Source organism: Callospermophilus lateralis, chromosome 3 (genome assembly GCF_048772815.1).
Source record: "Callospermophilus lateralis isolate mCalLat2 chromosome 3, mCalLat2.hap1, whole genome shotgun sequence".
Lineage (NCBI taxonomy): Eukaryota > Metazoa > Chordata > Mammalia > Rodentia > Sciuridae > Callospermophilus > Callospermophilus lateralis.
Genome location: NC_135307.1, coordinates 50005443 through 50140001, shown reverse-complemented (window position 1 = coordinate 50140001; position 134559 = coordinate 50005443). Strand labels below are relative to the sequence as shown.

Genomic DNA, 134559 nt, shown 5'->3' with positions numbered 1-134559 from the left:
ACCCAAATCTAAGAACTTCCAGCACCTCTACCAAAAGCAGCCTCTCCTTGCAACACACAAACACTGGAGACCACACACGATGCCAAGCACACACCTACATGCCTTTGCAAGGGATACCTCCTTAAGCAACCGTTTCTGACCTTCCCTGGTCCCTTCCTGAATTTTCACAGCACTTCATTTCTAACTGTCCCTCCATGGATAGAACTTTCAAATGACAAGTGGTTGGTACATTTCACTGTCAATATCTGATGTATAATGAAAGGGGAAAAAAGGAATTATCCTTAGACCTATCAAAGCTTTATTACTTAGACACACCCCTAATTTGAAATGTGCCCAAGATATTCATAAAAAGAAAGTCTTATTAATAATATGAATATCAATCAGTGAAAGTTGATGTGGTAAAGCTCTAATTGGAAGGCTCAGTACCTTTTTCTGATCCGAGCTCTGGCTCTAACGCTGCTTGATCCCAGACTCCTCTTTGAGCTTAAGTTTTCTCACCTTAGAAATAAAGATTGGACTTGATTATCTAAAACCAATTCTTGGGGGGCTGGGGATATAGCTCAATTGGTAGAGTGCTTGCCTCTCATGCACAAGGCCCTGGGTTTAACCCCAGCACCACACAAAAAATAAATAAATAAAACCAATTCTTCACTGAAATTCTCAACTCTTGTTAGTCTGATAGCTCACAGACATACTCACAAACGTACTGAAGAGTTTCAACATAGTTTACTAAACTATATGAAACACATGTATCTAAAATTACCGTCCTATTTTCCCACCCCACTGGGGATAAAGAAGATGGGATGAGACTTAGGTAGAACAGTGTGCTTTCAGTTGAACACAAGAATGCAGAAACTAGCCTCCTGGGGCTTATAACATGAATCCAAATGGATCTTTTTGAAGCCAATACCATAATGCAATGCTTGTAGAGTAACACAAGCTGGTGTGAATAATGCACAAGCACCACACCACATTGTCTAAATCAGTGCTTCCCAACCATTCCCATGTCCTGGCATAAGAGAATTTTCTATTGGTGCATTATCATTATACATAATAGTGAGATTCATCATGCCATATTTGTACATGCACATAACAGTTTGATCAATCTCATTCCCAGGTACCTTCCCTTTCCCTCGCCTCCTTCCTAATCCACTTGCTCTATCCTACTGATTCCCTTCTATCATTATTTTGATTAGTGCATTATAATTACGTGTATGTGTTCGTGATTGTGGAATATTGAAACATGGACACAGCATATTCCCCAGTACTGCCCCTTGCCCTCCCCTCTTCCCTCTCCATCTCCCTCCTTTACTCTATTTGTCTCCTTCTATATTCATGAGATTCCCATTCCAAAATGTGTAACAGCTGAATTTAAGACATTTTTATTGGTGCATTTTGATTACACATAATAGCAAGATTCATTATGCCACATGTGAATTTAAGAAATTTAGCAGTCATTCTTTCTTTGGTAGGATAACTTTCAGATTTCTTGCAAATTAGTTTCAAATTTAAGTGGATTTTTTCATTACATGTAGTTCAAAACAATAATGAAGCTGTAATTTGTGATTTCCAAACATAGCCCTACTATTACTAGAGACACCACTGAGAGCACACCTTAGTTATCATTACACAAGGATCTGATATGAACGTTGCTCAGCTCCCAACAAACCTACACCAGCTACACCTGGGGAATATTACATGCTTCCTGCATGACCTTTGGACACCTGATTCATATACTCCCAGCTTCCTAGACCCTTGTCCACAAAGCACAGTGCAACACTCTTATCTGGTTCAAGGAGACCTTTCCTCTTGATTCTCAACAGACTGAAAGTATCAGCAGGCTCTCAGCCACCCCAGGACTCATTAGGTAGCTGTGAGGACCATCACTTTGGTATTTGGTACAGTCTACTAATTAGGATTGTTGGCTGTGGGATGAAAATGGAAGATGTATCAAGAATAAGTTTTCAAGACAAAGTTAAATCATTCTTTGTGAAGGATTTTTTAAAACAGGGCAAGGACACCATGTATTGGCAAGGAAAAGGAAAACATTTGGAACTTGAATTGGAATACCCATCTATTAAAAAGCAATTAGCTCTTGATCACTTGGAAATTTTACATCATTCATTTTATTCCTTGACCTCATATAATGTCGGTTAACAGTTTATTGCCTTTTAGCCCTGAATGCATCCTTCAGTAAATGCTAGTATCAGAATTCTTTTTAGTGTTCTAAAGTGAGCACAAAGTTAATTTCTCAGTAAGGACACTCAGGGGACATAGCCAAAGGAAGAGGCTCTCTGTTGGCTCTAGAGCAGGTCAGGGTAGGTGTGGGCTTGAAGACATCTAGTGAGAAGTACCCCAAATAGGGTTCAGATGAAGTTCTTCTATGAAACTTGCAGCTTGACTTTCCTTCAGCCTTTCCACCCAGAAACAAGACACACTTCATGTGCCACAGTTTTAAAGGTGTCCCCCATCAGTCCCTGGTGCTCCCAGTGCAGGTCCCTACCACTTTTTGCTGTTAGTGCACTTCCCCATCTGCGCTCCGGACCTTGCCTGTTGCATACAAAGCAATTCCAGACCATCTCAGGCCTTGCAGAACTATCTATCCCTGGGCTTGAACCCTGGAGTTTGTCTTTCTTTGGGTACCCTTCCTCATCCCAAGGGTGTCAAATTAGTGACCTTATAATTTACAACATAGTTAAGAATTCTTTATATTAAATTTCCATTTAAAATGTGTGGTTTCTCATTCAAGCAGGACTGCTACATGTATCCTTTCCAACTATCCCACAGCATTTTATCCTACTGTTAGTTTTGGGCATGGTGGTACAACATCTGTAATCCCAGCTACTCTGGAGGATGAGGCAAGAGGGTCACAAATTCATGGCTAGCCTGGGCAACTCAGTAAGACCCATCTTAAAAAAAAAAAAAAAAAAAAAAAGTAATATACTTTTGTTAGAGAGTTTTTTCATTGATTATATGTTTTCTACAAATTTTGCATATAAATTGAATATATTTATGTCAGCTTTTCATCACTGTGACCCCAAAACTGACAAACAACCAACCAGAGAAAAAGTTTATATGGGACTCACAGTTTCAGAAGTTCAGTCCATGGTCCACTGACTCCATCACTCTGGCCTAGAGGTGAGGCAAAGCAACAGGGCGAAAGGGCTTGGTGGACGAAAGATGCTTCATTCATGGAGGCCGGGAAGCAGAGAGAAAGCAGGAGGAACCAGGGATAATAAATATAATCCCCAAGGTATGCCCCCCACAGTGACCCACTTTATCAAACCATTAATCCATCAAATGGGTTAATCCATTTGTTGGAGCTCAAAATGGCTTCCTTGCCAAGGCTTCCAACAGGCTATTTTACTTTATAACCAAGGCCATGAATCAGCTGTATGGACAGTGTGTTGTCAGGTCAGAAACACTTTGATTCAGCATATGTATTAAAGGTCATAAACACCTGCTTGTGAGCATATGCCCACTTATGTAACCTGTTGGCAGTGTGCCTTCTTTGGCCTGCATATAAAAAGGACCTATGAAAATGGCTCATGAGGGGGCGAGGGGGGGGTGGGGGGCGCAAAATGGAACTGGCTAGACGCTAAACCTGAAGCTGGAGGCTGTTGCCACCTTTGAATAAAGCATGTCTACTGTTCCTGTGTCCTGAATCTTCTACCTGCTGAGCTCCAACCTTGCTTTCTGGGTCTGAGCCCCAGCACCACACAACTGATTAGATCACGGCTTTCCTAATCTAATCATTTCACCTCCTACATTAACACAGGAGCTTGTGGGAGGACACCTCATATCCAAACTATAACAACGTGTAATTTTAAAATTTACATCCATAAAACTGTTCAATTTTGTCCTATAGTTTTTACATATATTAAACATAATTTATCAAAAATATAAATTTAGGTTGGCTATCAAATTGTTAGAACCAATTTTTTTTTTTCAGTACTGAGGATTGAACCCAGGGGTCCTTTGCCACTCTGCTACTCCCAGACCTTTTTATTTATTTACTCATTCATTCATTCATTCATTTATTGCAGATGGACACAATACCTTCACTTTATCTTTACAGGGGTGGTGCTGAGGATCAAACCCAGTGCCTTCCACATGCAAGGCAAGCACTCTACCACTGATCCACAACCCCAGCCCCCTTTTTATTTTTGAAATAAAATCTCATTAAGTTGCCCAGGCTGGCCTTGAACTTGTTATCCTTCTTCCTCACCTCCCAAGTAGCTGGGATTATAGGTGTTAGAACTAAATTTAAGTGTAATTTTTTTTTCACATAAACAAGTAAATTAAAAAAATATATTGTGATAGCAATGGCACTCCTTTGAACTTCTGACCATATGACAGGGGGAAAGGTAAAACTCATCTACCATTAAAATTATTTTAGACAGGCCAACTCTTAAAAAGAAATCAGATAATCAATTATTCACTTTTTGACCACTGACCCCAATAATTTTAAATTATCTCTTTGGGGCTCCAGAAATTTATACACCTTAGTATTATGCACTGCAGTTAATCTGGAACTGGGTGAGAGGTAGAGTTCCTTTTGAAATGTGGGGGTTGGGTGATTAGGAAAAGATACCTACACCTTCTTCAAAAATTTATTCCTATTCAGAACAACTATGGAAAGAATATGGGAGGTGAAATTAAAGTCTCTGCTCTGATGGAATACTCCCAAGTTTGAAAACTATAGCTCTACAGAACTATTGCCCATATGACAAAGAACTAGCATGTTTATTTCTGCATTGTTTGTAATGAAAAACCCACAGCAACCTCAGTGTCCATAAATAACAGCATATTAATATGTGAAATACTATGTAGTAGTCAAAATGAACTATTTACTAACATGAATGAAGCTCAAAGTGTTAAAAACCATCTTTTAAAAAGACCTATTCAATGATATTACTTATGCATATTTTTTAAAGGCAGGAACAATAAACATACAGATTGTATATGAACACATTTAACTGAAAAATAACAAATATTCACATCCTCTTCACAACAGTGCTCTCAACTATGGAACTTGAGGGCAAGGATTGGTATGAGAGTTTATTTAACTTTTTTATGAAATATGGCAAAATGTTAAATTTTGCTTTGAGTAAAGCTAAAAGGATACTCATTACATTATTTGTTCTTTTCTACATTTTTAAAATAATTTGTAATTTAAAATGCCAATACAATCCAAGTTATCAATAAATGCATGTTTGTGGATTGACTTGGTTCATAATCCTGGCTGAGTCTAAAGAGTGACTGTCTTAGTCCGTTTTGTGCTGCTATAATACAATACTTGAGACTGAGTAATTTATAAAGAACAGAAATTGATTCCTCAGTTAGTGCTGGTACATTTAGTGTCTAGTGAGAGCCCAGCCTTCAATTCCAGATGGCACCTTAAATGCTGCACCCTTCAGAGAGGAGCAACAGAAGAAACAGAAAAGTGAAAGAGTGAGCCCACTCCCATAAGGCCTTTTTAATTAATTTATTCTTTATTTTTGAGGAGCTGGGGATCAAACCCAGCGCCTCACACATGCTAGGCAAATACTCTGCCAGTACCCCCAGGGCATTCTTATAAGGCCATTAACTCCTTCCTGAAGACTGGGCCCCCAAGACCTAAACACTTACTTTTGAAGCCCCACCTACCAACACCATTGAATTAGAGTTTAAGTTTTTAACCTGTGAATTTTGGAGAAGACACAAACATTCAAACTATAAAAGTGACCAGAGAAAAAGGATAGAACACTGAATCCTGGCTGAATATAAATGTAACCAAGGCAAAGAACTATTGCCTCCAACCCACACATGGATGCGATTGTCACAGTAACCCAAGGTGCTTAAACACTACTCAGATTTTTTTAATGTCATTCTGATAATTAAAAAGTGAGAAACTGATCAAAGGTACAAACTTGCAGTTAAGTTCTGGGTTCTAATATACTGTATGGTGATTACAGTGATAATAATGTATAACTGAAATCTGATGAGGGTAGATTTCAAGTTCTCATCACAGACAAAATATGGTAACTATGGGTAGTGACATATATATCAATTTGATTACTGTATTCACTGTACAATGAATTCATGTATAAAAATATTTTGCACTTAAATATATACAATTTTTATCAATCACACCTCAATAAAGCTGAAAATGTCACTGACGTTGACTCCATCATATTTTAAAGCACTATTGTTGTTAGTCATATTTAATATAGACACTGTATAAAATGACCATAGCTATCTGAAATATAGCCAAGGATCCAGAAATAAATATAAGATTTATGAAACTGGATTAGTCCCTGCACTAATGCTTCAAGGTAATTCAGTCAGGAGAACCATTCCCACTTTCTTTTATATCACTTTGTCTTTTCAGCATAATTCTAACAAGCCTGTACATCTGGTTACTTGGTCTACAGTACATCAGAAGGGCAGAGAAGGGGTAACTGAAAGACACAGAAGCATACACAACTTAAAGGCAGAATATAACATCTTAGACCACTGCCAAAGAGCTTTAAAACAGACTTCAACACCCCTACACCAAGCTTGAAATACAAAACCTATCTTTGATGTGGTGTTTTGTTTTGCTTTTTGTTTTTGTGGTACTGAGGATTGAACCCAGGAGCACTCTACCTCTTGGCTACATCCCCAGCCCTTTTTCTTTTTTTTACTCTGAGACGGAATCTCACTAAGCTACTGAGCCTGGCCTGAAATTCGAGATCTTTCTGCCTCAGCCTCTCTCTCTAGTAGCTGCAATTTACAAGCATGTACCACCATGCCCAGCATGAAACACCCTGAAGCTATAATGGAAATATATTATGTACACAATATGTGTAACAAGATGGCATTTAACATATTTTAGAAAAACTTCTACCTAAATGGAAAATAAAAATTCATGTTTAAAAGAATAGGCTTTAGAGCTTACTCTTCTGTCTGTGGCCGCTGCCAAGAAAGCATCATTAAAGTCTCTCTTCCTGCTGCTTTCATGTCTAAACGAGGCCCCTAAAGAGCCCAAAGAGCTGCAGAAGCTATTCTTCGGAGGGCTGAGCTTTGAAATAACTGATGAGAGTCTATGAGAGGCATTTTGAGCAATGGGGAACACTCACGGACTGTGTGGTAATGAAAGACCCAAACGAAAAGCGCTCCAGGGGTTTTGGGTTTGTCACTTATGCCACTCTGGAAGAAGTAGATGCAGCCATGAATGTAAGACCATACAAGGTGGATGAAAGAGTTGTGGAACCAAAGAGAACTGTCTCAAGAGAAGATTCTCAAAGACCAAGGGCCCACTTAATTGTGAAAAAGATCTCTATTGATGGCATTAAAGAAGACCCTGAAGATTATTTTGGATTGTATGAGAAAATTGAAGTTTTTGAAATCAAGTCTGACCTAGGCAGTGAAAAGAAAAGGGGCTTTGCTCTTGATGACCATGACTCTGTAGATAAGATTGTCATCCAGAAACACCATACTGTAAATGGTCACAACTGTGAAGTGAGGAAAGTCTTGTAAAGCAAGAGATGGCTAGTGCTTCATCCAGCCAAAGAGGTCAAAGTAGTTCTGGAAACTTTGGAGGTAGTTGTGGAGGTGGTTTTGGTGAAAATGACAATTTTGGTCTTGGAGGGAACTTCAATGGTCATGGTGGCTTTAGTGACAGCTGTAGTAGTGATGGATATGGTGGCAGCTGGGATAGCTACAATGGATTTGGTAATGATGGAAGCAATTTTGGAAATGGGAAAAGCTATGGTGATTTTGGCAATTACAACAATCAGTCATCAAATTTTGGACCCATGAAGGGTGGAAACTTTGGAGGCAGAATCTTTGGACCTTAAAGTTGTAGACGCTAATACTTCACCAAACCACAAAACCAAGATGGCTATGGTGGTTCTAGCAGCAGCAGTGGCTATGGCAGTGGCAGAAGGTTCTAATACTGTCAGGAAACCAAGCTTAGCAGGAGAGGAGAGCCAGAGATATGACAGGGAAGCAACAGGTTACAACAGATTTGTGAACTCAGCCAAGCACAGTGGTGGCAGGGCCTAGCTGCCACAAAGAAGACATGGTTTAGAAAATACTCATGTATGGGCAAAAAAACCTGAGGACTGTGCCTGTGACTAATTGTATAACAGTTATTTTAGTTTCCATTTTTGTGGAAAAGGTAAAGCATTCCAACAAGGAGTTTTGATGCAGACTTTTTTTTTTTTTTTTTTTTTTTTTGCACCCATGCTGTTGGACTGCTAAATGTAATAGTCTGATCACAACACTAAATAAATGTGTCTTAAAAAAAACAAAACAAAACAGGCCTTAATCAAGAAATATTCACTTCAGTGAATTCTTTAAGAAAACATTGGAAAAATTAGTTAAGAAATAACATAACTGACATGTATTAAATATTTACTGTGTGTTAAACATGACTTTAAGCACTTCACAAGCATTTTCACATGTGATTCTCACAGCAATCCTAGAATAAATACCATCCTCATTTCATACATGAGGAAGCTGAGGCACAAGGAAGTTAAAAATCTTGTCTAATCATGAAGCTAGTAACTGAGCAGAATTTAAACCCAGAAGGCAACACTCCTACATAATACCATCTTTGTGCTGCTACTCTAACACTACAACTATACAGTGCTATTTGGCAGATAATAATGTTCTTCCACTTAGTTATAAATGCAGAGTATTAAAACTTTATCACATATACCAGGATTCTTGCTGTATTTCTTGAAGTGCATTAATTGCTCATGGTGTATTTGTGGTTGTATATCATTAATTCTATTGAATCCCAAAGCAACAGAATGATCATGTTGGTACATGAATTTATGTCTAAAACATACATAATATGTATATGTGAAAAAATGTTGGAAATAGAAACATATTACATCTAATTTTATTTTATCCTAGTTTTAATAAAAAAAACACATACTTGGTACGTGGCTAGCCTACCCACTGTTGGACAAGATAACTATAAAATTAGAGTATGTACTACCTTATAGTTGTATTATTACTAGAAACTAAGAACTCTACTTACCTGAGGTAATATATTGTTGGGAGATTTTTCAAGTGCTTAGGATATAAATAATTTTTGTCCTTTATAAATATTGTCTTAGCTATATCTGTGCATCCAACAAATGGAGGACATTTTTCAAAGGCTAGTTGATAAAAATCAGTTTTATAAAATAACACATTAGCTAACTGATTTCCTCTAAATTAATAAAATCAATAGACCATTTTGGCATCTCTTTTCCAAAACAAGGAAATTAAATTCTCTTTTTACATAGCAGATTCCTTGAAAATATACCAATAAATATATTATAATTTTATTGAAATACCAACTACGTGAGACCTTAAGATTTCTTTGCCCAGATTTAAGTACTAAATAAAACAAACACCCTAAGGACAAACTATTTCAAAATGCAAGGAAGTATAAATATTTAACAATTTGAAAAACAATGAAAAAAAAATGAACAAAAGTTTAATTCAACTGACTACTAATTTGCCCTTCTTAGAAACAAGGCTAAGCATGCTTAAGTTTTCCACAGGCCGAGCTATTAAGGAATTCAAAAGTGTTATTAAGATTCAAAAGGCACAATTAATCAGGTCCCAGAGAAAGCTTTCCTAAAATGAAATAATAAATAAAACTTTAGATTTAATAATCAAATGAAGATTTAAGCAAAATACAAAATAAGGTTTCTAGAGCTAATAACTAATTTACAACCAAACAAGGGCAGAGGAAATGTTAAATGATGCCATGAAGTTGTAGCCATAGAAGCACTGTGAGAAACCACAGTCCACATGACCTGGTGTCTTCATTAAGAAATGAAGAGAAGGCTGGGGCTGGAACCAAGTGACACAGCGCTTGCCTTGCACATCCCTGGGTTCGATCCTCAGCACCACATAAAAATAAATAAATAAAATAAAGGTATTATTGTATATATTGCAAAAAAAGAAGAAATGAAGGGGAAAACCTATACTATATATTATACTACACCATGCTGGCTGTCTTTCCTCTCCTCAAGGTGAAAGTTTACTCCTTTTCATTCAGAGCTGTACTTGCACTGGTTTCCTTTTTGTGAACAAAATACAACCTTTTTAGAACAATTGAGAAAATGTGAATGGATATTTATGATATTAAGCAACTGAATGTTACATAATATTTGACGATGGGATTTTAAAAGGTGAACACTGGTACTGTAATTATATTGGCAGCTTATTTAAGGGTATCTATCTTTTTGAAATGCAGATCAGGTTCCAACCCAGGCATATTACCAATTCTGCCTGTAGCAGAGAAATATTAATGGCTGTTCTACCTAATCACCAAGTTGTTTTGAAGACAATACATAGGTGTGAAAAGTTAATGCATAATGTATTGTACAAATTAAATGTGATTAAATACTATATTATCTATCAGAATACAGGATATTAAAAGTCAGAATTAAAAGGGTCTGTAAAAAAAAGAAAGTCAAAATTAACTTTAGGGGAAAAAAAATAGCTTTGAAAATATCTGTGGGAGTAGATGATGAAATTACCTAAGGAGTGAACACAGAGAAACTGTAAAAACTTCCCAGTAAGAGATCATCTTAATGTAATACTGCTAAGTTCTGCTGCACCTGAATATTTTCTAACATTTAAGTCACATTTAGCATTATAGGAGAAATATTAATAACATCATTATAAGTGTTCTGATTTATTGGAGCATTCCAGACAGAATTTTTAAATACTTAAAGGTTTATTTTATTTTCAAGTACTAAAATACTTTAAATCCTCTCAAATGCCATTTAAAATAGTTTGTGCTACTCAAAGTGATCTAGGAGTGATCTCCTAGCACAAGAAAAATCCCATTCCTGGTATATTATCACATTTGAGACAATAAATGCCATTCCATGTAAGGTTTCCTAAGTCACATTCTTTCAAGGGAACCAGAGAGAGGGTTTAACTTTGTATGTAGCCAAATTATGCTGCCTATTTGTAATATGTATCTACAGTACAACCTACTAAGAAACAGATGAATTCAAAGTTCTCCTAAAATTAGGTGGCAATACAACAGTCAATAAACAACCATGGTGGGCAACAGTGAGAGCAAAACATGGTCTGAGACAATATCATTCACTTTGATAAGATCTCTTATACTGGAATAATGGCAAAAGATTAATAAAATCTAAGCAGGAAAATTTTCACTCACTCTGAGCTTAATCTCCTTAATTAAAAGGGATTAAAATATAATGGTGTGACCCATAGAGGAGGAAACCATGCCAGAGGATATTCAGCTCAGAAAAGGCACTGTGAGGATCAACTTAGAAAGGGCATAGTTTTCAGTCATTTCATGAAGGCATTCTTTTTTTATTCCCTACATGTATCACAAAGTTTTCTAAATTAAAATTTTAAGTGATTTCTATATTTAGTTAATATAAGCTGTGCAAATTTTCAAAGCTTCTCTATGTTCACTCCTTAGGTAATTGCATCATCCACTCTCATAGATACCTTTATGCTGATGACCCAGATTTATTTCCCTAACCCTAATGTGCCCCCTCCAAAAGTTCCAGATGCAAACAAACTTTCTTGGCATCTCCACTTGGGTGACTAAATAGGCATATCCAACTCAACATGACAAACAGAATTCTTGATTTTCATTATCTGAAATGTATTAGTTTCTCTCATTTTCATAAATGGTATTATTCCCCCAAATGTTCAAATCAAAACTTGAATCATCCTTGATCCATGTTTCTCTCACCTTCTACATTCACTCCATCAGGAAGTCCAACAAATACATCCCATCCCAAAGCCACCCACTCTCTCTCTCTTTCCCATCTCTTCTGGCCACCATTATATGAGTTAAACTATGTCTTAGTCTCTCTCTCTCTCTCTCTCTTTTTTTTCTTTTTTTTGGCTTTCATTCTTTTCTCTCCCTTCAGTTCATTCTCCACAAACAAATAAAAGTGGTTTTCAGATTATATATCGTCAGGTCTTGTAAAAATTTTCCACTGGCTACCCGTTTACTTAGAATAAAATCCTGACTCTCTGACATGGCCCTTTCAAGGCTGGCCTGGGCTCACACATCTCTCTACCTAAAATAAATCTCTCTCTCTCTCTCTCTCTCTCTCTCTCTCTCTCTTTTCTCTCACACATATGCTCATTATACTACACCATGCTGTCTTTCTTCTCCTCAAGGTAAAAGTCTACTCCTTTTCATCCAGAGCTATACTTGCACCGGTCTCCTTTTTGTGAATGTTCTCTTCCATATTTATATTTTTTTTTCATTTTTAACAAATCAGTTCAAAATTCAACTTCTAAAAGTGGCTTTTCTTGACTACCCACTATTATTACCCGTTTAAATTTTCTTTTACATTTTCTTTGTTAAAGTCTGTTTGTCCACTATTAATGGAAGGTAAGCTCCCACGGGGCAAAACTTGTCTGTTTGGTTCACAATTATTGCCTGAACACTTAGAACAATACCTAACACACTACAGACTCTCAATATACATTTGTTGAATGAACAGCATATTTGGCTTAGCATTAATATTACTGCATGTAGAAAACATTACAAAGAGGGAAATCAGATGAGTATTTAACAGGATATGGAAAAGGATGAGAAAACAGACTGAAAGGCTTGAAATTCATGACAAAGCAACAAAATAAAACATAAATTGAACTCTTTGAGAAGTAGTACTGGATGAAGAAGGAAAAAAACATGAGACTGTTTGGATAGATGTCAATGAATACTGTAGATGGGCATGCCGTACCTTATCAAGAGTTTTATATATTGACCAAAGTTAAGTCCCACTGTCTTATGAAACAATTGTTTCTTAGTAAGGCAATAAATGATAAGCAGACAGGCTTGGTTCTACTCCATGACCCTTTTATTTTTAATTTGCACTATTTTTTTAAAATTAGTTGTTGATGGACCTTTATTTTATTTATTTGTATGTGGTGCTGAGAATCAAACCCAGTATCTTATGAATGCTAGGCAAACGTGCTACCACTGAGCCACAACCTTATAATTTGCACCATCTGTTGAAGAATTTTGCCAGGATTCATAAAAGAAATAAATAAAACAAAAGTTCAGTTCACCTTTATTTTAAAATGCTACATTCTTGTTATGTTCAGTGAAATAATTAAATCTAAAATTAGCCATTCTTCTGTTTTCATGAGTTACTTATTAGTTATTAAAGCTAATGATGAATTAATTTTTAAAATGATAGAGCTCTCCAATTTCTTCCCCCCGCCCCCATGGTGCTGAGTACTGAACTCTCAGCTTCACACATGCTAGACAGCACTCTAGCTAGACTCCAAGCTAGACCCCCCCAACCCTCTAATTCAACTTATATTTGAAATGTTTATTCATTCACACACACACACACAGCGTTAGGAATCAAGACTAGGGCCTCACTCATGCTAGTCAAGCACTCTACCCCTGAGCTACATCTTCACTCTGAAATATTTTTTTAAAACAGTCAACTCAAAGCAATCTATTATAATTTATCATATTAGACATTTAATTTCAATACTGAAAGTATTGAAATCAGCTTGTCTAATCCCTGGCTTTACAGATAAATTTAAATTCACTTAATTTTTACTATTCCTTCCCGTTTTTTGCTTTAAAAAAATCTATTTAATTAAAATAACAACATGCCACAAATTATTTAAAATGCCTACCAGTAACTATTAGCTTTTCTTCTAAGATTTATAATTTCATGATCTTGTGAAATTTAGTCATGTAATTTTTTTTCAGTGAAGCAATAACAAAATATTAATTGTTTAGGTTGCTTTTTTTTTTTGAACTTTTCAACTCTTAACTGTTCCACAATCTTAACAATGCTCTCCTTTTAGTTTCTTTAGAAACTAAAGATGTTAGCCTTACAATATCAGGCTGAACTTAACATGGCACGAACTCTATCCAAGGAATAAAATGAATAAAGTATGAACTAATGATGGCACCATTTTCAGTAATACCACACACTATATGTATGTGAAATGCCACTACAGACAACAAATGCAAAGTGTTAAGATTTAGCTAGTCAACTAATTAGAACCAAAATGTTAGTCTTCTTCCATAAACAAAAAGCAATTCAGAAAACAGAAGGCTCCTAAGTTTTAATTGAGAGAAATGTTTCTCCCCTATTAATGAACCCATGGCAAGAAAACATTTATTTCCTGATTATACATTTTCTTTACCTCATACCAAACCAAGTCTGTTCCTTAGTTCTCCAAAGTCTGACAGCCAGACACAGAAATGAAAAATGAAGTGAATTCAGTTCATACTGGAAGTTTTAAAGTACATTCTCTAAAACAATTTTGGTTTTAAAAATCAAATTAAAAATACCTGCTTCTGAGATAATTCTGAGATATAAATATATCAAAATAGATTCTACTGTCATATATAACTAAAATGAACAAACAGAAATTTTTTAAAAAAATAAGTCTGCTTCCTAAGGCTATATCTAAAAGGAGAATAAAAATACCTGACTTAACTTGTTCATAGAATTGTTTTTAAAAGTATAGAGTATTAGATGCAAAAACAACTTTCTCCTTCTAACATCCAAATAATTAGTTTGGTAATAATCGCAAAGGTCACTAGTCCATCCTCCCATACTCTCAGACTCTGTCAAACAGCTTCCCAGTTTTCCCATGTGAACACACCCAGCACTCACACCAAAACCATGTTCTTCGCAGGAGCTGCTCCAAGCCAAGGACAGAACACACCAGGGAAGCTAGAGAGAAACCATTCGTACTGTGAGGAACTGTGCTAACAGGCAATCTTTGCTTCACTATATTCTTGACACTGTTCCTATCCTACTTTCCTTCCTTCCCTCCCTCTTCCCATTCACAGATGTCACATCTGAATCACAGTCTTCTTTCCCCATAATTCTTTAAATTCTCCTGTTAATCTTTCATGGTGTTTCTTCCTCAGTCTCCATTCAATGTCCAATTCCATCTTGGAAGCTGCTTATCAGAGAACCTAAACTAACAAACTGAACAAAAAAGCCTCACATATAGATGCACCACACTGTGAATTTCAGAACATCTAAGATAAAGGAAAACAATCTTTTAAGTTTTTATATGGAAAAATATTGAGTTATCAACAAAAGAAAGAGGATAAAATTCTCATCAGACTTCTCATCAGCAACAATGGACACTAAAATTTAACATAATGGTATTAATTGACTGATATAAAAAATACAATATAAAAATGTCTGACCTAGAATTCTATATCCAAATAAACTAACACCAAAAATTTACAAATTTGATATTCCATATATCCTTTCTTAAAAAATTGACTTGATAGTGAATTTCAACAAAATAAGACACTCAAAAACAAACAAAAAATCCAATAGGACAGATGGTCTAGGATCCAGATGGAACAGGAGAGCAATCCCAAAAAATCTGTAAAAGAGCAGATTCTCTTCATGGGCCTAGAAAGAAAACAGTCTGTTTTGCAGCAGGAGGACAAAGGCTCTCTCCAGAACAAAAGTCCTTAAAAAAAATTACACACACACACACACAAGTTCAAAAGAAAAGATGTGAAAAGAAGTTTTTAAAACTTGGGATATGATGTCATATATAACTAAAAAGAACAAATAATTTTTAAAAATTGGGATATGATAAAGAAGTGAGTAGTGGCCCCAAGGCCAATTTGTCCAAGGATAAAGCAAATTAAAATTATCATTATTTTAGGCTATTATTGGTGAATGAGTGAAGAAAGAGAGAGTTAAGAAAAAATTACTGATTTGACCTTCAGGATCCAAAGCATTCTCTTCTGAGTAAACCAGAAATTATGTCACTGGAACTTATAAACAAAAGTTTGTACAAAAGTACAAACTTAATACATAACTTGGTATAATAGTGAATAATATTTAAATGATTATATCAACACAAGTGCTATTTAATGATTTCCAAATTTTAGATCAACTATGGAACAATTACAGAAGGGCTATACTTGCATGCATAATATAGTTCTTAGCAAACTTGAAAATATAAATGTATAACTAACAGAAAGTAGTACACTGGCCAGGGTAGAAGAAGGAGGAAAGTAGAACTAAGGTCAGGGATATTAACAGAGATTGTTACCAAAATCACAGTCTTCCATCTCAAGGAACCAAGCCACAAATTGATAAATTAAGTTAGTATAAGAGGAATTAGAGATATAAGCATATTTTCCAAAATTCTAGAACATCAGAATTAAGTATTGGGAAATTTTTACAATCTTAAATTGTTTAAAACCAAATAAACAAGAGAGACTATTTAGGACATAGAGCTGAGGATAAAAAGTAAATGGGGGAAACTTACTATCATAAGATACATTCTATTATTTGATTTGTTCCAAATTTTTATATTACTTTAATAAAAATATTTCAAAACTAAATGTTATTTATTGTATAAGTCCGAGTTACTCAGCCCACAGCAAGCCTTCCTGACTTCTACTACATTCTTATTCCATACTCTCCCTGCCTCCCCAATGATTTTGCTTCTTCAATTTGTTCCAATTCTCTATTGTTTGATTTGCCTCCTCCTCCATCCTTTCCTTTTACCTTAAGCCATGACAAGCCTCCCTATTCTAGCACAAACAAAAAATTCAATTGATTGGAATGTTCGAAATAATGTCTTTCCTATTTCTCTTTTACTTTTCATTCCATCTTTAAAAAACAGTCTATTTCCTCTGAAATCTGGCTTTTTTGTTATAGCAGACCACAGGTTGCTGTAACAAAATACTATGAACTGGGTAAACTTATGAACTGCAGAAATTTATTTCTTACAGTTCTGGAGGCTAATATGTCCAAGACGATAAACACGCTAATGAATTTGGTTTCCAGAGATGGTTAGCTTTCTAACTCACAAATAATGCCTTCTTGCCACATCTTTACGTGGTAGGAGGGGTTAAGCTCCCTGTGCTCATCAAAATACCTGACAAGAACAACTTAGAGAACAAGTTTATTTAGGGTTCATGATTTCCGGAGTTTGGTCCATGGTCAGCCAACTCCATTGCTCTGGGCCCAAGGTGAGGGAGAACATCATGATGGAGGAGGAAAGCTGCTCAGTTTATGGCAGCCAGGAAACAGAGAGAGGGAAAGAGAGACCGGGGTGGGGGGCACACATAAGAAATTACAGACAAAATATCCCAAAGTGTGCACCCCCAGTGATCTACTTCCTTCAGCCAGACCCCATCTGTCCACAGTTACTACCCAGCAATCCATTCGAATTATTACTTTGATCAGTTTATGGCTCTCATAATCTAAATATTCACCTCTGACCATTGCTGTATTGGATATCATGTTTCTAACACATAAGCTTTTTGGAGGATACTTCATATCCAATCTATAACACTCCCATGGGCCTTTTTAAATAAAGGCACAAATCCCATTTCTGAGGGTTCCACCCTAATGACTCAATTCTATTCCAAGAGCCCCTAACTCTTAATACTCAGACAGTTAGAGAGCACCATAACTCATGACTTGACAGACATTAAAAGACAATAAGTTTATTCCTATGTTCTCCTACCTTAATTCATAGATTGTTAGCTATTAAATGCTTTTACGTGCCTTGCCCACCTCCCTAAGAACAGCCTTATCAGCTTCAAAGACCTGGTGTATCTCTGGGCCAGGATGCTCTTGCCATGACTCTTCAAGGACAAACAACATAAAAGATAAAAATCGAGGAGCCATCAAAACAGGACATTCCTAGGGCCCTTGTTATTTGCCATGATTTATATTCTCTTCTATTTCCCACTTAGGTGTTCTCTTAACAGCTATAGCAATTCATCACAAGACAGAGATGTTTACACAGAATGTGGCACTGATATAAAAAACTTAGATCTGACTTCAGGACAACTAACTGACCATGCCTTCCTCAGAGTTACAGTACACTCATAGAAAAAGAAAAACACACCTGTGAAATGTATCTAAAACTAATTAATATTTCTAAACCTTAGCCTTAAGCAAACAGCCCTTTCACCAGAATAAAACTGGCTCTCTCCCTTTACTGGGGAAACCAGCCTGACACTCTCCAGTCAGTGCTGTATCTCCCTTCTCTTATGAGAAGGACTAATAAAAGCCTTTCCTGTCTGTTTTCTCACTTGACTTGTTTTACGTCACTGAGTCAGCATTCTGGTGTGTGGCACCTAATACCTTGGGAGTTAGAATTTCAACATGAATTTTGAAGGGACACATTTAGACCACAGCAAACAAACTTTAATGTAATCATGTTTCTACAGTTCCCATTTCACTTAATATTTTACCCAAAGCATTTATTTTACCCAATCTTTCTTTCTACCCTTTTTCTCTAAGGTGGGGATGGTAATGGAAGAAGAAAAGAAATACTTCACAAGACCAGGGTTCCAAATAACGTCTGGGAAATGCTAGCATGAAGTGTTCCAATTATAAATGCATCACTGCTGTGGTTCAAGAATATTTAATCTTCTGTCTTTTGCCACTGAAAAAAAAAAGTCAAGTAAATAACTAAAAACAACCAATTGCTTATAAGTGTTATGATACTTATTAGTTGGGCTTCATTATCTTTCCTTTCATAATCATTTGGTTGCACAAGACTAATAATAGGACACGAGCCTGAAACTCAAGATACTGAGTCCAAAGCTCAAAATGACACATTGCTTCAATATGTGTCAAATTATCCTGTATCAAATCTAACATTCCCCACAGAAAATAGTAAAGATCTTAAGAAATACAATGAATAGTAAAAAAAAACAATCCATAGATGAAAACCAGTGAATCAACTAAAATGATCAAAAGATCACCATTAGACAGTGTCCTGATTTTCTTTACACTAGAAACAATTTTGACTTTTTAAAATATATTTAAAGTATTAAAAGTATGCTATTGCTTTGGGTCATTTATGTCCGTTTGTAAGATAATCAAATCAGAAAGGCCCACATCATAGTTATTGGTACAAGGAAAAAAAAACTAATTTATGGAGCCATATTTATGGAAAAACTAGCTGATTTTTTATTATCATCAATGCCAAACAATACTTTAAATCAATTAAAATTATTTCATTAAGCATAAAGTTACTTTCATATTTGCTACAGTCATAGGAAATATATTTCTTGGCATAAAGAAATATATTTTTTGGGGGGGTTTAAAATATCCCAAGTGCAAGATTATGTATATAAAACTCCCATTATTGTTTATTTAATAGTAGATTAATCAAATTAAAATAGTTATACTATCTAGAATAAAATAAAATGGAAATAATTTACTCATAAGATTCATATTTAAATCATCTTTATTTACAAAATACTATCCTGAGAATTATAATTTCATTAAGCTTCAATTTGAGCAAAAGTATAATCACTTAAGTAACAGCAGTTACTTAAACTAAAAATAAGAGATAAGTCAAATTACTTTTGAAGAGAGATCAAAAATATTGTCAGGTTTCTTGTTGTGGTTCTGGATGTTCGGTAGCAGGCTCATTTGAAGGCGGAATCAACCCTGAAGGGAACTCACTTCTACTTTCAGAATGTGGGGGTGAGGGGAAAAATCCAGCTCTTGGGGGAAGATAATGAGGAAAACCCCTCGGTGAATAAGCATTTCTCACTGTTTAAAGAGATTGGTAAAAGACATGTTTAATTTAAACTGTAACTATAGCCCTATTAAATTTATAACTTCCAACACCTATTCTTATATTCAAACTGTGACAACAGAATAAGTATTTGATCTATTTTACATTGAGAAAAATACACTTTCTTCAATTATATATGATTAATGATAATATTATTAATTTTAGACACAATTTATCCTAACATTTTTTTTAAAAAGAGAAAAGAATTATTTCAAAATATGCAAAACTGACTTAAAAACATTAATAGTTTCCCAGACTTAATATTCAGATTAGTGATTCTGACTTGATACTATACTAAAACATTTCCAGTTAAACCAACAACTGCCTTAAAATTCCTCAAAATTTATTTTAATTCATCTTAACTAAAAATAGAGAATAGAAGAATGACTACATCAGAAAACTAATGTGCTTTTGTCTATTATTTGGTAATCATAACTTATTCTGCAGTAACCTATAGTTCTGAATGGTAAAGTATGACTATTAAAGCAAAGAATTCAGGCAGGGAGTTGTGGCTCAGCAGTAGAGCATTTGCCTAGCATGCGTGAGTTACTGGGTTCGATCCTCAGCACCACATAAAAATAAAATAAAAGTGTCCACCTATAACTAAAAAAAAAAAAAAAAAAAAATTAAAAAAGCAAAGAATTCTTTTTTTCATATATAAGACCATGAAGGGCTGGGGATGTGGCTCAAGCAGTAGTGCGCTTGCCTGGCATGCGTGCGGCCCGGGTTCGATCCTCAGCACCACATACAAACTAAGATGTTGTGTCCGCCCAGAACTAACTAACTAACTAAATAAATAAATAAATAAATAAAAATAAGACCATGAAAAAACTTCAATAAATCAACAAATAGGCCAAACATAATAAATGCATCTTAGGTGTTAAAGTAGGATCATATGAGACTACTACTTATGAAAAAAAAATTTTTAAATACTTTAGCCACTAATTTCAATTCTGAAATATAATTACTTTAACTGTTGAAATATTTTCTAACAAATAATATACAGATAACTTTAGTCTTAATATAAGACTTGCAAAAAGTCAATGACTTTGTGGACTACTCAAATTCAAAAATAATTCCACATCATTAAGACAAATCAAGCTTAATCACTTCAGTCACTTCAACCAGTAATTAATACCCTTGCCCTGTTAGTCATTTTTCAGCTATGCTTCAAAATATTTCAAGCCTAGATTAATCCAGATCTCTGGCTCTTATTTTGCCTATACCTGAAGCCTTATTATGGTCAACTGATGGCTGGCTGCCTTTTCATTTGGAAAAGCAATGGCACACTTCACTAAACATTAAAAAAAAAAAATTATTATTCCACTGTACTATTTACTACCAGAATAGAAAAATTACCATCTGATTTACTATGCAAAGCACATATTAAGTTTAAAAAAAAAACAAAAAAACAAAAACCTACTTGAGAATGGAGGGGGTGGTGGGCCAGGTAGAAAATAATCTCTAGATGCTCCATACATGTTTCCTGGAGGTGGAGGAGGTGGAGGAAAAGAAGGTCCTCTTCTCATGAAGTGACTCCTTGGGTCCACTGGAAACAATGGACCTCGGATTAGAGGAAGAGGTGAAAAACCAAAGCGAGAGCCAGTTGCTTGGTTTTCAGCAGGCAGAGATGAATCAGGCACATTTGAATTCTGAAACAAATTGACAAGTTACAGTCACTAAAAACAACAACAAAACTTGCAATAGCTTTCCTGAAAATCTTAGGCTTGGAAGAAAGCACATAGGCTCATGTACAGAAAGCATCTATGAGTCTTAGAAAGCTACAGAGAAAGATTCAGTTTTCCACTTAAACCAACAGCTAAATTTTAGCTACTATTTATTAACAGAAAACAACTTCAATCAACAAAGTATATTCTGGTTAAATATAAAACAGATGTAGTCCAAGAATACCAAAATTATAATCTTTTATCAAGCAGATATTAAAACACAAGAAAGAACAAGATGCATATATTTTCAAAGTATCCAAAACCAATATTGTAATTGTAGTAAACAAAAGTGAACTGTCATGGTTTAGATGTGGTATCCCGCAAAAGCTCACGTGTGAGACAATGCAAAAAGTTTCAGAGGAGAAATAATTGGGCCATTGCATTAACCTAATCAGCGAATTAATTCCTGATGGGATTAACTGGGTGGTGGCTGGAGGCAGGAAGGGTATGGCTGAAGGAAGTGGTTCATTAGGGGTGTGACTATGGGGTATATATTTTTGTATGTGGAGTGTCTCTCTCTCTCTCTCTCTCTCTCCTTTCTGATCATGATGCAAGCTGCTTCCCTCCACCACACTCTTCCCCACCATGATGTCCTGCCTCACCTTGAGCCCCAAAGAATGGAGCCAGCCTTCTGTGGGCTAAGACCTCTGAAACTGTGAGCCCTCATATAAACTTTTCCTGTTCTACAGTTGTTCTGGTCTGGTCTTTTAGTAAGAGCAGTGAAAAAGCTGACTAAAACATGTACTTTATGACACTCAGGTTAAAATCAAAGAGGGAAATCTAATCTTGTAGTCAACTAGTAAACTAACTCAAATCTCTGGCCTGCAAGTTGTACTTTATCTCCACAGGTTACAATTCAGAAAATAAGAAGCTTTAATGCTATATAGAAAGTTTATTTGTTAAAATAGAGAAGCAGCTTTATATTCTATTCTAGTAAGCAAAGAGATTAGAAGGCTATTGAAAACATGAATAAAATTCCAGTTTCAATACTTACATCAAGATCATCTTTGGTATCATTTGTACTGGATTCCACTTGTAAAGACACAGGCCCATCTAGAAATAAAAATTAAAACATGAAAAATACATGATTTATCACTACATACCTAGATTATTTCCAGATCACAAAGGACACTGACATTTTCTCATTACCCTTGTTGGCAAAGAAACCAGTTTGACACCAGCATTCTGTATTCAGGCACCAAGTACAGCCTGACAGCAATGAAAACTTTGGCAGAAAGAATTCTGCAACAGTCTATGGCAAGTGATTTCTCCAGCTGATTCCTAAGCAGCAGCATCATAAGGAGACATATGGGAAGTAGCACCCTTCTCTTCACTCCTTCCTCCCTTTTCTTCCTTCCTCAAGTGATATAGTTTAGCCATTTGAAGTTAGCCCCTGTTTTTAAATGAATGTTCCTGGACTTTATCATCAAAAGCAGTTCAGTCCCCAAGGAATAAACGCTAACTTCTCTCTGGCCACCTCTACCTATTTTCTCTAAGCTTTCTCATTTAGTCACTCTACATGGGTCCTTGGATGTCTCTAAGGCTTCCAGTCCTCTCATCTAGTCTTCTCTCTTCCCTTCTTTCCCTAATTGAGTAAACTTCAAAGTCAATCACTTCAGCCAGAAGCACAGTCATTTTTCAGCTATGCTTCAAAACATTTCAAGCTTAGATTAATCCAGATCTCTGTCTCTACTCCTATACTTTGCCTATACCTGAGACACCTAGTACTGCCAGGAGTGGGAAAAAAAAACAACAACGAGTTATGTGGTCTGGCACCACTCTATCATACTTCCAGCAGCATACTTCCATGTCTTCTAAGCCAGCTTTCTCCTTAGCAATTCAAATCTCCATTCTCTTCAAAATCGCATGGTATACTCCTTTAATGTTTGTGATAAACATAAACATGCTGCAGCTATATTTTTATGATCTTTCCTCCTACTATCATGGAAAAGGATCCTTCTAGACAATCTATGATCCAGAGTCCAAAATCCCTCTCCCTCCAGCTTCCTCAGGAATCTTCCCCTCTCTGTGGGCTCCTTCTGTCTTTCTGCTAGGTTCTAATCTCTTCTATTTAAGACTGAGAAAGAAAAAGAGAATCCTTTTGTAGCTCCCTCTCTTCTTCACAATCAAGAACTATTCTGAAAAAAAAAAAAAAAGAACTATTCTGTACATATTGTTCTAAATTTCTCCCCTTTTGCTCTCATTTTACTGCAATTCATTTGCAACAACTACTGATCCACTGAAATTATTTTCCCCAACATCTGAAAATCTATTTATGTACTAAATTAAAATAGACATGATTAGTCCTCATTAGTCCTCACTAGTTCCTCTCTTATCTAACATTTCACTTTCTGTGGTTAGTTATTCACTGTAAACTATGGTATAAAAATATTAAATGTAAAATTTCAGAAAAAAGCAATTCATTTTTAGATTATCTACCTTTGAGTACATGAATACCATGTACTCAAAAAGAAGTACCATTCCACTCTTCCTATCTAGGATATAAATCATTACTTTGTTCAGTGAATCCACTCTCTATATACTGCTGGTACACATGTATCAGCAGAGCTATGACTTGTGCTACCTTTTTCATTTTTTGCTCATGCTCAGTTTTTCAAGTTCCCTGAAAAGCAGCTTAAATGATACCCCCTTAATAGAGTTTTTCTGCTCTTTCAACTAGATGGGAGTTCTTTTCACTGAACAAAGCATACTCTCTACTGGGACTTACTATTCTGACATGTACTAATAAATAAACATATATATTTATTTTTCTCCCTACTGAATTATTAACATCTTATAGGCAAAGACTGTATCTTACTATATACTGCATTTTATGCAAGGTATCTCCTAAATAGTAGGCACTTAAAAATAATCTGGTAAGTTATTTATTGTTCAATTAGGGGAAAAATGAAAATAGTAAAAAATTTTAAACAGCATTAGCTAAGAAATGAATGTTAATCATGCATATACGTATTGAACATGAATTACTAGGGGAAAACAACCTCAAAAGCCAAACAGAAAAAATTATCTTAATTATAACCAATAACAAAAATATAGACTCTAGATTTGCTTCTTTGCTCACTATTCAAAAAAATACTAATTTTCTGAAACAAATACTTCAATGGATAATGTCCCCAAAAATATATACATATAATATATGCATATTATACATACATTGTGTGTGTGTGTGTGTCTGTGTGTGTGTGTCTGTGTGTATTAGAGGATATAATAGAGGTTCCTTTCGTTTGGTAATTTATTCTCTTATCAATAAATTAATTTTAATACTCCACTTCTTAAAAATTGTTTTGCTTTCCTAATGTTATACATTTTTTAAAATGCTTTTTTTTGGGGGGGGGGGTTGTAGATGGGTACAATACCTTTTATTTATTTATTTTTATGTGGTGCTGAGGATCAAACCCAGTGTGATCCAACCAAGTGTGATCAAACTCACACTTGCTAGGCAAGCGCTCTACCATTGAGTTACAACCCTAGACCCTATGTTACACTCTTGATTGCTACACTAGATGCATATACTTTCTAACTTCAGTGGATGGCTGTGAGGTAGTTTAAGTAAAAGGATACCTTATTAATAGTAGATTGCTCAGTAATTGTTAGTTAAATCTACTTATGAAATGTTGTAGCAAGGTAACTGATTAAATCATTAATAGAATATGTACCCAAATTGTTTTTCTGGTGGACTTTCTCATACACATTCACATTTGCCTAATTTCTCTACTTACTAAACAGGATATATGTAAGTGGACAGGAAAATTTAAAAAAAATTTTTTTTTTTTTTAGTCATAGCTGGACACAACATCTTTGTTTTATTTATTTACTTATTTATTTATTTATTTTTATGTGGTACTGGAAGATCAAACCCAGCACCTCGCACATGCTAGGCGAGCACTCTACTGTTGAGCCACTGGAAAATTTTTAAAATAGCCATGGAATAAAGTTTATCATCAGAGGTACATAGAAGAAACCCATTACCATAGTGCTCAAACCAATCGTCACAATATATTTAGATGCCATGTCTGTGTAGAATATAAAAAGAAACATAAAACCAGGAAGTTTCAGGAAAGAGATTTCAGTCTTAAGAGCTAACAGACATACATTTACATTATTCTTTCATTCAGCTTCCAGTTCTTTAGTGTGTCACTATTATTTAAACACACAAAGTATTTCTTACCCACTTTATCCAAAGAAGGAATATTAAAACTTCTGAGTTCTGCTGGTCCAGATAATCTACCAGAATTATAATATCTATCTTGCCTTTGTGGAGGAAGAGGTGGATCAGAATATGGTTGACCTACAAAACAGATTTTTAAAATATCTTCATTAATATAAACATAAAATCTAACTTACTTAATTTTAAAAAACTTAGAAATTTCTCCTGCTTCCAAAAATATCTGACCCATATTATTGATAGACAATATTAATCTTAGAAAAATTGCATACTATAAGCAATAACTTTGCTTTTATATTAAATACAAGTGTAATTTGCTACCTTGGATTTTGAAAGTTTCAATTATTATGTATAAAAACGTGAGTTAAATCTATTTGAGTATAAAATGAACAATTTATCTTGATAGAATGTATGAAAACAGAACTCAGTTAAAAATACATTTATACATAAATTCATTTAACTTCTATTATTACTATTATTATGGTAGATTAAGATGAATAAACAAACATATCAACAAAGACAGAAGATAGCTACTAGCATAGGGAGAAAAGAACAAGAAAATATAAGCATAGCAAGAAACTTGTTTTATAGTGAAACAAGTAACAATATGACACCACAACAGAAACAGCATCAGTCTGAAATCATCAGTAGTCAAATTTTTACTAAATTCAACATTGTAAAACTCAGCATCCAACTCAAACTAAAGGGAAAGATCTCTAACTCAATAGATGAACAGAGGTTCACACTGCTAAGATTAAAGACATCTGGATAGACTCAAATTTAGACCCAGACTTTACCTAGATTCATCTACAGCCACCATCCTTTGTTCCTGGGGGTCATTTATGATGACAAAATGGTAATTCCTGAGTCCTTATGGAACTCAACTTTCTTGAAAAAAATAGTCTATCTCATTCTTGAGAGGTGTTGGCAATCTTTGCCAGGTATGTATATATCCAAGTCCAAATAACATGGAAAAGGTCAAAGAGGGTGAATTGTGTGACTCTCTCTGATCCTATTAGAGATATGAACAAATATCCTCAAATTGCTTTCCACGATGGTTCCAGGCAGTGGTTCAGAATGTAAACTCCGTACAATCATTATTAGATAGGTCACTCCTTGTCTGACTCAGTCACATGGGACTTTACTGAAACATTCCCCCCACATAAAGCCAAGGAAACCACCTAGCATCAACCAGAGTCAATGGAGAGAATTGAATTTAATGAGCTCCCAAGGATTAGAGGATGTGATGGAAGACAGAAAGATCCAGATAGCCTTGAAGGCTCACTTACACTCCTTTTTAGAATCTTAGCAAAGAGCTATCTCAGTGGAGCACAATTAGCCCTGTGAAAGTAAAGGCCAGCACTAAATACAGATCTAAACTGAGTTTTCCCTTTCTACTTCAAATACAGGATTAATTAAATGTCGGATTTGTACAAAAGGATGAAATAGGGAAACCTAAAAATCTCTCAACTCTTTCTTAATCAGGTCTCAAGATAATGTATCAATATTTTGCTTCTAAAATGCATGTCAAAAAATGAGCAAACTCCAAAATTTTTGAAATTTTGTTACAAATTTACTATATTATAAATCATATACCCATGTTTCCCTCCACTGGCAAACATAATCTGTTCCTTAAATCTACCACAGCCTGTATGTGCTAGATACTAGCAATATAGTGTTGTCTCAATACAGTCTGTGCCCTTCTAATCTAATGATAGAAATTAGTAAATATAATGAGACTAATATCTTAAATAGGGGATACAAATTCATTCACACACACACACACACACACACACACACACACACACACACACTGGCCTAATGCTGATTAGAGAAATCAGAAATGGTGTTAAAGAAGGAATAAAACTTCCCTAAAAGGAAAGAATGAACAAGTAAACAAGGGTATACTGGTCAAACACACCCATTCACACACACACATAAGATAAAGCTAGGTGGAAGGCATACAATATAAATGAAAGACTGAAATGTAGAAAATAAGGATATGAATGGTTCATTCTTTTCATTTTGCTTTCATACCTTTGTTTTCTAAGACTTTATAAGAGAAAAGATGATTAAAGAACAGGAAAAGAAAAAGGATCAGAGAGAATAATGTATGAGGAGCAGGAATAAATATAGAGGCATGATGAAGCAATTTCTCAACCAAGAATTATACTGGAGAAACAACTATCTCATATACGTTATCCATAGCTACTCTTGACAAGTGGAGCCATCTACTAAAAATGAAAATATGAATATGCTTTACCAGCAATTCCATTTCCTGGATAAATGCACAGAACAAGTGTACAAAAAGTGCTAACTGCAGCATTGTTACCAACATTGAATCCCTGGAAACACTCTATAAGTACTCATCAACAAGGATTGGTTAACTATATTGTAGATAATTTATATATACTGTGCTGATACTAAATAATTGTACTGCTATTAAAATGAAAAATTGTACTGATATTAAAATATAAGCTTTATATTAACATGTACATAATTCAAGAACATAATGTTGATAAGGAAAGTTGACAAAATAATTTTTTTTATTATATATAGATTGAAAGTTTACACATGAGCAGTTGCCTTTAAAGGAAGGACAGTAATGTGCCCAGGAAAGAAAAAGGAATAGACTGCAACCCCCTTATTTATGTCTTACACATTTATACTTTTTATGATTTTTTTGTTTTACTTCCATATTTAAACACACACATACATATTTGAAGCAAATATTAATATGTAAATCCTGGGAAGTGATAAACAGGACTGTGCTACAATATCTCACTCTGAGAACTTTGTTAAATTACCTAATCTCTCTGAGCTTTTGTTTCTTCATCAGAGTTAGAATGATCAATAAAAAGCACTTAACATGGTATCTGGCACAAAATAAGCACCCAAAAGTAACTGTGATTATAAATTGAGCTCATTGTTATGAGTGATATACAAGAATATCCTGTAATCATAATACATATTTCACTGATGTTTGAGTTCCTCCACTTTCCCAAATGACTACCATATATCTTTTTCTCTCTCCAAATCACTGACAGTCCTTTCCTTTCCCATTCCCCTAATCTGATGATCTAGCCATGTCAAGAAAACTAAAGCAAGTGGACACCTCCACTTCCCCTCTACATTTGTTCTCATTTGCTTGGTCTTCCTTCCTTTCACAGTGGTTAAATGATCCACTTTCTATTTGTTTCTATAATTACCATCTGGATCCCATGCTTCTTGCTTACTACTCAAGGGTTTCACTTTTCCATCGATACCCTCTCCCATATAAACATCCATTTCCTCTATCCTGGAATATTCCTAGTAACAGATAAACATGTACTAATATTATCATCTTTAAAAAACAAAACACCTTTTGCTCCAGCTATCATCTCATCTCTCTCCTGCATTCGAAGTAAAATTTTTCAGAAAGTAGTCTACATTTGTCCCCACATCCTAATCTCTCATCAACCCACTCTTCAGGAACAATGACAAATGAATCACAGTTTAATGCTACACACACATATATCGATATATGTGTGTGTATATATATATATATACATATATCAATCTGTAACTTCTCAACAAAATATTAAGCATTAAAATCATAGAGGATCACTGTATAAGAAGATATGTGATTAAGAAACATAAACTCCCTAAAAAAAATAGTAGCCTCAAAATTTGTGAACAACTTTAAAATAAAAATCCTCTAAGAGAATAAAAGCATAGATTAAGCAAAAATTTTAGGACAGCTCATTAGGTTAATGAAGACTTCATAATCTCATCAAGGGGATGAGATTTAAGATAAAATTCAATTCCACCAAATGAATCCTATCTGAAAGAATGTTCACAATGCAGAACAATGATCTCTGCATAAAAGCCAATAAAGTAAAAATCTATGTTCCTACTTCCAGAGCTGTCCAAGGTACTCTGGTCTGCCTTTGTTTCTTAAAAGAATCCTCATCAATTAGGCTGTATATGTCTCTTTTTTTAATATTTATTTTTTAGTTTTAGGTGGACACAATATCTTTATTTTTTGATTTTTATGTGGTGCTGAGGATTGAACCTAGGCAAATGCTCCACTTGAGCCACAACCCCAGCCCCAGTACATGTCTCTTTGTTTACCTCTTCAAGACAAAAAAAAAAAAAAAAAAAAAAAAAAAAACACGTTTTTAAGCATGCTAGCAAGAAGACCAGACTTATGATTATATCACCAAAGTATAGTATACTCTTTTCTACCTCTTACATAAAATATATAACCTAAATCAGTAAACAAGAAGCACTGACAAAAGTAACAGAAACCACATACCCACTTCCTTCTTCTCAACAATTAAAACTAAGACTGTGAAAGTTCAAAAAAGTATAGAGTGGGAATGTGACATAATTCCCTTTAGTTAATGTCTCTACTTTAGGTAGCATAAGATTTGCAAAGGATTAAAATTCTTATTCTTCTCTATTACTACTCCCTCTTGGGAAGGGAAAAATCAGACCTGTTAGAAAACTATACGATGGAATCTAAAAAGTGTATTTTTAAACATAATTACATAGTAAGTGAAAATACATTGTAAGAGTATTATCCCTCTGGTACATTACATTCCTGAGCTCTATTCTTCATTTCTCCCTGCAGCCTTATTCTGAAGAGGGAGAATATATTTCCTGTCCATTTGATTCTAAATTGTGATATAACCTGCTTTGGTCAATAGAATGTTAGCTGGTATGGCTCAGAGAGATGCTTTTTTTTTAATTTAAGAAAATCATTTTTATAGTACATAGGCCTTTTGTTTTTGCTTTTTTGTTTTTGCTTTGTTTTGTTTTGTTTTACATTTATCATGCCATGAATTCAGAGGGAATAGGTCCCAACAGTTTAGGATCCTTTCCATTTTTTCTCATAAAATGTGCACCTCTGCATGGAACAAGCTGGTGCTTCAGATGAACCCAGGTATCTTTATTCTCGGCTTCCTTCTTTTTCTGATCATTCTTCTTCACATGTTCACACTTTGGGAAATTAATGAATGCAGCCCCTCCAGTAAAGGAAAATAACATAAGTATCCATCCATATACACATACATACATACTTATAATAAAATATTTAAAGATTTGGAAAGAAAAAATAAAACTATAATTACTCAAGACAATATCATTTTATATGTAGAAAAATCAAAAGTAGATTAAGTTACAAGATATAAGAATAATATATAAAATCAATTATTATTTTATGTACCAATTAAAAGAGAAAATAAAAATTTTAAAGATACAATTGTAATTACATAAAAAATATGAGATGACTAGAGATAAAGCTAACAAAATATGCATCAAATCTTCACATAGAAAATTACAAAGCACTAGGAGAAAATAAGGACCTAAATTGCTAACAGGTGATTAATTCTACATTCACCAGCTTCAATTCCAGTGAATTTTTAAGAAATAGGCCTGTAGATGCTAAAATTTTTAGGGAATTGAAACCTAAAAATAGTCAAAACAATCCTGAAGAAGAACATAAAGGTAAGACTCGTTTACCAATACCAACATTCATTCAAAGCTTTAGAAATTAAGCCCAGTGCCCTGTTGTCCAATAGCTGTAATCCCATGTATGAGGGAGACAGGAAGGAGGACAGGAAGCCCAACGCTAAAGTGAACAATTTATCTCAAGTTTGAGGCCACCCTGCCTCAAAATAAAAAAATAAACATAAAAAAAAGGGCTGGGAATGTAGCTCAAGGTGAAGCACTACTGGGTTCAATTGAAAGAAAGACAGAAAAAAAAAAAGAAGAAGAAGAAGGAAGAGAGAGAAGGAGGATGGAAGGAAATAAATTAAGATGTGTGTTACTGATAATACATAAAAGGCCAATAGAACTTAATAGAAAGCCAGAAACTCACTGACATATATACACTTAATTTCTGACAAAGATGACACTAAAGAACAGTGGAGAAAGGAGTGTTTTTTAATTAATGATGTTAATCAACTTGACATCATATGAAGCAAAATGAAGTTTGAACCAAAAATGGTGGCACACACCTATAATCTCAGCAACTCAGGAGGCTGAAGCAGGAGGATCACAAGTTCAAAGGCAGCTTCAGCAACTTAACAAGACCCTGTCTCAAAATTTAAAAAATTAAAAGGGCTGGGAATGTGGCTCAGTAGTTTAAGTGGTCCTGGGTTCAATCCCCAGTACAAAAAGAAAAAAAAATGAATTTTGATTCCTTTTAGATACTGTTCACACAAAATTTATTCCAGGTAGATTAGAGATCTTATAGTGATAGTACAAATATTTGGTATATACCACAGGAAATTATCTTCATAACCTGGAAAGTAAAGAAAGATTTCTTTCTTTTTTTTTTTCTTTTATGTTACTGGGAATTGAACCCAGAAGCACTTTACCACTGAGCTATACCCCAGCCCTTTTTATGTTGGAGTGAAACAGGATCTCACTAAATTGCCAAAGCTGCCTTCAAAACTGCAATTCTTCTGCCTCAGCCTCCCAAGTAGCTGAGATTATCAGAGATTACCACACCCATCAGGAAAAATTTCTTAAGGAAAGTAACCATATTGAGAAGTGATCAGTAAACTGAACCATATTAATACCAATATTCTATTCATCAAAAAATCAGTAAGAGGGGCTAGGGATGTGGCTCAAGCGGTAGCGCACTCGCTTGGCATGCGTGCGGCCCGGGTTTGATCCTCAGCACCACATACAGACAAAGATGTTGTGTCCGCCAAATACTAAAAAAAAAAAAAAAAATATTAAAATTCTCTATCCCTCTCTCTCCTCTCTCTCACTCTTTCTAAAAAAAAAAAAAAAAAAAAAAACCAGTAAGAAAGTAAAAAAGCAAACCAGGGTTGTCCAAGACATCTGTCATATATAAAAACTGGGAATGAAAAGAGTTCATTTCCAGAAAATAGAAAAACAGAAAAGTCAAATGTGCATGCAACTCAAAAAGGTACAAAACAGCAATGGATGTGTAATTTGTCATTAGAGCGCTTGCCTACCATGTATGAGGTCCTGGGTTCAATCTCCAGTACCTCAAAAAAAAAAAAAAAAAAAAGTACATAACAAAAAAGAAAAAACTCAATGTCCAATAAACTTATTAAAAAGGAATGCAATCTAATTGGGAAATGTAAATTTAAATCATAATACTATCACTACTCAAGAGAAGCTAAAATTCAAAAGTCACTGTTGGCAGGAATATAAACTGATGATACACCAGTCCTTAGGAATACTATCTTGTATAATGTCCTAAAGGTTAACCAATAAGCATTATCCTGTGATCCAGCAACTGCTATCCTAGATCTACACTGAAATAAATGCATGCACCAAAATACACACATGAGAATGTTTCATTCATAATAATCCTAAACTGGAAATAACCTAATTTTCCTTTTTTTTTTTGGTGCCAGGGATTGAACCCAAGGGTGCTTAATCTCTGAGCCACATCCCCAGTCCTTTATTTTTATTTAGAGACAGGGTCTCACTTAAGTTGCTTAAGGCTTCATCAAATTGATGAGGGTGGCTATGAACTTTCGATCCTCTGGCCTGAGTCTCCTGAGCTGCTGGGATTATAGGTGTGCTCCACCATGCCTGGAAAATGCCAATCAAATAATAAATAAATTGGTACATATTCACTTAGAAAATATTATACACCAAGGAAAATAAACAAATTAGAAGAATATGCAATAATATGAATGAGTCTCAAAAAGATAATCTCATATCAAAGAAGTTAGACAGAAAAAAAAATATACCATACGATTCCACTGATATGCTCAAAAAACAGATCCAAGCTAGTTACAGTGTTAGAAGTGAAAATAATGGTTACCTTTGGGCAGGGTAATATTTGGAAGGAAGTAGTTAATTGACAAAAGATGACTTCTACAGAACTCATAATGTATTGTTTTTCATTTTGGGTGCTGGTTACAAAAATATGTCCACTTTATAAATAATTTACTGACTTGTATTTTTACATTTCCTTATATGAATATTAAGTAATGTATTATTTTACTTTATGAATAAGATTGAAAAGAATCTCTAAATTAGTCATATTATACTATAAAACAAGATAATATGCAGCAAAGAATATCAAAATCTCCTCTTTAAAAGCATGCAAGGCACTGGGTTCAATCCTCAGCACCACATAAAATAAGTAAATAAATAAAGGTATCGTGTCCATCCACAACTAAAAAAAAATTTTTTTTTAAAAAGGTTCATTAACAAAAGTATTCATTTTAGAGCTGTGCTAGCCAATAAAGTAGCTACTAGTCATTTTACACATGCGATTTTTAAATTTTAATTTTCATTAATTAACATTAATTAGTGCAGGTTGCACTAGGAACATTTTAAGTGCTCACTAGCCACAAGCGTCTAGTGACTACTGTATTGGATGACACAGATTACCTTCCATCTGGCTGGAAATGTAGTTTAGTGGTAAAGCACTAGCCAAGCACGTACCAGTCCCTGGGTTCTCCGGCAACACACACACAAAATAAAACTTTCTATCACTGTCAAAAGTTCTAATAGACAGCTTTTATAGAAAAATAAGTATATTAATTATTACACTCATTTTATTGTACTAACTCATTATTCACTTACATAACCATACCTTATTTTTAAAAATATTTTTCTTTTACTCTCTAACCCAATATTTTGACATAAAAAGGTTCAGTGGGAATTCATATATTTATGTGTGTGTGTGTGTGTATATACACACACACACACACATATACATATATATATAAATTGTAATTGGACACAATACCTTCATTTTATTCATTTTTTACATGTCACTAAGAATTGAACCCAATGCCTCACACGTGCTAGGCGAGTGCTCTACCGCTGAGCCACAACCCCAGCTCCACTGGAAATTCTTATAAAAATAAAAGTATAACACATAGATCCTGACATTTTATTTAGGACTTAAAACACAGTTAATATTTAAATCCTTCCACATAATAACTCATTGTGTGCTATGTGTGTGTGTGTATGTTTTACTGGTGATCCAACCCAGGGTTTTTTGTATTCTAGTTAAACACTCTACCACTGAGCTATACTCCCAACTCTTTTTACTTTTTATTTTGTGACAGGTTTCACTAAGTTGCCAGAAATGGCCTTGAACTTATGATCCTCCTGACTTACCCTTCCAAGTAGCCAGGATTACAGGCATGTGCCACTATCCCAACCCCATTGTATCTTTCTATATAAAACTATAACAATAATTTTCAAACTAACTTCTAACAACCAGAGCTGTAGTTAGAAAATAGTCATTTGGAAGATAGTGACATTACCTACTTAATAAATGACAGTACCTCAATTTTATTTTAAAAATCAAAGACAAATAAGCCAACATATACAAATTGAAATTTTGGTGGTGGTGGTGGGGGCCGTTACCAGGAATTAAACGCAAGGGCACTCAACCACTGAGTCACAGCCCCAGTCCTCTTTTATTTGGATACAGGTCTCACAGAGTTGCTTAGTACCTTGCTGTTGCTAAGGCTGGCTTTAAACTCATGATCCTCCTGCCTCAGGCTCCCAAGCAGCTGAGAATACAAGCATGAACCACTGCACCCAGCCAAACTGAAAAATTTTATGAAAATCATTCTTTTGTTTGGTACCGGGGATTGAACCCAGGGGTGCTTGACCACTGAGCCACATTCCCAGCCCTTTTTAAATATTTTATTTAAAGACAGAGCCTTGCTAAGTTGCTGAGGCTGGCTTTCAACCTGCAATTCTCCTGCCTCAGCATCCTGAGCAGCTGGGATTACAGGATCCACCTGAAAATCATTCTTATGAAGTTAACCTTAGCAAAGAAAACATATAAACAATTTAAACTATTTTCTCACCAGTCCACTTTAATCTTATATAATACTCTCTCTAAATATGAAAATACATGTTTTTCTTATGGACTGAAGCACTGATCAAGTCACCCTAGTAAATTTTTATTCTAGTTTAGTATTTTTAATGGACTGGTTATTTCCAGTCATAAGTGTTAAAATTTTAATTGAGTACTAGATGTTATGTGAATAATACTGACTTATTCATATTATTTACTAAAAATATTTTTCTGCTAAAACTGTAAATAACATTTCAAATTAAATTCATTATACAAAAAATAAACTGAAAAGTGATGTGAGTACTAGTTAGTTACCTAGGCACTCCACTTATAAAAAGTAATCAAGTCATATGCCCAAGAATACTTGTGCTTTCCTATGGCATATTATATCCAAAAAGGTGGTTTTTTTTTTCTTTTTAACTTTAAAATACAGATTCAGAGAAAGCTGCAATAACATGTTCTGGATATCCTTTATCCAGTTTCTTCAATTTTTGTATCCTTCATAAATATAGGGCAATATAAGAGGAAACTAACCTTGGTACTATGCATGTATATATTTTATGCCATCAGTCACATGTAAATTTGTGAAATTACCATCACATTTGAGCTGCAGAACTATTTGTTTTCATGTATGTTTATGTCTATTCATATGTTTGTATATTTTCTACATGGTACTGACTGAAAACAGGCACTTACAAAATAAGGTGAATGGCATAACTGCACAGAAGTGACAGAAGAATTTGAATACCTATGTTTTTGAACATATTATATATTTTTTAAAATCTAAAAGATATATAACTAAATACTGAAAACATGATGAGATAAGGAGAATTTTTCACTTTTCTAATTATACATCTCTGCATTGTTTAGATTTTCTAAAATAATGCATTACTTTTTTTGGTATCAGGGGTGAAACCCAGGGGCACTTAACCACTAAGCCACATCCCTAGCCCCTTTGTAAATTTTGAAGTATCTCACTAAGTTGTTGAGGCTGGCCACAAACTTGCAATCCTCCCTCCTCAGCCTCTTGAGTTGCTAAGATTACAGGGATGTGTCACTATGTGTGGCTAGAATGTATTGCATTTTTATAAGCAACAAAAACAATAAAGACCTTCCATTTGGGGGGCAAAGCAGCTTTCTGTAACGTAAACAATAATCTCCTACTATTCTGTTTAGAAATTTGTTTTTTCCTAAAATATATCATGGTTTTTCCTAAAACAGAAAACACACAGTCCTCTCTTTATTCCTACTGGCTCCACCACATACTAGCTGCCTTTCAAACATAATAATAACCTTTGTTTTTACATACCTGGTGGAGGGATCATCATCCTACGATCCTGTTCCCATGGAGGTGACAAGGACCCAGTGTCAGAAGGTGCTCTATGAGGATCAGTTAACCTATCATAGCTTGATTCTCCCCTTTCATTGCTAATCTGATGGTCCAGAGGATTCTCTGGGCCTCTTGAGCCTAATTAAAGGAAAAAAGCATACAAATCTGTTTTATCTTAAAAATGGCATAAGACTTATCAACAAATAAAATTAAGATACTCTAAAAGGTGAATACAGATTCTAATTAAGTTTCGATAAGATACATTTATTCATTTATTTATTTAATATTTATTTTTTAGTTTTCGGTGGACACAATATCTTTGTTTTTTTGTATGTGGTGCTGAGGATCAAACCTGGGACGCACGCATGCCAGGCGAGCGCGCTACCACTTGAGCCACATCCCCAGCCCCAGGATACATTTAAACTATAATTCTATCCTATCCTCATTTCTAAGACAAGATAAAAATAAATCTTTGCCATATGGATAAACACATTTGCCTATAAAATTCATTTTTAATTGTTATCATCATCATTGTTTTATCCTTAACAATGAGTTTTTAAATCACAAATACTGAGTTTCAAATAAGGACATAGAAAATAAATTTCTATACTAGATGTAATAAGATGATTATAAATAAGAAATCTTAATAGTGAAAATGAGCAAGATTCTTTTCAGTCATCTTAGTGGCAATATACTTATTTCAATAATTTTGCCACTACTCAAAAGTATTTTTTGGAACAACTCGTTTGGAAATGTACAGTACTCAGATTAACTTAAGAGCCATGCAAAAAACGGAATCTCAATTTGTAGCAGCATGACTTTCTACTTTTGCCTAAAAACAATTTTAATGAGCCTGATTACAACCTTTACAACCACCAGATAAATACAGCCATAAATGGCTTTTAAGTAATTTCTAAATATCAAATTCCCAGTCACAAAAAAAGAGAACTCACAAACTCTGACGGAAATTCTAAAACAAATTACAGCATTTATGGAATAAATTCTTTAATAAACAAGATAATATTTACTTAGATAAGAAAATCCAGCACATTGATACTTTTATAAAGGGAGCAATAATTTTAGAGTTCCCCATTCCATGGTCACAGGAAGAACTGTACCTTAATTAAAATCCCACACTCAATTAAGAAGAAAAAGACATCCAATAAAAAAAAATTAATATCTTGTTTATCTGTCATTGAGGGAGCAAGTAGGTCTTCTCAAAATATATTTTCCAGAACATAAAAGCTTATTATGTTCAAGAAACAGCTTTTGAAAGTCTGTTTTAAATAGAAATCTAACTAAAATACTTCTCCCATTTCAGTGACTTCCTTGAGAGGTCAAAATTAATTTGACCTCTTCTTAGTAACTTGTAAAAGAAATCAGTAGAAAAATCATTTTTTAACAAATAATGATCTTTTTTAAAAAAAACCTTCCATCTATTCTCTTTTATAGGCTCAGATCAACAGACTTTGTCAGGAGCGCAAATATCATTTTTCTTATGGTTCTATAAAATTCCCCAAATCTGTCCTCCTATTTTGTTCATTCTTCTAATTAGTTCATTAGAAGTCTAGAAAAGCCGAAAATGTTTTCAAGAGTCAGATATCCTGAGTTCATCATCTAGATCAAAGCACAAAAATTTAAAAGAGATATTCAACAACAAATTCCATTATTATGTGTAATTACAATGCACTAATAAAGAATATTATGGGGAACTAAAAAGAAATTCAGACTTTCTCCTATTGCTTACTACCAGACCACAACTGATCACTAGGTAAAAATTACAAATCTGAAAATGTCAGAAGTTAAAAGTTTTTCTTTTATTATTAAAACCAAAAGCTATATACAATTTACTACAAAAAGAAATTATTTTCCTATATTCAATCTTATTTAAACATACATCTCATCCAAACTTTCAAATGTGAAAATATAATTAAAGGGAGGATGCTCTCTTTCCTTCCTTGGTGACTCACAGAAACTTTCAGTCCAAAACATTCTTTTAAGACCTGCTGGTAACTTACCAAGAACTTCTGTAGCTTTTTAAACAAAAAGTAATAAAACACCTTTGCAAACAATGTAAACACATTGTATCTTGAAAGCAATTAAATAGGAGAAGAAAGTAAAAACAGAAGAGGAAAAAAAATTAAAGGTAAATTTTATTCTCAGTTCATATATGAAACTGACTACAAGCAATCCTTGACTTATATAATTTCAACTTCCAGTAATTCACATTTTCAATTTAACCAATTATACCCTATTTCTAGGGTACTGTTTTTCAGACTTCTAGCTGCTACCCATTTGTGGTGTGTGAAGTTAATCAGCATTTTTTTTAATGAAATAGAATGAAACTGAATAGAAAATATTACAAATCATCAAAACTGTAATGGTAAGTATAATTTCATATAACTGGTTTCAATTATATTTATGTTTGTGTGTAGTATGACATGATAGAAAATGTATTTCTTAATATAAATTGTCAAATTTTTTAAAAAATGGGGTAAGGGAACACTGACTTAGGATAATAAGCCCCAAGCTTATAGCAGACCTATGAGTTTCAAAATTATATCCCTTCTTGGAGTGCTCAATGCAGAGCCCCCTGGGGTTCTTTGTATACTTCCTTTTCCCTAGGAATTTCCAGCTCAACACAAGCAAAGGCTCTTTCCAAGGTGAACCCAAACCGTGAACCCAATCTGCAAGGGTCTGGGAGGTAGAAAGGAGCAGCTCTAAGTGGAGCAAAGAGAAGATATAAGTACAAATGCCAAAGAGAGACTATCTCACAATCAAAAAGGAGAAAGTGATTTTCTTCATATTCTTTGAAAGCAATTCCTAAGAAAGAGTTCCAAAAATATTTAGAATAATGGCAGTTCAACAGGGAAGTATACAGAGTTCCTGAGACTATTTAGATGAGTAATATCAATTTAAATGTATGAACTTTGATACAGAGGATTTAGTCTGGTGTTTTTAAATGTAGTCTCATTATATCATGTTCCTACCTCAGATTCAGACTGTTAAAATCACTCAGAGAAAAGGTCAGAACATTTCACTAGTGAAAAATGCCATCAGCTCTCATAAAACAAAGATGTAGGACTAAACACCGAAGACTTCCAATTTTAAAATAAATAAGGCTCAATATTTTTGAAATTGGGCAAAAATCAGGGAAAAACCACTTGACAAAGTGGAGAAAGTATGGTGAGAGAGCAAAAAAGGATTCTCCAGGCATACAAGTTTTCAAAGGCAGTAGGGCCTTTGAAACACCAGGGTAACACTGATGATGTAAATGCAGGAATACCAATTGTTACACTTAGGCTTGAGGTAGCCACAGAAATTCTCAAGAACAAGTAAGGGGTGGGGGATGGGGGGCAACAAAGTAGACCACCTGGGTTGGTCTCAACAAATAATTTAGGTCTATATAAGGTTTCCTTCAAAACTCTGCCTAAAAGAGCACGACTGAATTCTTCACTTTGAGGGAAAAAAAAAAGGGTTCTTCCAATTCCTGGTTTTCTACAATAAAAAGATAATGGTAATAAAGTAAAAAAAAAAAAAAAAAAAAAAAAAAAAAAAAACTTAAATATCCTACATTCAATAATGTTTCACCAAAATATAATTTTATGCTAGGTTATTCTGTTATTACATTTTATGCATTCTTTAAAAAGTTTTATATTATGTAGTATAACATACAGTTAAAATATGATTGCAAAAATGTGTGCATCATGTCATTGATCAAAATGTAATCTCGTACAGGTTAAGTATCCTTTATTGAAAATAGTCAAGACCAAAATGTTTCTGGTTTTGAAGTTTTTTAAAATTTAGAGTAGCTCCAGGCATTTTATTGATTGCACACTTAAAAATCTAAAAGCAGAAATGCTCCAAAATCCAAGAATTTTTGAGCACCATGCCTAAAAAGTTCTGGATTTCAGAGCATTTTGGATTTTACAACCTCTGCAACCTTATTTCTAAAGAAAATATATTAAAAATTAGATGTTGTAGAGATCTTTCCCCCAAAAAAGCAACCCTCAGTAAGTGCAAGGAATGCTCGTATTTTTCAAATGTGTATTTCACAGATCATTTTAAAAGTAAGTTGAGATGAAAAAATAAAGGAAGGAAGAAATATAGAGTAATAAAAATGTTTAAACAAGATACCTCTTCCTCCTCCCCCTGGAAGCAAAGGTGAGAGTCTGAGTGGACCCTCCAACAAAGTTGGAGGAGAGAGAAAAGCTCTCGTTTCGGATGAAGGTCGACCCAATGGTGAGGCACCATATGGGGAATGCTCTGGAATAATTAAAACAACATATTTAAATTCATAGCTTCAGTTAGCTACACTATAAAGTTAGATTGCCATATCAACCATTACCATCAGGTTCTCTTATTGCCAACTTAAGTTTAATCCATTGCCTTTGGTTTTGCTAAAATTAAATATGAAGGACTGTTGGTTTTAGGACTGAATTAAATATGAAGTCTGTTGGTTTTATTTTCTTTTGTTTTCGCAGTGCTGGGATGAAACCCGGGGCCTTATGTGTGCTAAATAAAAGATCTACCACTAAGCTACATCCCCAGCCCTGAATTCTCATATTTTTACAGACATTTCAGTCAATAAAAATATCATCCTATAAGTGATTAATACACTTATATAATCATACAGTTTAAGCAAAGGATACTGGTGATATTTTGGAATTATAGGAGGATGTGGGAGACATTAAGTTTTTTGGTTTGGTTTAATTTTTCATTTAGCAATAATCTTGCTTGGATAAACCTCATTGGGTACAATACCAACACTGTGCAAAGCAGTTTTGTTTTGGTATTATTGCGATATGTTTCCAGATATTTCAGTTGCAGGTGAGGGTTACAACACGGTAGCATTCACTTTAAATTAGGGCCACATAGGCTATGGTGGGTCATAAAATGTTAAATAAAGCTCAGATTCTGAAATGTAGAAAACGTATAAAACACTCTGAAGCATCAAAAATTATTTCTGATTCTGACCAGTAAAAAATCAGGTTATGTATAGTATTCATCAAATAGGTCACTTTCTCTACAATCCATGTAACCAAGAGCACTAACATTTTATAAACAACCACTTTCAAGTAATGGTTATGCTTCCAGAAGTCAAAAATCAACATCAAAAAAGAAACAAATATCACCAAAATAACATTTTTTTTAAAAGCAGGGTAAATTCTATAAGGTGCAGCTATTATAATACTCAAACCAGTTACAACAACAACAACAAAGAAAAAAAAAGCATTATTTATCCTCCCTGAGACTTCTACACTGGATTTAGACAAAAATTCCTTCTATAAAGTTCCCCCACAACTGTTACTACTTTAAATTTGTAATAGTCTGATATTTTTAAAATGTAGAAATAGACTTTCACTTTAATTAAAGATGACTCTCAAAAGTGATTTTTTATAATTTCCCAAAGATTATTAAAATGAGATTCTATCTATAAAGATTGGTTTATTTTCACTGTAACAGGAGCTTAATTAAACTAAAATTATTTTGAAAAATTTAAACGATTTGAAATAGTTTGTTATCATTGAAGATGCTAATTCAATGATGAATGAATGGACAGAAATAGTAAATACATCTTACAAAGAATTGGGGATAATTAAATTAATCAAAACTAAGACTAAGTTTTCCCCACTTTTTAATACTTTTAAATAATTAAAAAACAAACATTTTTATTCTCATTTTTATAATTCAAGAAAATTTCTAAGTACAGTTAACATGTAAACAGTCACTATGTTATTCTACTGAAGTACTTCTAATTCATTCATTCGCCCAAAAAATAGTCAGTGAGTACCTTATTAATACCAAGCTCTTGGCTTTTCAAAGAATTCACAGTACTAAAAATATGTTATCTTACAAAATTCTACTAAGAAAGGGACATAGAAATAATTTTCATTACTACTAGCAAAACAAAACCCAGAAGTGTGAAGTTCATAAGAGAACATAGAATAGAATCTGGCTCCAAAATCTAAAATATCTATAAATAATAGTAGTAATTTATGCTATTACAAACTATATATGCAATATATATGTAATCTATATATATTATGTATTTTAAATGAGGGGTTAAAAAAAAGGACTACCTCTGCCAAATGCTGTATTTGGAACATCAAGTGCATAAGGATCTTTTTCTAAAAGTTCAAATTTAAACTCTGTTTCAGTTAATCTGTAAATAAAGAACAAACATCTCTAAGTTAAGATGGCCAAGAGAAGCACCCACATTTCAAAAAAATGCCACTAACAAATAAAGCTACTCTTACTATCTCCATATCTGTATAGAGGAATAAGTCCTCAAAAATTATTCTGACCAAAACACCTTTCTCTCTCTCTCAATACTTATTTTAAGGTAACCAGTTTCTTGTTGCCTAAGGATAGTGATGCTTTGTTAATGTTTGGAATTGTTCCATTTTTTCCTCAAAACTAAACTTCAATGAGTAGTGTATACAGAATCCAAATTTTTCAAATGGAAAACCCCCAAGATCACGAAGTTCATCATTTTAACTAATATAACTGAGGGTAGGAGTTTAAATGATTTGAGTTTAAATTAAGAAAATGCAGGATTAAAACCCAGCATTACTGGCTCTTCGTTATGTATGCTTTCCATGGTAATGTAACTCATGATTTCAATATAACATAAAACTAGAAATCCCATTAACCCTTCTAACTCTTTTATCCTTCAACTTTTTATCTTAAAAATCTAATATTTTAAAGAAATCTTACTTCTAGTTTTTAACCATCAGACCTGAAATAAAATATTTAATGCTTTGGCTGAGAGTTGAAAATACGAGTAAGAAGACTGAAACTAATATTCAACAGTGTCAATAGTATAGTCTGGCAAGAAATTAGAACACTCTGAGAAGACTGATATCAGCCTCAGAGAAAAGCATTTACTCTTCCCTCTGCTACATACTTTTATTCTCCCCTTCATTTTATTATTATACAACAATGTCACCTAATACAATGAAACCAGGAGAGGAGAGAGACAACAAACACTTATTCTCTCTACTTAACCATAAAGAAATGCTGATACTATCAACATTACAATGTCAGAGATTCACCTTTTTCTTTTCTTCCCTTTTTACCTCACTCCACATATTCTGGTTTACCAAAAAAAAAAAAATTTAAGTTACACTTAGAATCTATAAACAGTTTTCCCCAAGTGCTGCTTCAATGGCCTTACTAAAACAAGCATTTCAAACAATAACAAACAAACAAGCAAACAAAAACTAGTTACACCTAATAAAACTAATAGATATTCCATAACAGAATATGCTGAATCCATTGCAAGTTTTCTTCTTTCTCCTTTAAAAAGTATTAATTAATAAAATAACTAACAAAAAAGTAATAACTAATTTTAAGTTTTTAAACTATTCCCACCAAAATACTTACTTTTGTCTGTTGTGAGCATTTTCTTTCTTTAAGTCATTAAGGTTTCTTTCAGCTGTCCGAGCTGCCAACTTAAAGAAGTTAATACATATTAAAAATACATTAATACAAACTTCATGAAAGAATAGCATAAGTATCACAATAATGGCATAAAAATATCTCAATCTCTTAAACAAGTATCCATTTCAATAAACTCAAGGTAAAACATTTTAAATTTAGGGAATTATTTAAAAAGGGAATGTGTTTCATGTAAGCAGAAGACATGAGCCTAAGGCAGGAGTTTAATTGTATACTTGCTAATAAGTGTAACTACCTATATGTGAAATCATGGATTAGCATTATTTGGTGACGTAAATATCCAAATTACAGGGTAAGAATCATATAAAAACACAAAAGCTTAGGGCAAAGGCAACGGAGACACAGGGTTACTAGGCATGGCAGCATTCTCTATCAAATAAGACAAGCATCTCTGAGGAAAAAAAATTACTGTGATTCAGTGAACTACAAAGATCTAAAATAGTTTCACAGCATGACAGTTCAGGTCTTTTTTTTTTAAATGGCCAAATATAATCAATGCACATTGCACATCTGTTATGCATTGTACAGATGGCATTCTTCTAAGTCTTTTACATTTGTTTAATGGTTTTTAACTTACTAAGAGGTTAAAAACCAAATATATAAATAACAAAGTTTATGATAAATATCAAGAACATGCAATGTTCTCAAATAGATGTGGACAAAGGCTAAACATGTATAGTATACTGCATGTTTCCCCATCATTCTGTGGACTCTGAAAATTATTTTTTTATTTGTTTTAATTAGTTACACATGACAGTACAATGACCTTGGCATATCAATACATTTGAATCAGATGGGATATAATTTCTCATTTTTCTGAGTATACAGGTTGTAGAATCACATTCGTCATGCAATCACATATACACACACAGTAATAATAATAATATCTGTTTCATTCTACTACCCTTGCTATCTCCCCATCCCCTCCCCTCTCCTCCCCTCCCCTCCCATCACTTCTCTCTACACTTCTCTCTACCTAATCTAGGGTAACGCTATTTTTTTTCCTCACATCTTTTTTTTTAATTTTTTTTATTATTAGTTTTATTATTAGTTGTTCAAAACATTATAAAGCTCTTGACATATCATATTTCATACATTTGATTCAAGCGGATTATGAACTCTCATTTTTACTCCGTATACATATTGCAGATTCACATCAGTTACACATCCACTTTTTTACATATTGCCATACTAGTGTATGTTGTATTCTGCTGCCTTTCCTATCCTCTACTATCCCCCCTCCCCTCACCTCCCCTCCCCTCCCATCTTCTCTCTCTACCCCATCTAGCCAATCCCTAAAAAACAAATGCCAAATGTCATCTTTGATATAAGGAGAACAACTAAGAACAGAGCAGGGAGGAAGAGCATGAGAAGAAGATCACCATTAAACAGGGACCAGAGGGGGGAGGGAAAAGGAGAGAGAAGGGAAATTGCATGGTAAAGGAAGGAGACCCTCATTGTTATACAAAATTACATATAAGAGGAAGTGAGGGGAAAGGGGAAAAAAAAACAAGAGGACTCTGAAAATTAGATTAAACAATTTCGGAACACTGAACTGACGGTTGGACTGATCATACAAAGGTAGAGAAATTAACAGTCTATAACAATAATTATTTATAGGTAAAGGGAACAATGCTGTCAAATTTTCTTTCACTTAAAATTGTGAACTACACGTTAGAACTCACTTTAACTGGCCAAAGAATAAATTCTGTAAATTTTTTAAAAAGCATAGCCTAAATATATTTTATCACTATCAAAAAAGATTCCACATGTAATTTTTTCCAATTAAGTAATTATATAATCAAATTTGTACTAACAATATTACACCAATGGCAACTTTAGTAAAAGTATACCAATTAAGTTAACTATTAACAACGAAGAACCAAAATTACTTATAAATGTTTTTAAGACAATATGACATACCATTAAAAAAATATTTTTTTTTTTTGGCAATACTGGGAATTAAACCCAGAGGTACACTCTATCACTAAGCCACATCCTCAGCTTTATTTATTTATTTTAGAGACAGGGTCTTGCTAAATTACCCATTTTTCATAATATATCTTTATGTTGATAGCTTATTTCCTAAGAGTTTTTGTGTCTTCTACTTAATATAATATATTAAGAGCGGGGCATGGTGGCACATGCTTATAATCCAAATAACTTGGAGACTAAGGCAGAAGGATAGAAAGTTTGAGGTTGACCTGGGCAACTTAGTGAGACACTTTCTTAAAATAAAAAATAAAAATGGTTGAGAATGTAGAGCAATGGTAGAGTGCTCTTGGACTCAAACTCCAGTAGTGGAGATGGGATGGGGGTGGGGAGGAGATGGCAAATGATTACAGACTTTTGAAAAGCTTATAGCTTCAAAGATTAGGTAAAAGTGTTTCATGAATGATCAGACATTGATCTAAAACGCTATATTCAAATACTGAATACTTATAATATACAAAGCATTCTTTTAGGTACAGCTATCTTAGAAAAAGAAACAAACCCTGACTTATGGAGTTTAACTCTTATGGTATAAACAAATATAAATGACTACAGCAAATAATAACAAGATACCTGACACAGGACATACAAAAACAAAGAACTACCTGAGATCAAAGGAAAAACAGATTAAATCGAACAGGATGAAGCAAAGAAATGCTTAGTGAAGAAAGTAATATCTGAAATGATAATCATAAAAAGTAGAAAAAAACTAAAGGTTCATCAAATGAGAAAGGTTTTATAAATTATGAAATATTCATAAAAATATATCAATGACATTAAGAAAGCAATTTATAAATAGTAAGATATAATAGGGTTTCTTAATTTCTTCTTTCTTTTTTTAATTCATGCTTTTATGTTTAAATGCATTAAAAGAACAGATAAATGAAAGCAATATTAATTATTACTTCCTTGTACCTCTCCATATGGTTTGAACTTTTAACATAATTTTACAAATGGTAAAATTCATAGAAAATGATTTTTTTAAATACTATATTTTCACTTAATTTAAATGAGTAGTATATCATCTGAAAGGAATTTGACAAAAGAGCCTTAGGGAAATTTAAAACTTACCCAATTATCATGTGCTTTTTTCTCATGGGAAATAATCTGAAAAAGAAAGTCATTAAAATATTGACAACTTTTTTCTTAAATAAAAACCATTCAGATCTTCCACTATGATTTAGTGCGCAACTCAAAATACCTCAGCATCTCAGAAAAGTAAGCAAGCAACATTTTTAAAACAAATTTTTATGTAAACATGACCTAATCTAGCATACTTTTTAAAATTTATTTGTATTGGTGTATTATGGTTATACATAACAGTGGACTTCATTATGCCATATTTATACATGCACATAACATAATTTGCTCAATCTCCTTCCCCAGTACATTCCATTTTCCTCCCCTTCTCTCTCCCCCATCTAATTGTCCACTGATCTTTCTTCTATGGTTATCATTATTATTATTATTAATTAGTGCATTATCATTATATACATATATGATACATGTATAAACAGGATTCATTGTTGAATATTTGTACATGGACATAGCATAATTTTGTATAATCTATCATACTTTTAAAATGAAAACCAAATAGCTAATATCTCTTTATGTAATAATTAACTATAAGAGTTTCCAGTTAACAGACAACTAATCTGTCTGAATTTGAGAGCCCAAAGCTGATAGATGCTTATTTATGCAACATTCCAAAAGAAGCAGAAAACTTTAAATAAGATTTTTTATCTTAGAATCTTTAGCTGTGGAAATGTTTCACAGCTACACACAATACCTCAAGGGAGGTATGCAATTGGCCAAGTAATTATATTCCTGTATCAATTCAAACAAATCAGAATGATTTTAATTATATAAACACAAACACATGCACACATTATTACATACATATATACATACATACATACCTGCCCCTGATAAGAATGAATGGTTCTCTCCAATTCTTCCTCAAGATCTTTGGCTCTCTTTCTACAAGAAACAAATAATTATTTTACAACAGTATTAATATAGAAGAAATGAGAGCACAAACTCTCTACTAAAAAATATTAAAATACTCAGACTGCTCTATTTTGTGTAAAACACTTCCAGAACTCCACATTAAGAAATAATCACCTTTAAGAGATTCTAAAGTATATTTTTTCCTGATATAATTTTAACCTTAATTAAGCTTTAAGGGTACTACTCTTTGGGTTTATCCAACGCAAAAGTCATACAAAGATTTATACAGTTTATTGGTTGTTTTATTTTCAAGAACCATGATCCTGGGAGATTGATTCAGATGTCTGTAATCTTAATAGAACTCTAGGAAATTAACCACCTTTGCACAGTAGAATGCTACTTGTGTCTTTATAAGACTAATAAGGAAATTCCTTCTTTGGGTAAACCCAAGCCTACTCTTCTTAAGGGACAATGAAATATCACAACTATTTGGGATAGTTGATACCTTCCCTCTTTTTTCCTCTATGTTTTCTATTATTTCCTTGGATCAGTGAGGACTGAACCAAGTTAACAACTAGACGTTTAGCCTTACACACACTTATTCAATACACTAATTGTGTTTGTTTCTTTTTGAGCATGCTTGCTGAATTCATTAATATTGTATATATTGTTCCCCACTTGAACCAAAGAAGATCTTAAAACTAATGTCTATCCACAAATTTCTTCAAATAACAGAAAACAGGATTTGCCCATATTCAAATGTGAGATTTTAAAATCACACACCCTGAAAAGAAAACATTTTTCCTTCCTTTTACATTTTTTGTATAAATGAATAATAGCAATAAATCTGAATAAAAAGTAATAAAGTAAAATTTTATCATTTATTTTTGGTTGCTTTAGTATTTTTTTCTAATACTGAATTTTTAGATACCCTCCCCACCTCAAAGAGTATTTTAATACCTATAGGTCTCCAGTTCTTCAGCTGCATGGCTGATCTTTTCATCCACTTTGGAAAGCTTCTCCTCTTTCTCTAACCGGTAATTTTCCTCTACTGTTAATTTCCTTAAAACACAATGTTTTATTTCTTTTAATACATGTCATATAATAATCAATTACAATTACATATTTTTTATTATATCAAAACTAGTGTTTCCCATAAAGCAATTTCCATAATACCATTACAGTATAAATATTTCTTGGGTGAAATTAAATCATATAAACTGAAAACTGTATTGTGTCTTATACTGTAGTACTAACAATAGTCTCAGGAGTTTCTACATTAATTTATTATAAATGTAAATTACCCAAGATAAACATTAAAAACTTTTTTAACCATTGTGACTGTGTGTCAGTTATTCTGCCTTCATGAATAATATATACACATTTGTTAGATAAAGAGGCACCAACTAATAAACTGTGTTTTAGTAACTTCCTAATATGGTGGTTAAATTACATAGTAAGTTTCTAGACCAAGTTGATAATAGTAATGATAATAAATAATATTAGTAGTAATACTAGTTCTACTTAGTACTCTTAGTTCTTTAATACTGATATAATAAATAACTTATTAAGCCATTAGTATGAATTAGAAACTTCTTAGGCCTTTGTTAATTACTTCCCTTCAGCTCTACAAGAAGGGTATTATTATTTCTATTTTACATAAATGAAAATGAAGCACAGAAAAACTAAATACAATCATGTCTTACTTAACAGTAGGGATACATCCTGAGAAATGCCTCATTAGGCAATTTATTACTATGTTTACATCAGAATATACTTGTATAAACTAGGAACTCTAAGATATCAGAAAGTGACAAAAATCTTATGAGAAGCTAGGATTGTGGCTCAGTGGTAGAGCACTTGCCTCACATGTGTGAGGCACTGGGTTCAATTCTCAGCACCACATATAAATAAATGAATAAAACAAAGGTCCCTCAACAACTAAAAAAATATTTTTTTAAAAAAATCTTATGAGACCACTTACCATACATATAGTTCAACCACAACATGTCATTATATGGCATATCACTTTAATAGGGCTCAAAGCTCCCAAGCAGTAACTCTTTATAATACATTATCCATATGGTTTTATATACTACCATTAATAACATCAGTCTCTCAAAAAATATTTATTGAGCCAGGTACAGTGGTACATGCCTCAAATCCCAGCAACTCAGGAGACTGAGGCAGGAAGATCACAAGTTCAAGGCCAGTGTGAGCAATTTAGCAAGGTCCTAAGCAACTTAGTGAGACCCTGTCTCAAAATAAAAAATTTAAAAAGGCTAGGATGTAGCTCAATGGTAAGATACCCCTGGGCTCAATCCATGGCATCAAAAAAAAAAGAAAGTAATATGTATTGAATCTTATAGGAAAACACATATGGAATTCTCTGTGGGTATCTTCTTCTCCTTTATGAACTTCTAGAAATACTACAGAGCACAAGTAAATGTTTTATATTCTACACACTAAATACCTATTGCTTAGAAAGCACTCCCCTAAGCTACTAGGCAAATAACACTGCCATTTACTTAAAAAAAAAAAAAAAAGGAATACCTGGACAGGAACAATTTACAAAAGAGAAAGGTATATTTTACATATATCAGAGGAAATGGTCATTCTTTTATTATGTGTGTGGTGCTGGAGATTGAACCCAGATCCTTGTGAATGCAAGGCAAGCACTCTTCCAACTAAGCTATATCCCCAGCCCTTGCATATATCAGAGAGCCAATCAAGAGCATTCAATCAGATTCCCTGGCCTGGCCTGCCAGTATTAGAAATTTTAAGGCAATAATGTGTTGACTATTTATTGTAAGTTACAAGAGAACTTTGTGATCTAGCTTGGAAGTTCCAACATCATTTATATTTTCTTCCTTGAAGAAAAAATGCTTCAAGATCAAATAATTTCCTTTAAAACGAACTTATGAAATATAATCTAGTCATAAACTGAGAAATTTCAATGATTATAGATCTTAAATATATTACATAATACTTTTAAAGCTATTATACTTGTTATCAAATAATTTTTATTACCTGTGGAGTTTCATTTCATTTTCTTGATATAGTTCAGTCATTACTTTAAGTTTCTGCTGAAGCTTCTGATTCTCACTTTCAAACTGTGTATATTCTGACTGCAAAGATGCTTGCTCAGTCTGAAGATTTTTAATATGTTCTAAAGAAATTTTTGAAAAGTTGTAATTAAAGGAGTACAGATTTTGAGTTATACAAAAACATTTCAGAAAAATAAAATTATTAAAAATAATAAACTCAATCTTAAACTCTCTTCAACAACAAAATCTGTAAGGTATTCTGTATACCTGAATTCTTTTTACTACTTCAATTAAAAAGCCAAATACATTGTTTTCAATTTTTTAAATTATTATTATTTATAAGATTCCCAAAACATTCAACATTCTAATTCCAGCAATCAAATTTCAATCTGGAAGCTAAAAGCCTGTGAATTCTTAGGAAGACTGTAAAGGTGAGTGTTTTAAAGGCAGATAATTTAGTTCAGCATTCTCTACTTTCACATGATAAATGGACTGTTTTTACTAAATGAAAACTTTATTTCTCAATAATATTAAGTTCTATCCAGCCCTTTTTTCTAAGCCAATTTTGCACATGTATCACAAGTGAAAATTAAGGATCTTCTCATAACAAATACACAAATGTCTTCTAACTTAAATGAGAAAAAAATTAGAGAGAAAAATACCAACTTTATCATTGTTTCAACTGCGAAATTACCTAAGAGTCATCTACAAAAATGAAAATTAATGATTTTAAATAATTATAAATTATTTCTTAGTATACCAATTGTTTTTTAAAACCTCATTTATCTTCAAAAATCACCTCAATTCTAAACTCTATAATTCAGGTACCACTATAATAATCTCAATTCTGAACTCTGTTAAAGTTAAGGTATCATTTCCCAAAGGCTGTGTATGAATCACAACCACGAGTCTTACTATAAGAAAAAAACTCACTGCGCTTCAAGAGTGTAGTTTCAAAATCATATTAACAATAATGAAAATGCTATAATTACATGTAATTATATACAACTATTCTAAAACACCCATTAAGTAAACATATACACCATATGTTAACATTAAATGATTAAATGCTTAGAAAACTGTGTATATCTGTCTTTCTGCAGAAATTTTAAAATCTACATCAGAAAAATATTTGATCTAGGCTTTAAGCCATTGCTAAGAAAAGTCACTTAACAAAGAAATCTGTGTTGAGTGTTCTTGCAACTAAAACTGAATTTTACCTATTGTTTAAAAACAAAGCCAAACACTTTAAACAACACTTGAATCTTTATTATACTTTTGTACTTAGCTATTTTGTTTTAAATTTTTATAGCTTAAAAGGACACTGTAAATGACTACCAAAAAAAGGAAGAGATGGGTAAACCATTTACTTAAAGAAAACATTTATATTATAAGTAGAATATCATTATCAAAAAATTTTTTTCAAAACCCATTAAAAAAGAAATTTAGATTTGGAATAAAAGTACAAGCAGACAGATTCTCTAATATTCATTTGAGAAAAAAATTAAAGATTTGTTAAGAAATTATATGAAGAGGGGAGTTTTCAACATGGTAGAACAGAGAAGGTCACTTTTCTGGCTGCTCTATGGTGTGAAACGAAGAAAGCAGATGGGCAGCTTCTTAGCAAGGTGGGTAAACAAAAAAAGAAAGGAGGCTGGGCACAGTAGTGCACACTTGTAATCCCAGCATCTTGGGAGGATGAGGCAGGAGGATCACAAGTTCAAAGCCAGCCTCAGCAAAAGTGAGGCACTAAGCAATTCATTGAGACCCATCTCTAGATAAAATGCAAAATAGGGCTTGGGGATGTGGCTCAGTGGTTGAGTGCCCTGAGTTCAATCCCTGGTACTCTGCCATAAAAAAAAAGAAAGAGAAAGTGGGGGACTTTCCTGGAATTTAATACTGGACATTCAAAGCAGATCAGGGACTCATATATTGGATATAATAAAATAAAGAAGAAATCCCCGGTGCCACAGCTTCTGCTAAAGCCAGAGTCACCAGCCAGAATGGTCCTTCCATAAACAAAACAGGAGGGAGATAAAGGGAATTAAAAGAATCTGCATTTTTAGGAGGCCAGAGGCTTGTCTGGGTACAGTTTAGAGATCAAAGACACTGCCCGATTGAACACAGACACACTGCACAATTCCTAGGGCAGGAAAGAAGCCCCACCTTTCCAAGCTGTATGCAGAGGACAGAGGGAGGAACCATTTTGCAACCAGCGTAAGGGCCAGCAGCTAAAGGAGCCAATTCTTGGCAAACCCAAGTCTAACCTGAAAAACAGGTCTGGCAAACCCACACTGCATGAAATCAAGAGTGTGCCTAAATGACCAGGAAAAAATCAAATGTGGAAAGAAGTTTACACAGGGGAAAACTGAGCACAGAAACCCAGCAGGTTCTCTCCTTACTTTTCCAAAAGAGCTACTTGTAGGACATCAAGCTAGGAGAGATGCCCCTGGCTAGGAATTCAAAAGGATAGGGGTGGGAGAGATTGAGTTTGGAGACTGAAACCAAGATCAGGAAATGGTGATCTAGGTGACACTAGACTAAGAATTGGCTCTTCCACATAAGTGGAACCCAGGGAAGATAATTGGGAAGCAGTCTTCTAATGTGGACCAGCAATTGCTGGGCAATGGAGGAGTGAGGATTTAAAATCTCCAGACCAACTGACACACAGCAAAGAGCCTGAGACCTTTGCCTATAGGTTTGCCTAGAGATTACATCTTTCACCCTAGCAACCCCACCCTGAGAGTTGAGCAACATCATACTCCAGATGACCCCACCTAACACTGCTGAGAATGGAAGCTGAGACTCTCGAACTCCAATTGAAACAATTCTTTTCATCAACTTTTCATCAAGATTATTTTTTTTCCTTTTTTTTTTCACTATTTGATTGTGACTTTAATGGTTCATGGGCATTTATACATACTCATATTTGTTTTGTTTTTCACATTCCTGGCATTTCTTAAGCCAGTTATTTTTCATCGATCAGTTTTTCAAGGGCTAGGATATTTGATTAGTATATTTCCATTTGTTTTGTATTATTTTATCTTTTAATTTTTAAAATTTTTACTTTATATATTTTATTCTCTTACGTATTTGTTTTCCTGGATTCTCTTTCTCTCTTTTCTTCCGCTAACAGTCAATCTTTATTGTTGTTTCACTCTTCCTTTCAATTTTTACTTGTATCTTCTCTCTCTTCCCTCATAATCATCACATCCTGCGTCACTTCTGTTCTCTCCCTGTCCACCATTTAAAATTGTAAACCCTTTTGCAAACTTACTACCTTTATTATATGTAATAACTGATCATATCATTTCTGTTTATTGTGACAATTAACATTATAGACATCATAGAAGGAACTATTGGGCTAAATGCTGCATATTGTTTCAATTGGTTGTTGTTAACTATGTCTTCCCCCCTAAATGGTGAGGTACTATAAAACCTTCAGGGGCAATATAACTACACAGGGTATAATCTCTACTGCCCCAGATCCATAGTGTTCCATGGGTAGACACACAAACAACAAGAAAAAAGCAAGGGAACAAATCGACCCAAATCAACCAAGATATTTCAATACCACAGTAGAAGAAATGTCAGAGGAGTTTAGAATGATCATAGTTAAACTGATTTGCAAGGTAAAGGATGATGTAAGGAGTGAAATAAAGGAAGTGAAAGATCACTTCAATAACAAGATAGAGTCTCTAAAAAAAAAAATCAAGCAGAAATCCTTGAAATGAAAGAATCAATAAACCAAATTTAAAATTCAATGGAAAGTATTAGTAACAGACTAGACCACTTGGAAGGCAGAGTTCCAGGCAATGAAGACAAAATATATGATCTTGAAAATAAATTGGACCATGGAGAAAAGATGTTAAAAGACCATTAACAGAACTTCCAAAACATATGGGATAATATGAAAAGACCAAATTTAAGATTTATCGGGATAGATGAAGTCTCAATGATACAAATCAAAGGAATCCACAATCTTTTCAATGAAATAATATCAGAAAACTTCCCAAACCTAAAAAACGAAATGAAAAGAAATTAAAGGGATACAAATAGGAAAAGAAGAACTCAAACTATCCCTATTTACCAATGATATAATGCTATATCTAGAAGACCCAAAAAACTCCACCAGAAAACTTCTGGAACTCATAAATGCATTCAGCAAAGTAGCAGAATATAAAATTAACACCCATAAATCAATTGCATTCTTTTACATCAGTTATGAATTGACTGAGAATTTAGAAAAACTATCCCATTTACAATAGCCTCAAAAAAACATAAAATACTTGGGAATCAATCTAACAAAAGAGGTAAAAGACCCTATGCAATGAAAACTACAAAACACTAAAGAAAGAAATCAAAGAACACTTTAAGAAATTGAAAAATCTCTCATGCTCCTGAATAGGCAGAATTAATATTGACAATATTAAAATTAAAATTACAATGAAATTCTTCATAGAAACAGAAAATTCATTTGGAAAAATAGGAGGTCCAAAATAACCAAAGCAACCCTTAGCGAGGAAAGTAAAGCAGGAGGTATCACAATACTAGACCTTAAATTATACTACAGAGCTATAGTACCAAAAACAGTATGGCATTGGCACCAAAACAGACTGGTAGACCAATGGTACACAATAGAGGACACAAAGACTAACCCACAAAACTAAAATTACCTTATATTAGACAAAAGTGCCAAGAACATGCATTGGAGAAAAAGACAGCATCTTCAACAAATGGTGCTGGGAAACTGGAAATCCATATGCAACAAAATGAAATTAAACCCCTATCTCTCACCATGCACAAAACATAACTCAAAGTGAATCAAGGACCTAGGAATTAAACCAGAGACCCTGAGTCTAATAGAAAAAAAAGTAGGCCCTAATTTTCATCATGTGGGATTAGGCCCCAACTTCCTTAGTAAGATTCCTATAGCACAAGAATTAAAATCAAGAATCAATAAATGGGATGGAATCAAATTAAAAAGTTTCTTCTCAGCAAAAGAAACAATCTGTGAGGTGAACAGAGAGCCTATTCCCTGGGAGCAAATTTTTACCCCTCACACATCAGAGCACTAATCTCTAGGGTATATAAAGAACTCAAACTAAACACCAAAAAAAAAAATAACCCAATCAATAAATGGGCCAAGGACCTGAATAAACACTTCACAGAAGATGATATATAATCAATCAACAAATATATGAAAAAATGTTCATCATCGCTAGCAAATGCAAATCAAAACTACTTTAAGATTTCATCTCGGGCTGGGGATGTGGCTCAAGCGGTAGCGCGCTCGCCTGCCATGCGTGCGGCCCAGGTTCAATTCTCAGCACCACATACAAACAGAGATGTTGTGTCCGCCGAATACTAAAAAATAAATATTAAAATTCTCTCTCTCTCTCTCTCTCTCCCTCTCTCTTTAAAAAAAAAAAAAAGATTTCATCTCACTCCTGTCAGAATGGCAGCTATTATGAAGACAAACAACAATAAGTGTTGGTGATGATGTGGCAAAAAGGTACACTCATACATTGCTGGTGGGATTGCAAACTGGTGCAGCCAACATGGAAAGCAGTATGGAGAATCCTTGAAAAACTGGAAATGGAACCACCATTTGACCCAGCTATCCCTCTAATCAGTCTATACCCAAAGGTCTTAAAAACAGCAACTATAGGGACACAGCCACATCAATGTTTATAGCAGCACAATTCACAATAGCTAAACTGTGGAATCAACACAGATGCCCTTCAGTAGATGAATGGATAAAAAATATATGGCATATATACACAATGGAATATTACTCATCAATGAAAGAGAATAAAATCATGGCATTTGCAGATAAATGGATGGAGTCAGAGAAAATAATGCTAAGTGAAGTCAGCCAATCCCAAAAAAACAAATACCAAATGTTTTCTCTGATATAAGGAGACTGATTCATAGTGAAGTAAGGAGAGGGAGAATGGGAGGAACAGACAAACTCTAGATAGGGCAGAAGGATGGGAGGGGAACAGAGAGGGCAGGGGGTTAGTAATGATGGAATGTGAAGGACATCATTATTGAAATAAAATGTATGAAGATATGAATTGGTACGAATATGCTTTATATATATAACCAGAGAGATGAAAAACTTTACTCTGTATGTGTAATAAGAGTTGTAATGCATTCCACTGTCATTTATTTTTAAAAAATCAATAAAAAATTAAAAATAAATAAACATATGGTAATTTTTAATTTTTTTTACAAAATGAGATGCTAACTTAATCTTTTTTCGAACACAACTAAAAGAACTTGTTTACTTTTTTAAAATACAAATGCTATTAACAAAATAAGTAGAAAGGTTTTCTCTTTTATTGTTTTTGTTTTTGACACAGGGTCTCTTTTATTTTTGCTCAGGCTAGCCTTAGACTCAAACAATTCTCCTGCCTCAGTCTTCCGAGCAGCTGAGAAATCAGGGATATTCCACTGTGCTGAGCTCAATGAAAAGAAAAACTTCACTTCTACCAGTATAACATCAATCCTATATGTGCTAATAAACTATGTATATATATTAAAGAAGCAAACCATACTGCTACTAGTATCACTATTCAAGAACAATTCTGCAATTAATAAAAGTTTTAAATTTCCTGTTCCCTGGGCTAGGGTTGTGGCTCAGTGGTAGAGTGCTTGCCTAGCACGTGTGAGGCCCTGGGTTCAATTCTCAGTACCACATATAAATAAATAAATAAATGTAAAGATCTCAAAAAAAAATTCCTATTCCTTATTTATTAACATCTAAAACTATACCAACCATAAAATAAAACTTTAACTCATGGTTTTACATGTTTTTAAAAATTATTTCATTATTTTAATTTCAGTTAAATGTAAAAGAAACAGAAGACTTAACCAACAACAAATATCAAGACTAATTTTTCACAAATAGCCAACAAAAGCAAAAGTAAAAAAGAAAAAGAAAAATAATGAAATTCAATCTTTCTAAAATTATATTCTCTATAAGGGAATGTATTAAAAACTGTTAAGTATATAGCTTACTTACCTGTAAGGTCTTCCTTTGTTTTATCTACTTCAGATAATTGAGTATAAATTTGATTTCTTTCTCCTTCTAAAGTTTTTAAGGAGGCATTTAACTTTAAAGAATAAAAAAAGAAAAAAGCAACATCAATCAGTTATACAACATACACATACACACACACACACACATACACAACCTCAATATGCCACCCACAGCCCTTCTGCAGCTATTTTATCACTTTGATGAAATTATCACTTAGAAATTAACAATGCAGCTTCCATAATAGAAAGCTAGCAAAATCATGAGTAGTTCAGTTTCAGGACAGGGATACAGAAAAGCAGTGAATGCTTTTCACTGGATGCTTAAAGAGGGGCCACTTTCATTTTATTTACTTTCAAAACAAAGTTTGATTAAAGCAGTCTTCAAACTACATTACCAAGACTTTATATTCATCATCCAAGACCAGGATACTACTTCTAGGACAGAAAATAGAAGGAATAAACCGGAAGAAACTGAACCTAGCTTTTACTTCTCAAAATAAGATACAGAGCTATAGGGATAGAAAATAATAAGACCGGAAGAAAAGAATGCACCAAAGGAAGTATGAGATAAAAAACATTTTAAATATATTACTTCTCTGAAGAAGTAAGTACAGAACTTGAAAACTTTTGTTTTAACAAATTCTAAAAATTAACTATGAATTTCATAAAAAAAAAACAAAAAAAGAAAATTTTGATCATTTCTTAAATACACTTACATAGGAACAATAAAATGGACTTTTAAAATAGTCACTAAGGACATATGGGTTTAATCTATGTTCTCTCTCTTCTACCATATTCATTATATTTACACATTATATATTACATATTATATATTTGCAAACCTTAGCAGCATAAACCACTTTCTTCAAAGCTCCTTTTGGCTGATTATCTATAGTGAAAAACAAAAACATGATTATTTGGGAAAATAATCTACATAATTAGATTAATTATTGTAGCATAATACTACAATAGACACCCAAATGATTATGTTAGTTCACTCAACTACAGCCCTGCAATACCTCTTCTTCCTACATACAATAAAGAATTTGGGGGCTGGGGATGTGGCTCTAGCGGTAGCGCGCTCGCCTGTCATGCATGCGGCCTGGGTTCCATCCTCAGCACCACATACAAACAAGGATGTTGTGTCCGCCGATAACTAAAAAATAAATATTAAAATTCTCTCTCTCTCTCCCCCTCTCTCACTCTCTCTTTAAAAAAAAAAAAAAAAGAATTTGGTATAAGGCAGAACAACCTTGGACCTGCTCCCAGGAAGCTAAACAATAAAAGCACTGGAAGTACCATATCATTTATGATGTTCTTCAACATTAACTAAAAGAACAGAGGTATAATAAGGATTAAGCATTCACCTTTTCTTTTTTTTTAAAGAAAGAGTGAGAGGGATAGTGAGAGAGACAGAGAGAGAGAGAGAGAGAGAGAGAGAGAGAGAATTCTTCAATATTTATTTTTCAGTTTTCGGCGGACACAACATCTTTGTTTGTATGTGGTGCTGAGGATTGAACCCGGGCCACACGCATGCCAGGCAAGTGTGCTACCGCTTGAGCCACATCCTCAGCCCAAGCATTCACCTTAATACAGATCACAGACTTCCCAACTATTCTTGGATTCCTACAGCACCCAAAATATGAGAACTATAACCCAAATGAAAAATACATTACATAAGCATGGGTTCTCTCTATTAGCAAAATAATTATTTCTTAGATGATAAAGTACAAACAAAAAAAAACACAAATAGAACTTTATTACAGTCCATAGAACTTTATTACAGTCCATAGATCTTTACTACAGTCCATCTTATCTGTGGTTGTACTTTCTGGATTTTCATGGTTTCATAAACACTTACAAAATATTAAATGGAAATTCCATGAACATACAATTCACAAGTTTTAAGCTGCATGCCATCCTGAGTAATATGATAAAATCTCATACTGTCCTACTCCTTTCTGCTTGAGATATGAATCATCTCTTTGTGTAGAGTATTCATGCTATATATGCTACCTACTCATTAGTTACTCAGTAGCCATCTCAATACCTGGACAACCTACTACAGAATCACAAGTGAAAGAAACCACCTTCACATAACTTTCACTATGTGAATTATATGAACTTTCATAATTATTCTATTATTGCTAATTGTGTCTCTTACTATGCATACATTTATAAATTAAAAATTCTGTCATAGGGGCTGAGGTTGTGACTCAGAGGTTAGAGCGCTCCCCTACCATGCGTGAGGCACTGGGTTCGATCCTTAGCACCACATAAAAATAAAATAAAGATATTGTGTTCACCTATAACTAAAAAAAAAAATTTACAAAAAAAATTCTGTCATAGGCATGTAGGTACAGGAGAAAAAATATATACAGGATTCAGTACTAACTGTTTTCTCAGTCATCTACTGGGGGCTTAAAAAGTTCTCTCCTATGGATAGGGAGGACTACTGTATATATTCACTTTGGAAGTATAATTTTCTTCCAAAATATTAATAGTATCATGAAAGAAACTTTTTAAAAAATTACGTATTCTTCAACAAATTAATTATGCAGTAGTAGGTCAGAGAAGAGAGAAGAGAAAAAGAATATATAAGTTAGAACTATCATTGAAGGATGGCAAGCACTATGGAGCACACCTATAATCTCAATGACTTGGGAAGCTGAGGCAGAAGGATGATAAGTTCAAAGCCACCTTCAGCAACGTAGGAAGGCCCCGACTCAAAACAAAACACAAAAAGCTCTGGGGATGTGGCTCAGTGGTTAAGCGCCCCTGGGTTCAATCTCTGGTATCCAAAAAAAAGAACTACCAGTGGATCAAACCAAGTAAAGGGTACATGGAATCACTCTGTATTATATCTACAACTTTCTATGGTTCTGATAGACCCAACCTGATCTTTTCTTAAAATTGGGAGCAATCACACCACAAAGCCATGAAAAGATAATTTCGGCTTTACTATAAATTACTGCAAATTCTGAACCTGTTTGGAATGCCTGTGCGTGCCTTGAACTCACCCATGCCTGGCTCTCTGACCAGAGAGCAGCCCTCTCCGAAACTTTAGTGACACCTCAAATATTGGCCTTCCCTGCCAGACCACTCTCTCTGAGGCTCTAATGGTCCTCATAAATTCTGATGATGGGGCCAGCAAAAAATGTAAACTACCATTAGTGTGATGCTTGTCAGAGTTCTGTTATCTGTAACCCCCCTTTGTGTAACTTTCTGGGCTATAAAGCTGGGCTGCAGGAAAGCTGGGGTGCTGTCTTGTTCCCGCCGTTTTGGGAGGGAGAGGCAGCCCGGCCAGTCGAAATAATAAGCTTGCTTTAATTTGATTTTAATTGGAGTCAGTGGTCTTTTCTTGTGTCCTGGTCTAACAGTTCCACAATTATTTCAAAATAAAAGTTGTTTTCTAACCAGTCCAAGGAATTAGTTTGAGAATACAGTGAGTGGCTATAGTGAGGGTAATGATAAAAACAATTTGAAGCCAGGAGCCAGGTGTGGTAGTACACTCCTATAATCCCAGTGGCTTTGGAGAATGAGACAGGAAGATCACGAGTTCAGGGCCAGCCTCAGCAAAAGCAAGACATTAAGCAACCCAGTGAGACCCTGTCTCTAAATAAAATACAAAATAGGGCTGGGGATGTGGCTCAGTGGCCGAATGCCCCTGAGTTCAATCTCCAGTACCCAAAAACAAAACAATAATTTGAGATGGCCAAGATCCAAGTACTATAATCATCTGATAAAAACAAAACAAAAAAAGTATCATGAATTATTTTTTATATAACACTCAGTTTTTAAACCAGTCACCCATCCACATAATTAACTTAAGAGTACTGAGAAAAACAAGCAATAAAATGTTTGATGCAATTATGAAAATTATTATAATGACAACAAATATAATACATAAAGAGACAGATATAAAGGAGCTGTGAGAGTCCATTTGTGGGGCTGAAGAAATACTTACTGGATTAGGTGAAGCTAAACCACATGGGATGGTGAGAGAAGGACACAGTGTTTCAGACAGACAAACAGAATATACCAAAGTACAAGTGTGTAAAGAACATAGTGCATATGAGGAACAAAAAGGGAATAGAAGAGCTAGTCACCATTTTAGCAAAAGAGGATGAGTCATGACTTAATACCTAAGTAAGCACCAACTTCTGATTCACTGTTCATTTCCAATTCCAAGTTACCATCATCTGTTGGGTCGTCTCCAAGCAGAGCACCCCAGTCTTCCATCTTTAGCAATTGTTCAATCAGAGACTTGACATTTAGCAAAGGGAAAAAATAAAAGAGAAAGGTAATGCCTTATGCTAATGGCTTTACAATTTATGAATGTACAGTAGTAGTTGAAAAATCAATACATATAAATAAGAGCACATGAGCTCTTATTTTCTACCTGTTATTAAGATATGTAAATAGTGTTTTAAACTACAGCATTTACTGTTAAACTCTGTAAAAGGAAAACCAAAATTAGTTATTCCTAAATCAAATATACCATTTGATAATGGCCCATTCTTGCTAAATAAATAACTACAGAGCAATGAATCATTTTCTTATACGACATTTTTCACATACCACAAATAAGAATGGCCATTAATTCAGGAGTAAATTTTATGTACTACCAAATTTGCAAGTGAGACATAAAATACACAAAAAGATCATAGATTTCCACTTGATTTATTTAAGTAAACAACCACCTGAGGAGTTCAACTGAAATTTTAAAAAGATAAAAAGGAGAATTTATATGAGTACTTTAATTTTCTTGAACAAAGAAAGATTTTCTAACACTACAGATAATCAAATGACTGTGCTTAGTATTTCTCTGGAAAAGCCCACCTAAAAATCTACTCTGCTCTAAAATTTTCACCCTATAAACTCTTTAAGTACAATAAGTTTAGGGGGAAAATATTAGTACAGTCATCTCTCCATATCCAAATGGGACTGGTTCAAGGACATACTCAATCCAGATTCCAAAATTCATACACACTTAAGTCCCTTATATAAAATGGCAAAGAATTTGCATATAACCTATGTACATCTGCCTGTATACTTTTTTTGAGGGGTTGGGAGTGCTGGGAATTAAACCCAGAGGTGATTTCTTACCATTGAGCTACATTTCCAGCCCCTTCTATTTTAAGATAGTCTAAGTTGTTTACTTCCTCACTAAATTGCTGAGGTTGGCCTTGAATTTGCAATCCTCCTGCCTCAGCCTCACACACCTCTGTGATTGAAGGTGTATACCACCACGCTCAGCTGCCTGTATACTTTCAATCATTTCTATATTATTTATAACACCTAATGCAATGCAAGTGCTATATAAATAGTTGTTACACTGTACTGTTTAGGGAATAATGACAAGGAAAAATCTGTATATACAATTATTCAGTACAGATACTGTTTTTTAATGTTTTTAATCTGTAATTTTTTCAGTCTACAGATGTGACACCCACAGACACGTGGGCCAACTATATACCAAATTAAGAATAAAACTCCAAAATCAGATTCTTGAAAAAATTCTTACTAGCAACATAAATATCATAAATGTATAGCTTTCATAATGACAACATCCATTTTACTATGCAAATTATAAAATGGTCAGTTTTACATTTCATTTCTTCATATTCACACTTGAGGATTTGTTTATAGATTGAAAACATAAGATTTAAAAGAATATACACAGGGGAAAGGGGTTAGCAGTAGGGAGAACAAGGAATAAGAAAAAGTCAACAGAGTAATATCAATTACTTTATTACTATGATTAGAGTCAAGTTGAAAGTAAATCTACTCTTTAAAAATTCTTCATCTCTGTAAAAGTACAAAACACCAATAAGTATTAAAGGTACACAAGCAAAAAAAAAAAAAAATTAACTATCTGCCTAATTTCTCAAACTCTAACATCTTCTTACCATCAAAAGCAGATGGAAGCCTAGAAAGGCAAAAACATTATTCTTTTTCTTTATGAAATACTTATGCTAAAATACTGCAGAGACAAAAAGGAAAAAAAGGACATACAGACATATATGTTGATATATATTATAAAGATCTTCAACTAGCATTTTGAAATCTGGCCAAATACATAATCAAAAGTGGCTAAAAACAAAAGTTTTCAAATTTCAGAGTTAGTATAAAAGTCTAGCCAGCTCAGTCACTAAAATTGATGAGAGCCATTTACCTTAATGTTATTTTCTTTATCATTTAGAACTTGTTCTGCATGTACTTTAGATTCTTCAAATGTACTTTTCTGCTTATTAAGTTCACTCACTTGTTCTTTCCACACTTCAGCTTCTTGCAAAAGCTGAAATTGAAAAAAACAACAGAGAAATGCAACTTCACCTCATCATGCTTATGGGTAGATGCACTTATTTATATATTTGGGTATACATTTAAAAATATTAAAAAGGCAGTGCTGCTACTTAAAAAAGAAAGATATGGCTCCTAATTTCAAAGAACTTTCAAAATAGGAGTAAGACAAAATAAGAGACAACTTACACATTCAACTGATTTACAAAATAAATTCATATCAAATAGAAGGCTTTCTGACATGTACATATCCATTATATTTGGTCTCCTCCTTACCTTTTTCATCTAGCACTGAGGAATGAACCTAGGGCCTTGAGATCCTAGAGATCCTCTAATTGGAAACACCCCAGCCAGATCACGCTATAGAAAAGACCCTGGGTGACAAATGTGGTACTTCCAATTAGATTTAGAAGGCATCTCAAATAAGAAAACAGCCATAAATCTCCAAATATCTGTAAAGAGAATCTTTTAGATAAGATATAGGCCAAAACACAAAATAAAGAAACTCAAAGTTAACAAGGCAATTCAGGGAAATGAAAAATATTTCAGAAAACCTTCAAAATCCTCAGCAAGATTTTAAAAAAAAAAGCAAAAGCAAACCAAAAAGAATCCTTACAAGTAAAAAAGATTAGAAAAAAAATGAACAAAAGTTACATAAAGATGAAAAAGAAGATGTTTTCAAGTCATTATTACAGAAATTATGTCCCAAAAAATATGGAATAATTTAAGTAAATTTCCCAGAACTGAATCAAGAGGAGTTTCCAAATCAAACCAAACTGAAAGGATCCAACACAATGTATAAAACAACACACACCAAGGCACATAGTCATGTAATTTCAGAGAACTGGAAACGAAGAAAAGTTACTAAAATTTTTCAGGGAAGAAAAGGTAACAAAAACATGTACCATAATCCATACAGCATTTAACTTCTCAAAAGCAACAATGGACAGTAAAGCCAATGGAATAATAATGACAAGATTTTGTGGAAAAATAATTGCAAGTCAGATGCTATAAAAATATCAGTAAGTAATAGAGAAAAAAAAAGATATTTTCAGGTATGCAAGGTCTAAAAACACTACCTTCTATACCTCTTTCTCAAGAAGCTAATCAAAAGAATTAACTACAAAAGAGTAAGTCTTAGGTACAGCAGGAAAAAGAGTTGGAATCCTCAGAGTGGAAGGAAAGTGAAATTTAAGGACAACAGAAGCCTAACAGATCTACAGAACAAGTTACTATTGAACCATGAGAAATTGCTTCTAGAAAGAAAATAAAATAAACAAGTTAACCAAGGCATTTGAAAGCGTAAATAAGAAATTCACATCCCTAGAAGACAGTGTACAGAAGGATTACAGACAGATATTACAGGAAACAAAACCATTATTAACTACAGGTAAAATAAATGTTGGGTAAAAATGGAATATATAATAAGGGTAAACCAGATTGAGAGAATCACAATAACCCCTAAAATTTTTCTCACTGAAAAACTATTAACTTTATTAGGAAAACAAAGAGTAGGAAATATAAGTGAATGTATGGGACTGTATATATGTCTATATGAAGAAGAGAATAAAAGCTAAATCCTAATTTATCTACCACTAGAACTCCTTCCATCCTTAAGTCCCCAACTGAAAATTTCAATAATCCTGATTGGTATTCTCTGCACCCTGCCCTGCAGGCTAGCTTTGAGGAGTGGGTGCTAAATGCTATTTTCTGTGTTTACCAAAATGCTAAATACCCCAGTTTACTTTCATTCCTGGAAAAAGAAGGTAATTGAAGTATACACTTTAGTATTCTATGCAAAAGAAACAACAAAGTAAGCAACAGAGATTGTCCTGCTCTTGTGCTCTCCAAAAAAAAAAAAAAAAGCCCACTCTTGCTCCTAGGATGAGTACGTCATGCTTGAATCAAATGTATGAAATATGATATGTCAAGAGTTTTGTAATGTTTTGAACAACTAATAATAAAAAAATAAAAATAAATAAATAAATTTTTAAAAATAAATAAATAAGTATTCCCAGAAAATTTATGATTATATATTCTTGAGCTGAAGAGTCTTTACAGGGTACAAACCTGTTTCTGACCTTCCTGAAGTTGGGAATTTTCATTCAAAGCCTCTTTTATTGCTACCTTAAGTCGTTCTTCATTCATTTGAAATATTTTGAAGGTTGTTTTAGCCTAAGTAAAACAAAAATTATTGAGTTCCTAACAATTAGTTTAACATAACAGCTTATCTTTACACATTTCTCTCTAGAACATGGACTTTAAACAAAGGCAAAAACATGCCCAAGGCAGCATAGTATTACAGGAAAAAACATTAAAGTAGAATCAGAGGGCTGGGGATGTGGCTCAAGCGGTAGCACGCTCGCCTGGCATGCATGCAGCCTGGGTTCGATCCTCAGCACCACATACAAAGAAAGATGTTGTGTCTGCCGAAAACTAAAAAATAAATATTAAAATTCTCATTCTCTCTATCACCTCCCCCCCTCCCTCTCTTTAAAAAAAAAAAAAAGTAGAATCAGGTGTATAGTCCTGGTTGTGCCACTAATTTGCCATGTGACGTGAACAAATGATTTAATGGTCTGTAAACTAGGTACTATGCAACAAATTTTGTTAACTATCTGTGTCTCCCCTACTAAAATTTAAACCCCCTGGACATTTCTGTATCCACAATGTGCTATTCACATTCAATTGCCCAGTAAAAAATGAACTTCTCTGAAGTACTTCAAGTAAAAAAAAATAGATATTTAAGATTCCCCATATCTCAAATCCTAGTATAGTATCTTAATTCTTAATAATAAAAATAACAATAAAATTACAGTGATTTTCACAAGCAATAGACTGTTAGACTAATTCAACTTACTTCAGCTATTTGTGATTTGAGAGATTTTGATTCATCTTCTAGGGACTGTAACCTTTTTGATATATCTGCCATCTGTAAAGACAGTATCATTCAAAAAATAAGTATTTACTAAACCCCTTCAGTTTCAAAGATTTCATATATATTAGATATATTGTTAATCTACTGTTTTTGTTTTATAAGTAAGGGCTCAAATTTAGAAGTTCCTCAGTTTATTTACCATATGCTGGTAGGGATTTTATTCCATAATTCCATAACAGTATCTAAACTCAAATTCAGTATTTTGTAACACTTATACAGGCTCAAGTAAATCCACCAATATTACATCATCTTATTAAATAATCTCTCACACATCAAAATTTTCCTTAAGCCATATTTTAAACAGAAAGTCATAATGTTCTTAATATATCTTTTATTTAAGTAATAAAAATACCCACCCAGGCATGTAATGATTCAACTTGAAATATGTATGAGTTACTTACAGAATGCACATAGAAAATTTCTATTGGAACATGCAAAAAATTTAAAATAACATCTAGGAAGTAAAAAGAGTAGATCTGGAAATTTTTGCTCTTCTGTATTCTTTGCACTTTTTATAGTACATGTAATATTTTAGCAATATTGGATTAATTTTTAAAACAATAACTGTCTTTTTCTTATATTCTCCTCAAATATGAAAGCCTTACCAATTCATCCTGTTCAGAATGTTTAGATTTCTCTTCTTTTAGCTCTTTTTCTAGAAAGAGTATTTCATCCTCAAGTTTAGATTTGGACCTATCCAGCTTTTCATATGTTGCCTAAAACAGAAAATCAACTTTATAAGATAGACTCATGAATTTTTGGTTAAGGTAAATCAGACCAGAATAGACAAACACATGTACATATTACATATGTAATTTATATATTTGCTCATTTTTATAATATTAAAATAACAGAAATTATATCAGTGGTCAGCAAACAACTTCTGTAAATAGAGAGTAAATATTTCAGGTTTGTAGGGCATGCAGTCTGTCATAAATACTCAACTGTGTATGTCACTATTAATAAGAAACAAAGACAATACCTAAATGAACAAACATGGCTGTGTTTCAATAAAACATCATTTACAAAAACAGGTGGAAAATCCTAGCAGTTTGCCAACCTCTGCCCTAAAGCACATTAAGGAAAAATAGGAAAAACAGGTCCAATAAGAAAAGATCAGTGGTAGATAGAGTGATTGCCTAGCATGCATGAGGCCCTAAGTTTTATCCCTAGAACTGCACACAGAGAAAATTTTTAAAATAAACTACAAAACAAATCAAGATTGCTTAATTATAATATTCCCCCATTGAATTATGACATATTTTCTATAACCTCTTTGATTTAAAGTGATTAGTCACTAGATTATTTCAAGTGGGTTTTAAATGCTATAATAAACATACCTCTGATATTTGTGATCTTTCACCAAACATTTTTTAAAAAGTAACAAATCAAAAAATAATAATAATAACAAATCAAAAGATACTACTGTTGTTAAAAACTTGTTTTATATATTTACCCAAATTTGACAATTTTATTATAGGAAATCTAACTTGAATCAAAATTACTTTGTTTGTTTGATTTTTATCTATAATCATCAAACTTTCCACAAATTATATCACATTATATATAGTGTGTACTCAATTATGATGGCTACTCCTGAAAAAATACTTATTTAAAAAATTACTAAATTTGAGGGGTTGGGGAGATAGCTCAATTGGTAGAGTGCTTGCCTTGCATGCACAAGACCCTAGGGGTTCAATCCCCCCACCACCACCAAAAAAAAAAAAAAAAATTCTAAATTTGAGAAAATTTCCCAAAATTTATTTCTTTCAGTTAAAAACTCAACAAATTTTACTACTAAGTTATATAAATTCATGCCTTGACAACAAATTGGTATATTTTATTTTATTCACAGTATCACCTAACTTAAGTAAATGTCTTTGCTACCCATTTTTTGTTCTGTTACCATGCTTAAAGTCTTCTAAAATTCTTTTTATTTATCAAACTAATAAATTACTACTGGGATAGAATTTAAAACAGGGTCAACAAATAAAATACAATTTCAGTGGTTATTGGATATTAAAATGTAACAACTGAAGAAAGAGAAAACCAAGAAATTTGTTTTATTTGGGAATTCAATTTATAAATTCCTTGTGGCTCTAACAAGGAAATTCTGAATCATGACATATAACTTTCTAAGAACAGACATTAGTGACTGAGAACTGCCAACCTGGACTGAACATATATGTCAAAGGTACAAGGTCTACTGCTTTCTACTTTTACATTATCAGAAACAGGCTTCCTCTACTGTCCTTCTCTACTACTTCACTTAATACAACACCTTCATCTCTAACAGCATTAAGACCTGAATCTGTCCTAGTTTAGCTAAATTACCATATTTTCCTTCTTTATGAATAACTGAATCACACCTGGCTCAGGAAAGTCAACTATGTAAATCTCTTCAAAATGTGTTATTCAGTGAGATCATATTGATAGCCTAAAATTGGCCACAGTGGGAATATTTATACATAAAACTCAGTAAATGCTCTTCAGAGAGTGGTTGTTAAACATTTACTAGTACTCTACTACTTACATTGGCCTAATTCTAGTTAACTTCTACTATCCTGGATGAAGTAAAGGCAATTTACATAATGTATTATTTCCAGCAAATCCTAAATTTGTAGGAATAGTTACCTTAATGTGTTTCTTACCAATGAAGAATAAAAACTTCTGTACAGTTCTAGATTCCAATAACTGACTATTCCTCACTAAAAACAAGTTAAGCATCAAAGGCTCAAATTTTTAAAGTATTTTATGCTACCTACCTCTAATTTTTTTATTCTTTAAGCTCTGGCATTCAGAGATGTTCATTCACATTTCTTTGAAATACTTAAGTTTTGAGAAGCTCTATTATTTTTAAAGTTCAAGTTATTTAGTAAGAACCCTTTACCCCAATGTTTTAAATTTTCTTTTTCTTTTTCTTTTTTACCTCCAAACTTTGTGCTTCTGTTGACTCCTTCTCAAAACTGGCATCCTTTAAAGATGACTCTAAGCCTTCATACTGAAACAAGGCAACACATAAGTAAAAACTACAAATATTATACCAGATTTTATCTAGACAGATGTCTAAGAAGCAGACAGCATCTATTTCCTCACGTATGTTAAATTCACTTGGATTTACTCAGCTTTTAAGTTCTTCAAATCTGACCACTGTAACAAACAAAGCCAGGGCAGCTAACGTTATCACAAATCATTCACTTGGGCAATATATGGCAGAACTTTGCCCTTAAGACTAGGAAAGAAAGGCTCAGGATGAAGTTTAGTGGTAGAGCACTTGCCTAGTTAACTTCTACTATGCAACAGGTCCTGGGTTCAATCCCCTATACTGCAAAAAAAATTTTAAAGACTAGGAAAACTATCCAAAGTCTGCTTCTCAAAGAACATAAGGCTGTAACTCATATGATCATTCTTTATTTAAAAAGAGGTGAAAAGTATAATGGCAAGGTTGTACTGAAGATGATCCAAGGATTTATTCAAAAAGTATATTTTTATATGTCTATTATTCCCTCTAACACGTATACTTCTTTTTTAGGTCTTTTCAATAAAGAGAAATTTATAGTAGCTGGCCATCAGAAATTTTCACTTTTAATTCATAGCATAAGACAAATAAAGCAAGTAGGGAATGCAAAATCTTTAGAACATAAGAGGATTGTCATGAATAAATGAAAAATAAGGACAATAAGATATACAATATTATAAAATCTGACAAAGTGCACTTATTCACTGTTTTTTAAAAAGAGATTAAATTGAAAACCAGGCTATTTTAAATCAGTCTTTCTGCTAAGAAGAACTGGACAAAAAAGAAACAGGATCTGTCTGATGGCTTCAAAGACTACTTAAAACTGTGAAAATAATATGAGAGAAGAGAGAATTCCCAGAAAGACAAATTCAGCATTTGACAATTCTTTTTCACCAAAAAGTAAAGGCTGACAGGTGGGAAACTGAGCAAAGAGATCATGAAAAGCAGAAGCTGAGAAGATAAAATGCAGAATTCAGGACCTGCTGAGTAGGATGAGCCATGGAACTCAGGTGTCAGGATAGGACCCTGTCCTTCACTGAATAATAACCTCTCCTAAGATGTTTAAGTACTAATCCTCAGTATTTCCAGGTACAATGAAGTTAAGGATCTTGAGATAGGAGAGTAAACAGTAATATTCTGATAAGCCCAATATATCCAAGGCAAGAGGCAAGGGGGTTGAGGGTATATGTAGCTCACTGGTAGATCATGTGCTTATTAACATGCAGAGGGCCCTGGCTTCAGCACCAAAAACAAAGAGGGCAGGCAAGTAAAAAAGGAGGTGAAAAGTCTAGGCAAGGTTGTACTGAAGATTATCCAAAGATTTATTCAAAAAGTATATTTTTATATGAGATGTCTATTATTCCCTCTAACAAGTATCTTTAGAAGTATGTAAAGACAGAAGCAGAGATCAGGGTGATGCAGCTATGAGCCCAAAAAATCACTACAGCCTCTAGAATCTGGAAGAAGTAAGGAATAAATTCTCTCTGGGAGCCTGCATAAGAAAACAGACTTGCTGAATCTTTATTTTAGCTCACAACAAGGGTTTTATAGTTCTGACCTCCAGAATTAGAAAAAATTTTTGTTGCTTTACATCACTAAATTTGTAGTAATTTGTTAGAGTGGTATTTATTAGGAAACTGATACTAATCAAAACTGGGTTTTTTTGTTTGTTTGTTTGTTTGTTTGTTTTGGGTACCAGAGATTTAACCCAGAGGCACTTAACTCCTAAACCACATCCCCAGCCATTTCTTATATTTTATTTAGAGATGGTCTCCCCGAGTTGTTTAGTGCCTCGCTAAGTTGCTAAAGCTGGTTTTGAACTCGTGATTCTCCTGTCTTGGCTCCCAAGTCACTAGGATTACAGGCATACACCACCTTCACCCAGCTAAAACTGACTATCTTATTAAAGCTTAAACCAGAAACAGACTAATCTTTTGAACTGAAATATAGCTCCTACATATCTCAATCTGTTATTAAAGTAATCTGATCTCCCATCTAAGAGAAGTCCTGGACCAGGCTGCTTTGTGGCAGAATTCAAACAAATTTTCAAAAAAAGAATTAAGACCAATATTTCAACTCTTCTCAAACACACACAGAGTTAGAGGGAATACTTTCTAACACATTTTAAGAAGCCAGCATCACCTTGATACCTAAGCAAGATAAAGACACCAAAAGAAAAAGAAAACTGCAGATCAATATTTCTGTTAAACATTAATGTGAAAAAAAATTACAAAAAATAAGCTTTAAAGCAAAAAACCTCAATAAAATATTAGCAAATGAAATTTAACAACTCATCAAAAAACTAAGATAGGAGGATTCCAAGTTCAAGGACAGCCTGGCAACTTAGGAGACCCTATCTCAAAATTTTAAAAAAGGGCTGGGATATAGCTCAGTGTAAAGCACTGCTGGGTTCAATTCCCAGTACTTTAAAAAAAAAAAAAAAGACTATACATCATGATCTTGTAGGATTTATCCCCAGCATGCAAGGCTAGTTTAACATATGTAAATCAATCAATGTGATGCATCACCTTAACATACTGAAGGACAATTACATGATGAAAAAAACTGACAGAGAAAAGCATTTGACATAGCACAATATCTTGTCTTTAAAAAAAAAAAATTGTAGTTGTTGATGGACAGAATGCCTTTATTTTATTTGTTTTTATTCTTATGTGGTGTTAAGGGTCGAACCCAGTACCTCAAAAATGCTAGGCAAGTGCTCTCACTGAGCTACAGCCCCAGCCCATACAATATTCTTTCTTGAGAAAACTCTTTAACAGTTAATTATAGAAGGAAAGTTTCTTAACATAATAAAGGCCATTTATGAAAAACTCACAGCTAACATAATCAGGAAAAACTGAAAACTTTTCCTCTAAGATCCTGGGTACAAGGCAAGGATATCCACTCTCACCACTTTCAGTCAACAGACCTAGAAGAGTTCTATCATACACACTTGAACAACAACAACAAAAAATATATAAAAGATATAAAAGTTACCTAAATTAGATGAGAAGACATAGAATTATCTCTATTTGCAGACTCCACCAAAAAACTATAGTTTCTAATAGATGAATTCAATTAAGTGGTAGAATATAAAATCAACATACAAAACCTCACACTATATAAAAACATAAGAAGTCTATAAAACTTCTAGAAGGAAACAAGTGTAAGTCTTGTGATCCTGTATTAAGCAGTCATTACATATACCTGCTACCAACAGCACAGAAAAGGAAAGAAAAAAAAGATCAACTGAGCATCATCAAATTTTAACTTTTATGCTTCACAGTATACCAACATTAAGAAAGTGAGGAAACAACTCACAAGAGAGAAAATATTCGTTAATCATGTATCTGATAAGCTTTATATCCAGAATACATAAAGATAGAACTTAATAATAGACAACCCAATTAAAAACCAGGCAAAGAAGTGAACAAACTTTTCTCTAGAAAAGATACACAAATGGCCAGTAAGCTATAGTAAGATGCTTATCAGCCATCAGGGAGCATCATTAGCCATCAGGGAAATGCAAATCGAAACCACAATGAGATATCAATTAACACCCAGTAGAACTGTAATAAAAAAAATACAACAACAAGTATTGGGAAAGGTATACAAAAGTCAAAAAACTCACAAACTACTGATGGGAATGTAAAGTGGTACAGCCACTGTGAAAAACTGGTAATTCTTTTGTATGTTCACACAAAAACTTGTACATGAATATAGTAAGCATTACTATTTATAACACCAAAAGTGGAAATAACCCTAAATGTTCATCAATTGATAAATGGATATATAAATTGTGGTATGAATATCTGACAAAAAAGAAATTAATTCTGATACATGCTATAATATGAATGAAACATTTCCTTTGGGCATACACTTAGGAGTTGAATTGTTGCATCTGTATTTAACATCATTCTAAGAGAAAATCACAAAGAACCATATGTTATATAATTCCACTTATATGAAATGTCCAGAACAGGCCAATCTATAGAAATAGAAAGAAATTATCCATGACTTTGGCATGGGACAGACTGGGTGAAGATTGATAACTAAAGGGTTCATAGTTTCTTTTTGGGGTAATAAAAATGTTTGAAAGTTGACTGCTATGATGAATGCACAACTCTGTGAATATACTAAAAGCCATTCATTTATATTCTTTAAATGGGTGAATTTTATATTATGTAATTGTATCCCAATAAAGCTGTTTAAAAAAAAAAATACCTGGGAATAAATATAAGAAAAGATGTTCAAGACCATAAATCAAAAATTTGTAAAAAAATTTTTTGGGGGGTGGGGGTACTGGGAATTGAACCCAGGGGTGTTTTATCACTGAGCTATATCCCCAGACCTTTTTATCTTGTATTTTGTGACAGGGTCTTGCTAAGTTGCTTAGGGCCTTCCTAATTCCTAAGTTACTAAGGATAACCTCAAACTTGCAATCCTCCTGCCTCATCCTGTTGGAATTGGGCATGTGCTACCACACCCAGCTGAGGGAATTTTAAAAGACATAATAAATAGAAGAATGTACCACCAGGGATAAGAACTCAACATTATAAAAATGTCAATTCTTTCTAAAAATTGACCTATACACCCAACAGAATCCAAATTCGTAGCAGGTTGTGTGCATGTGTGTGTGTGTGTGTGTGTGTGTGTGTGTGTGAGAGAGTGTGTGCGCGCGCACATGAATGATTTTAAATGTATACAGAAAGACTGTCATGAGAGGCAAGACAATTCTGAAGAACAACAAACTTGTAGGTTTACCTTGTCTGATAACAAAAGCTGGTTATAAAATTATAGTAATCAAAAAAGGATAGTATTGGCATAAAAGTTTTTAAAAAGACCAACAGAATATAATATAGAAACAATCTCACAAATATTCAGTCACTTGATTTAAGATGACATTATAAAACAATAGAAAAAAGTCTTTTCAATAAACGTCAATAATTATGGCTGGAGTAGTGGCTCAGTGGTAGAGCACTTGCCTGGCATGTGTGAGGCCCTGGGTTGGATCCTCAGTACCACATATAAATAAATAAATACATAAATACATAAATAAATAAATAAAAGATCTATTTACAACTAAAAAAATTTTAAAAATCAAACAAATAAATAAATGTCAATAATTAGTGTGATATCCATATAAAAATTTACTATTGACATATTCTTCCAATTACATCATCATGGATTCAATTCCAGATGGATTAAAAACTGTGGTGATGCACACCTATAATCCCAGTGGCTCAGACGCTGTGGCAAGAGGATTACCAGTTCAAAGCCAGCCTCAGCAACAGCAAGGCGCTAAGCAACTCGGTGAGAAATAAAATACAAAATGGGGCTGGGGATGTAACTCAGTGGTCAAGTACCCCTGAGTTCAATCCACAGTATCCCAAAAAAACAAAAACTGTTATGGGCTGAATTGTGTCCTCCACAAATTTCTATGTTGAAACTTGAATCCACAGTACTTTGAATATAACTTCATTTGGAGACAGAGCCTTTAAAATTATGATTAAGTTAAAATGAAACTGCTGGAATGGGTCCTCATCCAATATGAATGGTGTCCTTATAAGAAAAGATCATTGGATGCAGAGATGCCAGAAATATGTGTATGCCCATTCCACATAAAGATACAGCAAGAAGGCAGTCATCTACAAGCCAGGGAGAGGTCACAAAAGACATCAAATGAGTCAATACCTTAAACTTGGACTTCCGTCTCCAGATCTGTGAGAAAATAAATTTCTGCTATTTAAGCCCCTAAGTCTGTGATATTTTATGATAGTAGCCCTAACAAACTAATACAAAGACCAAAAAAAAGAAAAAGAAAAAGAAAAACCATTAAGTTTCTAAAAGATAACACCAAAAAAGTATCTTTATACCCTTAGATGGACAAAAATTTCTTTCATCAGGAAACAAAACGCAGTTATCATAAATAAATAACCGACAAATTAGTTTATACTAATTAAGAATTTCTGCTTTCCAAGGCACATTTGAAATAAGGTAAGCCAGAGTGGAAGAAGATATTTGTAGTACATATATCTAACAAAGAACTTGTATCTCAGATATAGAAAAACTCCTACATAAAAAAAAGGATAAAGACAACAATACCTTTTAAAACATGAAAAAGACCTGAAAAGACAAATTCACAAAAAGAATATCAAAATGGCCAAAAAAATATATAAAAATGCACTCACTCTCATTAGGCAGAGAAATACAAATTCAATCAACAGTAAGAAAACACTATACACCTAATATAATGGCCAAAGTTAATATGATGGGTTAAGCACTAAAGTCGAGAAACAATAGAACTCTCATACTTTGCAAATAGAGCATTACTAATCTTAAATTTACATAGAAGTAGATACATTGAAAAACAGAAAGTTCCATGAGTGGCACATGCCTATAATCCCAGTGATTTAGTAGGCTGAAGCAGGAGGATTGCAAGTTCAAAGCCAGCAAATTATCAAGAACCTGTCTCAAAATAAAAAGGACTAAGGATGTGGTTCAATAGTAAAGCACTCCTAAGTTCAGTCCCCAGTATCAAAAAAGAAAGTCAATACTATGACTCTAACATAAATATTATTTTCAAAAAATGTCTTACCTCTTTTTGAACAAGGCTAACTTTTTCAAGTAGTTCACATTTTTCTTTAATTAGTCCAGAAAGTTTTAGAGCAAGCTTTTTTTCTCTTCCTTTAAAAAAAAAACAAAATAAAAGGTCAATATTATTATGAATGAATTATTTATTATAAGTTTTTAAATTATACTCAACAAATGATGGGATCTAAAATAGAAAAATTAGCTTACCCATGTAAAGCCGGCTTCTAACCTGAAACAAATTTTTAACAAAAATCACATTAAAACAAGCATACATTCAAGTAAATCTAATTTATTTAATTTCTACTCCCAACTTAAAAATAACAGTTTTCTTGCCTTACTATAAACATGAGTTAGCCAAAAGAGTTCTACTTCCAATGAAAAAAAAATGCTACATATTAAAGTCTCCCTAATTAAAGAAACCACAAACCAATTTTTTTTTTTTTTTCTTTTTGGAAAAAGCTTTTTCTCTCTTGAATAATGAGAAAGCAGCACTCTTAGGGCTGAGGTAACATAACCAAGTAGAAAAGACAAAAAGGAACTTAGGTCACCTACAGAATATGTATAGACATGAAATGAAAAGAGCCAATTTAAAAGACAAAGTTTGGCAGAATAGATACAGATGAAGAAATTAGGGGATGAAACATCAGATTGAAGAACCTTCTCAAAAGGTAACCGAATCCCAAGACTGGGGTTATAGCTCAGTGATGGAGTGCTCACCTAACACATGTGAAGCACTGGGTTCAATCCTCAGTACCACATAAAGAATAAATAAATAAATAAAAAGGTATTCTGTCCACCTACAATTTAAAAAAAAGTAACAGAATCCCATAAAAAAATAGAAAAATGGAAGTTAAGAAATATGAAGTCAGGCCGGGCACAATGGTGCCTGCCCTATAATCCCAGCAGCTTGAGAGGCTGAGGCAGGAGAATTGAGAGTTCAAAACCAGACTCAGCAAATTAGTGAGATACTGTCCCAAATAATAAATAGAAAGGGCTGGGGATGTAGCTCAGTAGTAAACTGCCCCTGGGTTAAATCCCCAGTACCAGAAAAAAAAAAAAAAAAAGACATTAAAACACATCTTGAAAGAAGTGTTCAAAGATGACAAAAATTATTTCTAGATGACCCAGCAAAAAATATGTCAATTAACAGTAATCATATACTATAATATCTGTCATTGTCTTGATCATGGAAAAGAGGTGAATAAAAAGTTGAAAACAAAAAATGGGGGGGGGGGGGAGAGAGAGAGAGAGAGAGAGAGAGAGAGAGATACTGCTTATAAATCATAAATCCAGGATAAAAACATAGATTATATCAACATGATAAAGATTGGAAAGTAAAAAAGGACACCCTGGATATAAGAATGTGCTGAGGTTCTTGTCTTCCAGGCAGAAAGATCTACTTATCAAAGTGAAAAAAATTTAAAAGAAACATACAAAAAGTAGAACACATTAATAAATTAAACTGGAAGAAACTCCAAATGCATCCATAATCAATAATCATAATATGTGTACACAGACTACACTCAACAGTGAAAAAGAGAATTGCCAGATTAGATATTAATATATATATTTACAAAAAACACATTAAATAGAGACCATGGAAAGGCTGAAAAATATGAGGATGAGAAAAGACATCAACTATCATTCAAAGTTAGTATGGCTCCCTTAACATTGGATATAAGAGGTCTTAAAAGTATCATTAGAGTGATAGAAGGTCACTAGATACTGCCAGGTTTCAATTTACCAAGAAGATACAGTAATTCTAAACATGTATACACCTAACAAAATATCCTCAAAATATGCAAAACAAGAATGAACAGAAAAACAGAACGTGATAAATCCATCATAACAATGGAATGCGGTACACTTTTCTTCATTTTTGATTAATGTAGGAAACAAAGAAAAACAAAAAAATGTAATTCATGAACAATACAATCAGTCAATTAACATTCGTAATCTAATGTGTGGAAACAATGATGTACATGCATCTACTTTCAACAATATTCAATGGAATAGAATGCATTAAAGATTCTCATATACATGAATTTTAATATGTGGAACCAGACATACTGAATCCCTAACCTAAAAAATTAACTCAAGACAGATCAAGGGCCAGGTGCAGTGGCATATGCCTGTAATCCTAGTAGCTCAGAACAATGAGGCAGGAGGATTTCAAGTTCAAAGTTAGCCTCAGCCTCAGCAAAAGCAAGGTGCAAAGCAACTCAGTGAGATCCTGTCTCTAAGTAAAAATCACAAAATAGGGCTAGGGATGTGGCTCAGTGGCCAAGTGCCCCTGAGTTCAATCCCTGGTACCCCCCAAAACAAACAAACAAAAAAAGATAGATCAAAGATTTCAGTGTTAAAAGCAAAACCTTAAAAGTGAGAATTTCTGTATATCATAAAAAAATTAAAAGAAAAGGAAAATATATTTCATACTGGGACATTTGCAATACACATAATAAAGATAGCAACAAAAATATATAATGAAGGCTGGGGACGTGGCTCAGTAGTAGAATGTCTGCCTGACATGCAAGAAGCCCTAGGTTCAATCCCTAGCACCACAAATAAGTAAATAAAGATACACAACAGTTATTCCTGCTTTGTTACAGGCACATGTGAGTAAATAACCAAAAACAAACTTAAAAAAAAAAAAAAAAAAGACGACTATATAATAAAATAGGAAAAAACAAACTACTCAAAAAAATCTTGGCAAAAGATAAAGATTTTCAAGAACAACAAATATATACGGCTAATAAATGTACTGGGAGAGATCGTGAGGAAATTCAAATCAAGGCCATGATAAGATCCATTTTATAGCCACTCAAATGATAAAAATCAAGAACTACAACAGTAAGTGTTGGAGAGAACATGGATCAAATGGATCTGTAGGGTTTCTTATATAGCGCTGGGAGAAGTATAAAGCAATACAGATAATTTAGAAAAGAATTTGATGTTACCTTTTAAAAGTAAAACTTCCAAATGCTTTATAATCTAATAATCTCATACTTACATATATTCCCAAGAAAACTCTTACAAATATACAACAAGAGATGTGAATTAATAATAAACACAGCAGTACTGTTTATAATAGAAAAAGCCTGGGAAATAACCCAAATGTCCAGGGCCATAAAAGTACAGATAAAATTATAATATATATATGTATATATTTTTTTAATATTTATTTTTTAGTTGTAGTTGTACACAATACCTTTTTTTATTTTTATGTGGTGCTGAGGGTCGAACCCAGGGCCTCACCCAGGGCCTCACACATGCTAGGCAAGTGCTCTACCGTTAAGCCACAACCCCAGCCCAAAACTATAATATATTTTTTATAATGTGATATTCTACAGAAATAGTAAATAATAGTGAATCTTTTTTTTTTTTTTTTTTTTTGGTACTGGGGATGGAAACCAGGAGCCCTTACCACAGAGCTACATCCCCAGCCCTTTGTATTTTGAGACAGGGTCTCACTAAGTTGCTGAGGCTGGCCTTGAACTTCAATCCTCCTGCCTCAGACTCTGGAGTTGCTGGGAATACAGGCATGCACCACTGCATGCAGCATAGTATGAAGAATCTTAACATTCAAAATATGGATGTATCTTAACAACATAAGGTCAAAAACAAAGCTCAAAAGATGACATATGGCATGATATCAAGTAAAATTATACATCAATACTTTTAAAGGATATAATATGATGTCCCCCAAATTTTCAAAGGCGGGGAGTGAAATGAGGGAGGATTACCTAAATGTAAGTGACAATGTTTTGTTTTTGTTTTTGTTTTTTTTTAAAGAGAGAGAGAGAAATTTTAATATTTATTTTTCAGTTTTCGGCGGACACAACATCTTTGTTTGTATGTGGTGTTGAGGCTCAAACCCCAGGCCACACGCATGCCAAGCAAGCACGCTACCGCTCGAGCCACTACCCCAGCCCGACAATGTTTTTTATTCCAAGTTAAGTGATACATTCACAGATGTTGGAGAAGGTGGGGAGAGAAAAAGAATAAATAAATAAAGGTAGGGGTTTAATATTAGTGTATAATACTTCTATAAATAAATTCTTTAAAATTTTTATACATGAGGCTGGGGTTGTGGCTCAGACGTAGAGCACTTGCCTAGCATGTGTGAGGCACTGGGTTCAATCCTCAGCACCACATAAAAATAAAATAAAGGCATTGTGTCCACCTACAACTAAAAAAATAAATGCTTTTTTTAAAAAAATAAACAAAATAAAATTTTTATACAAAAAAAAGTTCCTCTGAATACATAGTTTCTGTTAGCCACACATTAACATGTGTTACCACCAAACTACAGCCTGTTTCCTTAAAAAAATAAATGTTTCTCATACTACTTGTTCAGACTCTAGTCAGAATGAACATTTTCTCTTAGTATATACTGCTTACTTACAGATTTAAAACTTCTCCACAAAAACAAGAGAATAGCTAAAAATCCAATAGCTGCACATATCACCAACTCCCACGGAAGGCCATAAGGATTAGGGCCTGGTCTCATATCTTCAGGCAATGCTTCCACAACCTTCAAGACAAAAAAAAAATTAAGTCCATAAACCTGCATTTTTGACAATAATTATTGATTACAAATATAGGTTCAAATGCATGTGTTCAACTCTATTAATATTCTTTTCACAAAATGGGCTGCCAGAGTAACACCAAACAGAAGATATCCAAAAACATTTTTCTGGCAACTTTCAACCATTATCACCAAGTGATGAAGAAAAGCATCACAGTGAGATGCAAAGATTTTCAAACTGGAGTGCAATAGAAATGCCTCAGACCTTTCAAGGATGAGAAATAGCAGCTGGAAAGGCAAAGAAAGAAGTTGAATGACTCAGATTCAGATGTTCCTTCCCTCATTTCATCCAGCTTAGGTTTTACCTGGTGAATATGCTGGATTCCACAAACTGAACATGCAAGTTTAAAAAAGCACTTTATTTTCAGTAGCATCCAAAATAATAAGATATTAGAACTAAATTCAACAAAAGAAGCTCACATTGAAAACTACAAAGCACTGTTGAAAGAAACTGAGATCTAAATAATGGAAAAATACCCTCTGTCTGTGGACTGGAAGACTTTATGTCAAAGACAGCAATACTTCCCAAAGTGATTTACAGATTCAAAGCAATCCCTATGAAAACTCCAACATCCTTTTTTTTTGCAGAAATGGACCAGCTGATCATAAAATTCATTTAGCAATGCAAGAAACCCTGAACATCCAAAATAATACTGATAAAGAAAAATAATATTGGCAGACTCATACTTCCCTACTCCAAAAATGTATTACAAAACCATAATAATTAAGATGATGTCAGAAAAATTTTAAAAGACAATATAATAACATAACTATGTAATACATAGACCAAAGGAACAGAAATTAGAGTACAGAAATAAGCCCTTAAATTCACAGCCAATTATTTTCAACAGCAATATCAAAACAAATCAATGTGGAAAGAACAGTCCTTTCAACAAATCATACTAGGATAAATCAATATTCAAATGCCAAGGAATGAATCTGGACTCAGACTTTATACATAAAAAATTAATTCAAAATGGATCAAAGATCTTAATGTGAAAGCTAAAACTCTTCGAAGGAAGCATAGATGTAAATCTTTGTGACTTGTTTTAAGCAATGGTTTCTTAGATATGACACCAAAACACAAGCAATCAAAGAAAAAATAAACAAGTTGAACTTAATCAAAATTTAAAATTTTAGTGCTTCAAAGAATACCATCAAGAAAAGACAATACATAGAATAAGAGAAAATATTTGCAAATCATGTATCTGAGAAGAGACTAGTATCTAAATAAATAAAGAACTCTTCCATGTATGTATTATATGTCAAAATCCATTCTGCTGTCATGTATGACTAAAAAAGAATTTTAAAATAAAAAAAATTTAAAAAGAACTCTTATGACTTAATAAAAACACAAATCATTTGCTTAAACAGACTAAAGATTGTATATATTTTAATAGCCAATAAGCACATGTAAAGATGTTCAATGTCATTATTTATTAGGGAATGCAAATCAAAGCCACAAGATACCACTGTATACTCCCCAGAGTAGCTATTTAAACACACACACATAAAAATGTTTTTTTTTTTTTTTAAGAGAGAGTGAGAGAGGAGAGAGAGAGAATTTTTTTAATATTTATTTTTTTTGTTCTCGGCGGACACAACATCTTTGTTTGTATGTGGTGCTGAGAATCGAACCCGGGCCGCACGCATGCCAGGTGAGCGCGCTACCACTTGAGCCACATCCCCAGCCCCATAAAAATGTTAAGAGTACAGAAAATTGGAACTCAAACTGCTCATGGGGATGTAAAAAGATGTAGCCTCTGTGGAATACAGTTTAACAGTTGCTCAAAGTCAAATGTGCCATGCACATGTCTATAATCCCATCAACTCAGGAAACTGAGGCAAGAGGATCACAAGTTCAAGCCAGCCTCAGTGATTTAACACGGCTCTAAGCAACTTAGTGAGATTCTGTCTCAAAAAATAAAAAGGATGTAGCTCAATGGTAAATTGTCCCTGGGTTAAATCCCCAGTACCTCCCACTTCCTAAAAAATGCTTTAAAAAAAAATAGAAAGAAAATTAAAATCAAAGAAATGTTGTGACTTCCTAACACCCAGGCCAGTGTGGTAAGAGTTGTGTCATTTAGCAAAAAAAAAAAAAAAAAAAAAATCATATGGATGGCCAAGTGTGATGGCACACACCTGTAATCCCAGTGACTTGGGAAGCTGAGGCAGGAGGATTTTGAGTTCAAAGCCAGCCTCTGCAAATTAGGGAGGCACTGAGCAACTTAGCAAGACCCTGTCTCAAAATAAAACATAAAAAGGGCTAGAGATGTGGCTCACTGGTTAAGTACCACTGGGGGGGGGGGGGCGGTGGGGGGATGGTCATCAGAGAAGAAAATCCTGCAGAACCTGACAGCCTCTCTCCATGTCTCTCTCCATTGGAGTCTTATTAAAAAAAAAAAAAAAAAGTATTGATTATTGTTGTTCTTAATGAAGAATGAGAAATATGTACAATCTGAAATTATCTCTCCTCCACAACTTCCTTATAAACCCCATCTTTGTAAATGAGTTAAACTGCCATAGCCAAAAACCTAGGAGTCATCTTAGGTTTCTCCTCTCTTTCCATCTAATCAAATCTAATCAGTAACCATATAATCCATAACCATTTTAACTTTTAGCTTCTAAATATCTCCCCATTCAGTACCCTGTTCTCTTATCCCTACCATTGTCACTTCTCCCTTAAAGCCTGTTTTGAGTTTTGTTTCACTGACATCTAACCTACATGCTACTATCAAGAAGCTATGTAAAGTCGAAACACTGAAAAGCCCTCAACAGCTCTCCAGCACCTTACAGTAGCACTTGGAACCTACTTATTTCCAGTAAGCATCATTGCACATCATGCCCTGAGTCCACTTTATACTCTAAGTAATACAGGTCTTACTTCTCTGCACACACCTGGCTGTTTTATGCCTCCTCCACTTTAACTATTTGCACAGCCTGGAAAGACTTTACTAACCAATTAAGAAAATGTTATCTTTCCCACCTCTCACTTTGTACACTTCAGTAAGCACTTCATCAGTTTCTACTTTGGAATAATTTTTTTGTCTTCTCTCCTTTAACAGACAGCATGTTGCTAAGGACCAGAAGTATGTATTAGTCCATTTAGAACCTCCATAGAGCTGACCTTGTCATTCATGAATGTATGCTAGATACACTAAGGTTGAATAAATGAACGAAAAGCATGGCAAGAATACTTTTAATTCACATAGGAAGAAAACAATCATAATTGCCTCAAGATTTTAAAAAGTCTTTTTTAAGAGGCTGGGGTGGTGGCTCAGGGTTGAGTGCTTGCCTAGCACATGTGAGGCCCTAGGTTCGATCCTCAGCATCACATAAAAATAAAGGTATTGTGTCCAACTACAACATATATATATATATAAAAAGACTATATATATATAGTCTTTTTAAAAACGTAATGCAGTTTTTTTGAAACAGAGAGACATAAATGCTCCTAAACATGACGGACACTTAAGGAGAAAAATCTCTGCAACCTGATTAGAAAGTGAACCTGAAAAAAAGTGAATTTTAACTGAGAATTTACTATGCCTAGACCTTTTACGTTAAGACACAGACAAGCAAAGAACAATCTCGCTTTATGGCAAAGCACCTCAAACGGGCATTCTATATTGAAAGACCGCAGAATTAGAATCCCAACTCCGGCGCAAGACAACGAGAAGTTTCATCACTAAATATAAAACTCATTTCAGAGGCTCGTTCCCCAAGGTTCTCACAGTCGGAAGAATCACTTGTCAATAATCCCTATTCAAAACAAATAACAAAACGGAACAGCTAATTCATTTGGGGAGTAGGGGTTAACGGTAACTACCCCTTTGCAAAGTCCAGCAGGGCGAATGCGTTCGTCACCTTCCTGATCTCCAGGTCCCCTGCTACTACACAAAACCCTTCCAAGCACCCTGACCTGACTACCGCCGGAGGCAGGATAGATCTGGCTTCAGAACCCCTGACAAGCGAGGCGCCAACCCCAACGCCAAAGTCAGGGGCTGCGCTCGCCCGCGGCCCCGCTACGCCAGGGCCACGTAACCCCGATCGCGCCCACTCACCCTGCGTACTTCTTCTAGGACCAGCCTCCAGTACCGCTGAGGGGCAGCCCTGGGCCCCTCCATCACGCCAACGTTGCTTTGGCTGTTGCCGCCGCAACGACGGCCTGCCCGGCCACGCCAAAAGAGGCGGCGGACACTCGGCGTTCGGTCCGGAACCCGAACCTGCACCCGGCGACGGAGCAGACCACTGCGAGCCGGCTGCGGGGGGGAGCCGCGGGCACGGGATCCCACAGGCCTCGTGCGCTCACGCTGCCTGCGGGGGGAGCCTGGACCCCTTCGCTAAACCGTACATTCTGAAACAGAGCAGGTTCAAGCCTGTCCCACTTCATCCCACGGCGCCTCCTCGACATGCCACCCACCCCTCAGTTTGGTTTCGGCCAGGCTGCCGCGGAGAGGCTGGGAGGCGCGGACCGCGGTAAACTTCCCCTCCTTCCTCGCGCGATGTTGGTAGACGTGTCCTGGTAGTTAGCTCTTAAAGGGACCGGCGCTCTACCTGGGGAAGCCAAGGGCCTTGGAAGTCAAGGGATCTGGGATTCGATCTCAGGCTCTGCGCTGGGGTGCGGGCCGCACAGGCCTGAAGACCAGGGCTGTGGCAGGGCCCTGGCTTCAGTTGCTGTGGCGGTAACTTCTCTCAGAGGCTTTTGGCGCAGCCCGGCGTGAGCGCGGCGCGCCCCCTCGACCCAGGGTCCGGGGCCAGCCCCAGTCCCAACTCCAACCCCAGCCCTCTCCTCCACTAGAGCCATCTGCACCCCACAGAAGCCCTTAAGGCGTCGTACCCCGGGGGACCCAGCTGGCCCAAGGAAACCCGCCGCCTCCTGCATTCCTGTCAGAAAATGGCCTGCAGTACTCGGCCAGGGTGCAATGCCAACCGTGTCTGGACTTTGGACTTTGGGCAGGAAAGCGTCTCGGGTCAGCAGTGGTCTGATCTGGGTTTAACCTCTCCTACACAAGAAAACATCTATAGGCTCTCCTTTGCCCTATGGAGGGTGCCAGGGGTTTGTCACTTCTCTCAGTGATCTAGGCGCTGGCAGATGGATCTGACTAAATCCAACCCGTGTAGACTTTGGCCCAAGACATGTTGTTTTCATCTGAGTAGAAGAGCTAAAAGTAGCAACTTGCCCTCTAAATTTAGGATCCTATTTTTAGGGAGGTTGAATAAAGTGCCCAGAGATGGATTTGTTTGTAGTAGGCAATTTAGGTTAATAGGTGTAAAGGATGACCCATTCCTAATACATAGGTCTCCATACCAGTATAATCTCATCAAATTCTGCCTAACTCAAGTCTGCAGGGAAGCAACCGAAAAAGGAACAGATACTTCTACCTGAACAAATCTCCCAAGAAAACACAATAGATGAACAAAATCTCAGAACCTTAGTAAAATTTCCCAGTGTAAGCTCTTGTAGAAATTTTTTTAAAGAGTCAAAGTTAACTGAATGTGATTTTCAAGAACTAAAATGTGGCCTAGTTTTCCAGAACTCAAATTGCTCTTTCTCTCCTTTCCCACATCATCCTGGGGAGTTTCAAGAACTTCTAGTATCAGAGAGTAGCAGAAATTGCTTAATAATTATTTTTAAGGTGTTACAAACCTTCCATACATGTTGTGTAGTGTGTATTGAAATTAAATTATGTGAGTAGCTTGTCAGAAACATCATATAAATTTATCTTCAGAATTTCAAAGACTCTTAGAACAATGTGTTTCTCAATTAGAACATTGTATTACTCCATTAAAATTCATTAATGAGTCTGGACATTTTCAGAGGCTCTAGAACATTTCCAACTTTAAGGACTTATAGATAATAATAATCCCTTTGTGCTCCCTAAATTAGTCTTATGCCCATTTCCAGTTTTCAATAATTAACCAATCCAAATAGTAAAAACAGACTAGGGACAAAAGAGTAAGTAAAATTCTAAAAAATAGAAAAAAAAAAAAATCTAATCTTCTTCCATAGCAAAAACACGTAAATCTTAGCAAACTCAATACAGAATTCCAAACCCAATTTCTTTTCTGTATGTTTAACTTACCTCTTCCTCCAGATCATTCAATTCCATTCCTTAAATGGCTCATGTTAAGATAACCTTAGATATAAATAAAGTTCTTCTAAGCACCTCATATCCTGGAGAAAGATTTCAGATTCTAATACATCCTGTACCCTTCTGTTTCCACACTGACCTATCCAGTTTTGACACTTGTGTGGTAAAGGGGTGCTATAGGTGGTGTTGTGACTACCAACCTATAATTCAATTTAATGGACCTCACAGCATATACTTTTTTTTTCTTAAATATCACACATTATTACCATCTTAAAACCTACAATTTGAAAGAAAAATTCTAATTTTACTAAGAACTAAATTATATAGTCTATTTATAAAGGGTATATATTTTCTATCAAGTAAAAGATATTCAAAAATTGTTCTCCAAAAGTAGCTATGGGCATATATATGACCTGCATTAAAGGAAATGGGCAACAAATATTTAATGTGTGTAACATCTACTAGGAAGTATCCAAAACCACTGGAAACATACTTAACAGTAACTTCCTCCACAAATTTGGAAACCCATTCCCCTGATGAGGGGCCCTGACAATGCTGTAAGTGCTAGTTACTCCCTCTTAATTAAACAGGCAGTGTCACAGGACATAAGATCTAGGCCTTTGGAAGAAAATCAAACAAAATTGTTGATCCACCTTGTCATTCTCTGTACTTGATGTAAGAGTTTTTCTAAGAAGAGTGAATCAGAAGCTACCTGTTGAACAAGAGCTGGGTCATTTCCATTGTTTCTTTGAACTATAAATCTAGATTGTTATTTAGGAGTACATAAATGTTAGAACTCTCATAGGTTCCTCATTTATAAAATAAAGGTAAAAAGTAGTGTTTATTGCTATTACCTGAACAATACAAAGAAAGTATGTTCTATACAAAATCTACCTGAAACTACCAGCAAATTGAAACAATTGCATAAACATTTAGGCAAGAAGAACCCTTTCACTTAAATTTAACTGTAAAATAACTCAAATTTTCCACTTACTATAGCTATTCAAATCTATATTATGATTGCTTAATAGATGCATTCAGATTGTTAGATTTCTAGATCTGACAGGAACTCTTCAGTAGATTTAGTGTAAAGATTATAAACTTAGGGGTGGGAATGTGGCTCAAGCCATAGCGTGCTCGCCTGGCATGCATGCGGCCTGGGTTGGATCCTCAGCACCACATACTGTCAAAGATGTTGTATCCACTGAGAACTAAAAAATAGATATTAAAAAAAAATTCTCTCTCTCTTAAAAAAAATATTTTAAAAAAGATTATAAACTTAAAGCCATATGGAAGCCAAAGAGTTGAAATAAAAGTAGGAAGAGTACATATCTACATAAGTAAGCAGTACTGCTTGAGCTTTATTACTGTATAAGAACAGGCCACAGTATAAAAATGTGGCTAGTGAGCCAAATACAATTCACAGAATATTTAGTCTGACTTGTATGGTATTTTCTTTCTTCAAATATTTGCCAGCATTACAAATTGGGATTTAAAAAATAAAAAACAGGGGCTGGGATTGTGGCTCAGCGATAGAGCGCTCACCTAGCACGGGTTTGATCCTCAGCACCCAGGTTTGATCCTCAGCACCACATAAAAATAAAGGCATTGTGTTGTGTCCATCTACACCTAAAAAGTAATTTAAAAAAAATTAAAAAAACAGGGATAGAATTGAATTCCTGTTATAACATGTAAAGCAATTTTTTTAAAGAGAGAGAGAGAATTTTAATATTTATTTTTTAGTTCTTGGCGGACACAACATCTTTGTTTTGTATGTGGTGCTGAGGATCGAACCGGGCTGCATGCATGCCAGGCAAGCGCGCTACTGCTTGAGCCACATCCCCAGCCCAGAAAGCTATTTTTGAGCTTGTGGTGGTTCATGCCTATAATCCCAGTTATTCAGGAGGGTGAGGCAGGAAAATAGAAAGTTCAAGGATAGCCTGGGCAACTTAGCAAGACCCTGTCTCAGAATATAAAAAAGCCTGGGGACATAGTTCAGTACCCCCTGACTTTAATCCAGGATACTGTTTAAAAAAAAATTTTTTTTTTAAAGTACTCTTGACTTTATCCCTATATACATTTTCAGCCTCACCCTATGCTCAATCAGACTGCATTGCTTATAGTTGTCAAAATTGTCATGCTCAGCTTGTGGTGCACACCATAATCCCAGCTACTCAGGAGGCTGAAGCAGAAGGATCATAAATTTCAGGCCAACCTTGGCAATTTAGCAATACCCTGTCTCAAAAATAAAAAAATAATAAGGGCTGAGGATATAGCTAGGTGATAAGGCATTCCTGAGTCCAGTCCCCAGAGTACTGGAGAGGGATTGGAGGATAGTGGGAGCCCTGTTCTCTCTCACTTCTGAACTTTTAAAAATACTCCTTCTCAGCTGGGTGTGGTGGCACACGCCTGTAATCCCCAGTGGCTCCAGAGGCTGAGGCAGGAAGATTGTGAGTTCAAAGCTGGCCGCAACAAAAAGTGAGGCACTAAGCAATTCATTGAGAATAGACTCTAAATAAAATTTAAAATAGGGCTAGGGATGTGGCTCAGTAGTCCGGTGCCCCTGAGTTCAATCCTCGATATCCCCACTCCCCAAATAATACTTCTTCTCAACCTAGAATGCCCATCCTTTCAAATTTGGCTAACTCTACTCTTCATTCAAGATCAGCTCAAATGATCTATTCTGAGATACCTTCCTAGTCTCCTCCTTCCTACCTTCTCTACCTACTAATCCCTATCAATCTACTAGGTAGGTAGGCAGGTAGGTAGATAATTAGATAGCACACTATGGCTATTACAACACTGTATTATTGTTTTCCTTATCTGTGTCCTCTAACTAGAATGAATTCTTTGAACACAACCACTGTTAAATTTCTTCTTATAAATGAGATGATAAAAATGCTTCCTAAATTATATGCAATACTAAGATTTGTAATAAATAAAAAAAAGGGAACAGAATTTGAGATATTAGTTACAGGTTGGTGAAATTTTAAGATATTAGTTGCTTTTATACTCTCATTTTATAACATTTGGAGGTCACAACTATCATTTGGATAATAATAATGTGCTTAAAATTATTTTTAGTTAGTAGTGTTCTGATTTAACTCATTTAGTGTAATTTCCCATAATTTGAAAAAAAGAAAGGGAGGAAAAAAAGTCAAGATCAGCAAAGCTTAAGAAATGTTTTTTAAAAATCCTTAACAGCATCTTTGCAACAAAACCATTAAATAAAGAGGACTCTTACATGTAATATTGTATGTAAAAATAGACATTATATAAAGTTTATATAAGAAAGATTCACTAAAACATTTCAAATTGAAACTAAAGAAACAGTTGAAAATATTAAGAAAATATAAAGCTGGTCCTTTGAAAAAATAAATAAAATTGAAAACCTTTAGCCACTCTAATGAAAAGAAGGAGGTATAAAATTCAAATTACTAAAATTTGTGATGAAAAAGGAAATATCACAACAGACATGATTGAAATACAGAAGACAGAAACTATTTTGAAAATTTATACCCAGTAAAATAGAAAACCTCGAAGACACTGACAAATTTCTAAAGGCATATGATCAACCCAAACTGAATCAAGAGGCTATACGCAATTTAAACAGATCAATTTCAAGCAAAGAAATAGAAGATGCCATCAGAAGCCTACCAACCAAGAAAAGCCCAGGACCAGAAGGATTCATAGCTGAATTCTACAAGACCTACAAGGAAGAACTAATACCAATACTCTTAAAATTATTCCGTGAAATAGAAAAGGAAGGAACACTTCCAAACTCATTTTACGAAGCCAGTATCATCCTGATACCGAAACCTGGCAGAGACACATCAAGGAAAGAAAATTTCAGACCAATATCCCTGATGAACATCGACACAAAAAATATCAATAAAATTCTGGCAAATTGCATACAAAAACATATTTTAAAAAATAGTGCACCATGATCAAGTGGGGTTCATTCCAGGGATGCAAGTTTGGTTCAATATATGGAAATCAATAGATGTAATTCATCACATCAGTAGACTTAAAGATAAGAATCAAATGATATCAGTTGATGCAGAGAAAGCATTTGACAAAATATTGAAAGGGTAAAGTTTCTAAGCTGCAAAGCCTGAATTAAAATATAAAAGACTGGGCATTGAAAAGTTTTTAAGTTGCAAAGCCTGAATTAAAAAGTGAAAGACTAGGTATTGTTAAATTCCTCTGCTACACCCAGAACCTGAAATTCCTGAGATAGTTAAGACAACACCCTACTGGCCATTTAGCCTAGGGCCCTGTGCAGTTTGTCACGTAAGCATACAGGGCCCGAACCAATCAGTTTGAATGTGTACCCCCCCCCTTAGGAGTGACCAATCACCCCCGCCCAATCTGTTCCCGCCAATAAATGTACTAATCATGTATTAATCAATTTTCCCAGGCCTCATGATGATTTGTTCTGATGTATGCAAAGTCCCCCGCCCTCCCCAAAAAAGTGTACTTAAGCATTGTTCAACCCCTGCTCTGGGCTCTGGGCTGCTCTATCCTCCTGAGTGAGCCTGGAGCCTCAGCACAATCCTCAATAAAAATCCCCTTATGCTTATTGCATGAAGCCTGTCTCTTGTGGTCTCTTCCTCCTGTCTCTTGTGGTCTCTTCCTCCAACATTTCGCAGATCCCTTACAATATAGCACCCTTTCATGTGCAAAACACTAGAAAAACTAGGGATAGTAGGAATATACCTCAACATTGTAAAAGCTATCTATGCTAAACCCAAGGCCAACATCATTCTAAATGAAGAAAAATTGGAAGCATTCCCTCTAAAAACTGAAACAATACAGGAAATCTTCTTTCACCACTTCAATTTAACATAATCCTTGAAACTCTAGACAGAGCAATTAGATAGATGAAGGATATTAAAGGGATACAAATGGGGAAAGAAGAACTATAATTATTTGCTGACAACACGATTCTATACTTAGAGGATCCAAAAAACTCCACCAGAAAACTTCTAAAATTAATGAATTCAGCAAAGTAGGCAGGATATAAAATCAATACCTATAAATCAAATGCATTTCTATACATTTGTGGATGAATTCTCTGAAAGAGAAATCCTCTGAAAACTACCCCATTCACAATAGCCTAAAAAAAAAAAAACCTGGGGGCTGGGGATGTGGCTCAAGCAGTAGCATACTCGCCTGGCATGCGTGCGGCCTGGGTTCGATCCTCAGCACCACATACAAAGATGTTGTGTCCGCCGAGAACTAAAAGATAAATATTAAAAAAAAAATCTCTCTCTCTCTCTCTCTCACTCTCTCTCTCTTAAAAAAAAAATTGGGGGCTGGGATTATGGCTCAGTGGTAGAGCGCTTGCCTCACATGTGTGAGGCGAGGCTCTGGGTTCAATTCTCAGCACCACATATAAATAAATGAATAAAATAAAGGTCCATCAACACTAAAAAAAATTTTAAAAATTGGGGAATCAATTTAACAAAAAAGATGAAAGACCTCTATAATGAAAACTGCAGAACACTAAAGAAAGATTTTGAAGAAGACCTTAGAAATGGAAAAATCTCCCATGCTCTTGGATAGGAAAAATTAATATTATCAAAATGGCCATAGTACCCAAAGTGCTATACAGATTCAATGCGATTCCAATTAAAATCCCAATGTCATTCCTTATAGAAATAGAAAAAGCAACCATGAAATTCATTTGGAAAAATAAGAGACCCAGAATAGACAAAGCAATCCTTAGCAAGAAGAGTGAAGCAGGAGGCATCATAATACCAGACCTTAAACTATACTACAAAGCTATAGTAATAAAAATGGCATGGTATTGGCACCAAAATAGACATGTAGACCAATGGTACATAATAGAAGACACAGTGTCATACCCACATAAATACAGATATCTCGATATCTCATACTAGATAAAGGCACCAAAAAATGTTAATCCCAAAAGAAATGTTAATGAACAGTCACATCAGATTTGAAGATAGCCCATTCCAAAGAAGTGTTAAGGAGGGGCTGGGGATATGGCTCTTGCAGTAGCACTCTCGCCTGGCATGCATAAACTGGAGGCTACAAAAGAGATTCTTAGGCAGGAATGCCTGATAACTATCAAAAGGAACTGCCAGAGTAGAGCTATTTCTAACCTACACAGATAGGCTTAGTGTTTGCTAGAATGGTTATCCAGCCCTAAGTAACAGAATTAAAGATTTCTCTATTAGACCCAGAGGTCATACTAGTAAAAGGATTTTGCAAGATCAGATGACATTAAATTATTAAACTGTATCTCAAGGGGAAGGACATCTGTAACCCTAAAAGTTAAATGTTGTGTTTACATCCCTGACAATTCTGGCAATGTGACAAATATCCTTAAAGATTGACATGCTCAGATAGAAGCTATGTCCTCACCAACTTTGTCATGGCACAGCAGATCTCTCCTGCTATTTGTAGATAAACAACTTAGCACGGTGGGAATGTGCCTAGGAGTGCTCTCTGGGTTTTTCCAAGGACAAAGGTGATGTCCCTTCCTTGGACAGGCTTTGCTCTGAGGTAGAGGCTGGTTTTTCAGTACTTCCTGGTGGAAAACATTGTTAGTCTCTGTCTTTGTCATCATACTCATTGGCATATTCCTGTACTGTGGCATTTATTGCTGCATCAATCTGGTTCCAGTACTAATGAATTCTTGTTTCTTTTGTAGACCACCCATCCACTCAAATGGCCCTCCAGCCTATTACTTCTCAATTGGACTTCAATCATGGACCACTCCATAGACCAGATTTTTAAAGGGGGACTCCAAACTGCTTGCCCAACATCCTCCCCTTTTCAGCTTGAAGAAGCCAAAATGATCTTCGCACCCTTTCCTTACAGTAGTAAGGAGTTCCCAAAATTAGAGGGGTGAATGAAGCCAGATTTAAAATTAGGTAGTCAGTGTAGTTAGCTAAATCAGGTCTAATATGGAGTGAAATCTAAAATGGAAGGCATGCTGAGAATGAATTCCAAGAAATGCAGGACAACTCAAGGAATGTTAATGAAGTACCAAGAAAAGCCCTAGGCCCAAAGTCCATCCCAAAGAAATGTTAATGAACAGCCCCAGCAGATTTGAAGATAGCCCATCCCAAAAAAAAGTGTTAATGAAGTCCTTCCTGCCCAGATTATTTTTTTGGCCCACCTGTGTCCCACCTACATTCCATCACTAAAAGAACTATAAAAAAGGGAAACAACCGTACTTCCACGGATTCCACCTCTTGGGTCCCCTTCTTCCTCCTGGAGAAGTCTTTTCTGCCATCCTTAATAAACTTCTATTTTCCACTCTAAACTTCCCTCGGCGTTCTTCTCTGGTGTTATACTTCAACACTGGAGAAGCAAGGACTCAACACCGGTCAACAGTGGTAACATCACCATGCACAAAACTCAACTCAAAGTGGATCAAGGACCTAGGAGACCCTGCACCTAATATAGGAAAAAGTAGGCCCATCATCACATCAGATTAGGCCCCAACTCCCTTAACAAGATTCCTAAAGCACAAGAAAAAAAAATCAAGAATTGATAAATGGGATGTACTCAAACTAAAAAGCTTCTTCTCTCAAAAAAAAAAAAAAATGCACACAGAGATCCTACATTTGGGGAGCAAATTTTTGCCACACACAAGTCACATAGAGCACTAATCTCCATGATATTTAAAAAATCCAAAAAATTTGAATTTTTTAATATTTATTTTTTAGACATAACATCTTAACATCTTTGTTTGTACGTGGCTCTGAGAATCGAATCTGGGCCGCACGCATACCAGGCGAGCGCGCTACCACTTGAGCCACATCCCCAGCCCCAATCCAAAAAACTTAACACCAAAAAAAAAAACCAAATCAATAAATGGGTTAAGGAGCTGCATAGAAAAACTTATCAGAAGAAGATATGCATTCTATCAACAAATATATGAAAAAATGTTCAACATTTCTAGTAATGGAAAACCAGCCTCTACCTCAAAGCAAAGCCTGTCCATGGAAGGGACATCACCTTTGTCCTTGGAAAGACCCACAGAGCACTCCTAGGCACATTCCCACCCTGCTAAATTGTTTATCTACAAATAACTGGAGAGATCTGCTGTGCCAGGTGTCCCTGACTCAGTCAGGCTAGGTGGGGATCCATAGCAGCCACCAATCAGCATGAGACAGGGAAATACCTGGGATGCCAGATGACCCTCCCAGTAGTTTATGGTGGTTGATAACATGTTGGGAAACCATGTAGTTCAGCATGTACACCCCTCTTGGCTTAAACCAATCAGTTCAAATGAATACCCCTTTTGTACTGACCAATCTCCCTTACCCAACTTGTTCCTGCCAGTGAATGTGCTAATCATGTTTTAGAGTTGTTATTTGATTTTCCCACGGTGTGTGATGATTTGCTAAGAGATGCTATGATGTATGTGAAGTCCCTGCCTTCCCCAAAGAATGTATAAAACTGCTACAAACCCTGGGCTCGGGGCCTCTCAGCGTCACCAGTTGCTGTGTGTGCACGCAGAGGACTGAGGTAGCTCGCAATAAACACCTCTTTGCTGTTTACATGGATTTTGGTCTCTGGTGGTCTTTTGGGGGGTCCCGAATTGGAGCATAACAGTAATTAGAGAAATGCAAATCAAAACTACTCTAAGATTTCATCTCACACCAATCAGAATGGCAGTTATCAAGAATACAGACAACAATAAATGTTGGTGAGGATGTGAGGGAAAGGCATACTCAAACATTGCTGGTTGGACTGCAAATTGGTGCAACCACTCTGGAAAGCAGTATGGAGATTCCATAGAAAACTTGGAATGGAACCACCATTTGACCCAGCTATCCCACTCCTTGGTCTATATCCAAAGGACTTAAAATCAGCATACTATAGTAACACAGCCACATTAATGTTCATAACAACTCAATTTACCATAGCTAAACTGTGGAAGCAACCTAAATGCCTTTCAATAGATGAATGGATAAAGAAACTGAGAAAGAAAGATAGACAGATAGATATATCTATGTATACACACACACACACACACACACACACACACACACACATATATATATATATATATATATATATACACATATACATACACACACACAATGGAAGCAACCTAAATGCCCTTCAATAGATGAATGGATAAAGAAACTGAGAAAGAAAGATAGACAGATAGATAGATAGATCTATGTATATATATATATACACACACACACACACACACATATATATATATATATGTATGTATATACACACACATACATACACACACAATGGAATATTACTCAGCATTAAAACAATCAAATAATTATGGCATTTGCAGGTAAATGGATTGAGTTGGAGAATATCATGCTAAATGAAGTAAGTCAATCCCAACAACCAAAGGTCAAATATTCTCTCTAATAAGTAGATGCTGATACAGAATGGGAGGAGGACATGGGAAGAATGGAGGAACTTTGGGCAAAGGAGAGCAAGGGAAGGGATGGAACATGGGGGCAGGAAAGATGGTAGAATGAGATGGACATCATTTCCCTAGGTACATGTGTGACTGGACTTATACTGTGACACTACAATGTGTACAACCAGAGAAATGAAAAGTTGTGCTGCAATTGTGTATAATAAATCAAAATGCATTCTGCTGTCATTTTTACCTAGTTAAAATAAATTAATTTTAAAAAAGAAAGATTGAAAAAACATTTTGAAGCTGCTCTAATATTTAGTAAAATAGATTAAATTATTTTGAAAGATTTAAAAGGCCAACTTACCCTTTCTGTAAGAATTATAACCAGTGAAAGTGCAGAATTCACGAACTCATAAACATTAATTTGAAATATGTATTTCAGAATCTGAAACTCAGTAGCATTTCCTGTGGAGTTATAAATAAAAATATTAATATTTGACATATAAGTGCTGATCCTAATTTGTTCCTTAACTGAGAAATTAGAAAATAATAGCCTGTTTCTTACCATTTAGAGGAATGTAATTTTGAGAAGACAAAGAGCTATCAGTTAAAACCATCTGGCTGTTTAACAGGGGATTTTCCATGGATCTGTCTATTTCCACCTGAGCAGACCCTTCAAAGCCCACTGATGGTTTTGATTTTTCATCATTTTTAGAAGATGAGGTTTCAAAAAATACTTCTTCATGAATTTTCATAGGTAACTTTATTTGAGCGATCATATCTGCAAACAAATACAAAGAAATGTCTTTTTAGAAATACCTACATTGTTGTGGGCTTCCCTTTTATTTTCTAGGAGGTCATTCTTTGAACCTTTGTGATCATTGTGACAATTTGTTTGATAAATAATGCATTAAAACATAAATTTGTAGTCTGTATATTAATGCCTGTTGCTGATGTAACAAACTATCACAAACTTGGTGGCTTAAGTAATACAAATTTTCTCTCTCAGAGTACAAGAGGTCAGAAGGTATTGGCAGGGCTACATTCTTCCAGTAGCTCTCTCTAAAAGAGAATCATTTTCCTTGCCTTTTCTGTCTTCTAGAAGCCTCCAGCATTCCTTCGTTCACAGCACCATTCACTTTCAAAGCCAGCAGAATCCATCCTCTAATCTGTCTCTCTTATTTTGACCCTCCTGCCTCATTCCTGTGATTATTTTGGGCCCATAAAATATAATCTCTTGGGCTGGGCTGGTGGCTCAGTGGTAGAGTGCTCACCCACCATGCATGAAGCACTGGGTTCGATCCTCCGTACCACATAAAAAAAAAAAAAAAAAAAAAAACAACCTAATGAATCCACCTAAAACTAAAGATACATAAATAAATAAATATTAAAAAAATATATATATATAATCTCTCCATCCCAGATGCTTATGCACATCTCCAAAGTCACAGGGCCCAGAGGTTAAAACTTTGACACATTTGAGGCACCTTTATTCATTCTACCATACAGCCTTTCCTTTATTCCTTGTCCAAGGAAGAATCACAAAAACTGTATGCGATTCTATCTTCTACATTGCTTTTAATCCTAAAAAGTATGTTAAAAAAACAAACAAACAAAAAAAACCCTAAAACTAACATAACTGTCAACAAACACTCTGTGGAACCATATAAGCTTATGGTTAAGAATAAGATAATACATAGTCCCCTTAGGATTTCATTCCTGTTAGATACATTTATCATCCAAGAAGGTATAATATCATTGCAAAAATACATATTTCTGCCTTTCAAGAAAATCAATGAGAAATATTTCTTATTTTAGCTGTTAAAGAATCAAAATGACCAAAATTATTTATAGTATCTACAGCTACTTTATGTTGACACTCAACTTTTTCTTTTTTGGTGGGGAGTACTTGAGATTTAACCCAGGGGCCCTTTATATTCAACCCTTTTTATTTTTTATTTTGAGGCAGGGTCTCACTAAATTGCTTAGGGCCTTGCTAAATTGTTGAGGCTAATTTGAAACTTGTGATCATCCTACCTTAGCTTCCCAAGTTGCTGGGATTACAGGCATATGCCACCATACCCAGGTTTTTAACAGCTTTTTAAATCCCACAATCAAATATATCTCCTATTTTTTGTTTGTTTCTTTGTTTTTACAGAAAGCAGGTAAATCTGCACTATTAGATAAAAATCCATGTTATCCAAATGATAAAATAATTATTACTTAAGGGAAAATATTGCAATTAAACAATGCTTATACAGGATTAAATAAAATAATCCTGACTTTTATGCTTTTATGCTACAAATTACATCTTTAAATGAACTATAATATGCCTGAATTCAACTTTAGAATACTTATTCATATCTCTCAACCTTCATTTAAAAAGTATTACCTTTCCCAAAATTACTTTTAAAATTTCAAATTTGACCCATCTCTAGATCAAAAGTTGCCATGTTTGTAATATTGTATCATATAATTATGTCCATGTCAGTTCAAAATAGCCATCAATTTACTTTTAAAAAGTTCAATTTGACCTGATGCTGTGTTTGTGGCACACACCTATAATCCCAGCAACTTGGAAGGGTGAGGCAGAAGTATTACAAGCTTTAGATGAGCTTGGGTAACTTAGTGAGCTCCTGTCTCAAAATAAAATCTAAAAAGGGATGAGGGGTAACACAGTGGTAAATGTTCCCAGGTTCAATCCCCACTGCTGCAAAACTGAATTAAAAAAAGAAAAAAAAAGGAAAGAAAAGATAATCCATTAAATTTTCAAATGTAGTTTAATCTGATCACTTGATTGAATTGCGTATAATGAAACAAGTTGTGTATGGGTTTCAGTTCTAATAGCCCTATCCGAAGTATAGATTTCAAGTGATCTGTGAAATCTACTTCTCAGTTACTTTGACTTTTTAAGACAAGGATTAAAAAAAAATATATCAGTATAGGCCTGAAAGCAACATTAAGTAGTAAATGAATATTCAATGTCTAATTCTGGTCTTTGAGTTAACAAATATATATATATATATATTTGTTAATACTATATATATATATATATAGTAGTTGGACACAATACCTTTATTTACTTATTAATTTTTATGTAGTGCTGAGGATGGAACCCAGGGTGCTAGGTGCTAGGCAAGCACTCTACCACTGAGCCACAACCTCAGCCCTCCCTTAATAATTCTTAACACTTTGATGCTGTCACTCATTTAGCATTGTTTAATAAAAGATGAAAGTCCCAAATGAAGAAACACATATCAGTCATTTAATAATATCACCTGTGGAAGTTAGTAGTAAAGAACAATTAAGCCAGTACTTTTATTTGTTTGATTTATGTTTTGACTTTGTTGTTGTTTATGGTGCTAGGTATTGAACCTAGGGCCTCCTGAGGGCTCCCAGTTGTCCAGTTGTATCACTGAACCACAAACCCAACCCTTTTCTTCCTCTTCTTCTTCTTCTTTTTTTTTTTTTTTTTTTTAGATGGAAGCTTGTTAAATTGCTGAGGCTGGCCTTGAATTTACAATCCTCCTGCCTTTGCCTCTGGAGTAGCTAGGATGATAGACTTGTGCCACTGTTATGGTTTGGATGTGAGGTGTCCCCCAAAAGCTCACATGTGAGATAATACAAGAAGGTTCAGAGTAGAAATTATTGGGTTTTAAGAGTCTGATTTAATCCTCTGATAGGAATTAACTGAATGGTAACCAAGGTGATAGCATGTGGCTATGGGGTATATATTTTGTATCTTGAGAGTGGAGACTCTCTCTGCCTCCTGATGAAATAAGCTGCTTTCCTCTGCCACTCTCTCCCACCATGATGTTCAGCCTCCAGGAATGGAGCCGTCTTTCCAAGGACTAAGGCCTCTGAAACTACAAGCCCTCAAATAAACTTTTGTCCTCTATAATTGTGCTGGTCAGGTTCTTTAGTCATAGCAGCAAAAAGCTGACTAAAACAGCCACCATGCCTGGCTCAAACCCAGGGCATTTTGTTTTGTTTTGTTTGAGTGGGCATCTTGCTCTGTTGTTCAGGCTGGTCTCAAACTCCTGGACTTAAGGCACCCTCTTACCTCAGCCTGGAAAATGCTATGACTGCAGCAACCAAAGTCGGGAGTCTGAATATCCTAAAATTGTTGTAAATACAGGGATCAAAACAGCGATCTTCAACAATACTTAAAGAAGTTAGGAAGCTGGGTGCAGTGGCGTTCACCTATAATCCCAGGGACTCAGGAGGCTGAGGCCAGAGGATTACAAATTGAAGCCCAGCCTCTTCAATTTAGCAAGGCCCTAAGGACTTAGTGAGACCCTGTCTCAAAATAAGGCTGGGGATATAATTCAGTTGGTAGAGTGCTTGCCTGGCATGTACAAGGCCCTGGGTTCAATCCTCAGAACCATAAAAGGATAAAACATTTTTAAAAAGGCTGTGGATGTGGCTCGGTGGTTAAATGTACCTGGGTTCAATCCCCAGTAAAATAAAAAAAAAATTAGGGAATGGGCTGGGGATGTGGCTCAAGCGGTAGCGCGCTCGCCTGGCATGCGTGCGGCCCAGGTTCGATCCTCAGCACCACATACAAACAAAGATGTTGTGTCCGCTGATAACTAAAAAATAAATACTAAAAAATTCTCTCTCTCTCTCCTTCCCCCACTCTCTCTTTAAAAAAAAAAAGAAAAAAAAATTAGGGAAAAAGGACTATTTATATTCAAATTTATATGAGTCTATATTGATTTTTTCAAAATACTGTTTTAAACTGCATTTGAAATAAATATATATTAAGAAAAATGGATACTTCTTATAGCATTTTTATATTTAATTATAATTTTGAGATATAATTTTTCACAACTTAAACTGACTTTAAAATATACATTAGATACAGACATGCAATTTCCTTATAATTCATGACATAATTTTAAGTCAAACAAAATGATTTTTTAAAAATATATTTTAGTTGTAGGTGGACACAATAACTTTATTTTATTTTTATGAGATGCTGAGAATCGAACCCAGTGCCTCATGTGTGCTAAGCGAGTGCTCTATCACTGAATCACAACCCCAGCCCCCAAAATAATAATTTTTGATATTTAACAGTTCTCTGAAATGTCCTTTAAATAAACTCAGTTGGAGTCCCTTTGTAAAATAGGCATTAATGTTGTAATACAAAAAAATTCCCTGCTTTCTCTTATAAATATCTATACCAGCATGGTGTTTCTGTAAATATCATTATCTCAAGTCTCTGCCTTTCAAAAATATTGATTTAGGATCTGATTCCATTTTCTTATGCAATTTTTCTAATTAAAGCAAGTTTCATCTGTTATTCCCTAAAACAGTTGTTGAAATGATCTGAAAAGACTGGTTGTTTTAGCTTTTTTCAATATCCAGAAAATAGGGCCTGTGGTTTTAATCTAAATTCCTCCTTTAGGATTCTATTTTTTTTTTTTTAATTTTTATTCAAGCCCAAGTTCCTTTTCATTTACTTAATAATGTAATGTTTTGGAATAACCCACTTTGTTTATATATTATATATCTTCTATCTGAACCTTAAAAGAATTTCTGAATATTTTCATGAAAATCCCTCAAAACTAGTTATAATTGCATGAATACCCTATTCTCATTTGACTATTCATCAGGCTTTTTCATGCTTAGAAATTCTCCCAATATCATTCTGTATGATAAATAAATAAAATTATTTTGAGGATGCCCTGAAATCATATAATTATGTCTAAAATATGTTTATACATTAATGTTTTGAATCTTCTATATTTCTGGACCAGATATTGTTTTGTTTTCTTGTACTCTCTCTTCTTTCCAATGACTCTGATCTGCTTTTTCACACATATTCCTTTAGAATATGTCAAGTTTGGTTCAAGAGAATTTACTTTTCAATCACTTTTTTTTTTTAAGAGAGAGAGAGAGAGAGAGAGAGAAAGACAGAGAGAGACAGAGAGAATTTTTTAATATTTGTTTTTTAGTTATTGGCGGACACAACATCTTTGTTTGTATGTGGTGCTGAGGATCTAACCTGGGCCGAAGGCATGACAGGCGAGCGCGCTACCACTTGAGCCACATCCCCAGCCCTTCAATCACTTTTGACCATCTAAGTCTCTAATGATTTTAGTCATGTGCCTTTCTAACTTGGAAAACAAGTTAATAATCTCCCTGTATGCTGGTTGAGGATGCTGGTCAAGCACAGAGCTAAAATTTGCGGGAATATAAAGACATGATATATAATTTTGGAAATTTAGGAAAATTCTTCCTGAATTTGCAGCACTGTTGGCCTCTTCTTATAGGTTTATCATTTCTGTATTACTGGTAAATATTTGCTGAGTTTCTAATCTGTCCATTACAGAGAGATCAGAATGGAGATATAGAGAAGTCACATAACACAATCCTTTCTAATCAGAAGAGTTACTAGATACTAGGACATCTAAATCTGGAAGTGTCCTGTGATATTCACACTCTCTTATTGCCCTCTGATAAACTTCCAGAATTGAGAGATTTGAAGGAGAAAGTTGAAAACATTTTATCTTATTTTTGCTTAAAAATTCCTTATTACCTTAACACTTAGAGAAAACCCTTTTTAAAATATGCTTCTTAGGTAAAACAAAACAAAGCATTACTACTGATCTAGAATAAAATATAATTTAAAAATCAAGGCACAGCACAGTGGTGCATGCTATAATCCCAACAGCTGGGGAGGCTGAGGCAGGAGAATCACAAGTTTAAAGTCAGCATCAGCAAATTAGTGAGGCCCTAAGCAAATGGGCAAGACACTGTCTCAAAATAAAAATATTTTTAAAAAAGGGCTAGGGATGTGGCTCAGTAGTTGAGTACCCCTAAGTTCAATCCCTGATACAAAAATTTTTAAAAAATAAAAAAATCAAGACTATTTGAAGTTTCCCTTATCTTAGGTTTCTAAGAAAACCATTCAAATATGGTTATACTGCGAAAGTCTAAAAAATGAGTATATTGGGGCTGGGGATGTGGCTCAAGCGGTAGCGTACTCGCCTGGCATGCGTGTGGCCCGGGTTTGATCCTCAGCACCACATACAAAAAAAAAAAAAAAAAAAAAAAACAAAGATGTTGTGTCCCCCGAGAACTAAAAAATAAATATTAAAAAATTCTCTCTCTGGGCTGGGGATGTGGCTCAAGTGGTAGCGCGCTCGCCTGGCATGCGTGCGGCTGATCCTCAGCACCACATACCAACAAAGATGTTGTGTTCGCAGATAACTAAAAAAAATTCTCTCTCTCTCTTAAAAAATATAAAAAATGAGTATAAATAAGCAAAAATCTTCATTTATCAGAACAGGAAGTCAAAGACTTTGTATAAAATAGATTAATAAAACAGAATAATATAAAGATTATATTTAGAAAACTAAAGAAAATTACTAAAAAGATTTGATTTTTAAAACATCAAAAACAAATTATTGGGGCTGGTATTGTGGCTCAGCGGTAGAGCGCTCATTTAGCACATGCAAGGCCCTGGGTTCGATCCTCAGCACCACATAAAAATAAATAAATAAAATAAAAGTATTGTTTCCAACCATTTCCAAAAAAAAAAAGATTTAAAAAAAAAAAGATAAACAAATTATTTTTTTCTGGGACAGAGATGGGATTGGAATAGAAGCAATAGAAATTGCTTTTTTTTTTTTTTTTCATCTTACAAATAATTTCACTTCTTTTAAGGCTCAATTTGTCTTATTTATTACTTGGACCCTTACTTTATATTGTGCTCCACAGAATCTCAGTCCTGAGATTTTCAATGAGCCCAAGAGAACAATCAAAGCAAACTTTTCACTGGAATCCCGTCCATATACAAATTTCCATATGCCTTTAGGTCACCCAGTTCTTGTATCAGGAAAAAGCACTCAAATTGATCTTGCAGACAAGCAAATGTGAAGGAACAGCTCCTTCTGAGATGGAGATTTGCAATTGTCCTGGCTCCAAGGATCTAAAGTTGCCTTAAGGTGGCAAAGGATAAAGGGCAGAAGGAGGATCTTGGTAGAGAGGAGGAGGACTGATCAGGTAGATGCTCCCTTTCTGACTTTTGATCTCAATTTATGAGATCTGAGGGGAAAGGTCAGAAGCTAACCCATAGTACATAAATCGCTTTGGAGGCCCATGTACTGTGGGTTATCTCCCTGTAGACAGAAACCCAGCTTCCTGGGATGACCAGAAACACAACAGTTTTGATTCCTTCAAGGGGTTTAGGGTCATGGAGAGTCATCTGGTGAGAGCTGAAGTCAGAGAGAACTTGATATAACTACCCCATTGTGACAACAACAGAATGGCTTATGAACACATGTAAAGCCTCCTTTTGGAACTCCTCAATAGATCTGAGGACCCCCATGGCACTTGGAGAGTTCAGGAAATAAGAATACGAAATAAATTGCTTTTAAAAAATGGCTTAGCGCTATTTAAAAATTTAAACTTATTTACATATATCAATTTGATGATAAAGTTTCTATAAAATACCTTAGGATCTTCTTAGAACATCAATATTTCTCCAGTTATTTTTTTTAAAAGGGAGAGAGAGAGAGAGAGAGAGAATTTTAATATTTATTATTTTTTTTAGTTATTGGCGGACACAACATCTTTGTTTGTATGTGGTGCTGAGGATCGAACCCGGGTCGTATGCATGCCAGGCGAGCGCGCTACCTCTCCAGTTATTCTTTTTCCCATGGGATTTTGCCTTATAAGATTATAATCTAAGTTCCACAGTAAACTAGAAATTTATAAAAGAGTGGTTGGTGCTAATTATTGAATATTTTAAACAACATGGTTTCCTGGACTGTTTTTTATCCAATTTGTACTTAAATAAATTGTGGGGCTGGGATTATGGCTCAGTGGTAGAGTGTGTGCTTAGCATGTGTGAGGCCCTGGGTTCGATCCTCAGCACCACATAAAAGTAAATAAATAAAATAAAGGTTTTCTGACCAACTACAACTAAAAAATAAATGTTTAAAAAAATTATGTCGGGCTGGGATTGTGGCTCAGTGATAGAGTGCTTGCTTAGCACATGTAAGTCACTGGATTCAATCCTCAGCAACATATAAAAATTAATAAAATTAAGATACTGTGCCCATCTACAACTAAAAAAATTAAAATAAAAAATTATGTTAATGAATAAATTATAAATATCTTCATACCAACCTGATTGATAATATCTGTTTTTCAACATTGTGAGATCTTTCATATTATCTATAGGATCATTTTCTCCAGAAAATTCTTCTCTTTCATTATTTTCAACCATATTACTTTGATCCAGAATCTGTTTGGGAAATGGCAACTCTGTTTCCTTTGGAATGTTCTGGAAGCTCCAAGGGTTATCAAAATTATAGAATAACTTTGTAAAATATGCTATGTTGTAAGAATCATCTGTTTTCTCTAAGACTTTTTCCTTATCTATTTGATCCTCTGTTTCCACAGTTTTTATCATTTTTATTTCCTGTTCATTATCGCAGTCAGATTTACTTGTAAATTCACCACCAAACCAACCATTGGCTTGGGGTTTGAGTACATGCTCTGACTCCAGTGCTAGTGCCAACTGTTCCTTTGGTACTGAATCAAATTCTGATTCAGGTTCTCGCTTATGTTCAGTTTGGGGCTCACCATTATTTAATTCCTCTAGGTTATTTTCATCTTCTACTGTTATTTTTCTACTTTGAAATGAGCTTCCTTGCACAGGTTCAATGACTGATTCAAGAGCCTTTTCTTCACCATCTTCTTTTCTCAGTCCAAACCATCCTTGTACTTCAGTTAAGGGTGATGAGATATGATCAACTTCTGGAACGTGATCCTGTTTCACACTTCCAGTTTTGGCTTCTTCCCAGTCATTTCTAATATCTTCAGAAGACTCTGATGTGGGAAATTGGCCTTCAGAAATTGCATAAAATTCAGATTCTATCTGGAAATCACTTTCATATATACTATATTTTTGCTCTTCTTCATATGGATACATATTTTCACCACTGTGACTGTTAAACTCCCTATCTTTATTTTCAAATATGTAACTTACTCCAAGGAGACAAAGAAAGTCAGATTCCTAAAAGAAAAAAAAATTGCATTTCACATAAATGTACTAAAGTTCCTCATTCTCTCTGTACCATTTAAAAAGGATGACTATGATTTTCCCAAGACAAAACAATAAGCTCAACTTCAGAGCAAAAACTAAAATCAGATCTTCTAATCTCAAACACATCACAACTGACTTCTAAAGGTTAATAATATAAACCTAAATGAAAATCCAGTTTTTTTCTTTCTTTTCTCTTTTTATAATGAAAATCTTTTTACATTACAGTTTCTGAGTTATTAAATAGTTGAGAAGAAGAGAGAATCAATGCTTCAAGTATATTCTATAAATAAGCTCTTGAAGAAAAGGCATGCAGATCCACAAAATATTGCACATCTGAAGATTATACTGAGAAGGATACATGTGTCTGTGTGGTGATATGAAAGACTGCTATGGTTTAAATGTATTCACCAAAAAGCGTGTGGTGGAAATTTAATTCTCAATGCAATAGTGTTAGGAGATGGGACCAAAGGAGAAATAATTAGACCATGAGAGCAGAGAGAATGGATAAATTTTGCTATGGTAGGAGTGTATTCATCCTACCATGTATCCCAGGAGTGACTTTCTTCTCTGAAGTATGAACTCAACCCCTTCTTGCTCTCTCATGTCCTCTCTCATCCTCTCACCTGCCACCATGGAATGATGCAGAAAGAAAACCCTCACTAGATGTGGGTCTCTTGATATTGGACTTCCTCCTGGTTTTTAGAACTGTGAAAAATAAATTTCTTCCCTTTAAATGTTTCCCACTCTCAGGCTGGGGTTGTGGCTCAGTGGTAGAGTGCTTGCCTAGCACGTGTGAGGCACTGGGTTCGATCCTTAGCACCAAATAAAAATAAATATATTAAATAAAGGTATTGTGTTCATCTATAACTAAAAAAAAATTTTTTTTTAAAGTTTCCCAATCTCTGGTATTCTGGTACAGCAGCAAGAACAGACAAGACAGTAGGGAATTTTACTACATATTATCACAGCTTAGATAGACCTGTGATGCTGAAGTATGAAGCCCTGGTTAAAAGATGTCCTTATTCGGCTTTTACATATAACCAATGACAGTGAGGCTTTATTTGCTTATCTCACAGAGCAATAAAATCATAAAAAAAAAAATTAAGAAGTCACTTTTTAAAAACCTGAAATTTAGAAATAGTGGTGTGGGCTCCTCTTTGGCTATTACCATTATAAAATGAGGACAAAGTTTAGATTTTTGAGGAAAAAACTTCAGAATTGCAATTTTATAATATATGTTTGACACTACAGAATAGTAGGTGACTAATAACAGACATTGGATCTTGTCATCTATTAGCTCTGTGACCTTAGATGAATTATATGATCTTTTTATGCCTCCTTCTCCTGATCTGTAAGATGGGAACAATGATAGTCCTCTTCCTTACAAGAGTATTTTAAGTATTAAATGAGTCAAGTATTTCGAATAGTAACTGTCTCCAGTACATATTAGCCTCACCCAGCTCAAAGTTAAACTATTTCAGAAAAAGTTACTTATGCTGCAGTATTAGGGGTAGATGGCCCAACGCTCTTATTTATGTTCAGGATAACTCTAACCTCAGAGCTCCTTATGGAATCCAAGGCTACCTTTATTTTAACTGCATGACTTTTCAGCTTCTGTCAGCCCAATCCTGTTTTCCTTTTGTTGCCTTTTGTTGTTACAAGTACTGTTCCCAAAGGTACTCCTCAGAAAACATGCCTCAGTGTCTGGGTGAGGTGGGCATGTTAGTGGGTGCCTGTAATCTGGCTATTCAGGAGGCTGAGAAAAAGGGATCAGGAGTTCAAGACCAGCCTGGGCAACACAGCAAAGTCACAATCTCAACAAAACAAAAGAATCCAGGCCCTTTTCTTTTATTATGCTACCATGCTAGATGTTAGGGTTCTACAGTAAGCAATTTAAAAAAAAGGTAGTTGTAAATTGCAATTAGTGCCATGAAAGAAAATCACATTAATGAAGCCAAAATTAGATAGGCAGAAAGGCAAGGGTTGGATCCAGAGAATGAAGAATTGAGATGTTAATTCCTTCAGAGTCCTTTCTCCACCTTTATTATCAGGATAACCTGCCCTTGCTCCAACTTGTTGCTAAGGTAACCTGTCCCTCCCTACAGGGAGTTGTTAATTATGCCCCCTTCCTGCCCAGATCACTCCAACCCATCTGCTTTCCACCTTTTGGCCATCCCACAGAGCATCTCCTGGGCCTAGTCAAGAAGGAGAGAGATAAGGGGAAGAAAGCAGGAGAACAATAGCCTAAAACCTATAAAAAAAGGCAGAACACTTTTCACTTCTTGGGATACCAGGATACCAGCTATGGCCCCCTTCTCCTTCCTGGGAGAAGTCTATGTTAACCCCTTTTTAAATAAACCCTGTTTCATATGCTTGCCTCGGCATGCTTCTCTAATGTTACACTTCAACATGTGAGGGAACAGAACTTGTCATGATAACGATAACCGGTGGTATCATTAAGAAGCAAAAATTCCTTTAATCCCAGTGGATCGGGAGGCGGAGGCAGGAGGATCAGGAGTTCAAAGCCTGTCTCAGCAATTTAGCAAGATCCTGTCTTTAAATAAGATATGAAAAGATCCAGGGATGGTTAAGCAGGTTTGATCCCCAGTATTAAAAAAAAAAAAAAAGCACTTAAGGAATAATTCCTTTAGAATCATCATGGAACGCCTCTCTGAAGATTTTGTTGTTGTTTTTTTTTCTTTGTAAACTCAGCATACTTTTTCCCCCCAGCTGTATGGAAGACTATCAAAAAGTTGCACAGAATTACCTTATGTATTTTTCTTGGTTGGAACAAATGAATATACTGTTGTTACCATCACAATCCAGGTATGTGCCTATTATCCTAAAAGTTTTCTGGGAGGCAGAAAACTTTAAAAATATATATTTAATTGATTTTATTTTTAAAATACATGACAGTGGAATGCATTATAATTCTTATTACACATATAGAGCACAATTTTTCATATCTCTGGTTGTATATAAAGTATGTTCACACCAATTCATGTCTTCATACATGCACTTTGGATAATGATGTCTATCACATTCCACCATCATTGCTAACCCCCTACTCCCCTCCCTTTTCCTCCCACTCCTCTGCCCTATCTAGAGTTTGTCTATTCCTCCCATGCTCCCTCTCTCTCCTTACCCCAATATGGGTCAGCCACCTTATATCAGAGAAAACATCCAGCATTTGTTTTTTGGGGGATTGGCTAACTTCACTTAGCACTATTTTCCCCAATGCCATCCATTTACCTGCAAGTGCCATGATTTTATTCTCTTTTATTGCTGAGTAACATTCCATTGCGTATATACACCACATTTTTTTTTTATCCATTCATCCACTGAGGGGCATCTAGGTTGGTTCCACAGTTTAGCTATTGTGAATTGTGCTGCTATAAACATTGATGTGGTTGTGTCCCTGTAGTATGCTGTTTTTAAGTCCTTTGGGTATAGACCGAGGAGAGGGATAGCTGGGTCAAATGGTAGTTCCATTCCCAGTTTTCCAGGAATCTCCATACTGCTTTCCATATTGGCTGCACTGGTTTGCAGTCCCACCAGCAACGTATGAGTGTGCCTTTTTCCCCACATTGGGAGGCAGAAAACTTTAATGATGTTTAAACTGTGATCTAAAGGATATAAAGGAACTAGCAAGGTGAAGAATTTGGAGAAAGCATTCAAACAAAAAAGAAAAAAACCTATTTGGGTCCCTGAGCTTTTCATGCTCTAAGAATGATCCAAAGGCCTGTTAGATCAGGAGAATGGTGAATGAGAGGAATGGCAGGAAGCAGGAATCTGCAAGAGAGAGGAGGGCAGGGGGCAGTGACAGAACATGTAAACATCTCATTTTGTGTGTGTGTGTGTGTTTGTTTTTATATGATCATTAGAGAATGGATTAGAAGAAGGCAAAAGAAGAGGCAAGAAAAGTTAGAATGGTATGGTAGCATTCCAATCAAGTGAGGATGATGCCTTGGATTAGTGCTATAGGGAGAGCAGAAATTAGCAGAAGACAGTATGCTGCAGATACATTATAGTAATAGAACTGACAGGACCAATTATTATACAATAAATGCACAGTTAATCCCTGAGTTTGTGTTGGGAAAAAGCCAGACAATAGATAATTGGTTTAACTAGATAGGCTCACATCACACTGATCTTATTTGCAATAAATTGGCCAAACCTGAAATCTGAATTAAATGGGCTAATCATGTTCATATATTAAAAAGTTACTTTCTGGGCTGAGGTTGTAGCCCACTGGTAAAGCACTTGCCTGGCCCATGTAAGGCACTGGGTTCAATCCCCAGCACCACATAAAAATAAATAAATAAAAATAAAGATATAGTTTCCCATCTACAACTAAAAAAAATTTTTTTAAAGTTACTTTCTGAGTCCCTTTATTATTATTAAGATCAACATTACTAAGCTCATTAAAAACTCCAACAGCAAAAGAGGTACAAATTTGAGACCTAGGGAATATGGTGGGAAATAAACTCTGGTCCTAGTAGCACAGGAGTATTAAGGAATTGTCTCTAACACCTATACAGTACTTACTAAGTGTCTATGTACTTTTTATATATGATCATGTATTCCTCAATAAATTTGAGGAAGCACTATGTTATACTCATCACTCCCATGTTGCAGATGAAGAAATCGAGACAGGGAGAGCCACATAACTAGTAAGTATCTGAGTCAGGCTTTAAATTCAATCCATCTCTAGAATTCATGCTTTTAACTATCACCTATGAATTGTTCTAAAAGCAGAAACTTTATCATCAATTTTGTCTTTTTTTTTTTTTAAGAGGGAGAGGGAGGGAGGGAGGGAGGGAGAGAGAGAGAGAGACAGAGACAGAGAGAGAGAGAGAATTTGAATATTTATTTTTTAGTTTTTGGTGGACACAACATCTTTGTTTGTATGTGGTGTTGAGGATCGAACCTGGGCCACACGCATGCCAGGCGAGCGTGCTACCGCTTGAGCCACATCCCCAGCCCTCAATTTTGTCTTACCTAATTTTACTCATATCGTCAAACTCTTCCTAAGGTTAAGTCCACAGACCAACTATTTTATACATTACTATATGAGATACACAATCAATGGACACTTGTACTAAGAAAAACTGTTTTGGCCAAGAAATTTTAAATTCAATTCATAGCTGAGAATGAATTTACTCACTTTAGTTGATATTTCAACCTCTTCAGATATGAATACCTCTTCAATCTGGACTGCATCTCTGGGAAAAAACCCAAAGTTCTTTCCTTTCTATCAAAATGAAGAACAAAAATTACCAAGGAGGAGTGATCAAAGCAATAATAACTATTGAGTCTGATTTTATATCATGTCCTTGGCTTTTATCTAAGTCAAATCACAAAACATTAATTGGCTATCAAATACCATCTAAAAAAATGAGTAAAACCATATTCTTTTATTATTCAAAAGAATAACATTAATTTAAGAACATACTGAGCCAAACTCTAAAATTCTACTGTTTCAAACAAAAACTGCACCATATAATCATACTCTCCTCCTCTCTCTCTCTCTTTCATTCTCTCCCTCTGTTCTTTAATGATCTTGTTGAACAGGTCAACCACAGATTTACACTAGTAGATCTGGAATATCAAAAGGCAAGGCAATGGCGGCAATAGCCATGGTAGACAGAGCTGTGACACAGTCAGCATTTTCAAGATGTAATGCTCAGGGAAGAGCCACAGATAGATTCATGAAAATAGTAAAGGCCCAGGAGTCATCAAGATAAGATTTAGTACAATTCAACTTCCCTGGGATTGACTTGGTAACAGAGATTCTCTTAACCTGGTTCAAGCACATGCAAGTTGCTGCCCTTCTAGAAATGTCAGTGTACTAAGAGTTTGCGCCAAATAAAAAAACTTACTTGCTTTGGTCCTCTACTCCAGCACTGTTACAATAAAAATGTCTCCCAGTTGTTATTTTATTTTTCATAAAAACGCATGAACCTTGCTTCCCTAGGCTACCAACCTTTCTGATGATCTTTTCAAAAACAACTCAACCCTTTGTTTAGAAAAACAAGATAATCCCATTAACTAAAACTTCCCAGTCTCTCCCCAACTTGACATGGCAACACTAACAGATAGCTGGAATTGCCTACCCACCCCATTCTACAACAGCACCCCTAAAGTCTCCCCAAATAAAAATAAAAGCTAAGTTTAAAATATATGCATGTTATACAAAAAATAATTTCAAGACATTCTCTTTGTCTTCCATCTCAATCAGACTATCTTTCCAAAAGCCTCTTTTATGGAAATATTGGAACCACCAATGAACATAACCACTTTTGTTTGTTTAAATATTAGGGGTTTTTAATATTTTTACAATACTTTGAAATCCCAGAGTTCCTTTAAAGGCAAAAAATAAGCATCCTTGTCTAAGTTGGTTATTTATTCTGTATTCAGTTCATAAGTCTGGTTACTTACACTTCCTGCCCACAAATCTTCTCTTTGTCCTGCAAGTTTAACATAAACAGATATTTCTTCTCCCTTAGTGAAGTTCAGGAATAGGCAATCAGGTCCTGTGTAATCTCTCATGGCTACAACTCTGCTTATTAAAGCTATGTAAACATAAAAAGAAAAATACTTTAAATTAAAATGCTATTTTTCCTTCTTCCATTTTGCTCTCCTCTAATCCATTCTATGTATTTACAAATGCTAATTCTTTTATGTCATTTATGGTCACAAACCTATATACATTTCCCACAGCACACAGCCTCAAACCCAGGTGTTTTGGCTTGGTATTCAAGGACATCTATGATCTAGTCCCCCTTCCCTATTTAAATAGATCTCCTTCCTATTACTTTAAAACACAGACTTAGGGCTACAATCAAGGTTATAAAACTGTTGTCCTTGGAATATTTCATTACCATTATCCAATCTGCTGAAAAGGAAAGTTAGTTTTTTTTCTTATACCTACTATATTTCCAAACATTATGATAACCACTTTCATTTTATTTATTAAATCCTCAAAACAGGTCTGTAAAGAAATCTTGGTCTAACAAGTGAGCCTTTAGTTAAGGCTTAGAGAATTGGTCATACAACTCTGGTGGAGCCAGATGTGCATTGACATTCCCTCCCTCCCTCCCTCCCTCCCTCCCTTTCTTTCACTGCAGCACCACCTTTCTTATTCTGAGCTTCTATTTCTGCTCTTGGATCAGCCTAGAAGCCCTCCCAAGCTGGCCATGGTGACATACACCTGTAATCCCAGCAACTCAGAGGTTGAAGCAGAAGGATCACAAGTTTGATGCCAGCCTCAGCAGCTAAGGGAGACCCTCAGCAACTTAACTAGACCTTGTATCAAAATAAAAAATTGGGCTAGGGATGTGGCTCAGTGGTAGCGTGCTTGCCTAGGATGTGTGATGTACTGGGTTCGAGTCTCAGCACCACATACAAATAAATTAAAGGTCCATCAACTACTAAAAATTATTTTTTAAAAAATTGAAAGGACTGGGAATGTGGCTCAGTGTCAAAGCACCTGAGTTTAATCCTTGAATCAAAAAAACAAAAAAAGAAGGGGCTGGAATGGGGCTCAGTGGTAGAGTGCTTGCCTAGCACGTGTGCAGCATTGGGTTCAATCTCAGCACCACGTATAAATAAGTAAATAAAATAAAGGTCTATCAACAACTAAAAAATATTGAAAAAAAAAAAGAAAGAAAGAAAAGAAATTCTTCTCTATCTCTATATGCTTCACTCATATCCTAATTCCTCTCCAAGGCAGTCCTAATCATTTAGCCTATTCTGATTTCCCTTTCTCTGATCTTGATCATTCTATGTATTTACAAATGCTAATTTATGGTCACAAAAACCTATATACACTTCCCACAGCATACACCCTCAAGCACAGGTGTTTTGGCTTGGTATTCAAGGACATCCATGATCTAGTCCCCCTTCCCTATTTAAAAAGATCTCCTTCCTATTACTTTAAAACACAGACTTGAGGGGCTGGGGATGTGGTTCATGTGGTAGCGCGCTTGCCTGGCATGCATGTGGCCTGGGTTCGATCCTCAGCACCACATACAAACAAAGATGTTGTGTCCGCTGATAATTTAAAAATAAATATTAAAATTCTCTGTCTCTATCTTTAAAAAAAAACAACACAGACTTAGGGCTATTACCCTTATTGTGTTATATCACTATTTACTATTTCATATTGATATGTCTTGTTATCATTAAGTAGAATGAATATGGGTAGGCAATCACCTACCCCCCAGACCCAGCACATAGTAGACCCTCAGTAACTATGAACCATAACTACATATGCTAGAATCATACAAGGCAATATGCATGCATTAACTATCATAATGATACTAACATGTAAAATTTTTAAATATTTTAAAGCCATACAATTAAAGTTAAAATAACCTTATAACTTACTAAATGTTGGAGTATACTTTTTTCATGTTCTGTCAGGCCCCAAGGATACTAAAAGGGGTTATATTACAGCATAAATGGGGGAAGAGGGTTTATTATCATAATATGCTATTTAATATACTTCTTTGCATATTAAATTATTTACCCAAAGCTTGAGAAAAATGTTTATTCATAAAAATGTTACTTATAAATTATTCATGTTTACATTAATAATATTTTGCACTGCTAAAAATATGTATGTTGCAAATTGGACATAAATCACATATTGGAAAGAAAGAACTTTCAGCAACTATACTATATGAGGATTCATTTATTTTAAACATAATGCTAATAACACAAAAAATAAGTTCTCAAACAATAAAATGGAAATTAATTTTTCCTCACAGTAAATCAAAAAAGTTTAATGGTATTTAATAGTATAAAATTATATTTATATTGTAAGATTTACTTCAATACTTTTATATAATAAATAAGAAATGATTAATATTTGATAAAGTTTAGATAGATTTTTTGAAATAAAGTTTTTTAGAAAATTTATGAGAATCATATGAAATAGAAACTAAATAGTAGAAATTTTATAAATAAAGAACTATCCAAAGGCCTGATATCTTTTTTATTCAAATCAATTATATTTATCTTTTTAAAAGAACTGATTAATTTGTGTTTGAGGTATGGATTTATATTATTTAACTCTGATATACTTCTGTATCAATCTGATATTTGTCCTTTGTTATGCTTACATTAAATATTATTAAAAAATGTTTTTCTTCCAGAATTTTTCTTTTATACTGGGCTATACTTATAATTCAAATATTTCACAATTATATTAAGGTTCATTTTTTATCACAAATGCCCACAAACAATATTTATGTGATTTCAGAGCCTCAATTTAAGAGTAGAATGAAAAGAAAAATGAACTTACTTTCACATTCCAGGTCACCACATTTTTTTAGTTCTGCCAGCAGTTTTGTACCCTCCAGACACTTTGTCAGTGAAATAACCAAAAGAAGGATTCTGTGAACAGCAAGTTCCGCCATGCTAAAACAAGAAACCAGGAATCCAAATGAGATCTAAACCAGTTATTTAGGTTGTAGACAAGCCAGCCAAAACAGGAGATATTCTACTGTCTTCATTAAACAGCAAAGATCTTTTGGTTTTTAGTCCCCTGATAGCTACATTTTTCTATCTGTGTGTAAGTTTAACTTGAGCAAACACTGTATTCTCAATCTGTGGTATCCAGATAATACGTAAGGCTTAATAATTAACAGAGGATTGTAGTTGGACTAATGTCTCATAAAGGCAGCCCATGTACAACAGTCTCACTTAAAGGGACCTTACATTTGACAGGACAGTTCTCAAGCGGACCTTCACAAAAACAGTTACAGTCTTTGGGTAGGTTAGTCAACAAGTACAAACCAAGTATTTGCTACATGAAAATCCCAGCCTCAACAGACAAAGTATATAGTTTTAAGTAGAAACAGCAATATAATGAAAAGTATCTGGAAAAAATTTCTATTTTAATATTTTAAAAAGCTCTTCAGTGTTACTATGAAACTATAACTGTGTTTAGCTAAGAGTAATATTTAAAATGTAGTAACTATTCACTGTTTCATGTACCATCTTAAGTATGTAGATATATGATCTGATTTAACCTATACCAACTCTATTGGGTAGGCAATATTATCATCTCCATATTTGCATATGAGGGAATTTAGGCACATAGAGACAGTCTAAGTCCCAATATCATATAGTACATGGAGAAGAAATTTAAACCTAGGCATTGTGATACTTCACACTGGTAACCATGGTGATTTACCAAGAATCAAGCTGTGGAAAGATGTCTACTTAGTTTATAACAATACTACTGCAGAAATAGCAAGAAAAGTACTATTCTGTGTATTTAAAATTATATGCAGGGCTGGGATGTAGCTCAGTGATAGAGCATTTGTCTAGCATGTACGAGCGAGACTAAGATAAAATGGCTGAAAAATAGGGATTTCAGGTGGCATTCTCTCTAGTTTTCTATATTGTGTGGCTTTCTTTTTCTAAAATCGGTGAGTATATATCATTTTAAAATAATAATAAATCTGTGGGGGGCTGGGGATGTGGCTCAAGTGCTAGCGCGCTCGCCTGGCATGCGTGCGGCCAGGGTTCGATCCTCAGCACCACATACAAACAAAGATGTTGTGTCCGCCGAAAACTAAAAAATAAATAATAAAATTCCCTCTCTCTCTCTCTCTCTCTCTCTCTCTTTAAAAAAAAATAATAATAAATCTGTGAAAATCAAATCATTTGAATATTGTTGTGGTTTAAAAAGAATCAAAGTGCTATAATGAGAATTTTTGTGTAATAAACTGCCTAGATCTGTAGGTGCTCAGGACAGCACTTGTATGACACCACACTCCCCTCTAGTGCTTGACAGAACTAAGACAAATGCCCAGCACCTGAGCAATCTAACGTGAAGGACTTTTGCTTTCAAAGTTCTAAAAAAGGAAGTGTTTGTTTTTCAAAATCAATGATAGGTACAAAGCCTGAGCCCTATTTTGTATTTTATTTAGAGACAAGGTCTCATTAAGTCACTTAGCATCTCGCCACTGCTGAGGCTGGCTTTGAACTCATGATCCTCCTACCTCAGCCTCCCCAGCCTCTGGGATTACAGGCATGTGCCATGTACCCAGCGGGTAATACCTTTGAAAATCTAAAAGCAATGATGCCAAAGACATCTAAAGAAGAATCAAGTTTTTCAGCTTCAAAATTTGGCACAACTTTATTAGCATAATTTATACTACAAAGTCCAATATTAAATCAAGAATATCTAGTAATTCATATAGCCCAATTATCCTTGTTATATATTCAATATTAAAAACATTAAGACTAAATTTAGGACTAATTAATCATGTTCTAAATTAAGAAAAATATGAACCCGGTAAAATTTAAATTCATCTGTTGATTGGCCTAAAGGAGATTTGAGTAGAGAAAAATTCTTGCTTACAATACCAGCCCAGAGAGATTTGCTCCTACTAGAAATGCTCTCACACTCTTCTATTTAATGCACATGATCTCATTTTGTGTTCAGATCATCATTTAAATATCATTTAACAAGATATTTAAAAGTATGATAGAACAATGTTAACAGTCTCTCACAGAACCAGGTAAAAAAAGGATACATAAAGAGGACAAGCACATTTAGTTGAAAAAGAAAGAAGGCTATTTCACTATAAATAACAGTCATGGTAACTTAGACATATATTACCTAATTGTGAAAAACCAGCCTCTACCTCAGAGCAAAGCCTGTCCAAGGAAGGGACATCACCTTTGTCCTTGGAAAAACCCACAGAGCGCTCCTAGGCACATTCCCACCCTGCTAAGTTGTTTATCTACAGGAGAGATCTGCTGTGCCAGGTGTTCCTGACTCAGGCTAGGTGGGGACCCATAGCAGCCCCCTAGCAGCCACCAATCAGCATGAGTCAGGGAAATACCTGGGATGCCAGATGACCCTCCCAGTAGTTTATGATGTTGGGAAACCATGTAGTTCAGCACGTACACCCCTCTTGGCTTAAACCAATCAGTTCAAACAAATACCCCCCTTTGTACTGACCAATCACCCCTAGACAACTTGTTCCCACCATAAATGTGCTAATCATGTTTTAGAGTTGTTATTTGATTTTCCCGCGGTGTGTGATGATTTGCTAAAAGAGGCTATGATGTATGTGAAGTCCCTGCCCTCTCCAAAAAATGTATAAAAATGCTGCAAACCCTGGGTTCGGGGCCTGTCAGCATCACCAGTTGCTGTATGTGCGTGCGGAGGACCGAGCTAGCTTGCAATAAACACCTCTTTGCTGCTTACATTGATCTTGGGTCTCTGGTGGTCTTTTGGGGGTCCCGAATTCAAGCTTAACAATTGCTGATGTATTTGATAGATTAAATGTAACAATATTCAAATATATAAAGCTAACCCTGAGGAAAGTGTCTTGGTAATAACTCAGCTAAGAACACTGAAAGAATATCCTTCTACCCAAATGGAACAGGAGGTAAGAACACCTACCTCATAAAGCAAAAGAATGAATCATCAGAGCTACTCATAGTATCTTAGCGATAAAATCCCAGAACAAGTCTTCCTGTGGGAACACAAAAATGATCATGAGTGCTTCACTCCTATGCCTGGTGTGTTAAGCTCGAATTCAGGACCCCCAAAAGACCACCAGAGACCAAGATCCATGTAAACAGCAAAGAGGTGTTTATTGCGTGCACACACAGCAACTGGTGACGCTGAGAGGCCCCGAGCCCAGGGTTTGCAGCAGTTTTATACATTCTTTGGAGAAGGCAGGGACCCCCACATACATCATAGCATCTCTTAGCAAATCATCACACACCGTGGGAAAATCAAATAACAACTCTAAAACATGATTAGCACATTCACTGGCAGGAACAAGTTGGGTAAGGGAGATTGGTCAGTACAAAAGGGGTATTCATTTGAACTGATTGGTTTAAGCCAAGAGGGGTGTACATGCTGAACTACATGGTTTCCCAACATGTTATCAACCACCATAAACTACTGGGAGGGTCATCTGGCATCCCAGGTATTTCCCTGTCTCATGCTGATTGGTGGCTGCTAGGGGATTGCTATGGATCCCCACCTAGTCTGACTGAGTCAGGGACACCTGGCACAGCAGATCTCTCCAGTTATTTGTAGATAAACAATTTAGCAGGGTGGGAATGTGCCTAGGAGTGCTCTGTGGGTCTTTCCAAGGACAAAGGTGATGTCCCTTCCTTGGACAGGCTTTGCGCTGAGATAGAGGCTGGTTTTTCAGGTGATGTTATTTTTTTTTAAGTTGGCTAATTTTATGGTATAGATTTTTTCCTTTTTATTGGTGCATTATAATTATGCATAAAAGTTGCATTTGTTGTAATATATTCATATGTGCACACAATAAAACAGCATAATTTGACCAATTTCATTCCCTAGTACCTCCCCTTTCCCTCCTTTCTTGCCCCAATCCCCTTCTTCTATTCTATTGGTCTCCTATTTTTAAAAAATTTTATTATAGATGACACTAGAATGCATTTTGACACATGTATACAAATGGGGTAGAGATGTTATTTCTGATGTTATTTAGTACCTTCTTCTTACTATCTCAAATTCCCTAAAATGGGAAGATAGTTCCATCTGCCCACCATTTTGGCAATTTATGACAGAATTTAATTAGAAAGTACTTGGGATAAGCTGAACTGATTAAGCTGGGGGGCATTACTAGGGATGGTAGGAATGGGGCATGAGAACATTCCTTTGGAAACAATCCCCATGCAAATAGGTGTGCACTAAGAGATAAGGCCCAGGAGGGACTGAGGTTCAAACTGATGTGGAAGACATGAAAACTGCCCCCCAAACCCCTCTTCAAGGTGGGACTTCTTCCCTGATAAGGGGAGTACAGTTAGCAGACTGCTTCCAACTGGTAGGTATGTCAAGGTTGGCCTCAGTGCACTGACTTCCCTTACCCCATATTGCTCTGTCTTGGGTGGTCTAATAAATCTATTGAGTAAAGGAGGGAGTGAAAGGCATGGTCATTTCAGGCTAATGTGGGAGAACCTTCTAGATATTTTTCATCCAGAGCTTCCTGTTGGGTTGACTGAGATTTTGCAGGTCCTATGTTGCAATTTGACTTCCCCCTTTACCCTTTTCTCCCCTTTCCTCTCATTGATCCCTTGAACCCAAACTCCCTCTCGGCATCTGCTTCTAGAGTGCCTAACCTCAGAAGCTGTGATCCACAGGCACAAAAAGAGAAGCAAACAGAATGTGCAGTTTGTCTTATCATTTATCCTAATCATTCCATGACTCTTCTTGTGTTTGTTGTTTTGTGTTGCTGAAGCCCATGTTGCAATTCCACACACTTTCTTCATTCAGTCTGTATCAATCAGAGTTCCTCTAGGAAACAAATGAAAGTTCAATTTTGAGAGATGGCACATGTCAGTGATGTGGAGGAGAATTTAATGAAGGAACTGATTATAAAGGTATGGATAGGGTTAAGAGAAATTGACAGGGATGTAACATCCCTAGGCATGAAAGAATGGTGACCCCTGCCTGAGGAATACAGGAGAGGGTTGCCCATCAGGAACTTTAAGCCTTTAGTAAAGGAACTCAGGAGAACCTCACTCTGCTCTGACTTCTGATCTCCTGATGGTGCCTCCCAGTTACCAAGCCTAGCCAGATATCAGTGAAGTAGTTCTTAAGGTCTGTGTTCCAGGACACAGTAGAGGGCAAAGACTGAACAGTAGATTACGAGGAACAAAAAGAGAATATTTAACATATTGTCATTTTTCCTTACTATAGGTTTTATTTTATTTTTTTTAGTGTAGGGGATGGCTTCATATACACTAAACAAGTGGTCTACCACTAAAATATACCCCCAGCCCTACTATGTGTTTTAAAATAATAGAATGTAACATCCTTTACAATCAAAACGATATGTGTGTGCCAATCAGGGAACTGAATTGATCAGTTTATCAGTAGGTAGGAAAGAAAATTAATGTTTTTTGAGAATCAACTTTGAACTGGCGAGCTTACTTTTTCTCAAAGAAACTCCACACTCCAGGAAGAGCAGATTGAATGCCCATAGTGTGTCAGTCATTCTCTGAGGGACTGGAGATACAGGAATGAACAGGACAAAGTTCTTGCTCTCACGGACCTTGCATGCTTAATGAAGGGTACAAGAACAGGCAAACAAAAAGGGTACAAGTACAGGCAAACAAATAAACAAGATAACTTCTGGTAGTGATAAGTTCCTACAGATAAAAATGTCTGCTTAGATAAGGTATTAAGGAAGGCATCTCTGGAGAGTGAAGGAGGGTGGAGAGACAGAACATTCTGTGTACAGAGCAGAATTAATGAGCAGACCATACTTCATTGTCTGAAACTTCATTACCACAAATTAAAAAAAAAAAAAAAAAAAGGAAGCATTCAGATGTACTCCAATATGTCAGAAAACAAGGCCTTCAGGAAGATGGAAAATAACTTGATATATACAGTCACCCCTCCCTACCTGTAGGTTCTGCATCTGTGTATTCAACCTAACATGGATCAAAAATACATGGGAAAAAATTGCATTTGTACCGAACATGTACAGACCATTTTTGTTGTTGTTGTTGTTGTTGGTCTTTATTTCTTAATAAAATACAGTATAACAACTCTACATAGCACTTACATTTTATTATGTATTATAAGTGATTTTGATATGCTTTAAAGTATATGGGCGGCCAAGCCCTGTGGCGCATTCCTGTAATCCCAGCAGCTCTGGAGGCTGAGGCAGGAGGATCACAGGTTTGAAGCCAGCCTCAGCAACTCAGCAAGGCTGTAAGCAACCTAGTGAGACTTGTCTCAAATTAAAAAAATAAAAAGGGTTGGGGATATGGCTCAGTGGTTAAGCACTCTTGGGTTCAATCTCTAAAACCAAAATACTACTACTACTACTACTACTACTACTAATAATAATAATAATAAGTAGTAGTAGCAGTAGTAAATAAAGTATATGGGAGGATGTGCATAAGTTATATGCAAATATTGTGTCATTTTATAAGAAACTTACTTATAAAATACACCTGCAGAGAGTGCTGGAACAAATTCCTAGAGATACTGAGTGATGACTACATGTTCAAAAACATAAAGGCAGATGGAAAGCAATAGGAAAGAAAATAGAAAGACACAGACAGGAATCCAATCATGCAAGGACTTCTGGCTGTGAAAGTGTAGAGTATTTTATTCTAAGCACAGTGAAAAACTGTATAATTTTTTAAAATATAAGCTGTAGGAATTTTTTAAAAATGGAATGATGTGATTTGTTTTATCCTATAACTTTACTGTTTTGCTTTGCTAATTCATACTTATTCTTCAGGACTCAGGCTAACTCACTTAATAAATTTATCACTCAATAACTTTTTATTGAATGAATGTAGAATGCAAGCATGAACTGACTTCTTTTTAAGAGTAAGTCATTCCTCATGACTAAATTAAAATCCATCAGCTATGTGATCCAAACTCTGCCATTTCAAAAAGAAATGCAAGTAATCTTTTTGATTAAGTTTTTCTCTTTTGTAAAAAAAAAAATGGCCAAAAGGAATCAGATCCAACTTTTTCATATCTATCTTCATTACTGGATTGACATTAGCAGCAACAAAAAAATGTCTAAGTATCCAGAAAGTAAACCTATGAAAAGCTTTTGGATTCCCAAATACTGCAGGAGATGCTTGACAAGTTGGTATATATGAGTAGGTTCATTAGCAACAGACAGTCTGGATGTATTTCATATTCCAACTAACTTCCAATAATTAATAGCTTAGATGTGTATAAAGTATACGTATGGGCTATTTTAATGTTTTTGTACTATCTTCTCCAAAATTATCCTCCTTTATTCTCTGCCGCCATCCCTTTTCCATTTATGTTACCCATTTTTTTTCACATACTCCTTTTTGGTGTCCATGTCCCTAGATACATAATGCCCCCAAGCTTCTTTAAGAAAAGAATAAAATAACTTACAAAAAGCTCAGTAACTTAATGTTTGTCTCTCCCAAACAATTACATTTAAGAGTTTATCATATAAAATTTCTACATGGAAATTAAGATAAGTACTTCATAATAATTATTCCTTATTTTATTAATTTCTTTCAAAGATGAAATAAAAAAATAATACTTGATCTGATATTATTTTCTTTAATTTTTTTCTCTCCACTTTATATTTTCCTGGAATAATTAAATAAATACCCCCTCAGTCAATGAATGAATGCTAACACTTGACAAACTATTTTAATCTCCTGGAGTTTCGAAGTTCTCATCCATAGAATAAGATCAGGTCTAATCATAGAACAAAAAATTTAGTCTAATGACCTCTTCAAGTCCTTTGAGGTCATATATTCCATGTTTCTCTAAAATTTCATTAATTTTACAGTGAGAATACCTTATTGGACTCAGTGGACCTTCTGTTAAAAAGAGAAACTTGATTACCACAGATTAAAAAAACAAATAAAGGAGGCATACAGATGCATCATAATGTATTAGATTCAAGAAGATCCAGGGGCTGGGGTTGTAGCTCAGTGGTAGAATGCCTGCCTCATACACAGGAGACACTGGGTTTGATCCTCAGCACCACATAAAAAGAAATAAAGATTGTGTCATCTACAACTTAAAAAAAAAAAAAGAAAAAGAAAAAAGAAGATCCAGATATCAAATGCCACCAAACAGCAACATACAATAAAATATGCATTCGTACTCTTATTGGACAAATTTAATTGTCTACCATGCACCAAGCATTTCACTCAGTTATGGAACATTCAGGGGAAAAGAAGACAATGCTATTCTCTCCTTGGAATTTATAATCCAAAAAGCAAGACAAATAAGGCAACTAAATTTAAGAATATGAAGGAGATATTCAGGGTGCTAGGATTGGTGATTAATTAGTTTTAGTTGTGAAGCAAGAGAGAAGGAAAGTCAAGGATGGCTCTCTGTTTCTCATTTAAATTTTTGAGAGTGAGGTGATGTCATTTACTGAGACAGGAACACAGAAAAGGGGCAGGTTTTGAAAGAGAGGCAGAGGGAGATTGTGAATTTAGGACATGATAATTGAGAGTAAAACAAATTATTGTAGAAAAAAATCAAAATTTAAATATTTTGGAAAATTACTTGTAAATCTTTTTTAAGAAGGCATTTAAAATTTTTATTTTGAAGAAAAACAAATTCCAAAACCAGTAGAAGGAAGGAAATAATTAAAATTAAAACCAAAATCAATGAAATTGAGAACAAAACAAAAATAGAAAGGATCAATGAAAGGAAGAGTTAGTTCTCTGAAAAGATAAAAAAAAATTAATAAGCACTAGACAAACTAACCAAATGAATAGAAGATCCAAATTAGTAAAATTAGAGATGAAAAAGGAGAAATCATCATGTTACAGAAATCCAGACAATCATTAGAGACTATTTTGAAAACTTATGCTCCAATAAATTGGAAAAACTATGGGAAATGGATACTTCTCTAGACACACATGACCTGCCAAAATTGAATCAAAATCATTATGTTGCCAGATGCAGTAGCACATGACTGTAATCCCAGCAGTTAGGAGGTTGAGACAGGAGGACTGCAAGTTCAAAGCCAGCCTCAGCAATTTAGCAAGGCCCTAAGCAACTCAGCTAAACCCTGTCTCTAAAGAGAGTAAAAAGAAAAGGACTGGGGATGTGTCTCAGTGGTTGAGTGCCCCTGGTTTCAATCCCCAATACCAATAAAAAAATAAATTAAAAAAAAAAAAAAAAACATGTTAAGCTAAATAAGCCAAACTCAAAGTTAAAGGTCATATGTTTTCTCTCATATGTGGAAGCTAGAAAAGAAAAAGGGAAAAGAAAGGGGGGGTGGGGAATCTCATAAAATCAATGGGACATCAGTAGAGTAGAGGAAAGGGAAAAGGGGAAGAGAGGAGAGGAAGGAAAGAGGAAATACTGGAGAATGATATTGGTGAAATTATATTGTTGTATCATGTGCATTTGTTAATATTCAATGACAAATCCCACCATTATACACAACTACAATATATCAAAAGTAGAAAAAAAAGACTATTTTGAAATAAAGAAAAGGACTGGGGATGTATCTCAGTGGGATGTGTCTCATCTTCAAAAAAATTTCAAATAGAGACACACACCTGCTCTCCCTGCCTCACCATGTGATACTGTGAGTTGCCTCAGGATTCTGCCAGCAAGAAAGCCTTCACCAGATGGTGCTTCTTGACCTTGGACAGAACTGCAAGCCAAAATATGCCTCTTTTCTTTGTAACTATTCAATATTTGTATTGTATGATTAGCAACTGAAAAGGAACTAAGGCAAGTACTAATGTGAGAACTCTGTAAGTCATAAGTAAAAAAAAAAAAAAAATTGTAGGTAGGGAAATTTGTAAATATAGAGTTCCTGTTTAACCTTCACATAACTTCCTCCAATGGTAACATCTTCTATAACCATTTGTATAATTATCAAAGATAAGAAGTTAATATTACTGTGGGGAGCCACTCTGAGCTATTTAAAAAGTCTTCACTAGGCCTTGAGCCAAGGAGATTTTGGTTTGGCATTGCAAGCTATTTTGTGGCTCCTCCCACTTAATGGATTGTGCAATGCACGTGACCTCTGTCTTTGCTGGGCTAGGAAGACTGATCTCCAGAATTGGGCATGACCCATTGGGAACCGGACAACCCACTTCTTACCGTATTTGTCAAACAACATTCTGTAGAAAGCCTTTGAAGTTCCCCCGAATAAATAAAGCAAATGTGGGCTCTCACTCTTTCCAGTGTGGAAGTTGACCCCTAAGGGTCCTGTCCTGCTCTCCCTTTCGAAAATTATTTTCTGTGTCATGTTTTTTTTGTTTTTTTTTTTTTCCCACCTTCTTTTCTTAGCTTTATTTCACAGCCAGCCCGCTTCAGGCAGAGGAATCCCAAATTCCATCACCTTCGCAGTACGTGGGCGAGATTTTACATTATAATTTATCAACTAACCTACAGGCTGTATAATTTCCCTAGTTTTACAAATAATGCCTTTTTTCTGTTCAAGAATCTAATTCAGGATACAACATTGTATTAGTTTCTATGTTTCCTCATTTTCCTTAATCTGAGGTAGTCTTTCTTTAGTCTTTCCTTGATTCTTTATTTTTTTTTTTTTATACCAAGGATTGACCCAGGGGTGCTTAATCATGTCCCTAGCAGCCCCCCTTTTTATTTTTTTATATTGAGACAGGGTCTTGCTAAATTGCTGAGGCTGTATTCAAACTTGTAATCCTTTTGCTTAAGCCTCATGAGTCACGGGGATTACAGACGCTTGCCACCATGCTTGACTTCCCTCCCTCCCTCCCTCCCTTCCTTCTTCTTCCTTTTTTTTTTTTTTTTTTTTTTCTTGCACTGGAGATTTAACATAGGGATATTTTACCACTGAGTTATATCCTCAGCCCTTTTTATTTTTTATTTTTCTTACTAAATTGCTGAGGTTGGACTTGAACTTGAGATCTTCCTGCCTCAGCCTCCAAGTCACTGAGATTACAGGCTAATGTCACCATGCCCTCCCTTGACACTTTTTTTTTTAAGAGAGAGAGAGAGAGAGAGAGAGAGAGAGAGAGAGAATTTTTAATATTTATTTTTTAGTTTTCGGCAGACACAACATCTTTGTTTGTATGGGGTGCTGAGGATCAAACCCTGGCTGCACGCATGCCAGGCGAGCGCTCTACCGCTTGAGCCACAACCCCGGCCCCCTTGACACTTTTGAATGTCCCTCACTTGGATTTGTTTGATGTTTTCTCATGATTAAAGTTGTGGATTTGGGGGTGAGAATGCCACAAAGTGGTCTAACTTACTCATATCACCCTTTAAATGGCTATCCATCCATGATACAAATATATCAGATTACTGGTATTGTTAACCTTGATTGTCACCTAAGATAATATCTACCAGGTATTCTCAAAGTAAAGTAACTATTTTTCCCTCTCATATTCTGTTTGTTTGAATAGAGTTAAAGTGTTTAGTACACTTTCAAGAGTGGAATTCAGCTCTATCTCTTGGAGGAGGAGTATCAAAGAATTTAACAGTAGATTCTCCAACAGTAAGAATCCTAGTTCATTGGCTACAACATATTTACTCATTTGTTCTACCCTAATGTACACGTAGTTTTGAAATTGATAACCCACACCCTGTACTTAACTAATTTACCACAGTCAGACATTTGTATGCAATTCTTTTTGTCTTTAGCTTTATATTATCTAATCAAATTATTTTTACAGCTATTTAGGTCAGCTCCTTTCTTCCCCATCCCCTTCAGTATGGTTATGTCATACATTCTGTAATACATTTGGATTTCCTTGTCATCACCTACATTCCATCATGAGTTCCCCTGCTTAGTCCTAGTTGACTTTTTTTTATTTGCATCCAGTACAATTAACACTTTGTGGTATAGGTATGCATTTTATGAGTTTTGACATATTTATAGTCATGTATCCACTACCACTGTGCCATACAGAACAGTTCCAAGTCTTTCTAAAGTTAGCTATTTAAAAAATATTTTTTAGTTATAAATGGATTTTTTATTTTTATGTGGTGATGAGGATTGAAACCAGGGCCTACACATGCCAGACAAGTGCTCTATCACTGAGCTATAACTTCAGCCCTCTAAAGTTAACTTTTAAGCTCAAAATTTATTTTATCTAAATTATGTGGAGAATTCTTTGCTGATTCTCTTCATGAGGCTTATTAATCCTTCAGCAGAATAGAAAGATAATGAAAGTATAAGAGAACTGAAAGCAAAACAAACATATCTTTGTTTCTTTTAATCTTTGCAAGATTAAACTCCAATAAAGGTTACCTTTGAGCCTTTCTGCTAGTTCAAAGTTCAGATGTTCAAAGTTGACATCTTTTGAGGCTTTTGACATTAGTCAGGAATCAAGTCAATCATATTAGTCTGACACTAAGCATACAAAAAAAAATGCAAAATAAAATCACTTATTAGACTTAACATATTTAATTAAAATAAATTTTTAAACACTACATGCTTTTAAAAATGTCCTTTTTAAATATTTTATAGTTGTTGATGGATCTTTATTTTATTTATTTGTATGTGATGCTGAGAATTGAACCCAGTGCCTCACGCATGCTAGGCAAGCATGCTACCACTGAGTCATAACCCCAACCCCTAAAAATGTTCTTTTTTACAAAAATAAATTCCATAAGCCATTATGGGATTACAGGCATGCACACAATGCCTGCCCTTGACACTTTTCTTTTTTAAAGGCATCTGTCCAATTGATTTTTTAAAAAAATACTTTTATTTTATTTATTTATTTTTATGTGGTGCTGAAGATCAAACCTAGTGCTTTACATGTGCTAGGCAAGTGCTCTACCACTGAGCCTCAACCCCAGCCCAGCCCTTAACACTTTTGAATGTGTCAAGCCAGGCAACTTCATCTACTCTTAGACAATAGTTCTCCAACTAGGCTTGGCTCCTAATGAAGTAATAGAAAGTGGCAGTGGGGAGGCAACAGAGCAGCAAGATGATAGTGAGAAAGGGATGAAAAACAGAAGCTTCAGTAGCCTCAAGAGAGAGCTCAGTGAAGTGAAGTGGTGGTGTAACCTGCTCCTGAATGTGAATAACCATCTCCCCAAGAAGTGTCCTGGAGCACAGAGGACTGAAGACAGGAGATGGAGGCTTTGTTCAGACACACATAATTATTCCTAAGCCAGTATCTACAGGATGACCCACCACACAAGAATACTATTTAATTTAAAAAACAACAATAAAGGTACACTCTGACCTCCTGAATAAACATGATACCATTATAATTGATCAAACTCTTGATTAACAATGTAGTCCTAATGATAAAAACAATAAAACATTTGATAAGTTACTTTCTAAAACTTTGACCATGAATACTACTAAATATACACATCCTGTAAGATTCAGCATAAATGGTACTTGAGCTCACACTGGTTTCATATGGCTTTCACATGACAAATGCCTCAAGTTTTTTTTTTATTACTATTACCTTAGGGATTTATTTTATACTTCTTTAAGTTTCAATATTTTCAAATACCTTTTATCATTTATGATGTATATGAGTCTACATTTTTCATTATAAGATTTCATTGAACAATCTTCTTATGAATATATTTCAAACTCTAAGTAATACTGTACTTTAGAGTAAATCATCAGGATCCTGGGCAATTTTTATTGTCATAATTTTACCCAAGGGCAAAGTTGAGATCTGAGCAACATATGGAATGATGTGATCCTGATCTGTCAATTCAGAAGTTGACTATATGTCTCCACTTGTGATTTGTTCCTTGTTCCTGTGGAATCGTCTTTGTTTCTTTATTTCCTATAATGTGATACAAATATATATTTGGAATTCATCTTTAGAAGTCTCACTATCTGAATGATGTGATTATTGTGGTTGATTTAGAAATGATAAATTCTTTATCAACAGGCATGGTGGTGCATGCCTGAAATCCCAGCAGCTCAGGAGGCTGAGGCAGGAGGATCACAAATTCAAAGTTAACCTCAGCAATTTAGTGAGATCCTAAGCAAGCAAGACCCTGTCTCAAAATAAAAAATCAAAAGGGCTGGGGATATGGCTCAGTGGTTAAGCACCCTGGGTATGATCCCCACTACCAAAAAAAAAAAAAGTAATGATAATTCCTTTCATACTTATAAATTATAAAATCATATTAATTATGTCCTGTTCACTTCACATTGATATTCTCTTCAATATCTCTGAAGGAGGCTCCAAAGTTCACCACAATCATGCCAATTTTACTATTTTCAATAACTTTTTCATTCTACATTAGGTTTCCTCTGGACTAAGCAGTCTTCTCTAACCAGAGGAACATATACTATTAAATTCTCATTAACAATGAGAATAACCGAACAATTGATATTTAATTCGGAACACATTCTGAGATTCAGGGAAATAGTTCTCATTGCTTTATTAGTATTTTTCTCAAACACATAAAATAAATTTTTATTTCTCTATACACATGAATTGATGGCAAGAATTAGCTTGAAGATATTCTTGGAGGCAGGGCAAATAACCACAGAAGTAAAAATTTATGTTACAGCTATTAGGTACTATGCCTAAGCCTGACTATTATAACTTCTAATGTTTTTTCAAGATCATATACCATCTCAAATATCTCATCCCTATAGACGATAGTACAGGAATTTTGTATTTTTCAGCATTAACAGCCCTTGTGATTCATTCTCTTACACTTTTAAGCATGTGCATTATTAGAAACAATACAACTAAAGGCCATGATATTATCTCTAGTGTATAGATCTGAGGTATATTTGTGACTCAGCTCAACAAAACAAAGTATAGAAATGTCCCTCTGAAGTCTTGGAAGAGTCATGAATTAACTCTACTAATGTATTGTTTGATTATCACTCTTCATGAGATTTATTCCTCCACCTATACCCTCTCCACCTCTGGCTTCAAAAAAATATAACTTTGGATTTGTAAAGCACTGGTGGCCTTGACACAAATCTAGGATTCTGGACCAAATGTTGCTTCTCATTATAGTTTGGAATAAAAATGTAGAAGTGAGTTTTATTCATGTTTATAATAGAATTTTTAGAAAATATCCTCCTGACTTGTACAAATATTGTATGTATTTGTATGTGTAAACATACACACACATATACTTTAAAAGTTTCATAGTAGAGTTAGCTTTGATCTGTAATTAAAATTCTTACTAATTATAAGATAGATACGTGAAACAATGAAGATAATAAAAAGGTAGAGTGCTTTGCCTTTATTCTTCAAACATGCAAAATATCTAGAAATACTTATTAATATACCTATCTTGAAGAATCTGAGAGCATACTTTAATATCATCAAAATTTATTTGAAGAAGCTCTTTCTATTTGGGGAAATATTAAGACCCTGTAATTATAAAGAGAAACAAAAGAAAAGCCACCTGTTCTAATTTTATTTAATTGTTCAGTATTTGTAAGTATACAGTTTCCAATAAAGTGTGACTTTAAAGAGTTGTAACAAAGTTGATTGTGCCCTTCTGATATGAATTTATGAATTATCACATCAATCCCCAAGGGCACATACACTATTTCTTTGTTTTTGCATTGTATAATATTTAAAGAAATGTTTGCCTGATGGACAATGAGCATATATATTTTGCAAATTATAACACTTATGTGGAGTTGGAGATAAACTTGCCCATGTAGCTTCTAGAATTATCTCCTAAAAAGTCATTATTAAATAGAACTATATTAGTTAGTATAAGCTATGGCCTGGTAATAAACCCACCGAATCTCTGCAACTTAAAACAATAGCTTAATTATCACTCACACAGTTGGTCTTGTAGCTTTCTTTGGTGAATTTCTTCCAGGTGGTAACTCAGAGATTCAAAAATCCTTCTACTTTGTGACTTTGCCATCTATAACATGTGGCCTTAGAGGTCAACACAAAAGCAAAAGAGAAAACACAGGCAATCATGCATGGACTTTTATGATCAGGTCTGGAAGCCCATCCCTTTTGCCCACTACCTCTGGACAGAACCCAATCCCATGGCTACAGCCTAACTTCAAGAAATGCTAAGGACTGTGCTGCCCAGGAAGAAGAAATATTTGGTGTCAATCTAGCTAGCTTCTACACAGACGTAGACACAAAACCTCTGTAACATGGTTTTGTGCAAATATCTATTGCTAGTTTTGAAGTAGTCCTATAGAAAAATGTGTAGCACTTGTTTGCCTCTGAATTTTAGCAATAATCATGACTTCTTTAAATGAACTGTAAAATGTAAAAAGTACTAAATAGCTGTAAATCTGAGGTCATATTCCCAGACAGTATGTAAAATGTACTATTCTACATTGCATGCTAGAAGCTGAATTGTATGTATTATTTATTTATGTGTTTGTTTATTTAGATACTTGGGCTAGAACCAAGAGTGCTTTACCACTGAGCTATATCCCCAGCCCTTTTTATTTATTTCTTGCTAAGTTGCTTAGGGTGTCACTGAGTTGCCAAGGTGGGCCTTGAACTTGTGATTCTCCTGCCTCAGGCTCCTGAGTTACTGGAATTATAGGTGTGCATCACCACAACCAGATCCCTTTCCACTTTTAAGGACATTACTGAGCCCAATTCAATGGTGGACAACTATAATCCCAGCAACTGGGGAGGCTGAGAGAGGAGGATCACAGCTTGAGGCCAGCCTGGGCAATTTTAAGGAGAATTTGTCTCAAAATAAAACAGTAAAAAAGGGCTGTGGATGTAGCTCAGTGGTAAAGTGACTCTGGGTCCATTCCCCAGTACCAAAAAATAAAAATAAAAAAGACATCTGTGATTACATTGACCCCACAGAGACAACCTAGGATATTTTCCATTTTAAGTTCAGTTGATTTTACTACCTAATTCTACCTACAATCTTAATTCCCCTTTGCCATATAACAAATGTAATATATTTGCAATTGGGATATGGAGATCTTTTAAACTATTATTTTGCCTACAACAATGTTCAATAAAACATTTATTAATAAGATATGTTACATATTTTCTTTTTTCATACTGTGCATATTCTTTTTTTCACCTAGTGCATATTTTTCACATATAGCATATTAACTCAGAAAAGTCACATTTCAAGTGTTCAGTAGTTATATTATAGCCAGTAACTACATATTATACAGCATAGTGACAAAAAATAAAACTAATAATTATAAGCATTTTATCAACAGTGCTGTCCAGTACAACTTTTTAAAATTATGAAGTATTCTATAGTTGTGCTGTCATTGTGGTTACTTAAAATTAAGTTATTTTAAATTAAATAAAATTTAAAATTCTGTTCATCAAATAGCCACATTTCAAAGTCTCATTAGCTCCATGTTAATATTTTAAGTCTAAAAGGCATATTAACCAAATGCTCATATTCATCTCCATCATTATTTTGTTTTGTTTTATATGAACATTGAAGTATCTGCAGAGCATTTAATTTGAGCAAAACAACTTTCTAGCACAATTGCCAGCATGAGAAGAAATGTAAAATACACCTAAGTAACTTGACTTTCTACATGTTTACCTCTAAGCCTATGAAAAGTAGAAGCTAGTGTTTATAATGAGCTTTACAGTTTACAAAACATTTCATATAGTTTAGAGATAAAAGAAGGTCTGAACTTCCTGTTTGCTCAGGGAGGACAAATAGGAAACAATATGAGACACAAATTGACAAAAGCCCATTTTTGCCAGTTTATGAGATGCCTGCTCATGTTGGGCTGTCCCACTCAGAAGAGGACAGCAACATAAGAACAGCCAACACTAAAACAAGTCACAGTTTTTTGCATATTCTAAATTGCCAGTCTCTCTTCTAAAACTTCTGTTGTGCTTCTATAAGGGAACATAGCAACATACTAGGGGAGTGGCACTGGGAGGTAAAAGCAATGTGTTCTCTTGGATTGCCAATTTGACTGTGTGACTTGGGGATCTTTTTTTTTTTTAAATTTATTAGTTGTGAGTGGATACAATATCTTTATTTTTATTTATTTATTTTTATGGGTGCCAAGGATCGAACCCAGGGCCT

At 34.7% G+C, this 134559-nt stretch overlaps 1 protein-coding gene and 1 pseudogene across 10 annotated transcripts; one reads left to right on the top strand and one right to left on the bottom strand.

The window, feature by feature from the left end:
- Positions 1–5808: 5808 nt before the first annotated feature.
- LOC143394629 (heterogeneous nuclear ribonucleoprotein A1-like) lies at positions 5809–7919 on the top strand (annotated as a pseudogene).
- Positions 7920–18185: 10266 nt separating this feature from the next.
- Mia2 (MIA SH3 domain ER export factor 2) lies at positions 18186–116516 on the bottom strand. 10 transcript variants are annotated; one of them, XM_076848238.2, is made up of 30 exons: positions 116401–116516; positions 113532–113665; positions 112258–112344; positions 106169–107060; positions 97593–97808; positions 97392–97492; positions 81365–81493; positions 77167–77188; positions 76964–77052; positions 70276–70347; positions 67952–68062; positions 67269–67340; positions 66479–66583; positions 64281–64403; positions 62248–62368; positions 58945–58991; positions 58086–58176; positions 51039–51177; positions 48969–49070; positions 47978–48038; positions 47130–47165; positions 43992–44059; positions 42686–42768; positions 40740–40868; positions 36582–36740; positions 25471–25590; positions 22276–22334; positions 20978–21206; positions 19338–19529; positions 18186–18408 (listed from the first exon to the last, which is right to left on the bottom strand). In XM_076848238.2, exons 1-29 carry the CDS (start codon positions 116513–116515, stop codon positions 19363–19365), a joined length of 3879 nt encoding a protein of 1292 aa, XP_076704353.2. In that variant the 5' UTR covers position 116516; the 3' UTR covers positions 18186–18408; positions 19338–19362. The 10 variants fall into 10 exon arrangements, with proteins under 10 accessions (XP_076704353.2, XP_076704357.1, XP_076704359.1 ...); XM_076848239.2 differs by lacking the exon at positions 18186–18408 and having other exon boundaries at positions 19201–19529; XM_076848242.1 differs by lacking the exons at positions 97392–97492; positions 97593–97808; positions 106169–107060; ... (1 more) ...; positions 113532–113665; positions 116401–116516 and adding an exon at positions 87634–87752.
- Between the last annotated feature and the right edge of the window lie 18043 nt (positions 116517–134559).

Excerpts from the sequence above, each read along its gene's own strand:
- Mia2 (XM_076848238.2), bottom strand. The coding sequence starts at position 116,515 with ATGGCGGAACTTGCTGTTCACAGAATCCTTCTTTTGGTTATTTCACTG. Across the intron at positions 77,189-81,364 it reads TGTGGAGAAGTTTTAAATCT|GTTAGAAGCCGGCTTTACAT; the intron begins GTAAGTAAGCAG and ends AATTTGTTTCAG. Across the intron at positions 40,869-42,685 it reads AAATACAGCATTTGGCAGAG|AGCATTCCCCATATGGTGCC; the intron begins GTAGTCCTTTTT and ends TAATTATTCCAG.